Source organism: Mesoplodon mirus, assembly GCF_964341445.2.
Source record: "Mesoplodon mirus genome assembly, chromosome: 1".
Lineage (NCBI taxonomy): Eukaryota > Metazoa > Chordata > Mammalia > Artiodactyla > Ziphiidae > Mesoplodon > Mesoplodon mirus.
In genome coordinates, this window is record NC_138976.1 from 203,620,090 (window position 1) to 203,764,268 (window position 144,179).

At 37.2% G+C, this 144,179-nt stretch overlaps 2 protein-coding genes across 2 annotated transcripts; one reads left to right on the forward strand and one right to left on the reverse strand.

The window, feature by feature from the left end:
• Window positions 1-28,972: 28,972 nt before the first annotated feature.
• Window positions 28,973-93,067, reverse strand: LOC309807077 (E3 ubiquitin-protein ligase RLIM-like; the record flags this gene model as incomplete). Its single annotated transcript, XM_082626298.1, has 4 exons — window positions 28,973-29,022; window positions 34,086-35,558; window positions 36,890-37,133; window positions 93,056-93,067. 4 exons carry the CDS (start codon window positions 93,065-93,067, stop codon window positions 28,973-28,975), a joined length of 1,779 nt encoding a protein of 592 aa, XP_082482424.1.
• A 57-nt stretch (window positions 93,068-93,124) lies between these two features.
• On the forward strand, window positions 93,125-113,847 carry LOC309807085 (E3 ubiquitin-protein ligase RLIM-like; the record flags this gene model as incomplete). Its single annotated transcript, XM_082626308.1, has 2 exons — window positions 93,125-93,291; window positions 112,413-113,847. 2 exons carry the CDS (start codon window positions 93,125-93,127, stop codon window positions 113,845-113,847), a joined length of 1,602 nt encoding a protein of 533 aa, XP_082482434.1.
• Window positions 113,848-144,179: the final 30,332 nt, after the last annotated feature.

The following is a 144,179-nucleotide window of genomic DNA, read 5'->3' on the forward strand; positions in this document are numbered from 1 at the left end:
TTTAATCTCTTTACAATAGATAGCCTTTAGAGGTTAGAAGCAGTGCAATAATAGCATCTGATTTGTGCTTTTTGAAAGACTACTTTGACTGTTGAGTGTCCTACAAAAGCAAAATACTTGTGTCTCTATGAAGTGCAGATAGTAAGTTTTAAAAAGTCCAATGAGCTCACAAGCAGTTGATTTACTAAGTGTAATCATTTATCTTAACTAGACTTCATTAATATAAGCTTGGTGACCTTGGGGCCCTGGGACATATTAGATTAGGGAAACCCAACTATTTTCAAATAGTGTGACTTGAAAAATTCTCGATTTTGTTAGGGTTCAGGAAGATTATTTTAGTGCTGGGCCTGGATGGGAAGTTTAGAATAAGAAAAGAAAGTATAATGGCTGGCTTCCATCTATTCTCCCTTTCTGTGGGAGAAATATTGATGGGGTGACTACTTTGCTGTTGACCCAATGCTTAAATTTCAGAGCTGGTTCAATCCAGTAAATATTTGCTGAACAACTATTATATGTTAGGCACCTAGCTGAAACTGATAATATAAAGAGAATAATTAATAATAAAAGCAGGTATTACTAACAAGAGACAGGCACTGTGCTAATGCTAAACATGCACCATCTCAAGTTACATTAATTTACACACTAACCATATAGGGTAGATGCATTTATGATACCATTTTCCGGGTGAGAAATCTAATCCCTTTAAGGGGCTTAAGTTACTTCTCCAAGGTTACACAGCTAGTTAGGGGCATAGGCAGTATTTGGACTCAGGTCTGGTATCAGCACCAATTCTCTTAGCCATGATGCTCTATAAGGACCTTACTTGAGAAGTTCAGGATTATACATATATGGGTACAACCAACCCTAAGACCATCTGGCAAAACTGGCTGCTTGAGAAGTCCTGGATTTATGTAAGATGCTCTTGGAATGGAGAAGATCGTGAAGGAGGGTCCCCAAAACACACTCTCTATACTAAGGGGTAAAAAGAGAGAAAGAATTAGCCTACAGCAGTATGATATTGAGGACCAAGAAACAGTGTTTCTCTCTTTTGTGAATAGTTATTAAATTGTTTCTACTTCAAAATATCAGAAAGAAATCACAGTACTATGGACAGTTTGTGGAGCCACCCTATCTTCGCGTGAATCCTGGCAGGTGTAGAGTTCATAGTATGACCCTGGCACCTAAGTGTAGTTAAGTAAGCTTTCATTTTTCTTTAGGTTGAAAGCAAAGTAGCTTTCTGATAGGTATAGTTTAGGAAAGTCTTCAAAGAAAATATTTAAAGTCCACTATCTCAGAGAAAAGCAATTTTGCAAAAGATCTGTCAGCAAAAGCAAGGCCAAACACACCAATTATTTAGTGAGACTTGTATTGTTATATCATTGCTCATGTTGTTTCTTTACGCATTTACCTGGAAGAAGGCTTTTAATGTTCAACAATTCTCAAAGAGATAAAGACCCACACTGACGTGTCAGAAAGAGCTGTGCCCTGGAATTAGATCAGTTTAGGTTTGACAACTTACTAGAATTAGGTAACGTTCTTAATCTTTCTGAGCCTGTTTCCTATCTGCAAATAGGTATAACACTATCTATTAGAGAGGGATGTGGTTAAATTAAATGACACATGTAAATGAAATATATCCTTCCAGACTGAGAACATACCTAGTAAATGTTAAGTGATCTGCAAATATTCTGCTTTCTTGAAATGGATGAAACCTGTTATCATGTTCTTAACCAATGGTCTAAATATCAAGACAATATTTAGTTAAAAGTTATATTTGTTCTTTCACTGTCCATCTGCATTTTAACATATTCTAACATATTCTCCTTGATCAATTGTGTCAATATTAGTAACATTTGTCATTTAAGCTATTACTGTTCGTATGTTTAAAATATTTCAATGCGATATAAGTCATTACTCAAAGGGATGCCTAGCTGGCTTTGTCAAAGATTTATTTTAAGTAAAAATGAAAGACACATTTTTCATTTTCACCAAGTTTTATTGAACAGTGTATTGAATAACTGTATGAACTTTGTGGCCAACCCAATAGAGTAGCCAAGACATGGAAACAACCTCAGTGATTTTTGTGGATGAATGGATGAAGAAAATGGTGTGCATACAACCTCCAATTATTCAGCCATGATAAAGAAGGAAATCTGGCTATTTGTGACCACATGGGTGGATTTGGGGGGCATTATGCTAAATGAAATGTCAGACAGAGAAGGATAAATACTTTAGGATCTCATATGTGAAACCTAAACTACTGAACTCATGATAGAAAGAATGGAATGATGGTTGCCAGAGCTGGGGGTTGGAGGTGAGGAAAATGAGTGAAGATTATAAACACTTCTAGTTATAAGATAAGTGTGTAATGGTGATGTCATGTACAGCTTGGTCGCTACAGTTAACAATACTGTATTTTATGTTTGAAAGTTGCTAAGAGAGTAGATCTTGAAAGTTCTCATCACAAAAATAAAATTTGTAATTATGTGAATTAAGGTTAACTAAACTTATTGTGGTAGTCATTTCACACTATATATATATATATATATATATATATATATATATATATATATATATATATATATATATATATAAAAATCATCACATTGTACACCTTGGACAGATACAATATTATATATCAATTCAATCTCAATAAAACTGGAAAAATCTCATTTATATTTTAGCATAAATATATCAAATGGGTTTCTTGACAAGATGAATAATAACTATAGATAAAAGGAAATAAGATATTGTTGTTGCTGTTGTTTGCTTTTCCAGAGTGCAAAACACTAAAAAGAGGGGAGGTGAGTATGGGCTTGCAAATGCTGCTTCATGGACCCTAATGCTATGATACAGACATTTAGTCCAGATCTGAAAGAGAACTTGAGTCATTTCAACAAATCTGCAAAACAGCCATGTTCAAACATGAAGAGATATCAGTAAATTCTTTTTCACACTGCAAGAAATCTGCCTTCAGCTTTCAGCAAAACCTCAGTTTTTGGGTTATGAGGGTAACAGTTCTTAAGCAAGCAGTACAATGCTTCCACCAGTGCTTTCTCCCTATGATGAATAAGTTTTCAGTCTCCTCACCAGTGCTCATCCCTTCTCCCCTTAATGTCTTGGCCAAAATTCAACCATCAGCCCAGAAAACTCCTTCCCAGTTTCATTGACTGTACGTGACCACGTTATTTCAATCACCTTGGCACATTTATATTACCTACTTCCTAAGGTAGGTATTATATATATGAGATTTTAAATAAAAGAATGCCTGTAAAGTACTTAATGCTCAACTCCTAGCACAATATGAATATTCTGTAACTGCTGACTAGCATTATTATTATATCATTTACATTAAAACTAATCTGTACTTTCTTTCACACACCCATGTTCTTTGTCCCCAACTGGGGTAAAGGAAATAAATGAACATTTATTGGTTATCTACAGTGAAAGTATAGAATGCAGTGTAGGCTATAGAATTAGTGGTGTTCAACACTGAAACTGACCTGGATTTGAATTCCAGACCTCTCACTTACTTAGACTTTACGACGCCTCAGTTCCCTTACTGATAATTAGAGATCATAGACATTTCAGGGACCACGGTAAGGATTAAAAATATTATAATGTTTGGATCCAGAAAGGGCATTCATTACCTCATTTAATGTAAACTCTTAGATAATCTGATTGAGTTTTGAGAATCTGATAACGGCTCTGCATCCTTTTGCTATTTGCTAACTATTCATAGCATTTTGCATAGAATTCCAGGGCTTTGCTAATACGAAAATCAATCAAAGGCTTTAGTTGGCACAAAGAACTCAGAGAAATTGTTATGGGGCAAGAATTAGAATTCTTCTTGAAATACAGACTATCATCCTGGAGAAGAAAGAACAACATTTTAATGTGGTCACATTTGGGTCAAAACTATGCACTTCCATAATGGTGTTTCTACCAGGTCTTGATCTGATTGGGATCGAAATTTCTGACATTACTGTCCCCATCACAGACTTGAAAACCTGGCAGACAATCAAGTGCAACCTACAGTTAAAGGTCGCTCATCTAAAAAAAAAAATGTGTATGTTACTACCATTGTTACAAGAGCGTTATGAAGATTAAGAAAAAGCACAAATAAATTCTCCTAACACCTGACAGCCAAGTAATACATCTTTCAGCTCTTTCAATTCTTTTTCCTTCTTACCTGACTTATTTCCTTCCTTGCTCTGAGTTCTCACTGTGTTTCATGTCCCACAATGCTGAAGTCATTGTAATGCTTTTACTCAGAAATCTCATTTAACATTTAGCATAGTAAATAAGAAAGCCTAAGAAGTGATTGAGGTAAACTGCCATTATTACATCATTCTGATAACCTGATTTGTCCAGAAATGTAACTTTGAGATTCTCCTTTACTTCTAGTTGCTCACCATTCATGGGCACAAATTGAGTGTATATCAGATATATTAAATTCCTGCAAAATTCTCTGTGGTGTGATTTGGGGTTCTCTTTGTGTACTACAGCTTTCCTAAAACTAAACTATTATCATTTCTACTCCTCTTCTGTCTGAAAATCCTCAAAACATAATTTCTAATTAATAGTTATACTAATTGGCATTATAGTCATTCTTTTTTGCTTTTTCTCTGATTATAAGTATCTTCTGACGCTTAAGTCAATCAAATGGGTTCTCTACATATGAGGAAGTTCAAAGGGGAAAGTAGGAGGAGTAGGGTAAGAAGACATTCACACATAGAATTAGTGGAAACCTTAGCAGTAACAAAGCTAGTGAAATTAGAGCTCATTAATTAGCAGTCAGGAAAATTTCATCATGTGTTGTCATTAATTGGTCAACTAGGGTAATTAGGCTTACAAACAATAGAAAGCAAAGAATGGAAAATCTATTGCTTCTGCCAGCTTCTCCTGCTTGTTATAAGCGTAATTTTCTCCTAGTTTATGAAACAATAACAGTTTGGTATTAGAATTTAAATGCCATCAATATAAGATATGGAGATATGTGAAGCCTACTACACTTTCTTCGTAAACTAGTACTATAGCATCATAAATTCCACAGTAGAATGATTTAGTTGAAAGATAAAATTCATGCAGAGTACACTATTTGTTGAAACTTCAAATGAATCAAAAAGGATTGCTATATCTTGGCACACTCTTCTTTGTAGAATATGTTAGAGCCGGCCTTTTTTTGATTAAGAGCTACTGTTCTGTAGAGAACACATTTTTCATATTCATAATCATCAGGCAAATCAAGGATCTGACTTCCTTAGAATCAGTGTTTTTTCCTCACTTCTTAACAAAGAACAGAACAGCTGATAAGAAAACTAAAATGCATCTTTTTATTGATGTATAGATGATTTACGATATTATATTAGTTTCAGGTGTACAACAAAGTGATTCAATATTTTTATAGATTATACTACATTTAATTTTTATAAAATGATGGCTATATTTCCCTGTGCTGAACAATAAAATCCCTCTTTTGTTAAAAAAAATAGCAAATGATGGAATGTTAGAAAATTAATTTATTTCCCATGAATAATGATCAATAACTATGGGACACTGGCCCATGTAAATTAAGAGGCTTCTTTTTCCATGTGATTCTGAATACAAAATGTATCCATATTCAGGAATCGTTTTCAAAGTGAATTTTTTTTGGTACCTTAATAATCATAATGGGTAGTAAGATCAATTTGTTTTAACACGTATGTAGATCAGTGTTGAATATAAAATGATAAAACGTAGGGTCTTTTCACTTTTTAATTTTAACTCTGTATATGAGACAAAGAAAACGAACTGCTTTCTATCATACTGTAGTTTTTGCTCAACTACTACGACCAAAATCCTTGAAAGAGAGAATTACCTGTTTGTGTCCTTTCAGAACAACCCCCTTGCATACCAGGGCCATAAAAAAACAATAGCCTTGAGAGACCATTCAAGGAAATCATTGTTATTGATTCATCCCTCAAATAGGACCCAATTGAGCAACAAAATGATGCTGAAGTTTATCGTTTCTTCTCAGTGAATTAATAACTCTGGCAGATTTAAATGTCTTTTCCTAGATGACAGAGGTGGCTTCTATACACATACACGATGGACACATACACACAAATAACATCCTGATATCCATTTTACATCTGTAATTCCACTCTGAATTCTCCCTGCCATTAACCAACTCAAATGCTACATTATTCAACTCCTTTCCCTTGCTGGTTGGATTGGGTTCAGGAAACAGGAAGCAGTTTTAATGTCCTCTTTAGTAAACCTACACCCTATTTATGAACTAAGAAGAAGTAGTTTTGGTTTCTATTTTCTGATATCTTGAGCCTTTCATATGATTGCATCTCTCCAACTATATAGCTTGCAGAATTAGTATTATGACTAGAGATGCAGAAAAGTTTTGCTGCCTAAAAAGGTCTTCTCATCTACTAACTGATGGTTGGCATTCAACTCTCATCCCTTTATCTCGGAATCTCATCCCTTTAGCTTAAATCTTTTTTTCCCATTAAAATTCAAATACTGGTTGTGCTTTAAGATCGTAGTCATTTTTACCTCAGCCTGAATGATCCAAAAGCAAGTTTTGATGATGTGCAAGAGGGAAGAGAACTTGAGGGCATAAGTGTTCTGCCGAGGGTATTAGGGAATAGAGAAGACAGAGCAATAAATAGACTCACAGGGGAAACTCAGAAAGTGGAGCTTGATGAAACAAGCAAACATCACGGTTTTGCTAAGGTCTATTCTAATTAGTTGTTATTCGTGTGTAAAAGTTTGCCTAAAAAGCATAACCTATGAGTGATTTGTGCCCCTGCATATTACGGATGTATAATATAATTCAAACAGTGCAAGGAACACACAGATTACCACATGGCCTCAGCCATGCTCCATTTTGTAGTCTGCCCACTTTGAGCATCAGAAAATGGATGGTAGAAATCTGGTTCATCTTATTTTAAACTTCTCATTCCCCAAATTTGAAATAGGATTTATTTAAAAACTAGGCTCTTTATAAAGATCGCCAAAACACTATAAAGTATTCATTGAAAAGAACCTAACATTTACTACTGTAGTACATTATGTACAATTTATTGACTATATCTACTGAATATACATTTATGTATTACATAATCTAACATTTATATTAAGTATAACTATAATATGATTCTTGTGTCAACCTTGACAAAGCTGGTGAAATCCTTTGCTACAAAAATATGTCTCTGCCTTATCTTTTTGTTTCAGTATTAGTTTCCACATTTGCCAGCAAGATACTTTTCATCCTACTAAACTAATAGGCCACTTAGTTGAATACTGGATAAAATACAAATTGCAGAGAATTCTCCATTTCTGTTTATAATTTTTAAAATTTCAACTAAAAGTGCAAAGCTTTCATCAATTTCTGTAGCTTGCTCTCTTCCTAAACCTACTTGCTTCTTCCATCAATATTTAAGTTTCTGGTTTCAAATAACTGTGACTCTCCTTTAATGTGTTCTCTGTTAAAGGCTTTCTCTCCTTTTAGAATTGTTAGTAGGCGAAGTGGTATGTTTGTGGGAAGAAAACTTCATCTTCTCTACTACTCAGCTGTCAGGACTATAGAGCTACATCCTCAGTTGTATAATCAAAAACCTGGCCTGGCATCAACTAGTGAGATTAAAAACCAGTTTTTCAATTCCTTGCAATTAAAATATTTACATCAACTTCTCTTGGTTGTAACAATACCATAGAGAAACCAGTGTGGGTGTGGCTCATGATTCTGCTTCTCTGACTCATGATCTTAGATGTCTTGCTTCCAACTTCCTAATGAATGTGCCCTTTAGCAATTGCTGGGGGCCAGGTTTGTTTACTGCTACTCCTTTCCAACAGTTCAAGGCCATGAGGCATCTCTTGAATGTATTTCTTTGCTACAAAGTATTTCTCTCCCCTGCCCTCACCACACTCTCAGGTTCTGTTGCTTATTTAAGATTTGCATCTGTAAAGAGTCCTTTGGGTTTGTTTCCTTGGTGGACTGGCTGTCTTCCAAGATTTTGTTGTTAATCTTGTCTGACATTTTAAAGAGGACCTTTCGGTGTTGTTATAAAACTTCTCAAGGAAAGGAAAACAGAAGTGCTCATCTAACCCTCTTCTAAAGACTATGCAAAAAAGCCAGTTGTTTTAAAACATTATGGCTGGTGATATAAATGGCTGCAGCACATTATATCTACACCTGCATGTTTTTAACCTCCAGAAACTAAAAATCAGCTCTGCAACATGCAATCAGCCGTGAAGAAAGAAAGAAACAAACAAAAACCCAGTATTGAAAATTTTCTGCCTGATACTTGAATGTATTGGCGAACAAGCCTGCTACTTCTAGTGTTTATATAAAGACAGTAGTCAAATAACCAATGCCGTAAAACAAACAATTCTTCTGTGAGAAAAAAGAATGATGCTACTTAGAGTTGATGGACATGAACTTTAGGAATTTTAGAGCTGAAAATAATCTTGGAGACCTCCTTTTAGAGATGAGGAATATGAGGTCTATGGTGTTTAAGTGAATTGTCCAAGCCAGAGATGGGACTAGGGTCAAAGTTGAGGTCTTCTGCCAGGATGTTGAGCTTACGCTTTGAACTTGCTGGGTGTTTACATGTTGCATCAACAGAGCCCAAATGTACTGGATTTTCTTCCATTTACTAATAGAAGGAAGTTAGTGCCTTTACAGGTATTGTAGTATAAAATCAGCCCATTCAGCCAAAAATTAGTCAATCTAGGAGTCCCAAAGAGACAATGCTTTGCAGGCTTTTTCTTTTCTTTTCTTTTCTTTTTCCACTGGAAATGGGAATTAGATAGATAATGCATGTTTGTGTGTATGTATGTATACATAAATATACATATATATATACTTATATCTTGTTCAAATTTAAAAGAATACAATTTTTATAGTCTAATTACGTATGACATAAAAATAGAACATCGTTAATCAAATACATTTGCAGTATTTATTTTTGTAAGTAACTTCCTTTCTTTATATATCTATACAGTTTTAAAGATAATGGGACGACACAGAAATATTATTCATTTTCAAGCTAACACTGATAAATAATGTTTTGTAAGTGCCCTAAATTATGTAAAGACTAAAAGTTCCATTGTTCTATCTATTCTATGGAAAGTGGTTGATGTTTAGCTATGAAATAATGTATCAATCTCAGGAAACAATTCTTAGGTTAAAAAACTCATTTTCCCTATGATGTCTTTTAACAAAGATTTAATTCAAAGAATTTGCCTTTGTAAGATCTCCATCACTTTTCACCATTATTCCCATGCATGTTCCTGTTAAGAGTGCCTGATTCTGTTGCTAAGCAACCTTGCACTCTTGTTGGGTCATGATGGTGAACTAATAATTATTTAAAATGTGTCTGTTTGGATAGGGTCTTTTAAAGAATATCGTGATACTTTTGTGTAAGAGGCTGGGTAAGAGGGTTCTTCATTTCAACTTACAGTTCTACAGGAATATAAGTGATAGAATGATGTTTTCCAGAAGAGTTGGAAGAATGCCAAGAGTACACTAAAGAGCACTAGGTCTTACTTCCTCCTGGTATGCTGTTTTTCTAGAAAAGGGTAAAAGTCAGTCAGATGACAAGCCAAGAAATTTACCAAAGGATTTCAAAGAAATAAGAGGAACATCATTATTCCTTTTATTGACTAGATTAAATTATTATGTTTTTCCTTCTCATCCCAAATTCTTAAGAAAAATTGTCAAGCCATATGATGTTGAAAAATAAGTCCCATGCAAGCGAGACATGGGTATTTGAATTTTATCAGGCTTCCAGATAAAACTAAATTGTTGATTAAATCCTCTCCATCCTGCTTGCTCTTGTCCCAGACATCCCTCTCCAGTTCAGGAATATCCTCCTTTAAACAGCTTATTTAACCATATGGGACTGATGCCAGTAGCCTTAATATTTTCTGTATGGTATACTGGGATATATAAGGGGACTACCATCATATCTCTAGCATGTAGTGGGAGTTGGTAAATAGCATTCCCAGTGTGTATCTGGAAAAACAAAAAGGTTGTTCCTTTAAACAATCTTTTTTGGTGATAAAGCAAAGAATCAAAGGTATTTCATTACTAAAGAATCAGAGAATGTCCTAACTCTAAGAGAAGAGCACTTCTAATGTCATCTCAATATCCATCCAATCCAGAAGCAGAGCTGATGGTGCTACCAAGAGACAGAGTCTCCTTGTGGGGACACCACCTTCAAAAGTTTTGGAATGGGGGCTTCCCTGGTGGCACAGTGGTTGAGAGTTCGCCTGCCGATGCAGGGGACACAGGTTCGTGCCCCAGTCCGGGAAGATCCCACATGCCGCGGAGCGGCTGGGCCCGTGAACCATGGCAGCTGAGCCTGCGCGTCCGGAGCCTGTGCTCCACAATGGGAGAGGCCACAACAGTGAGAGGCCCGCATACCACAAAAAAAAAAATAAATAAATAAACGTTTTGGAAGGTACCCCCAAACATCACCAGTTTTCTTTACACCCTTGCTTGTCTCTAGTATTTAAAGATACATCTGATACTTATTGATTCTATTTATATTTTGAGGGTGATCCCTTCTTAGGGATATCATCTCATATGCAAAGTTAAAAGTATTGATCATTTTTCTCTCCTAAACTTAAACTATTATAATTTATGTTTAAGGCAGCCAAGTTTAATAGCTTTATGACTTGGGGCCATAAAGGCGAGTGTTTCAATCTTGGTTCACTGTTCTGTAGGTGGTATATGGCCACTCCAGGTATCAGTTTTCCTACTTATAAAATAGGGTTTGCAGTGCTTTCTTCACAGATACACGATTAAATTTGATATGCTAACATAGTGTCTACCATATAGTGTACATTAAATGTGAGCCCTCTTTCCTATCTCCACTGGGTATGGCCAACTTCTAGTTTTCTAGGATTTACTAGAAAATTTCATACCTTCTAGGAATATATGGCTTCTGATCATATTCCCTTACCATCTTCATTTTACTAAACTAAAGGCTCTTATTTTTTTTTGTAATTCCCACATTCTTATTTCCTATCTCAGCTACTTTTCTGTTAATTTTTTAGAATTCAGTTTATTCTAGCAGGCATTAATTGAGGTAAGGGGAATTACAGTAGGTCCTGTGGTTACAAATGTAAACAGGATCCCTGTTCTCAGGTACCTTACAGTCTAGTGTCAAGAGTAGTAAACAGACAAAAAATTGCAATTTGACCTGATAAATTCTGTGATATTGGTAAGCCTGTGACAACACAAGTGAAATACCTAAATCAGATTAGGGAGGATGGGAAATTAAAGGTAAAGGAGCTGGTCGTACTTGTAGGCTTTTCTCTAGAGTTGGCAAACATCTGTACCTGTGTTCAAGGTTTAGATTGCCGAAGACAGCCTTAATATTCCTTTCAGCTTAATAAAACTTTAGACAGGTTTCTTCCTGACTTATAGGCCCTTGACCTCCCCTTATTTAGAACATTTACTCTAAAAAACATGCAAATTCTTTTTTCACCCCTTTAACTCGTAAATCTTCTTCTAGTCATCTTGCCAGATTTACAACCCAGGAATGTCTTTCTCACGGACATGGGAGGCAGTTTTCGAAATGTAATCATCAAGAAAGATAGCACCGCATTCTCTGTGGGAAGGCAAGAGTCTAACTTCAATAAGTGCTGATTAGCAAACACAGATGGCCTAATCACATTAACCAGTCTCCTCCTAATGTCCTCCAGTACCAGTCCACTAGCTCACTCCAGAATTGATAAACTGTCCCACTTTTTGTTTCAGCAGAGTTTAGTCCAATCTCTCTCTCCAATTGCAAATTTTCAATAAACTTTCCCTTGCCTGTTTAAGTCTGTCCTTGGACAGGATGCATCCAGGTTTTGTACAAGGGGAAAAAACGGATTTTTGCCCAATAATCTACTCACTGATGCCTGGCACTTGGTCAACTTTTGTAATTGCTGATTAAAATAAGTCCATCATTTCAATGTCTAGAGGGAAATGTTTTCAATGGCTCTAAGCACTTTGAGCAGTGATAAATGAAATCTCTGAGTTCACCATCTTCTAACTGGAACTAGAATTAATTTTCCAAAAATATATTTCTTTACACTTATGCACAAAATGAGCCTCTGCCTCAAAGAGACTGTGAGTAGGCTCAAGTATCCACTTGTCCTAATAGCTTTATACTCATTCTTTTGGTATTTCAATTATCTCAAGTGTTCAGAATCATGAATAAAGTTGGGAGCAATTCATGATGATGTTAATCAATTATAAATTACTCAACAAGGGCTCCCCTTATTATACTCTCCATGAAGCTCTCTAGAGGATCAGCTCAGGTACTGGCCTCAGGCACAGTCTAGATTGAGAGAGGATTTCAAATAATTGATGGTTTTACCCAAAATTTTGAATTCTAAAAATGGATGGAAATTTGGAAATTCTAAATCAATCATAGCAAATTACAAATTATCATCAAGAAAGACTGCATAAGAAAAATTTCTAAAGGTTACTGTAGAAATTAAGCTTAAATTCAAATTTAATTCTAAGGTAAATAAAACTATGTATTCCATTTTCTTTCTTCATTATAAAATTTATAAAACCAGAATTTTCTTTCTAATGTGCGCATTTGGTGTACTTGCTTTTTTTTTTTCCAAAAAAAGTTTCCCTAACTTAAGGACATATACAACATAAGGTACCTTAGAATTAAGGAAATATGGGAGAATGATTTTGATTACCTCCTCATGCTACATGAAAATTCATTACTTCAAATTTTCTTGAACAGTTTTTTTAAAAGATGCCAGTTACCTAACTCATACAAACACCCACATACATATGTACACCTTTCTTGTTGGGGAACAGACTTATATTAGTGTCAATAAGTGGTCATTATAGTTAATGTGTTCATTTTATATAGTCATAATTTAAGATATAGTAGAAATTCGTTTGAACATGATATATACCTTGTAAAAATATATTAGAGACTTATAGAACCACCTCACAGTGACTATATTTGTCCATTATGAGGTTTAGAATATACTTTACTACTTAAATGAGTCGAGTATGATATTTTATCATTATACCTTTGCTTTTGTCATATATTGTGGATGTAGAGTCTTTGGTCAGAAACATACCCTCTATATTATAAAAACATCATTATAGAAAAATGTAGTATTCTTTTAATATATAATTTAACATGAAACTAGGACAGATTTTCAGCAAAAGAAGGGAGCTGCATATAGTTGGCTTTTACTGGCAGGCCTGTTTCTGCCCAGTAATTACCCAGTCTTTACATACATGTTACAGTTCAGTGCTTTGAAGGAAATCCAGCTTTCTTTGCTCTCTGATCTTTTCTTCTCACAAAATACTTAGCAAACACATAGCTATTAGCTCCATAGGAAGTAGTTGTATACATCAGGTATTTTTCACAAGCCCACTTAACCAAGGTACCAAGTAATTTGACTAGAATCCAAACCAAATCAGTTGAAGAGCTAAGTGTGCAAAAAATCCTGTAACACACTAGATTCCAATGAGCCGCAGTTTTATAAACACTGCATCACTTAGCAAACTCAGATGGGGTCTTTGGGTCTTTAGGTTGAGTTTCTTTAATTGGCAAATGCTTAAGAGCACATTTTATTGATTGATTGATTGACTGATGGATTAAAGAATCATCTTTTTTAATTTATTTATTTTTGGCTCTGTTGGGTCTTCGTTGATGCACGCGGACTTTCTCTAGTTGCGGGGAGTGGGGGCTACTCTTCGTTGCGGTGCGTGGGCTTCTCATTGCGGTGCCTTCTCTTGTTGCAGAGCACGGGCTCTAGGCACGTGGGCATCACTAGTTGTGGCACACGGGCTCAGTAGTTGTGGTGCATGGGCTTAGTTGCTCCACGGCATGTGGGATCCTCCCGGACCTGGGCTTGAACCTGTGTCCCCCGCATTGACAGGCGGATTCTTAACCACTGCGCCACCAGGGAAGTCCCTAAGAGCCCACTTTAAATGCAGTTACACAATGACATCATGATAAGAAATGCTATAGGAATATAGGCATAGAAAAAATATTAACATCACTCACATATGCCCTGAGCATTTTCTGCTGGAGAAGCTGAACTTCATAATGAGGGTACTAATATATTACATGCTTCTGATAGTAAGTTCTTATCACTTGAGAAATATCATTAAACGTTATATCTCTGCAGCTTAATCCTTCTTAACCTGAAATATACCTTTAGAAATAATATTTTAACAGTTTGAGAAAATTCAGCTATTACATAGCTATTTACCTAAATATTTATGTGAGATAATTATGAAAGCATTCTATTAATAATTTTTTGAAGATATTGTAATAACAATTTAGTCTTAGAATTTTAGAAAAAAATAAACCAATAAAGGTACTTCTTCTGTTTCAAACTGTACAAATGAAAATTCTGAAGCTAAGTAAATTGGGCAAAGTATGTTGCTGTTTCATAAGTTAATGAAAGTAAATTTATTTATTAAATTTTTATTTATTTATATTTTCATCGGTTAATAACACATAAGGTTCATGTGTATAATATTATATTTTGACATTTATATAAACTACAGTGTGCTCACCACCAAAAGATTAGTTGTCAACAGTCATCATATTGTTGACCCCGGCATTGGGTGTCCAGCACTGTAGCTTGCTGGTCGTTGAATGGAGCTGGGTCTTGGTGTTGAGATGGAGATCTCTGGGAGAGTTTCGCCATTTGATATTACATGGAGCTGGGAGGTCTCTTGTGGAACAGTGTCCTGAATTTGGCTCTCCTACCTTAGAGGCACAGCACTTACGCCTGGCTGGAGCACCAAGAGCCTTTCATCCACACGGCTCAGAATAAAAGGGAGAAAAAGTGAATGAAAAAAGAAAGAAAGAAAGAAAGAAAGAAAGAAAGAGAGAGGAAGGAAGGAAGGAAGAGGATAAAATAAAATAAAATAAAGTAATATAAAATGAAATAAAGTTATTACAATAAAAAATAATTATCAAGGAATCAATTTTCTTTTTAAAGTAAAGAACAAAAATGGACGGACAGAACCCTAGGACAAATGGTGAAAGCAAAGCTTAACAGACAAACTCTCACACAGAAGCATACATACACACTCAGAAAAAGAGGAAAAGGGGAAAAAATAATATATCTTGCTCCCAAAGTCAACCGCCTCAATTTTGGGATGATTTGTTGTCTATTCAGGTATTCCACAGTTGCAGGGTACATCAAGTTGATTGTGGAGATTTAATCCACTGCTCCTGAGGCTGCTGGGAGAGATTTCCCTTTGTCTTCTTTGTTCGCACAGTTCCCGGGGTTCAGCTTTGGATTTGGACCCGCCTCTGTGTGTAGGTCACCTGAGGGCATCTGTTCCTCGCTCAGACAGGACGGGGTTAAAGGAGCAGATGCTTCGGGGACTCTGGCTCACTCAGGCCGGTGGGAGGGAGGGCTACGGAGTGCAGGGCGAGCCTGCAGCGGCAGAGGCCGGCGTGACGTTGCACCAGCCTGCGGCGTGCCGTGTGTTCTCCCGGGGAAGTTGTTCCTGGATCACGGGACCCTGGCAGTGGCAGGCTGCACAGGCTCCCGGGAGGGGAGGTGTGGATAGTGAGCTGTGCTTTCAAACAGGCTTCTTGGTGGCTGCAGCAGCAGCCTTAGTGTCTCATGCCCGTCTCTGTGGTCCGTGCTCTTAGCCGCGGCTCGCGCCCGTATCTGGAGCTTCTTTAAGGAGCGCTCTTAATCCCCTCTCCTCAAGCACCAGGAAACAAAGAGGGAAGAAAAAGTCTCTTGCCTCTTCCGCAGGTCCAGACTTTTTCCCAGACTCCCTCCCGGCTAGCCGTGGTGCACTAACCCCTTCAGCTGTGTTCAGACCGCCAACCCCTGTCATCTCCCTGGGATCCGACTGAAGCCGGAGCCTCAGCTCCCAGCCCCAGCCTGCCCCAGCGGGTGAGCAGACAAGCCTCTCGGGCTGGTGAGTGCTGGTCGGCACCGGTCCTCTGTGCGGGAATCTCTCCGCTTTGCCCTCTGCACCCCTGTTGCTGCGCTCTCCTCCCTGGCTCCGAAGCTTTCCCCCTCCGCCAGCCGGAGTCTCTGCCCGCGAAGGGGCCTCCTAGTGTGCGGAAACCTTTCCTCCTTCGTGGCTCCCTCCCACTGGTGCAGGTCCCGTCCCTATTCTTTTGTCTCTGTTTTTTCTTTTGCCCTACCCAGGTACGTGGGGAGTTTGTTGCCTTTTGGGAGGTCTGAAGTCTTCTGCCAGCGATCAGTGGGTGTTCTATAGGAGCAGTTCTAGTAAACTCAGGTAGAATAAAATTTGTTTACATTCATTATTGTAATTAAACCAACACACATTTTAATTAAAATAACAAACTTAAACTAGGTTTTATTTACTGAAGATTATCCCAGATTAACACTTTTGGGTTAGTTTCTATATTTCTGAGAGTTTTAGAAGACCCAATTTTTTCAAGTACTTGACCTTCAACCCAACTAAATATAGCTCTTTTACAAATTAATTTTGGCAATACCATCCTAAGGTAGAAAAATACCACACATATACAATGTACATATATAGACACACGTACATATATAGACACACATAAACATACAGACAGATGCAAACAGGCCTTATAACTATAGTTTTAAAATTTTAGCTATGATTAAGGTACAGTAATATAAAACTCACGAGTTTATAAATGAACAGGTGGATCCAAATTTTGTTTTGGCAGTTGGAATAAGTGATGTTCACCTGCTCAGATGGCTAAAGCTTTTTATTAATGTTTGTGGAGAGGACATTTAAGATTTTTTTATTTGCCCAATTTCTAATTACCATCCCTCCCCGTTTTTCGGATGAGGAACATTTCCCTAAGATTTGCATTTTAGGGAATGGCTGTTGAGTCAATAGAGGAGATGGAGGTAGAAAATCTACATCACAGAGAAAGTATCCAAGTTTTCTCCAAGATGGAGTTTTTCAGGCATATTTGCCTGTTTTCAGAGGTCCAGGGTAATTACCATTTAAATTTTTCTTTTTCTTAAGTGCAAGACAGTTCTGTCTCCAATGTCCTGGTTTTTAACAATATCTACAAGCATTTTGAGATGAATAGGGGAGGTTTGGAGATTGGTAAAATAGGTGGAATTTGATTTGCTTCTAGAGCCACATTTCTGGTTTTTTAGAGGTTTGTAAGACAAAGACAGTTGTTTCCAGTTCCCCAAAGACCTGGTTAACAGCCTATCAAGGGACTGATGTGCCCATCCAACTAAACTTGCTTCTTTATATCAGGGAGATTTCCAACTAAGATGAAAATTAAAAGATTTCTAGAGCTTGAGGGTTTAATGCAGTATGCCTTCAAAAAGTCTGTCTAAAGCATTTAAGAAAGACCTTTCTGAGTACCAAATTCAACCTCAGACCAATTCACCTTAGGGAGAAACCTGTACTATTGCTTCTACTAGCCCCTAAACATTGGCCTCCAGGTGACCCATTTCCCGATCATTTGTAGGAGGGCCTGGGAGAACTTCTGGCCATCTGTTTCCTCTGCAGCGGGGAGGTGTTCCTCAGGGGACTGCCTGGCTTGTCTGATAGCTGTAGTATAATCAAGGGTGGGAAGAACATCCCTTAACAGCCAATCTAGGTTGCAGTGAGTGTGGTTGTGAATGGCCACTAAGCTTTCCATTCCTCTCTAAATTTGGTAAGAGGTTCTGAAAGTTGAGGTAAAAGGCTTTATAACTTAGAAGATCTGCTGCTGTTTGGGGGACATGAATTTTTTTTTTGTGGGTCCTGGAAACAACCATAGAGGCATTGCATAGGAAGGCCTAAAGCAGGCAGAGCCTGTTTACAGAGTCCTGGAAAGTGGCAAGGGTCATAAGGGATGGAAAAATGATCCCTACCATCTGTCTCTGGTACTTGTTCTGAATTCTATTCCTTGCTTTTAGTATTTTAATGCCTAATCTGTATACCCCAGGCCTAGAGGTTAGGCCAGAGTGCTCTCTGTAAATCTTGTAAAGAAAGGGAAGTCAGAACAGGCAACTTGATGTTTAATGGATTTTGGGGGAATTTGGAGGAATCTGGGGACCTAAGGGAGTTCACTGAGGTGATGCAGTTCGATTTTGAGACGTAGGGTTTAGACCAGAGGCCCAGAGAGCCAAAAGATCTGGAGGGTCAGGGACAGGGAGTTGGGGGTAAAGGAATGTATAAGAGGATGAAAAAGGGGAATTTATGTCAGGTGTAGATGTTATTTTTGTTCTGAGTCTAATTTCTGTTCTCTCGTCTTATTAAGGGAGTCCCTAACAATAGCCATTACACTTAAATATAGCCAATTCGAAGCTCCCATTGTCTGGCAATTGACAGGTAGGATCTTATCTTAATCTCAATATCAAATCAAACCAATAAGACTTTTTATGGCTTAACCATGGATGCAAGAAATGTCCCAAAGGAGACTGCAAACATGCAGCCCTAACAATATCTAGAATGAGACAATGAAGGTTGAGATGACAAAGGCCCCTTATGGTGCAGGGCCCCTTGTGACAGACTCCCCTGAGAGCTGGCATAGTCAGACAAAGAGATGCCAGTTGCAAGCCCAGATTGTTACCAGTGATTCTGATCAACTGGCTACCGCACTTGCAATCCCAGTCTTTTCAACTGGAAATGCACATAAGTATAGGTACCTTCCAGGTGGTGGAGACTAGACGTGATATTCTCACTGGTCATAAAGCTAAGCTCTTAAGCATAGAAAAACACAAAAGGAAAATTTCCTGCACCTCTTTTTTTTTTTTTTTCATGTACACATGAATGGCTTCAGATAAGCCTTGGGTCTCTTGGAGCCAAACTGATAGCTAAGAGGCATGTGCCACTGGATTGGGGATTGTGGTATTTTACCATGTACCTCATGACATGGAAATTTTCTTGAGGTTGGTGGTGACCTAGTCAATTTAACCCATTCATGACCAACTTATCCTAACCTGGGGGTCTTGGAGTTAGGTTGCAAGTGCTCTAACAGCTTTTAAGTGCTCGACTGTGCCCACCAATTCTGTGGCTTGCTTCTGAAATTCCATTAGTCATAGCCTTTACCTCATGTGCACATTAACTCACAGTGCCTGTCTGGTGAGAACTGGGAACTCACCAGTCTGTGAGGCAGGCTCAAATGACAAGCTTATAGGACTTTTGCCTCTGTTATACACTGTGGTTTTCATCCTTATGGCAAATGACACAAAAGACATAAACAAAGAAAAGAAACAGTAGGAAAAGAATCAATAGAAAACAAGAGTACTCATATCAAATTTTTACCAGAGTAGGTGTTCCTAAGGAACGAATTCACCCAAATATTTTCTCCTGCTAATCTAAATTTAGAAAAAGCAAAGGACTCTCACCACCTTCACTTCCATCAGACCCTGCAGGCAAAGATCTGGGAGACTGACATGAGATTTCTTCTTTTGGCTTTTGTCAGAGGTCCCAGGTTCTCTCAGCTGCAGCAGCCAGAGTGAGCAGTGTCCAGCCAGTGAAGGTCGCTTCATGGTTGCCAACTCGAGTGGAAACATTTTCCTACTACCCTTCTAGGTTCTTTGGCTGGTCTAATAATCAAATTGACCTAAGACATTAACAGGAGAAAAACAAATTTAATTTTATATGTATGGGAGTCCCATAAAAATAAGAGCCCCAAAAGGCAGCCAGGGAATTGAAGCTTATATAACATTCTGAGCTAAGGAAAGGGGTAGGGGTCTGGGGGTACAAAGGGAAAGAAGGCCATTCACAGGAAGGAAGAGATGTTTAGAAAACAAAGTTTGCCCTGTTACGCAAGTAAGTCTCTTAGGTAAAAAGTTCTCTCTGGTAATAGCTTTTTTCCTGGTACAGGCTCCCTTTCCAATGTAAATTTAAGCTGTTGAGGGGGAGCTAAAGGGCTTTTCCTGAATCTGATGTATTTTGATTATCTTTCGCTCAAAATAGTCCTTATGCCAAAGAGACATCTTTTGGGGTAGAAAAATATGTTCCCCTTTAATCCTCCTATAATAAAATACAGAGAAACAGGAATAAAAAGAGAATTTTTAAAATAAATTTATTTATTTTATTTTATTTATTTTTGGCCACATTGGGTCTTTGTTGCTGCATGCGGGCTTTCTCTAGTTGTGGTGAGTTGGGGATACTCTTCGTTGCAGTGCGCGGGTTCTCATTGCGGTGGCTTCTCTTGTGGCAGAGCACGGGCTCTAGGCATGCGGTCTTCAGTAGTTGTGGCTCGCAGGCTCTAGAGCGCAGGTTCAGTAGTTGTGGTGCACGGGCTTTGTTGCCCCGCAGCATGTGGCATCTTCCCGGACCAGGGCTCAAACCCATGTGCTCTGCATTGGCAGGTGGATTCTTAACCACTGTGCCACCAGAGAAGTCCGCAAACAGAATTTTAATAGCAGGTATACCTCCTATATACATGGGAGGTACCCAGGAAAACTGAGTATCTCCCCAAAATGGCCCAAGCCACCACCTGAGATACCATCTCCAGCTAAAGACAAAGAAGATGTTTAGTGTGGGGGGGCAGTTATGGGAGGTTACCCGGCAAAGCACAGTAAATAAAGATATGTTTGTTATGCAGATTTAAGTCATTTTCCTCTCTACTGATAAGAGTTTCTAGAGATTTAGAGTCATCTTTCCTGTTCTGATATAGAGGGGGAGACACCCTTACAAATGGAGATTTCCCCTTGTAAATGTCCTTTTCAAAAGGGTAACTTCTACTTGGTTTTCTGAGTTTCTCCTGAGTCTGCTCTTTTTTAAAAAATAACCAGTCTAAAATAATTCTTATGCCAAAGAGGCATACTTTGGGGTCCCAAATTTTCCTCCACTTTTGTATAATGGATGATAGAATTGAATTAATGTTAATTTTCATAAGTGTGGTAGTGGTGATATGGGTTTGTATCCTCATTACAGGCATAATGAAGTATTTAGAGGTGAAGTATAATATCCTCAGGCTAATATCAGATTGTTTGATAAAAGAGACATACGTGTGTGTGAGTGTGTGTGTGTGTGTGTGTGTGTGTCTGTCTGTGTTTGGAGAGTGAGAGAGAGAGAGAAAACTGGCATTGTGGTACATTAATAGTTGGTATATTTATTCATTATACTGGTCTTTCAACTTTTCTTTGAGTTTGATACTTTTCTCACAAAAATGCAAAAAATAAAATATGAATTAAAAATTTGGTTTAACTGTTTATAGACATTATCAACTGTATGTGTATTTATGCGATGTTATAGATTTTAATATTTCATCTTTTTTCCATAAATAATTGTATACCAAAAATCTATGGAACATCAATTTAAAGGAAATACTATAAGTACGAATACCAAAAGTGTTGCGTGTAGTGAGTATCAGCTCATGTTTTTTTGTTATGTATATAGATGATTGTCAATGAATCTATCTGTGGACTCAAGGGACATTCTGATATCAGCATTCAGTTCTCTCCTTGAGTCCATAGAATAAATGTACAAAAATCATAGTTGACTATGACAGAGAGTTTGACTTAGAATAGATTTTCAAGAAAGGCTCACAGTATTTTTAAAGAACAGTAGTAAAATTAATGCTAGAGTAGATTAATGTCTGTGAATTTGGATTTTTTTTCAAGTCTTCAGATATTTATCTCCAATTCATTTCACGGAATTATTGTATAATGTGTCACCCAAGTAGAACTAACTATAACATATGGATGTTCATACATTATTTCAATTCTGTTTTGTTCTTTTTATACTATGCAATCTCATTATGAGGACACTGCATAATGATAGGTTTTACTCAATCTCACGGTAAGCTTAATATTCTCTTTTCATATTGTGTGCAATATTGCGGTGTGGGGGGAATACATATTACTTTTAGAAATCATAACCAAATCGGGTATATAGAATGGATTGAAATGGGAATTAAATGATCTGGTTAAAAGTATTCTAGCAAGACCTAGTAACTGGAAAGAAAATATTTTTAATAAAAACGATTATTTTGTAGTTTCATTTTCATTGCTAAAGCATATATTTCACATTTTTATGTTCAAAAAGCTAAAATTTCCATTATTCTTTCTTTCACCTTCCACACTTGAGAAACCTATTTTTCTGTACCTGCGAGTGTCCTACTTTATAATAGTAACGCAAGTGCAATTCTGATAGCATTTATGCTATCATAAAAATTGGCCTTCTACTCTCACCTCTCTTAAAAATTATACTCTTAGATTAATAGATTACCTTCGCATGCTAGATATTTAATAGTCTCCCACCAAAGTTATATATAATTGTGCACCAGTAAGTACTTTAGTCATAAAAGCTTTGGTTCCACCAGTGTTATATGATGTCACTTTCTCTACAGAAACTTTTATTTGCAAAAATAGGTCTACAGGATTCACGTCAGAATCATATTTAGAAAATTCCTCAGTCTACAATTTTCTGTAGTCTAGCACTTTTCTGGAAAGACATTTAACAAAGCAATTTTTACCTAATATACTGATGCTGGTTAATTGTTTCTTTTGTTTTTAATGCTCTTTAAGATAGCTTTCTAATTATGATACATATTTTCACATTTACTAATGTTGAGGTACTCTGTAGCACATAACAGAGTTTATTATAGTGGTTCACTTCTTGGAAGACAATTGTGCTATTTTGTGAGGAGTTTATGTTTAGGATAATGGCTTTAGTTTGCAAAGCTCATTCATGTGAATTATTCATGTCAACACATGTTTAATGTGTACTTACTATGTTCCATATACAAGGTTATGTACTAGAGATAAAAGGAAAAGGAGGAAGAGAGAAGAACTGGCCCAAGGAGGAGGAGAAAGCATGATCTAAGACTCAGGACTTAGTAAAGGACATTGATCCATTACAGTTTTTTTTTAACTTTTACTGTTTACAACTATTCAAACTTAATAAAACAGCACAGAATCACTAGTATATCCAAAACTCAGAGTCAAGATGTGATTTTTCCCTATTTGATTGGTACCTTGTTTTAGAATAAAATATTAGTGATACACATGAGAGCTCTCAAAGTCCATGGCATTTTCCTTGCTGCTTAGTTACACACTGTCTAAAGTTTGACTCTACTCTAGCATCCATATTTTTGTAAATCAAGAATTTGTTTATAGTTAGAAATCCTATTCTACTCTTTTATATTTTGAACTTGCATAAATAATATATTTCCTTTTGTAACTTGCATTTTTCATTCAATGTTATGTTTTTCCCCTCAACAGATTTGGAGTTTATCTATTCTAATTCTAGATTTTTAGTAATTAAAGGTCTAACATTCCTACTTGAGTGATCACAGTCTTATATTTAATAACTTTAACCCTTACAGAAAACAAAATTGATGAGTTTCAAAGCATTGGTTCTGATTGTATTTTATATCATCTCCATGTAATCATCGTCTCTATTTTAATTGTACTTATTTATTATTATTATTATTTTTAGTTTCTAATTTCTTTTATTTTAATATCTATATTGGAGTATAATTGCTTTACAATGGTGTGTTAATTTCTGCTTTATAACAAAGTGAATCAGTTATACATATATATATGTTCCCATATCTCTTCCCTCTTGCATCTCCCTCCCTCCCACCCTCCCTATCCCACCCCTCTAGATGGTCACAAACCACATAGCTGATCTCCTTGTGCTATGCGGCTACTTCCCACTAGCAATCTATGTTACATTTGGTAGTGTATATATGTCCATGCCACTCTCTCACTTTGTCACAGCTTACCCTTCCCCCTCCCCATATCCTCAAGTCCATGCTCTAGTAGGTCTGTGTCTTTATTCCCGTCTTACCACTAGGTTCTTCATGACCTTTCTTTTTTTCTTAGATTCCATATATATGTGTTAGCATACGGTATTTGTTTTTCTCTTTCTGACTTACTTCACTCTGTATGACAGACTCTAGGTCCATCCACCTCACTACAAATAACTCAATTTCGTTTCTTTTTATGGCTGAGTAATATTCCATTGAATTGCACTTTATTTTTGACTTGGCCCCCAAATTAGTCACACAATTACACAGTGCTTAACAGTTAAACTTCTTGGATTTATCTACATGTATATCACTTTCTTTGCTCAGTTTGTTCTTTAATCCCACTTCTTCACGGTGAGTTTAATTCCCTTCAGTAAGAAACCTATTCCTTGGAACTTTTAGTATTGAAGATCTATAGGTAGAAATTTCTGTCTTTGTCTGAAAATGTCATCTCTTTCATTTTTTAATATGGTTAGTTAAATGTTCTATTCTAGGCTAAGAGTGATTTTTCCATTAGTACTTTAAGGATAGTGCTTTCAGTTATCTTCTGGCATCTATTGTTACTGATGAGAAGATTGCTACTAGTCTCATTGCTCTTTTTATTTGATATTCTTTCTTTCTTCCAAGTTGCTTTGTAGACTTTCCCTTTGCCATTATGTGATGTGGTTTGCCAGCTGTTTTTTAGCCTTGGTTCCCCAGAAAGCAGAGCCTCAGGCCAAGAGTTTATGTGCTATTATTTAATTAGAGAGTACAATGCAAGTGAACCGGATTGCAGGGCAAATGTAGTGAAGCAGGGAAGGATGACGATTCAATATGAAAATGCATGATCAAGCTGGGATTTCACCTCTGGATGTTCTGTAAACTGGATCTCAAAATTATGGGGAGGGAATGTGAAGAAAGGAGAAAGAATTCATCCATGGGTTTAGCCTGTGGGAGAACTGAAAGGGTTGCTTTAGGAATATTCTCACCTGCTGGAGTAAGGAGAGAGGTGGAGGATAGATTTGTTGGAATCATGAACACAGTGAGACACTGTCAGATTGTATATATAAGTAGTCTGCCAGTGTTGCACATTCTTTTAATGTGGAACAAAGGAAGGATCAGGCTGAGGTGAGGTATATGATACAGGATATAGTCATATATTTGTTTTCATTTCTTTTACTGGTGACTCCATGCACTTCTTTTATCTGAGGATTTATTTCTAACTTAATCTCTGAGAAGTACTATTTCTTCAAATACTTGTTAAATTCACTCTAATCTCACCTTCTAAAAATATTATTAGATGAATGTGGGTCTTCCGTTTTATCCTTTATTCCTTTATCATTCACATTTTCATTTAACCTCATCATTTTTTCTGGCTTATTTTCAACTTATAAAATTCAAATTCAGTTTTATCAAATATGTTATTTAAACTTTCTATGGGGTTTTGAACTCCAATGAACATACTTTTTCTGCCTTTTTCTGCATCAATTGAGATGATCATGTGGTTTTTCTGTCCTTCATTCTGTTAATGTGCTGTATCACATTGATTGATTTTTGTCTGTTGAACCATTTTACACATAAACCCCTCTTGGCCATGATGTATAATCCTTTTAATATGGTGTTCAGTTCATTTTTCTAGTTGGATTATAGCTTATCTTTGAAGGTTCCAGCTTATCCTTGATCTTCTAGCTTCCGATCGTCTCTCATTCCTGACTGCCAGCCCTACTGACTTCAGGACTGGCACCAAGAGGCAGGGGCTGTGGATTTACATAGACTGCTTAACAAAGCCCCACTATCATGTAAGGTTTAATCTCTATAATAAAGTCCTTCTAGTCGTTCTACTTGTCCAACCAAACCTTAATATAGAGTTTATCGGATGTCATTTGATATTCTGATCAAGGAAAAATGGAGAAAGCCAAGGTATAAAGTATAGGAACAGAAAGATAAATAACACAAAGGGAAATATATTAAATTTAGGATGATGCACTGAACATAAATATGCTGTAAAAATCTAAAATCTGGATGAAATTGATTATTTCCTAGTAAAATATATACCACCAGAATTGATTCCAGAAGAGTGTGAAAAATAAAAGAGAACCCTTAGAAGACCTTCATTGCTACTTTTGGTGAATTTGTTCACATTTCCATCTGGTTTGGCTTGGAGATCCCACCTCCATATTCTCGTGCTGGGCATGTGACCAAGACCTGGCCAGTTAGAATTCCCTGAACTTGAGGTTTTAACAGAAATCCCAAGCTGAGTCAGTCTTTTGTATAAAGGCTGTCTCTTTGCCTGGGTTCAGTAAATTGGTAATATACAAAAATAGCATTGCGTTTGGTCATTTTTCTTGCCACCCCTTGGAGAAATGTTTCCCCAAAATAATACAAAACAAAACAAAACAAAACAAACAAAACAAACTGCAGAGGGAAGAATATCCAAGTCAGAGAAACATTTTCTATTTATATCCTTTGGGCCCCCACACTTACCTGTGTCTGAAAGTATCAGCACTTTCAAACTTTGTTGTATTGTGAGTCAATAAATTCCTTTCCAGCCTTTAAACTAATTTGTAAGTGTTCTCTAGAATTACAACTTAAAATTAATACAATGACCATGGCAGCAATTGCATAAGATTTCAAGAAGCTAATTTTCTTGCAAAAATGAAGTTATGGGTATATACTCTTTCAAGTTCAAATACTCTGAAACCCTTTCCCTCTTGCTGAATTTTTAAATTGCTTTATATTGGATTTCAAAATACAAAAGAAAATGGGTTCTGCTTCAAGATGTTTGTGAATCTAAGCATACGTAGCCATTACCTTTGCCTCTCAAAAACCTATCATAATAACGGTGAAATCTGAAAGAAAGGGAAGCCCACTACTATAATATGCAAGGAGGGGGCTTCAGCTTCTGAGATATATATGTGCCCAGCAGAACTCCTGAGTAACTCAGGATGGCAAGAGGGAGACGTAGACTGAAAGTCTATGTGGGGCAGAGTTACTTCACCTACACCTTTTTCTCCAAATAAAAAGCCTGACAGAAAGGCATTTAACCACCCTCTTACCAATTCTTTCTTTTAAAAAGGAGCCTTTTAAAAAAGATATGTAAAGACTGTTTCCAGGTGATCTATAATGGCCAGTGTGTTTGTTACAGTTCCTGCCAAAGACTTATTCTTTCAACATTTGTATGTGTTTAGAATAGTGGCAGGTCTCCATCTGCTCATGGTAAAACTAAGCCTTTCAGGTTCTTTCCTAGTCCATGAATTATTCCTATTTCTCCCAGGACTCATTTTGCTATTTTTAATATTTATCTTATTCTCTCTTATGTCATGCCTATCTCAAATATCTCAACAAATATTTATGGAACATCGACTTTGGGCAAGGCAGTGTTTTTTGGGTGCTATGGCTATTGTAGTGAAAATTACAAAACCCTTGCTTTCCTAGGAGTTTACATTCTTCTTAATATCTAGAGATATTTTGTTTTCTCTTCATATTTACGAATGAAGACCATGAGCTCTGTGTTTATGATTATCTTTACACCTCTCATTTTTCTGTCTTGATTATCTCTGCTAGCTTCTTTATGTCTGTCTACTTTATAATTGCTCCTATTCCAAAGGATTCCATCCATCTCCCTCCACTACTACCATGGAACATACTTTCACAGGCAATACCTCATACTTCTTTGACTTCAGTCTGGCATCTTTATCCTAATTTTAGAAGCATACTTGTTATTCCATGATAGCTAGATGAACATTGCCACTAAAATATCACTCTGACATCTCAAATCTCAGAGATTCCAGCTGAATTGTCATCTATTCATCTACTATGACAAACAAGTTATATTGCATTTCTTATATCAGTGGAACTTCTCACCATCTACTCAGTCACCTAAACCAGAAACTTAAGGTCATCTTTAAATTATCCAAGCAGCCACCAAATTTTATTGTGCTTCTTTAATACTACTTGAATCTATATGCATCCATATCTCAACTGTCTCACCATTATATCAGGACTTTATACTTGTTTCTTCCAGTTAATGCCATAACTCCGTAAGTGGGACAATCTAAATTTTGACAATCTGTTCATATCCCTGCTAGTATGACCATTCTAAAAATTGAAAAATTTTATTCCTATTAGAAAAATCGTGTTGATTGTGCATTGCTTAGAAGATCTAGTTCAACTCTTCAGCCTGATACACAATACCACTTGTTACCTCTTTGGCCTCATCTCTTCATTTCTTGCTAATGTACTTACATCTCTTCCTCTTCTACCCCAGATCATGATGATTCATATTTACTGTTTACTGAGCCCTAAATTTTCAATGCATCTTTACTGTTGCATGCAGTGTTTATTTTGCTTAGAATAAAATTAATGACTTCATTTTATTGGCTAATTGCTACTAGTCCTGTAAGATACAACTCAGATATAACCCAACTTTAAGGAGGTTTGAATTATTAGTGTAGATTTCTCCTCCTAGATCATTCCATTTTATCCTGTATCTGAATCTGTGTCAGGGCATCCCTGACATAGAGTGTTACTGTATGTTTATTCATCTGCCTTCTTTAAAATGTAATACATTTCTTCATGATAAGTGCTGTAGTTCGTAACTATAAACCTAGCACCTAGCATCGCGCATGGCACATTCTTGGTCAGCGTTGAATGCCTGAAATAGTGATTTAGAAAAGGGTTGGCAGATATTATAACTTAATAGGCAAGAAACCCTATACAAATATGTTAAGTAAGTGAGAGAGATCTAGGTTGAAATACATCAAATCCAGGATGGTAAGTAACAGTATTAAAATAGGTTTTCTTTGGAGAATAAAGGGTGAAAAATAAGTCTGGGATGCTCACAGTGGCCAAAAATTCTGAAGCAGTGTGTTTGTGTGTGTGTGTGTGGGTGTGTATGCCAGTAACTGTTCTAGTTTTTAGAAATGTAGTAGTAATTTAAAAAAAAAGAAAGATCTTTTGGAGCTTCTATTTTGGGATAGGAATGGGGAAGAAAACAAGCACAAGATAAATAAAAAATGTTTTAGATAGTCACAAGTGCTACTAAAGAAAAAAAAATACACTTCCAGAATAGAAGATGACAAGGCCAGGGGTGGTAGATAACTGTGTTGTGACTAGTGATGTGAGAATGGAGAACCCAGAGCCCAGAGTTGGCTTATAATTAGTGTCTGTCCTCTACGAATGGTGGATGAGAGAAAAAGGATTTTCCCCAACATGCTTTTCCAAATCCTCACATTTTTGCAGTGATGTTAAAGATGCTGGCTTGATGATTAACAATGGAGAGTTTTGAATATCACACAAAGGAGAGCCTCTTATTTCATAGTGAAAAAGCCTGAGTTAAGATGGTAACGAATTTTCAAATCTTAAAAGAAGTCACAGAAAAGAAATGCAGTTCAGATTTCCATTCGAAATTCTCATACCAGGAAACTTCTCATTGAAGGGAGTATACATTCACCTCTCAAATAATGAAAAGACATGAAATGTTTGGTTAATTGTAGTAAAGAAGATACTGAAGATCTCAAAGTATTGCATATGGATAACAAGTAATATTACTTAACAGAAACATCACATTTCTTTGTGAACTTTCCAGTACATGCAGTGTTTTGATGTTCATGTTGTTCGATGCTCAGGCTTGTTTGCATTAACAAAAGAATCTTTATACTTAATTCTTCATGGAATATTGAGAGCACAACTTATTTTCATGGTTAGCCAAAAAAGATAGACTTTAGATTAGTATCAAAAACTTATCCACAGGCTATAACTACTTTCAAAAAGAATTTGTTATTCAGATAAGGGTTTTTTTGGAATTAGGCCAAAATAAACAAATGTTTTAAAAACTACCAAGAAAATACAGAGAAAATTCTTAAGATGGAAATATTTATGCTCACAACCACAGTGATGCTGTGTATTTAAACTGATATACTGTAATGTAAAAAATGTATCAGGTTGAGCTCAGAAGATTCAGGTACAAATCTTCTCCATTTCTGATTTGTCAGGGCAGTCAGAGAGGAATATGATTTGGAAGAGCAATATAATACTCAGCAATCGCTTTGAGAGCAAAATAAGTGGCTCTATAGTTTCAAAGTCAGAGTGTTAAATTGGGTTTATGATATAAGCAGCATACACTGGTAGAATGAGATAGGGTGATGTGAAGTAAAGTTAGAGCGATAAGATATTGGTGGTTGTTCAAACAGGAAGGATACTGTCTTCTAGCAGCTTCAGTACCAGGAATTAGGGATTTCATTTTTGGGAAAAATGGTAGAATATAATGTTATAGTGGGCCTAGAATCAAGATATTAAGCCATTTACTTGTCTAGGACTCATTATAATCATTTTCTAGGTACAGGATGGATCCTAGATGAGAAGTTGTATTAGTTGTCTGTTGCTGCATAAAAAATTAGTACAAATGTAATAGCTTAAAACAGCTTCCCTTTATTAGCTCACAGTTCTATAGGTTGGGATACTGGCATGGAGTAACTAGGTTCTGTGTTCAAGGTCTTAAAGGTCTGAAATCAGCATTTTTAAACCCTTGTCAGATAATTCTAACATCTAATTCATCTCTGTTGGCATCATCTGTCACATCTTATTCAAGCTGTCATGTATCTGGTTCTTGGTATAAGTAGTGATATTTTATTGTCTTTTGGACATTTTGGCTATTATGTTAGGATACTTTGGTCCCTATTTAAAGTGTTTTGTTTTCTTTAATTTTTAGCAGGCATTCACTCTTTATACGTTTGGCACACATTTCCTGTACTTTTATGGATGGTGGTTCCATGATAACCTAATTTTCTGACCCTTTGTGGTACTCTTATGGTCTGTTTCTCTTGTGCAGGTGGGGTTATCTCTGGTCCCTTCTCATGCTGCTTATGGGGTCTGAAGTAGCTTCCCCAGGATACGGCACTTGGTGCTTCTGGTGAGGGAAGGGAATCTCTGGAACACGTGATGAAGAGTCCTTCCTGGGCCAGGCACTTGTGACAGGGTCTCCCTGGACTGTAAGGAGTGGAGGGTGCTTACCAGGTTGAGAGCTTTCTGTGGAGGGATCTCCGTTGCCGGTACCAGCAAGTTGCCTGATGTTTCTGGGGAGGGGAGAGGAGTCTCAGGCCCATCTGAGGAGAGCATTGTCCAGGTGGGAGCTTTTTGTGGTAGGAGCACTTTTGCTGGGACCCTTAGCCACTGATGTGTCTGGGTGGTGAAGGGGGATCTCAGGCCCAGTGGGGAAGGAAAGCACTTTCCCTGGTCACTTAGTGTCATCAGGGCTTCCAATTGTTCGTCCTTGCAGGTTCTGCAAGGCTCGCCTGGTGTTTGGGGGATTCCCATTTGATGTGATGGAGGAAGAGCCTCTTTGAGCCACTTCCTGTTACTAAGTTGGGAGTTAGGAAATGCTGGGCCTGGATCACATTTTTTTGTTGGTAGAGGGTCATAAGGTGCCCTGCCATGAGGCTGTTCATCCATTCTGAGGGTCCCTAGGCAATTCACCTTCTCTAGACCTTTCAGAGATCTCCTTTGGTTGTCTCATATTATTTCCAGGATATATAGTTGTGCGTATAAAGGGGGAGCAGGGAGAGGGGAGTATAAACCATCTTATCTGGATTAGAAGTCCTCTCTGTGCCTTTTAAGTGCCCAACTGATTAGGTCAGGCTCACTCTGGATAATCTCCCAATCAACTGTACTATATATCATAATCTAATAATGGGAATGATATTCCATCACATTCACAGGTCTCATACTCAAGGGGAGGGGCTCCTACAAAGATCATTGGGCATCATCTTAGAATTCTGTCGACCACAGAAGGTGCATGTGAATGTACTGAAGCATTAATTAAGCAATTATCATCCTTTGGAAGGTTTTAATCTGTTAGGATAGTATGAAAGCCAAGTACTGTTATAATTATTCTACTCACTTTAAATGAAGTATATCTGATATCAAAAATACTTCCTAAAAATCAGACTATTCAAACAACTTTCAGAAGTTAATGTAAATTTCAGAGGTTTGAGCCAAGCCTTCATTTCTGGCCATGCAGATATCTTCTGTGTGAAAAATATGCTACCTCAAAGATGTTTTCAAAAACTTCACCACCACTCCCCATTTATACGTTGTAGTTATGTGCAAATACTGTGGCTGCCAGCAATTCACAGAGAAAAGAAAGTTCAGTGATGTTTCTGACTTTAACTTTTTAGAGAAGGTGTATACTTAACACTGCCTACATTTGTATAGGTTGCACATTGCACAAAATTTCTGATTATTGCTTTAGGTTATAATACAATGTACTCTCACCTATACCAGGATTGAAAACTTTAAGCAAAATTTTCTGGACTGGCCAATACAACCCCCCAAAAATAGTCTTCAGGCTGAATTAGGAGAAAAGTCCTTCACTATGTTTAGGTTGGGAGGAAGCATGACCTAAATTTTGATTTCAAATACTCGGGGTTTTGGGTGATGGTTTTACTGGGGACAATTAGAATTGAACTATGTGGACATGTTTCTTGAAGCCAAGTTTTACCTTTAAGGCTTTCATATTGCAGCTTGTGAGGCTCCAAGCAGCAATTGGCTACTTTGGGTCATTCACACAAGGATTCAGAGTCATATATAAACCATAAAACCCTTTATAAGAAATCAGAATCTGTTTTAAAAATTAATTATATGAACTAAACATATATAGAAAGAAATTGAAGCTTGAATATATTGAAGAAGCAAAAATTAAAGACATACCTATAACTGCCCTTTATCCTTAGTTGTTTACAATCACAGCAAATCAAAGTGTGACATGTTTAAGAGAAAGGTAATTAAGTTCTAAGGCTTTGTCATCTTATCACTTTTAAAAATACAAGATCTGAGTAAATGAAAGGAAAATAGAGAGGGTTGTTAAAGAGCTGAGTCATAGAGTGGAATAGAGAACAAGCGGAAGTGGAAGAGGCAAGAAAGCATACACAGGCTGGGTTTGAAGAGAGTTGGGAATGCTGGTTATAGTAGATGGTCTCTGATTTGCTTACCAGATCTACTCGCCATCCTTCTTAACCCTGCTTCGTGATTCCAGGAGGCTGATCTTTATCAGCTTCATGGACCAGTCTCTCTGTGTCTTCAGGTTGGGTTTGGTTAATATGAACTACTGATAAGTGATTAGAAGTCAGGAGGAAAGAAGGCAAGGGTATTTATTTCCATGATCTGCCCCCTTCCAAACTTTAGGTTGGCAGTGGATGCCATTTTCTAAGGTTACATCTCTTGTTGGGTGGGCTTCTCCTATAACTCGAAGACATTCTGGGTTGCAGGAACTGCTATCTCTCTATGCCCCTTCAAACCTAGTGGTTATAATTCTGGTTTCTCACAGCTGCTAGCCGCAGGGTACTTCATCATCTCTTGGTTTCCCTTCATTCTTTACACACTTTAGTCTCTTCATTAAATGCTATTCCATCACTCTTTTAAAGTGTGCCATCAGTTTTTAGCTAGAACTGACTGATACATTGGTAGTGGGGAATAGGAGAAACGTTAAGGTAGTGTTAGGGAGGTGGGATAAACTGCTGTGGAGAGAGATAGGAAGAGAAGGGTTTCAAAGCTTTTTATGGCATTCTAGGAATGTAACATGACTTCTTTATGTGAATGACTCTAAGGTAGTCTTAAATGGCTTCTTAATTATTGATATTTGGTTGGGTTTCTGTTTCTTTGCATGCACAACCAGGATTGAACAGGGCTAAGAGATGTCTGGGATTTACATGACGAGATAATACTACTAGGATCTATCTAGATTCATTATATCATATTAAGGCATTTCTCCCATGGAATCAGGAACATCCCAACCCAGTGCACATGCTAAGCTTTTATTGAAATTCAGTGAACTGCTATGGTGTGAAATTAATTTTTATTGTCAGTCCCCTGCGTCGGCAGGCCGACTCTCAAGCCCTGCGCCACCAGGGAAGCCCTATAACACTTTATATAGCTGAGAATTCAGATCTCAATCAGGATTTTCACTCTCATTGGAATCCACTACTTCCCCACGACAAATCGGACAGGTAGAGTTCTCAGACAGCCAGCGATCAATGCAGTGAATGTGATATTCATGGGAGCAAGGTAGTATGCGAAGCTTGCTGTTTTCTGTGTAGTCTGTAAGGCAAATGCTACAGGCTTTTAGTGCATCATTTTCACCAAAAGATCTTACAGCCAAATTGTCAATCTGTGCTTTGGTGAGTCCTGTAGTTTGGTATATATCATCTTCATTTAAGAGGAAAAACTGTTGCAGATTATGGGAGGACCCAGAGTCACTTTCATCAGAAATTATTAGGATAATTTGTCTACCCCCTTGGCTGGTCTCTGATGATAAGTCTGATGATAAGTTTGTTTCTTCACTGCCTTCAAACATCAGTGAGCTAATTCCTGAATTTTCATCACTTGAGCTGGAACCGGAAATAGGACTAGAACTGGAACTAGACATACAATTGGGGCATGAATGACAACTCAGTGTGGAACTTGAATGAGTATCATAGCTAGCATTTGAATCAGAACCAAATATACCACTACTACTACCATTAGATGACTCTAGCCATTCCATGTTTTGACTTGGAGGTGAGACACTATGCTCTAAATTACTGTCAAGGATAATTTGTCTACCCCCTTGGCTGGTCTCTGATGATAAGTCTGATGATAAGTTTGTCTCTTCACTGCCTTCAAACATCAGTGAGCTAATTCCTGAATTTTCATCACTTGAGCTGGAACCGGAAATAGGACTAGAACTGGAACTAGACATACAATTGGGGCATGAATGACAAATCAGTGTGGAACTTGAATGGGTATCATAGCTAGCATTTGAATCGGAACCAAATGTACCACTACTACTACCATTAGGTGACTCTAGCCATTCCATGTTTTGACTTGGAGGTGAGACACTATGCTCTAAATTACTGTCACTGTCCATAAGGTTACTTGAGTTACTAAATTCTGCCATTGTCTGCCTTAACGTGCTCTGAATTGGAACAGATGTTGTATCATTTAATCTAGTATTTAAAGTTCTGCAAACGGGATTTCTAATGGTATTGACATAAGCTCTCACACCTGCCTGCTCAGAATGTGAATACATATGCCTCAGTCCTCGTTCACTTTCAGAAGTGACAGTGTTGTTTGGTGTCTCAGATGTTAACTGAGTTCTACTAGCTCTGCTGTCTCTCTGAGAATATGCTCCAGAATAAACTTGTCCTACTTCAAGATTGAATGGTATGGTTGGATATATTTCCCACATTCCCCAAGATTCACCACTGCTGGTTGTATCTGGAGAATTTTCTCCATGAACGGCATTCCTTGTTCTAGAAGTTTCAATAAGACCGCTATTTTGCAACTCAAATCCAGTCATTTGCTGTGTCAATATTTCTTGGTGCTCAGTTCTAGAAAATCTCGCATTCTCACTTAGCAGAGGCTGCTCAAAATTCTGAGAGGGTATACTATGATTAAGTCTTTGTACAATTTCCCTAAGTGAACGTGGAGGCGACCAACTTTCAATTCTTGCTCTGGTTCTCCGATACTCTGGGCTCCTACTTCTTGCTCTTCGCTGACTTGTGGTAGGTGGGAATTCCATTAATGTTTCAGTTGTATCTTGTTCAGACATAGATGGTCTTGTAAATATTGATTCAGATTGTGGACTTTCCACTTGCCTTTGGCTGTCTTCCATATTTTCTCTTCTGGAAAGTCTTGCAGATGCTACATATTCATTCTCTGCATTTGGACTCCCATTATCAAGGTTAACATTTATTTCTAAACTGAATATGAACTGATCACTTTTAGGATTAATTAGGCTCTCTTCCCTCCAAGATTGGTTTTCTCTTTGTCCACTTGTCATATTTTCAGTTTGTCCAGAACAGTTAAGCCAGTCTATTAGAGAGTCACCACTAGACACGTCATCTGAAGAGTCTCCTCTGTCTGTTCACAAAAAAAATGGGGAGGGTGCATAAAAGAACTACCAAAATTAGAACCATCATAAAATAGCACTCTGAAACTTTGTTTCAAAAACAAACAAAAAATGAGAACTTAAATACTCAGATGTTTTAAACTGATTTCACATTTATAGAGTTAATATTTTATAAACTGCACTGTGTAGATTTATACGTAAAGGTAGAAAAGTTTGGATTCCATCCAAAAAGAGTGAGCTAATCCTAGATAAACTTAGATAATTTTTTAAAAAGGGAATCCGGAGGAAGTCTATGTTTCAGTATTTCATCATATACACAGCCCTGTGTACCACTGTCGGAGGAATGTCAAGAGACTTTTTTTTCAGTCCACTGTCAAAACACTAATGCAATTAAACAAGGTAAACACCAGTTAAGGTGCAATGCTAGTAGTTTAGTTCAATTTACATTATTGTCTAATTTTCATTAGTCTCCAACATGACTACTTGTAGGCTCTTCACTTATGTGCTTTTGATAATAGATAAGCTGTTTTAAAATATAAGGTTATTGCCCAAACATAAACAAGTTTTATAGGTTTAAAAGTGTTTGCATTTTGAATACTTCTTAATGTTACCAAGATATTTAATTGACATTAAATTGAAGGTCAGATCAAATGAATAGACTGAACCTAGCATGGTACATATAAGACCATATTCAAGAGCCAAAGTATTATAGTATCCTCTTCATTAGACAGCAAAATCCTCTACTTCACACTGGGAGGGAGGACACCAGACCTGAGTTTCGAGCAGGGTTTCTCAGCCTTAGCACTATTGACATTTTGGTGCTGGACAATTCTTTGTTTTGGGGAGCTATCCTGTGCATTGTGGGATCTTTGGCAGCATCCCTGGCCTCTGCCCACTAGATGCTAGTAACACCCATGCCTCCCCTGTGACAACCAAAAATATCTCTAGCCATTGCCAAATGTCCCCAGGTGTTGAAGAGAGCACAATTGTCCCCAGTGGAGAATATTTCTGTTTGCTTTTTTTACATGTCTATGTAGAAAAAATAATTCAGGAAGTAGGAGGGACTTTCAGTTGAGGTAGAAAACCAAGAAAAATACAAATAGGCTACTTTGCACTGTTTCCCAATTAAAACAACCCAGATGTGATTCAGAAAAACAAACAAACAGACCTTGACATGCTCACCAAAAATCAAGTAAATGCCAGTTCTTTTTATGAGAAGTTACTTACCAAATTAATGTAAGTCACTTCTGTATAATTTACTATTTACTATTATGAAATTACTATTTCCTATTATGAAGTTCCTTATTCATCCCATCCTATTCCCTCCAAAAGCAGAATATACCTGTATTTTCATCTGAGTCTTGTGGTGCGTTTTCTTTAATTAGCTGAAGTCTTCTCAGCAACTCTTCTTCCGTACTTTCACCTGGAATGCCTAGAAGATTGTTGTCTCTCATAAGTTCGTAATCTTCTTCACTCAGATTATTTACGAACCTGGAGAAATCTTCTTCCCGAACCAATCGGTCCGTTTGACTTATGTGTTGGGCCGAAACTCCATCTCCTTCATCGTTGGAATCCGAGTTTTCCACCTTAATAAACAAGTGGAAAATTATCTGAAATTCACGACGTGGTGTTGAAATTCACCAGTGGTCGTTTCGTTTTCTTCGCTTTCTACTTCCTGCCAGAGTGTCCGGTTCCGACTCAGTCGGATGACCCTCCGCACAGATTCCTCCCTTCTCCCTTCCCGACTCAGTTCTGTGGCCCCTGGTGTCGCAACAGTTGGGAGCCGCCTCTAGCCCAGAACTTGCTAGACGTTGCCTAGGCACCCATTATCTTCCCCGCTGTTACCGAGTAGGGACTGGATTCAGGTTAGGTTTCATTTCATTCAAAACCAGCCAATGTTACTGAGGGTTTATAGTGTACCAAGCACCGTGCTTCACCTCGTTTCACCCACATGAGCCTATTCTCAGGTTTTCAGGAGGCGTTTTCAGGCTCTGATATACTCTATTTATTCGTTACATTCCATATGACTGCCTTCTTCAAAATGCCATGCCAAAGTCAGCCTAGTTCAATGCAGCAATTCTCATTTTCAGGTGCCCAGGGACCTCCGCCTTTTCTCATGAATTTCTCAAATCCTAGACTCTCACTAAGAAAGCCCACAATTTTTGATAATTTACCAGGGCCCTGGCTGAGTCTCTTTAGTGTGTCCTCTCTCTTTTAACTGTTAATGGCTTCATCTTGCATTATATGGTCCTTCAGTCTTGTTTCAAACAAACAAGAAACACCAAAACTTTGGCAGGCTTTTCTGCTCAGCCAGGGAATTCCTTCTCCACAAAAGCATCAGGTTCATTTTTGTCCTCCTTTCTCATAAATATTATAAATAGTACTTAAGCAAAACTAGCCAGAACATCACAGGAACTTTTAGGACATATACATAATAGTTACTTTGTCTGCCACAGTGAGTACTGACTTTGCTGATTTTGTCGCATGTATCACCTGAAAGGCTTGGTGAAAATAAAATAACGCTCATTTGCAATGCTATCTGGAGGAGACCTCTAATTCACTCTCAGTACACAGCTTAGAAGTTGAAGGAGCTGTGTAAATTCACAGTTGTTGTTTTGTTCACGGTCCACAGCAGGCTTTCTTGTTTGTTCTCAAGGAGATGGAAGGATGGTAACTTTACTGGTGTGACAGTGAAGAATCTAAGTCTATGTCCTGCTTTTGACATTTGTTCCATGCCTCGTTTAACTTAAGCTAGAAAAATCAATCTTTCCCCTCTGAATCAAATCTCAGCAAGTCTTTGGATGAGAACAGAATCCCCTAGACTACCCTGCCTCCTTTATGGACTTCTGAGTGTATTTGTTATCTTTTACTGAAGTTATTCTTTTCACAGGGGAACTCTGTTGTAAACTTGTTTGCTGTGCCTCAATCAAAACTAGCAGTATTATGAAAATTCAGCGTGATTTGTACTCTTGATGCAGGAAACCCTCACAATCGTTAGTGTTCTTGAGAGTGATTGATTCAGTTTAATTCAATTCAATCAATTCAAGTGTCAAGTATGTTTAGCGTTTGTTAAATGTCAGTCATATTATCGGATATTAAGATACAAAGATGAGTATATTTAAGAATCTGTTGTCATTAGAGTATAACAAACAATTGAGCTACACAGAGGTAAAATTACAGTTTTGAGGAGAAAGTGATTTGAGTGAGAGAGAAAATCGGTTTCACTGCATTTGGGTTTTAAAGGATGAATAGGAGTTTTCTAAGTGAATGAAAGGGGGAAATATTTTCAAAAGTGAGAACAGCAACTGCTAACACTCGTAAAACAACAAGGATACTAGATTTTAATTACTAAAAAAAGACATTAGTTAAATTGGCAGAGCAAAGCCAAAAAATGGAGACCTTTATGACATGTTTAGAAGTTGGACTTTATCATTAGTGCAATGGAAAGATGTTGAAGTCTTTAGACAGTTGATGGTCAAATTTGCAATTTAGAAATAATATTGATAGTAGTGTTGAGGATGAATATGAAGGGCAACAGTTCAGATGGGAGGGTCAGAAATAGATAGAGGGCAGCCTAGGCTAGTGATGACAAGGATCTGAATCAGGGCAAAGGAATATGATTAAAATGAAGGACTTTAACAGATCTCTAGGCAGCAGAACTGACTAAACCTAGTAATATGTGGGAAAGAGGGAAAAGTGAGGAGGGGGAATATATGAGGGAAAGGCAGGGATCAGGATTACTTCTGTATTTCTGTCTTTGCTTAGTGGACAGTGGTACCAATAAGAAGTTACACCTGATTCTGAAGTTGTATGGTTTAGCTTAAGAGGGAGCATGATTGCTTATGATTAGAATAGTATGCAAGTTACCTGAAGATTCAGAAAGTCTTACAGTCTTTCCAAATTTAGGTACAGAAGCACATGAACTAATAGCCCCGGATGTTTGGTGTTCCCTGTAGTTGGCTCTCAGTGTCAATGACTCTAGCTTCCTGAACTATTTGTTCCTGGTTATGTCCCAATTCTGGTGCAAGTAACAGGGTATAGGGATCATCATCCCAGAGACCTACTTATTGACCTTGATTATTTAAATAGAAGCCACCAATATAGCTGTGCTTTACACTTAGTTCTCTCATGTCGTGACTTTCCTTCTGAATATTGCAGTGTAGGTTCAGTAGTTTTTCCTCTGGATGGCAATATTGCTGCTTTGGCCTTTGTTCTATCCCTTGTCTTGATATCAGAAGTCTTCTGAAGATGTTTTTTCTTCACTTCTCATTTCAGAGATGGGAGGTGCATCAGGAAGTCCGGAGGTTGACTAGAGCATCACTCGAAGTTGAGTTGGAGGGGAAGAGGTTGAAGATGGAAAGTGCTTACTTTCAAACAGAGTCAAGCACTTAAAAATTTGGCCAATCCATTGTTTATGATGTGGTGAAAAAATGGGGTGTGTGTGAGCAGATTTGGCTGTTCTTTTATCCTGGTTGTAATAATGGAGTTTTGTAATCAAGAGTTTTCTTTTACTGACTCTGTCCAAAGAAGCTTCTGAACAGATTCTATGACTCAAAGGGAGACTGAAAATAAACAAGAGATAGCATTCTCCCTGAATATGGGTAAAAGGAGTTCCGTGGCTTTAGAACTATAAGAAATGATCAAGACATATATTCGAGATACCTATTGCATTATAAGAAACCATTCCAAAATGCAGTGGTAGATACAATAGAAACCATGCTGTTATAGTCAGGACTTTGTGAGCTAAGAATAAAGATAAAGAATACTGGGGATGGCTCATCTCTGCTCCATCATGACTGGGCCTCAGCTGTGGTGGCTTGAATGATTGGAGATAGATTAGACAACTTGACTGGTGTCATATGTCTGGGGCCTTGGTTCTGGCTAAGTTTTCTTTGAGTCACATCTTTTGGTGCTGAAATGTCCAACCAAGATGGCATCTTCATTCACAAATCTGGGGCTTGAGTTGGGCTGCACAGGCTGAAAAATCTGGGGCTGGTTTCCTCTCTGTCTCTGTCTTTCTCCATGAAATTTCTCGGTGTAGTTTTGGAGTCTTAGCAACCTGGATATCTCAAAGTAGTTGAACTCTTACATAGTGAGTGGCTTCACCCAAAGTAAACATCTCAAGAGACTTGGCTGGAATCTGTAAGTCTTCCTATGACTTAACCTCATAAGTGCAAGAACACCTTTGCTCTTGCATTCTGTTGATTGAATAAGCCAGTGTATCAGCCCATATTCAAGAAGTGGGACACCACATTCTACCTTTCAATAGAGAGGTAACAAAGAAAACACAATTTTAGACATCATTACACAAACGTAGTAAAATCTCAGTTAAATGAGATGCTTGAATCATGCTTGATCATTTTCGTGTGCCATTTCAATTCTGCTTTGGAGTTAGTCTAGAATATCTTCGTTTTAACTTAATAAAGAGTAATTTTAAATCAAGAAGGAAACATAATTAAAGCTTGATAAGATATTTCATATTTTTATGTTTTTTTCTTTCCCACCAGAAGGATGGGTTAAAAGCTTGAAAGCATTGATGCAGAAAAATGAATCTAAATATGCATGTCTCATGGAATCTACTGGAATTGGTTCTTTGACACAAATACTTGTTTTGAATCTAAACACGAAATTCTTGTTAATTGAAATCACACCCTTTCCACTTACATAGGCTTGACACTAGGAAATAGTTTCATCTCTTCCTTATGCTTACCTCTAATTATGGAAATAAAAATGTATTTATTTAGCAACGTCTCATCCCTCTTATGATTTCCTTTCTTCCCGGTTCTGCTCAGATTTAGACTTTTGATAGCTTTTCTATTAGTGCCGTGTCAGTGGATAGTTTGCTTCTATGCTCTCTAGTTTTGAGCCATTGTACACACTTTCTCTGATGCATGCTCCAGGTCTGTTATTCACAAGCAAGTTAGTTCATATTTCTGCACATTTGTTTATTTGTAAAGTCTTACATTCTAGATTATTGTAATAAATAAATAAACTTACATATACATAAATAATATTCTGTTTGTTACCTATATAGGTATATTTAAAGATGAATTTTACGGTTCCAAGGATGAAACAGATATCAGGTTTGTTTCTCAAAACAAATGAACACAGAGAACACAAAATGAATAAGCAACACAAAAGCTCACAATATATGAGCAAAACCAAATTAAGCAGGTCTGCCATATACAGATTCACAGGTTGTGCACTCTAAAATTCCCAGGGGGCACCATTCATGTAAAGAAGAAAGTGAATGACACTCCTATAAATATGCAGTGTACCACCTGTACAACTGAACATGCAGACACCGAAAATGAGCTTTAGTGCTATCTTCTGCCTTCCTTCGACCCAGTAGGGAGAAGAGAAGAGGATAATGAACTCAGGGAGAGTAAATAGTTACTTTATTACTTGTTCTTCTCCAGGCCTAGAATTTTATATCCTCCTATTGAAGGGGGGTTGGTGATTTTGTTCAGTAGCCTGCAGACACAGGGAGGTGCACCGCCTCTTCCACCAAGTATTTACACCAGTAGGTGTAACTACAATGGCAGCGTGTGGTGTGGGTAAAAATGGTCACCTCACATCTCTGTCATGTCGACTCTCCCTTTTATGGTGCTAGTTGGGTGTTGTAGTCGCTCTTATGGAGAGTTATTGAATGGTCAGTCTGGGTTGCCTATTCAAAGAAACTCACCACATTTTCAAATTACATTACAAAAAGGCCCCTACATTTCAGGCATACCATTTTGCTTAAATTCAAACTACTGTACTATAATCAAGTTGCCTCTCTTGCTTAAGTCTCAATATCCACAAACCTCAACAAATTCAATGGACAGTAGGTTGACCAAAGGGTGAAAGTTCTTTAAAAAGTAGCATTTGTATTGGGAGCAGAGTTCGGGTTTCCTTATGGTCGGATTTCCTGGGGCCTCTTTAATATTCAGGCTAAATGCAAGCTCTTATCCACACTATTAGAATGCATCCTCTATCTTCAAACACATTTGACAACTTATTGCATATAGAATAAAGTAAAATGTGTAGTAAGTCCTTACAAAAATCACTCTAGATTTGCCAACATTACTACATTTTCATCTTTCAAACTTCAGTTTAAATGTCACTTCCATGGAAAGGTCTTCCTGACCAGTTTATCTAAAATAAAATTGTGCATGTCATGCTCTGTCACAGATGCTTATCTCTTCCTCCAATAAACTGTATACTATAAGAATAGTGATCTTTATAGCTCATCCTGTGTTTTCCATCTATTCAGTTCCTTAAAGTAGATACTAAATGAATATGCGTTGGAGAGTGAAATAAGTAAAGTAAGGAAGAAAGGCCAGAGGGAGGAAGGGAGGAAGGAAGGGCCTCTGGCAATGATTCTCTCTCCATCTTTTTTCATTCTGGCTGCTGTAACAAAATGCCACAGACTGGGTAGCTTTTAAAAAACAGAACTTTATTTTGTAATGTTATGGAGGCCTGAAGTCCAAGATCAAGATAGCAGCATGGTCTCATTCTGGTGAAAGCCCTCTTCCTGATTCATAGCCAGAACCTTCTTGCTGTGTCCTCACATGGTGTAAGGGGGCTAGTGAGCTCTCTGGAGCCTCTTTTAAAAGACATTGATCCCATTCATGAAGGAATTTGTGGAATCTAAAAAATACAACCAACAAGTGAATATAACGAGAAAGAAACAGACTTACAGATGTGGTGAACAAACTGGTGGTTACCTGTGGGGAGAGGGAAGGGGAGAGGGTAGGGGATTAAGAGGTACAAACTATTATGTATAAAATAAGCTACAAGGATATACTGTACAGCACAGGGACTATAGCTAATATTTTATGATAACTATAAATGGAGTATAACCTTTAAAAATCGCAAATGACTATATTGTACAGCTGTAGCTTATATTGTATACCAACTATATGTCAATGAAAATAATAATAATAGTCACAAAAAATCTGAAATAAAAGGCATTAATCCCATTCATGAGGGTGCCACCCTCATGACCTAATCACCTTCCAAGGTGATTCCTAGTCACTAGGGTGATTCCTTCCCTAGTTCATATCGAACCTCTCTGCAATATCTGTACCCTTCTAGTCCTGTATTAAATACACTGCCCTTCAAGATGGCCTGTAAAACTCCTGTTTGCATAAATATTTGCCATTTTTCATCTTCCTGCTTCCTCTTAGACTCTTAAATAGAACAATGTGTGCACTTGCCTTCTACTAGATTGTAAACTGTAGTGATGCAAGAAGTAGGCATCATTATGTGCCCCTCTAATGCCTAACACCAAATGTTATGCACAGTTAGAAACTCAATAAATACCGGATTAGTTGAACTATGGTCCTACTATATAGTGAAAAATTCAAAGGCTATTGAATTGGATTCTGATCTCCCCCACTCATGAGCTGTGTGACATTGGGTAAGTTATTTAATCTCTCAGTTTTAGTTTCATTATTTGTAAAAGTCAATGATAACTAAATGGGTTGTAGTAAACTTTAGTGACATTCTATGTAAAATAAAGTAAATGTGATACTATATGTAAAGGTGTCTCCTGCTTAAGGTCAGGAATCCATTTGTAAAAATCAAGCCATTTTTGTTAAAATGTAACGAGGAAAAAATTTCCTATTATTTTAATGGAAACCTTTAATATGTTTTATATGTTTGCCCAACAACCCCAACAAATTTCCTGATACACAATGAAACAAAAGAAACAAAAAATTGTTATGATATAGATATTTAAAATCATCATATCCTAATCACCTAATAATTAATATGGTTTTAACAAACATTGCTTTGCAGTAACATGGCCTCTCTTAACCCCAGTAACATCAGAGTTGCACATCCTCTTCTGTGACACTTTGCAGGCTTTTCAACATGTCTACACAGGAATCTGAAGTTTTACCCAATGTATTTGGAATGTAACTCAAATTTTCTCCAACCACTGTGTTCTTATAAAAGTTACCTTGAGTTTGCAGATGCAGATATGTTTTATTGCTGTATAATCACTGGCTGAAGAATATTTGATTGAGAACTAATTAAATTCTCTGTAGTGTAAGTATTAAAGCAAAGAGCTCTTCTAACAGGGAAGTAATAGGAGATATTTTGTGTGTTATATCTTCATATAGGATTGCTAAACAGTGTTGTTCTTAATAAATGTTATTTTCTAACTTCCTTCCATTATGAATCAAATTAATTCTAAACCCAAGATTTAATTTAGTCTTCATTTCTCAAATTCAGTTAAAACATTCATTTTTGGGGTTTTAAGAATTTAATTCAGTTATGCAAAAATATATCTAGGGGTTTATTTTATTTTTTAGTTTTAATTTAATTTAATTTCTTTCTTGAAGTATAGTTCATTTACAATATTGTATAAGTTTCTGGTATACAGCAAAGTGATTCAGTTATATATATATATATATATATATATATATATATATATATATATATATATATATATATATATATATATATATATATATATATATACACATGTATATTCTTTTTCAGATTCTTTTCCCTTATAGGTTATTACAAAATATTGAATATAGTTCCCTATGCTATACAGGAAGTCCTTGTTGGTTTTCGATTTTATTTTATTTTATTTTATTTTATTTTTATTTTTTATTTTTTAGCAGTATGTGGGCCTCTCACTGTTGTGGCCTCTCCTGTTGTGGATGTGCAGGCTCAGTGGCCACGGCTCACGGGCCCAACCACTCTGCAGCATGTGGGATCCTCCTGGACTGGGGCACGAACCCGTGTCCCCTGCATTGGCAGGCGGACTCCCAACCAGTGCGCCACCAGGGAAGCCCTCGATTTTATATGTAGTTGTGTTTATATGTTAATCCCAAACTCCTAATTTATCCCTCACCCCCTTTCCCTTTGCTAACCATAAGTTTGTTTTCTATGTCTGTGGGTCTATTTCTGTTTCATATATAAGTTCATTTGTATAATTTTTTTTAGATTCCACATATAAGTGATATCATATTATATTTGTCTTTCTTTCTTTTTTTTTTTTTGTGGTACGCGGGCCTCTCACTGCTCTGTCCTCTCCTGCCGTGGAGCACAGGCTCTGGACGCTCAGGCTCAGCGGCCATGGCTCACGGGCCCAGCCGCTCCACGGCATGTGGGATCCTCCCGGACCAGGGCACAAACCCGTGTCCCCTGCATCGGCAGACGGACTCTCAACCACTGCGCCACCAGGGAAGCCCCTATATTTGTCTTTCTGTGTCTGGCTTACTTCACTTAGTATGATAGGTCCATACATCTTGCTGCAAATGACATTATTTCATTCTTTCTTATGGCTGAGTAATATTCCATTGTGTGTGTATGTGTGTGTGTGTGTGTGTGTGTGTGTGTGTGTGTGTATATATATATATATATATATATATATATATGACACGTTTTCTTTATCCATTCATCTGTTGGTGGGCATTTAGGTTGCTTCCATGTCTTGGCTATTGTAAATAGTTCTACAGTGAACATTGGGGTGCATGTATCTTTTCAAATTATGATTTTCTCCTAGGGCTTTATTGATAATGACATACACTCTAGCCCACCTACCTCACTTGTATTTCCATATATCCTGAGTGAGTCAGTCTCTTTCTTTTGGCTTTTTAAGAAATCTGGATGCTTTCTAGATAATAGTTATCTCCATATGCACATCTGAACCATTTGCATGGCTTCTTTGTAAGTTTATTATTAGGGAAGCTTAGAATAATTTCATAACAACATAGAAAGTGATTGTATACAAACTTTATTTTAACTGTGGACTACCCCCACTCCTACCCCAAATACTCATAGACTGAAAGGTCATCAGAGATGAGCTTGTCTTTGGGAATTGGAGCGTGGAAATCAGAGAAAGGAAGGAAATCACGGAACTACTTCAGTTGGAGATGAAGGAGTGGGTAAATGCCCTTTTCTTGGAAAAAAGATGAATTTCCTACTAGAGGAGAAATCTCTTAAAATATTCAGCTGCACCAGTGATTAACTCTGTTGCAAATTTATTTGCATTCGGCAGGTACTGCAGGGAACAACTAGTGTGTATGCCTTGGCATAGTAAAAAAAAAATTATGTAGACAGAAAGTATATTTCATTTATCTAGTTATTGAATAGCCTGAAATATAGAGCAGTCGAATACTATTTGTAATTTGCGTGAGTGTGTGTGTGTGTGAGAGTGAGCAAAGCTATGTTTGACACTAACATCCATTTTTTCTGACTTAAGAACAATAGTTTAATAGATAATTGTTGTTTAAAGAACTGATTGATGCCAGACAGGAAGTTCCCCTCATATTGATTATGTGTAAAAATGCCTAGGAGGGCTTGGGACTGACAGAAACCATCAGTAAACTTCAAAACTCAAACGAGAATTTAGTTGACGGCAGGGTGTTCAGTACAGAAAATAGTTTCAGCACTGACACTGTCTTCTAAGGATCAGTATCTATCCATCTGTATAATAGATATCTGTGCGAAAGACAGTGTGGTATGGTGGAATGAAAACTGAACTTGTAATTGGAATATGGGGATTAGGTTCCAGCTGAGTTCTTTCTCCTGGTGCTATCTTGGAGAGTTACACCTCTAAGAATAACATTCTTTGTTTTTAAACTATGTCTAAGGATCTTTTGGGCTCTATATTTCTATGAAACTCTGATCCTATTTTATCATTGTAGGGGTACTGTGTGTTGGAAGATAGCTAGATAGATCAATGGATGCATATATGGGTGGGTGGAAAGATAAGTGAGTACATACACACACATATACATATACATACATATGTATGCACAATATATACATATAAAAATATATACTTATATATATAGGACTATATATGTGTGTGTGTAACACCTACAGGTTATTTCCATGCATATGTGTCTACATAGAGTGACATCACAAATCCTGGCCATGGTTTTCCTTTTCATTGGCAAATATGACAATAAATCATCTATCATCTATTATTAAAGAGGTAAGACCTCTTAACAGCAAATGGGTCTTGAAAGAGATTTTAACATTGTGAAAGATACGTTAAAATAATCCACAAATATTCATATGCATGTATTGTGAAAATGCTTCTTAGTGGATACAAATGTAAAAGGTGAATAATAAAAGTATCATGAATTCTTTATTCTTCATCGATAAAGAATTCCAATATTGAAAATTTATTGGGCAGTACTAAATAAGTGAGTATCAGGAGTCTGATCTTGCCAAAATCATAACTTTAACTTTTGATGTATAGTATAAATACTATTAGCAGAAACATATTTTTCTAGCAATGACCTTAATAAAAATAAAGCTCCTGTAAATAACACACAGTGAAATCTACATTTTACTCCGTTAATCAACATGTTTAGGTTCATGGGACACTAAAGACCACAGTCATCAATATTACAGAGCATTTTATTAAGTATACATTATTACACCGTAAGTGGGTAGACATTTAGATCTGTATTCTACACAGACTGAGTGCATTTCTGCGGCATAGTTGTCTTTAGTTGAGTGGAATAGGCCCATCGGTGAGAGGTCACAAGTAATCAGCTATCTATATATACTTGGAAGTTTAGAAATAGTTGAGTTTATTTATTTATTTTACTTTAAATGTGTACAGTTTATTATATATCAATTACACCTCACTAAAGCTAAATAATTGAGTTTTCTTGGGATTAGAGACAATGTTTTGAGATGGAGAGAGAATTATCTTAGAGAGTAAATGAAGAGTTGGGATAAATGATCATTTTCTCTGGAAGGAAAAGGGTTTATAATAGGAACCCCTAAGAAGGCATATTGAACTGGCCTTATTTAACATTTTTTTCAAGGGATCAAGATAAGAAGTACCGTGGGAGAATTTCCAAATTTGTGCACAGAACTAAGTTCTTCCAGGTAATAAAAAGATCATCAAAGTAGGATGAACAGGAGTTGAAATGAGCAGAGGAGCTCTAATGAGAGCAGGGAGAAACAGTTCAGGTAAAATCATTGAAACTCTTCTATGAGATGGAAGCCTCTGAGAACTGATTATCACTGCAGAAGAAAGCCTAAGGACTCTGTTGCCTGAAGGTTCAGTCTAAGATTATGACCAGGAAACCAACACTGACCAAATTTGTTGGACATTATCACAAAGGATATTGGAAACAAAGTGAAAGGTATTGTCTTACCCTTGGACAAAATAGAAATTTGTTTGAACCTAGAAGTTCTTAGGAAGTTTTGATAAGTACACCTTAAAATACAGAGGGAAGCAAAAACCATCGATGGAGAGGAGGAACTTCCATTTGAGAATAGGCGGTTGGAAGAACTCCTCAGTCTGGAAGACACGATGTGGGAGTGGGAGGGAATCTGAGTAGCTCATGTAACGTGTGTATAGATTATTCACTAAATCTTGAGTTAGCTCTTAAGATTGGGAAGAAGCAGCATTAGGGAAAAATAAAGCAAGCTGTCCTCCACATCCTAAGACATGGTACCAACTGAGACTATAAATCTGCAGGTCCAGATTCATTCACAGATGGTAGGCTGATGGGAAGCTGTTAGCCAGAGTTAGGGGGGTAGGGAGCAAATCCCCAACTTCAGATGCTGTAGAGGGTAACGATCTGCCTCTCTCATGCAGGGGGGAGATGGAATTCTCAGCTCAATGCCTCAGGACTCCGGTCCATTATCACGGCTGTTCTAATCTGTTTCTGAAGTGGTCTTTTCTACAGCATTTAAAAAAGTGACTGCATTATCCTGAACATTTTTATCAAGTAACAAATCAGCTGATATAAATGCATAAAGTTGGCTGAAAGCAGGCCAGGATTTCAAAGCCCCTTCGGCATGTCTAGGTTGGGCACACGTCACGGAGCCTAAGAGTTTATTTAGATGGGGAGTCTTAAAAGCTGCAAATAAAAGTGACCATAAAATCATCAAACTTTAAAGTTGGAAAAAGCCTCATGCTTTTTCAAATGTAGAAAAGCATTAACTGAGTCATTAAATGAGCTTTTAAAAAAGCCTCCTGGCAAGAGAGTGACAGATATAGAAATTTAAACCCATGCCTCTGGGGCCAATGCTCTTTCTATCACAAAATGTTTCTCCCTAACATTTGAGGAATCAGAACATACACACACAAACACACACACACACACACACATAACGTTAAGACCCAGGGGTCACTCTTCAACTTGCTTTCAACCATATGGAAACTTTATGGATTGAGTCTTTCAGATATTATTTCAGAGCAGATAAGCCAAACGCTATTTCTCTCACCTGGCTCCCAGCACTGTTCAGTCTTCTCCAACTGGGTATAATTATTCACTAGGGATCTCACCTATTGTTCAACACTCAAACTTGTGATGGCCATGCTGTGGACTCCATTGTCTTGAGAGGAAAGCTTACACACCAAAACATTTGGGTGGGTGAAAGGAACACAGGAGAGGAGACTAGAGGAAAGGTATCAGTGAATATGTAGTGAGTTGTTGCTTTTCTACCTTGATTATACCTGAATTTTTATTTATTTTTATTAACATGAGCTTGCACTACATGCTTGATGTATGACACACGCAGACTCCCTTAACTTAGAACATAATTGTGGCACATGTATCTCCAGCTACAAATATAGATACCAAAGAGCCTAAGGAGCTCTGAGAGTCATATACCTTCATTTATTTTTTTGAGTTTTTCTTTTTTTGTGAGAATTGAAGAGAAATAAAAGCTAAAAAAATATCCCTTATTCACCTGGCAATTTCTTTTCATCTTCCTTTTCTCAGGTAACATCTCCTCTAGGAATCCTCCCATACCCAGGAAAAGATAGTTTCTCCTGCTCTTTACAATCAAAACCCCCTGGGCAACCCTTTCTCATATCTTTTATAGCAGAGTGTTGAATTGTGGATTTACTTGTCTGAATCTTCTTTAACCTGTGAGAAAATTGAGTGCAGGGGCTGAATCTTCCAACAGTGTATCTTCCAGTGTCGAGCACAAAAGTGTCAACTAACATGTAGCTTTAAAAGAAAGTATCTTGTATATATTGTAAGTGTTCAGTATATTTGTACATCAAATACATGAAATAATCAAGGCTAAGAAATATGATAGGAAAAAATTAATGTTAAGGAGGATTTATAAATGAGTAGAAAGGGGATTTTAGGGAAGAAATCATGATTTAAGATTATTAGTTTTTTTAACCTGGTATAGGTTGAGGATTGCTATAGAAGAAAAGGCAGTTCAGTACTTTGAAAATGTGTGAAGTCTATATTCATTAGTTCATCAGATAAAATAAGGTGGTATGCCCATAGCTGCTCATCTTTCAAATTTTTTCATAAATGTCAACTTGTTGAAAATATTTTTGAAACTAATTTTTCTTTACCTTTTAAATCCTCTTGGAATTAAACGTGGTGATTTACCACTAAGACCTTCAAGATGTATTTATTTATTTAGGCCACCGTAATAAATGTCAGAGAGAGTCTTTGTACAGAGATGCATTTTAAAAAACACAGTTAATCACCCAAAAGTAATTTATAAAGCAATTCAAATTTTAACCATTACTCATAAAAAAAAGGGGAAAGGAATTAAATTCATAAAAAGTTGAACATTCTTAAATCTTCATCCCCCTACTCAATTTTCTTGTACTTCAGTGCTGCAGAATCTCTAATACAGAAATCCCCAATTATATCCAGCACTTTTTGGCTTTTCCCTTTTCTTTACAAAGCCGCCATTATTTTCTTTTTCTTTTTTTTAAACATCTTTACTGGAGTATAATTGCTTTACAATGGTGTGTTAGTTTCTGCTGTATAACAAAGTGAATCAGCTATATGTATGCATATATCCCCATATTCCCTCCCTCTTGCATCTCCCTCCCACCCTCCTTATTCCACCCCTCTAGTTGGTCACAAAGCACCCAGCTGATCTCCCTGTGCTATGCGGCTGCTTCCCACTAGCTCTCTATTTTTTTATATTTGGTAGTGTATATATGTCCATGCTACTCTCTCACATCGTCCCAGCCTAACCTTCCCCCTTCCTTGTGTCCTCAAGTCCATTCTCTATGTCTTTGTGTTTATATCTGTCCTGCTCCTAGGTTCTTCAGAACCTTTTGGGTTTTTTTTAGATTCCATGTATATGTGTTAGCATACAGTATTTGTTTTTCTCTTTCTGACTTACTTCACTCTGTATGACAGACTCTAGGTCCATCCAACTCACTACAAATAACTCAATTTCGTTTCCTTTTATGGCTGAGTAGTATTTCATTGTATATATGTGCCACACCTTCTTTATCCATTCATCTGTTGATGGACATTTAGGTTGCTTGCATGTCCTGGCTATTGTAAATACAGCTACAATGAACATTGTGGTCCATGACTCTTTTTGAATTATGGCTTTCTCAGTGTATATGCCCAGTAGTGAGATTGCTGGGTCGTATGGTAGTTCTCTTTTTCAGTTTTTTAAGGAACCTCCATACTGTTCTCCATAGTGGCTATACCAATTTACAGTCCCACCAACAGTGTAGGAGGGTTCCCTTTTCTCCACACCCTCTCCAGCATTTATTGTTTCTAGATTTCTTGATGATGGCCATTCTGACCGGTGTGAGGTGATACCTCACTGTGGTTTTGATTTGCATTTCTCTAATGATTAGTGATGCTGAGCATCCTTTCATGTGTTTGTTGGCAATCTGTATGTCTTCTTTGGAGAAATGTCTATTTAGGGCTTCTGCCCATTTTTGGATTGGGTTGTTTGTTTTTCTGATATTGAGCTGCATGAGCTGTTTATAAATTTTGGAGATGAATCCTTTGTCAGTTGCTTCATTTGCAAATATTTTCTCCCATTCTGAGGGTTGTCTTTTCGTCTTGTTTATGGTCTCCATTGCTGTGCAAAAGCCCCATAGCAGTACTGTGAGTGTCACTGAAGCAAACTTGAGTCCACTTATCCACATGCAGTAAACCCAATCTACTGACACTGGGTTGTGGTGAAAGAAAGTGCCGTTTTTATTGTAAGGTGCCATACAAAGAGTCCGGGACAACTAGTACTCAAAAAGCCTCATTTTCCTGATGGGTTTCAGCAAAGTGTTTTTAAAGGCAAGGTGAGGGAGGGGAGTCCCAAGGTATGTGATCAGCTTGTGCACAGCTCTCTGTTTGGTTGATGGTGAGGTTACAGGACAGTGTCCCAGGGGTTAAGGTCATCAATTCTTTGGCTCCAGTAGGCCTGGGGGCTATGTGCGTATGGTCATTAAGTAGTTAACCTTCCATTTGGTGGGGGTTTTAGCATCTGTAAAGCAGGAAATGTGCATCAAATACTGTGATCTATGTACTTCAGAGAGGAGCTAAAGTAGAGGATATGGGGGAGGGGTCTGTCCTAGGAAGGCCCCATAGGGTCCTCCTCTGTTACATGAGCCCTGATGTTCTTTCCAAAATCCTCTTAAAGTTGAGGACAGACAGATTCGGTTTCCATTTTTTGCTACCAAAAGCATCCTAACTTATACACTTGGCATAAAAATACTCTACTAATTTGGTACCTGCTCAGAGGTCTTGCTCAGGGCTGTACACAACTCCAGCATGTGTCATTCTCATTGACATTGTTATGAATGGTACCCCCTGGAGTTGTGCAGTCCCCAACTTTCATAGTTGTAAAAGGCTGTGCTGCTTTGTATCTGCTCATCTTTCCAGCTCCCCTTCAGTTGTCTTACATATGTGAGCTACAGTTGAGTCAGTTCCAACTACTTTTGCTCTCCAGAGGAACCATGGTATTACTTGGGCTTTTTGTGATCACTTTGTTCCCAATGCCAAATACAGATTCTTCACAGTTTGTTCATATGACAAAGTCGTGATTATTCTTTGATGGTCTTCTCAGATATCACCTTTACTCTAAAACTTTTCTTGTCACATTATTTTCCTGCCATAAACCTTAGGCACTCATAGTAAATGACTTTATCAAATGTAAACATAGCACTCTGTGTACATTTCTATCAATGCATCTCATGATGGTTTTATGTTAGTCTTCTGTACTGACCTATGTGCTTTTTGAGCAAACAGATTTTTTCTAATTGTGGCCTAGTAGAGGAAACCCTAGCACACAGCAGATGCTTAAAGGACTCTCTCTTTGTGGACTGTTTAATGTGTTCATTAACACTCATAATTCACTGAATGAACCAAATCATTTAATATTTACAGTTTTCCACAGCAAGATCTTTTTCGACCCACCGCCTAGAGTAATGAAAATAAAAACAAAAATAAATAAATGGGACCTAATGAAACTTAAAAGCTTTTGCACAGCAAAGGAAACCATAAACAAAATGAAAAGACACCCTCAGAATGGGAGAAAATATTTGCAAACAAAGCAACTGACAAGGGATTAATCTCCAAAAGATACAAATAGCTCATTCAGCTCAATATCAAAAAGACAAACAACCCAATCAAAAAATGGGTGGGAGACCTAAATAGACATTTCTCCAAAGAAGACATACAGGTGGCCAACAAACACATGAAAAGATGCTCAACATCACTAAGCATTAGAGAAATGCAAATCAAAATGACAGTGAGGTATCACCTCATACCAGTCAGAATGGCCATCATCAAAAAATCTACAGACAATAAATGCTGGAGAGGGTGTGGAGAAAAGGGTACCCTCCAACACTGTTGGTGGAACTGTAAATTGGTACAGCCACTATGGAGGACAGTATGGAGGTTTCTTAAAAAACTAAAGATAGAGCTACCATATGACCTAGCAATCCCACTCCTGGACATATATCCAGAGAAAACCATAATTCGAAAGGATGAATGCACCCCAGTGTTCACTGCAGCACTATTTATAATAGCCAGCACGTGGAAGGAACCTAAATGTCCATCAACAGACGAATGGATAAAGAAGACGTGGTACATAAATACAATGGAATATTACTCAGCCATAAAAAGGAATGAAATAGTGCCATTTGCAGAGATATGGTTGGAGGTAGAGATTGTCATACAGAGTGAAGTAAGTCAGACAGAGAAAAACAAATATTGTATAGTACCATTTGTGTGTGGAATCTAGAAAAATGGTAGAGATGAACTTATTTGCAAAGCAGAAATAGAGTCACAGATGTAGAGAACAACCTTATGGTTACCAAGGGGGGAAGGGGTGGGTGGGATGAATTGGGAGATTGGGACTGACATATATAACTACTATGTATAAAATAGGTAACTAATGAGAACCTACTGTATATCACAGGGAACTCTACTCAGTGCTATGTGGTGACCTAAATGGGAAGGAAATCTAAAAAAGAGCAGATATATGTATATGCATGACTGATTAACTTTGCTGTACAGCAAGAAACTAACACAACATTGTAAAAGAACTATACTCCAATAAAAATCAATTAAAAATTTTAGAGTTTTCAATCCCCCATTATCACATATATCCAGATGCAGCAATATTTACTTCTTCTATCAGTTGCCAATGTCAACTTAAAAAAAAAAACCAAACAATACCAGCATAGTAAGGAGAAACTTTACTGAAAAGGTTAAGTGCGAGGAGGGGTCTATTGCAATTGGGGGAGGAGAACTATTGCATTAGGGAGAATGCTGTGACCCTAAGATCTACAAGCCTCTCAGTGGTTAATCAAAAGGGGTTTTTCTTCTCTTGAGAGGAAGTAACAAGGGTATTAAGGGTAGGCTGTGGGAAAATGGGATAAAAGAGTAGCTTGAGTGGATGGTAGATCAGAGAATATTTTACCTTGAGGTCAGCCTGTTCTTAGGAGAGATTATATGTTGACTCAGTCTGACAGTGAGTCCGAGTTCTGGAGCCTGGAGGAAGGAGTGAAACTTTAAAGTTTAATTAATTAGCAGTTTGTTCCAATTGATTAGTAGCAATAAACACTTCAGCTGATAATTTATGAGACCAAAAAAATGGCAATTTGGAATATCTTTGTCTGGCATTGCCATCGGTAAACACGAGGAGGCATCTGTGGAAGGGTGGTTTTTAGGAATAATCTGTTTTCCACAACACAAAGGGCAGAGAGATAGTTTAACTTTTGCTCTTTTCCAGGATTCGAGGGGTCAGGTGATATTCAACATTGTCACTAATAATAGTTTTCAGTGTTGAAGGACACAATTAGATTGTATAAAACTTTATTTTCTTTTCCAGTGGTCATCACACAGCCAAGCAAATGTATCCACTTGTTAAATTTAATTACCTTTTATCTTAGAGAGTTCCCCCAAATTAAATAGGTCGGAAATTTTTATAAAGAATCAAATATTGCTTTCGTGTCTGAAAAGTGTCGACTGAGTATCAGAGACTTATCAGATTCCTTTCAAGCTAAACTCACCTTCATTCACTTGATAAGACTGTAGAGGGCACAATTGGACTGAAACAAAGCTTGAGTGAAAGAGTGTGAGAACTTTATTACACCTAGCTAATACCCAAATGTGTGCTGTCAGTGATTCATATCTGCCTTTTAGAGCAAAGGTTTTTTAAAAAATCTTCTTAAAAGAGGGTTTTCTTATTTGTCACTTTACTTTCTTTTTACTTAATCCTAACAACATTTCATGTGGGAAAATGTGTTTGAAGAGATGGAATTATAAATGAGTCCAGCATTATTGTTATAGTCCCTGTATTAAAGTGTTACTGTAAGCTAAGGCAAGGAAGTCAAAGATAGTAGATTAAGAGAAAACTGCTGGGGAAATGAGCAAGCATTATTAAAAACAAGTGACAGGTTTGTATTACTCTATTGGAAGCAGCATATAGTAGTGGAAAGACTAAGGAATTAGTTGGGCTATCCGTAAGCTATTTGAAGCACAGCTTTTCCAAAGCTAAGTAAAGTTTTCTCTAATCCTCAGCTAGTTTGTGGTTTCAAAATCCTGTAGTGTTCTTGATGCAGTTACCACCAAAATGAAGCATGCCCTTCTTCCTAATGGTCTACTCCTCCCCTTCCTTGTATTATATGTGCAAAACAAATGACATATACACTTTATGTTCTCTTTTCACCCTGCTTTCATTCCACGTTGCACCAAGATTTTATTTTCCACATCAGTAATGCTTTATAATTTTCAAATTCAAAGGTTCTTCTTCTGTCTCATTTACCTTAAAATCTCAATTGCTTTTGATTTTTTTGCTCCTCACAGATGACTCATCTTTTTGCTGTAATTGTGTTGACTATGTACTACCTGTTACACTTTTCACATATTTAGCAAATCAGTTTGTTACTTTGAGTGCTTCTTTTTGATTTTTCCCATTCCATTATTTTGGGAATTCACCATACTTCTGTATTTTGTGTGCTGGTTCTCCTCTATCAGACTATTGATTCAATTTTATGTTTCCAGCTAAAACTTGTCATTGGATTGGCTATTACCTCAGTGGGAAATGGCTATGGTATCCATGTAATGTACTCTCACTAAAGCCCCAACTTTGTATTGCTAATTGTCTTCTAAATATTCATAAATGGATTTCTTGCTATTCCTTGAAAGATAGCTATTCAAAATCATTTTTCTCTCCAAACCTAGTCCCACTTTCTGATTTTCTCATTCTTCTATCTCTGCCGTAGCCTTTAGATAGAAAAAAAATTGAATGTTTTTTCAACTAACACTCTGTAGGCTCCTTGCTATCCTCCTAGGCCAGGTCTTTGGGCCAAGGTAACTAGTCTCTGGATCCATTAGAAAGTCCAAGGGGGCAGAATTTTCTTTATGCTTTATTCATTAATGTAGCCTAATCACAAAAGATGATAACTAGCTCAATTAATATTCATTAATAAATGAATGAGCCCAAATACCCAAAGTTGTTAGGTTCTCCTATTATTTATTTTACTTTAATTACCAGATCAATATTTTAATACCACTTTTGTATTGCTACTTTTCTGATCAGAAACTTCATTTAGTCTATTTTGTCTCTTTTTTTCTGACTTTTAAGATTGTCCATTTTTCTATTCTAAGGAGGTCCTAAGAAAGTGAATTAATGTTGTGGGTAAGAGTGAACATACTGGAGTTAAACAGCCTGAGTTTGATTATTGTTCTTTCATTTACTAACTGGGACAGATATTTAATTTTTCTGTGCCTTGATTTCTACATCTGTAAAATTGAGATAATGATCATTGGATTGATGTTAGGATGAAATAACTTAGTGCCTCTTAAGCACTCAAACAGTGCCTGGTATTTAATGAATGCTCAATATGCATTATTACTATTACTATTAACATCTACATTTGAAAAGCGTCTGTACAGTCAGTGACATCCAAATGTTTAATACAACATATCCCATCTTTCAAACAAAATTTTACATGCAATCCCAATAACTTTATGAAATACACAATAAGTGTGGCTTTGATTATTTGTATCCTCCACACTTTCATAAACTCATAAGTGTCCTTGACAAAATCCCCAAACTCCAAGAACTACAATTTAAAAACCACTGGTCTCAGTAACATTTTTTTTTTAATATTTATTTATTTGGCTGCACTGGGTCTTAGTTGTGGCATGCAGACTTCTTAGTTATGGCATGCGGAATCTTAGTTGCAGCATGTGGACTCTTAGTTGCAGCATGCATGTGGGATCTAGTTCCCTGACCAGGTATTGAACCCGGGCCCCCTGCATTGGGAGCACAGAGTCTTACCAACTGGACCACCAGGGAAGTTCCTGGTCTCAGTAACTTTTGATATAAGTATTTATTGATTGACTAAGTCATTTTGAAAACCATTAGATTGTAGAAAGAGCAGGCATGTTAATAATGCATCTATTATATTCCTGTCTCAAATGAGGGTATTGTAAGACAAGGAAGTTACATTTGAAAATATTATCTAGCACAGACAATTTATATCTATTTTAGTAAATTAATTTAGATCAAAAGAATGAACTTTTTTATAATAAATGAGGGGTAAGTTTGAATTAGAAATCATATTTAAGGAATCAAAGTATTGTGTTTTTATGGTTGTCATATATAGAATAGATTATTTGCCCTTTGAGAATTTGGAGATGACTTAAAACATTATTTGTTTCTGAACTAAGCCTATAAGATGTAAAAACCATTTTCTAAATGATAATATTCATATTAACAATACTTATCCTTTTACTTTCAACTCTGTAAGCTTAGTAAAACTTCAGACTTTATTGATATCCCCATATCTAAAAGATATTTATCTCTACTGCTTAACTGGAAATTTTTGAGAAAAAATTAATTGATGTTATTAAAAGAAAGGTGTCATCTAAAATTACACTGTCGACTAATATCGAGGCCCGGAGGAAGATGGCGGAAGAGTAAGACGCGGAGATCACCTTCCTCCCCACAGATACATCAGAAATTCATCTACACGTGGAACAACTCCTACAGAACACCTACTGAACGCTGACAGAAGACCTCAGACCCCCCAAAAGGCAAGAAACTCCCCACATACCTGGGTAGGGCAAAAGAAAAAAAAGAATAAACAGAGACAATAGGATAGGGACGGGACCTGCACCAGTGGGAGGGAGCCGTGAAGGAGGGAAGGTTTCTACACACTACAAGCCCCTTCGCGGGCGGAGACTGCAGGTGGTGGAGGGGGAAAGCTTCGGAGTAGCGGAGGAGAGCACAGCAACAGGGGTGCGGAGGGCAAAGCGGAGAGATTCTGGCACAGAGGACCGGTGCCCTCAGGAACACACCAGCCCGAGAGGCTTGTCTGCTTGGCTGCCGGGGCGGGCGGGGCTGGGAGCTGAGGCTCAGGTATCGGCTTTCAGTCGGAGCGCAGGGAGAGGACTGGGGCTGGCGGCAGGAAGAGAGCCTGAAGGGGTTAGTGCACCACGGCTAGCCTGGAGGGAGTCCGGGGAAAGGGTCTGGAGCTGCCTAAGAGGCAAGAGACTTTTTTCCCTTTTGTTTCCTGGTACGCGAGGAGAGGGCATTAAGAGGGCTGCTTGGGGAAGCGCCGGAGACAGGCGCGAGCCGCGGGTAAGGCGCGGACCTCAGAGACGGGCGTGGGCCGCCGCCGCCGCCGCCACCGCCGCCGCCGCCGCCACCGCCGCGGGGCCTGTGTGCGAGCGCGGGTCACTGTCCGCCCCACCTTCCGGGGGTCCTGTGCACCCCGCCACTGCCGGGGTCCCGAGATCCGGGGACGGCTTTCCCGGGAAAGCGCACGGAGCGTCACGGGCTGCTGCAATGTCAAGCCGGCCTCTGCCACCGCAGGCCCGCCCCACACTGCGCGCCCCTTCCTCCCCTCTGCCTGAGTGAGCCAGAGCCCCCGAATCAGTGGCTCCTTTAAATCCGTCCTGTCTGAGCGAAGAACGGACACCCTCCAGCGACCTACGTGCAGAGGCGGGGCCAGGTCCAAGGCTGAGACCCGGGAGCTGTGAGAGCAGAGAAGAGACAGGGAAATCTCTCTGTGCAGCCTCGGAGGCAGCGGATTAAAGCTCCACGGTCCATTTGATGAGCCCTGCATCTGTGGAGTGCATGAATGGACAGTGAATCATCCCAAATTGAGGAAGTGGACTTTGAGGACAAGATTTAAGACTTTCCCCCCTTTTCCTCTTTTTACAACGAATTATTCCAAATTAAGGAGGTGGACTTAGAGAGCAAGATTTCAGACTTCTCGCCCTTTTCCTCTTTTTACAATGAATTATCCCAAATTGAGGAGGTGGACTTGGAGAGCAAGATTTTTGATTTTTCCCCCTGCTCTCTTTTTGTGAATGTGTATGTGTAATCTTCTGTGTAAGATTCTCTCTGTATAGCTTTGCTTCCACCATATGTCCCAGGGTTCTATCGGTCCATTTTTTTTTCAATAATTACTTTCTAATTTTAATAACGCTACTATATTTCATACTTTATTCTATTTTACTTTACCTGATCTTTCTTTTTTTCCTACCTTCCCTTCCTCCCTCCCTCCCACCGCTCCTCCTTTCCTTCTTTCTTTTTCTTTCCTCCCTCCCTCCCTCCCACCCTTCTTCTTTCCACTTTCTTTTTATTTCCTTCCTCCCTCCCTCCCTCCTGTCTTTCTTTCTTTCTTTCCTTCCTACCTCCCTCCCTCCCTTCTTCCATCCACTCTTCCTTTTGCTTTCATTCCTCCCTCCCTCCCTCCGTTCTTTCCTTCTTTCTTTCCATCTTTCCTCCCTCCCTCCCTCCTTTCTTTCTTTCTTCCGTCCTTCCTTCCTTTCTTCCCTTCTTCCTTTCTTCCCCTCTCTCTTTCTTTCTTCTACTAATTCTTTCTTTCTACTTTTTCTCCCTGTTATTCTGAGCCGGGTGGATGAAAGTCTCTTGGTGCTGCAGCCAGGAGTAAGTGCTGTGCCTCTGAAGTGGGAGAGCCAACTTCAGGACACGGGTCCACAAGAGACCTCCCAGCTCCACATAATATCAAGCAGGGAAAATCTCCCAGAGATCTCCATCCCAACACCAGCACCCAGATTCAGTCAACGACCAGCAAGCTACAGTGCTGGTCACCCTATGCCAAGCAACTAGCAAGGCAGGAACACAACCCCACCCATTAGCAGAGAGGCTACCTAAAAACATAATAAGGCCATAGGCAACCCAAAACACACCACCAGACGCGGACCTGTCCAACAGAAAGACAAGATCGAGCCTCAACCACCAGAACACAGGCATTAGTCCCCCCCACCAGGAAGCCTACACAACCTACTGAAACAACCTTAGCCACTGGGGACAGACACCAAAAACAACGGGAACTACGAATCTGCAGCCTGCAAAAAGGAGACCCCAAACACAGTAACATAAGCAAAATGAGAAGACAGAAAAACACACAGCAGGTGAAGGAGCAAGATAAAAACCTACCAGACCTAACAAATGAAGAGGTAATAGGCAGTCTACCTGAAAAAGAATTCAGAATAATGATAGTAAAGCTGATCCAAGATTCTATATCCAAGATCCAAAATCTTGGAAATAGAATAGACAAAATGCAAGAAACAGTTAACAAGGACCTAGAAGAACTAAAGATGAATCAAGCATCGATTAAAAACACAATAAATGAAATGAAAAATACTCTAGATGGGATCAATAGCAGAATAACTGAGGCAGAAGAACGGATAAGTGAGGTGGAAGATAAAATAGTGGAAATAACTGATGCAGAGCAAAATAAAGAAAAAAGAATGAAAAGAACAGAAGACACTCTCAGAGACCTCTGGGACAACATTAAATGCACCAACATTCGAATTATAGGGGTTCCAGAAGAAGAAGAGAAAAATAAAGGGACTGAGAAAATATTTGAAGAGATTATAGTTGAAAACTTCCCTAATATGGGAAAGGAAATAGTTAATCAAGTCCAGGAGGCACAGAGAGTCCCATACAGAATAAATCCAAGGAGAAATACGCCAAGACACATATTAATCAAACTGTCAAAAATTAAACACAAAGAAATCATATTAAAAGCAGCAAGGGAAAAACAACAAATAACACACAAGGGAATCCCCATAAGGTTAACAGCTGATCTCTCAGCAGAAACTCTACAAGCCAGAAGGGAGTGGCAGGACATAATTAAAGTGATGAAGGAGAGAAACCTGCAACCAAGATTACTCTACCCAGCAAGGATCTCATTCAGATTTGATGGAGAAATTAAACCGTTTACAGACAAGCAAAAGCTGAGAGAGTTCAGCACCACCAAACCAGCTTTACAACAAATGCTAAAGGAACTTCTCTAGGCAAGAAACACAACAGAAGGAATATACCTACAATAACGAACCAAAGCAATTAAGGAAATGGGAATAGGAACATACATATCAATAATTACCTTAAATGTAAATGGACTAAATGCTCCCACCAAAAGACACAGAGTGGCTGAATGGATACATAAACAAGACCCATATATGTGCTGTCTACAAGAGACCCACTTCAGACCTAGAGACACATACAGATTGAAAGTAAGGGGATGGAAAAAGATATTCCATGCAAATGGAAATCAAAAGAAAGCTGGAGTAGCAATTCTTATATCAGACAAAATAGGCTTTAAAATAAAGACTCTTAGAAGAGACAAAGAAGGACACTACATAACGATAAAGGGATCGATCCAAGAAGAAGATATAACAATTGTAAATATTTATGCACCCAACATAGGAGCACCTCAATACAGAAGGCAAATACTAATAGCCATAAAAGGGGAAATCGACAGTAACACAATCATAGTAGGGGACTTTAACACCCCACTTTCACCAATGGACAGATCATCCAAAATGAAAATAAATAAGGAAACACAAGCTTTAAATGATACATTAAACAAGATGGACTTAGTTGATATTTATAGGACATTCCATCCAAAAACAACAGAATACACATTTTTCTCAAGTGCTCATGGAACATTCTCCAGGATAGATCATATCTTGGGTCACAAATCAAGCCTTGGTAAATTTAAGAAAATTGAAATTGTATCAAGTATCTTTTCCGACCACAATGCTATGAGACTAGACATCAATTACAGGAAAAGATCTGTAAAAAATACAAACACATGGAGGCTAAACAATACACTACTCAATAACGAAGTGATCACTGAAGAAATCAAAGAGGAAATTAAAAAATACCTAGAAACAAATGACAATGGACACACGACGACCCAAAACCTATGAGACGCAGCAAAAGCAGTTCTAAGGGGGAAGTTTATAGCAATACAATCCCACCTTAAGAAACAGGAAACATCTTGAGTAAACAACCTGACCCTGCACCTAAAGCAATTAGAGAAAGAAGAACAAAAAAACCCCAAATTTAGCAGAAGGAAAGAAATCATAAAGATCAGATCAGAAATAAATGAAAAAGAAATGAAGCAAACGATAGCAAAGATCAACCAAACTAAAAGCTGGTTCTTTGAGAAGATAAACAAAATTGACAAACCATTATCCAGACTCATCAAGAAAAGAAGGGAGAAGACACAAATCAATAGAATTAGAAATGAAAAAGGAGAAGTAACAACTGACACTGCAGAAATACAAAAGATCATGAGATATTACTATAAGCAACTCTATGCCAATAAAATGGACAACCTGGAAGAAATGGACAAATTCTTAGAAATGCACAACCTGCCAAGACTGACTCAGGAAGAAATAGAAAATATGAATAGAACAATCACAAGCACTGAAATTGAAACTGTGATTAAAAATCTTCCAACAAACAAAAGCCCAGGACCAGATGGCTTCACAGGCGAATTCTATCAAACATTTAGAGAAAAGCTAACACCCATCCTTCTAAAACTCTTCCAAACAATATCAGAGGAAGGAACACTCCCAAACTCATTCTACGAGACCACCATCACCTTGATACCAAAACCAGGCAAGGATGTCACAAAGAAAGAAAAGTACAGGCCAATATCACTGATGAACATAGATGCAAAAATCCTCAACAATATACTAGCAAACAGAATCCAACAGCACATTAAAAGGATCATACACCATGATCAAGTGGGGTTTATTCCAGGAATGCAAGGATTCTTCAATATACGCAAATCAATCAATGTGATACACCATATTAACAAGTTGAAGGAGAAAAACCATATGATCATCTCAATAGATGCAGAGAAAGCTTTCGACAAAATTCAACACCCATTTATGATAAAAACCCTGCAGAAAGTAGGCATAGAGGGAACTTTCCTCAACATAATAAAGGCCATATATGACAAACCCACAGCCAACATTGTCCTCAATGGTGAAAAACTGAAACCATTTCCACTAAGATCAGGAACAAGACAAGGCTGCCCACTCTCACCACTCTTATTCAACCTAGTTTTGGAAGTTCTAGCCACAGCAATCAGAGAAGAAAAGGAAATAAAAGGAATCCAAATTGGAAAAGAAGAAGTAAAGCTGTCACTGTTTGCAGATGACATGATACTATACATAGAGAATCCTAAAGATGCTACCGAAAAACTACTAGAGCTAATCAATGAATTTGGTAAAGTAGCAGGATACAAAATTAATGTACAGAAATCTCTGGCATTCCTGTACACTAATGATGAAACATCTGAAAATGAAATCAAGAAAACACTCCCATTTACCATTGCAACAAAAAGAATAAAATATCTAGGAATAAACCTACCTAAGGAGACAAAAGACCTGTATGCAGAAAATTATAAGACACTGATGAAAGAAATTAAAGATGATACAAATAGATGGAGAGATATACCATGCTCCTGGATTGGAAGAATCAATATTGTGAAAATGACTCTACTACCCAAAGCAATCTACAGATTCAATGCAATCCCTATCAAACTACCACTGGCATTTTTCAGAGAATTAGAACAAAAAATTTCAAAATTTGTTTGGAAAAACAAAAGACCCCAAATAGCCAAAGCAATCTTGAGAACGAAAAATGGAGCTGGAGGAATCAGGCTCCCTGACTTCAGACTAGACTACAAAGCTACAGTAATTAAGACAGTGTGGTACTGGCATAAAAACAGAAAGATAGATCAGTGGATCAGGATAGAAAGCCCAGAGATAAACCCACGGACATATGGTCACCTTATCTTTGATAAAGGAGGCAGGAATGTACAGTGGAGAAAGGACAGCCCCTTCAATAAGTGTTGCTGGGAAAACTGGACAGGGACATGTAAAAGTTTGAGATTAGATCATTCCCTAACACCATACACAAAAATAAGCTCAAAATGGATTAAAGACTTAAATGTAAGGCCAGAAACTATCAAACTCTTAGAGGAAAACATAGGTAGAACACTCTATGACATAAATCACAGCAAGATCCTTTTGGACCCACCTCCTAGAGAAATGGAAATAAAAACAAAGATAAACAAATGAGACCTAATGAAACTTCAAAGCTTTTGCACAGCAAAGGAAACCATAAAGAAGACCAAAAGACAGCCCTCAGAATGGGAGAAAATATTTGCAAATGAAGCAACTGACAAAGGATTAATCTCCGAAATTTATAAGCAGCTCATGCAGCTCAATAGCAAAAAAACAAACAATCCAATCCAAAAATGGGCAGAAGACTTAAATAGGCATTTTTCCAAAGAAGATATACAGACTGCCAACAAACACATGAAAGAATGCTCAACATCATTAATCATTAGAGAAATGCAAATCAAAACTACAATGAGATATCATCTCACACCAGTCAGAATGGCCATCATCAAGAAATCTAGAAACAATAAATGCTGGAGAGGGTGTGGAGAAAAGGGAACAGTCTTGCAATGCTGGTGGGAATGTGAATTGGTACAGCCGCTATGGAGAACATTATGGAGGTTCCTTAAAAAACTAAAAATAGAACTACCATATGACCCAGCAAACCCACTACTAGGCATATACCCTGAGAAAACCATAATTCAAAAAGAGACATGTACCAAAATGTTCATTGCAGCTCTATTCACAATAGCCCAGAGCTGGAAACAACCTAAGTGTCCATCATCGGATGAATGGATAAAGAAGATGTGGCACATATATACACTGGATACTCAGCCATAAAAAGAAACGAAACTGAGCTATTTGTAATGAGGTGGATAGACCTAGAGTCTGTCATACAGAGTGAAGTAAGTCAGAAAGAGAAAGACAAATACCGTGTGCTAACACATATATATGGAATTAAAAAAAAATGTCATGAAGAACCTAGGGGTAAAACGGGAATAAAAACACAGACCAACTTGAGAATGGACTTGAGGATATGGGGAGGGGGTAGGGTAACCTGTGACAAAGCGAAAGAGAGGCATGGACATATATACACTACCAAACGTAAGGTAGATAGATAGTGGGAAGCAGCCGCAGAGCATGGGGAGATCAGCTCGGTGCTTTGTGACCGCCTGGAGGGGTGGGATGGGGAGGGTGGGAGGGAGGGAAATGCATGAGGGAAGGGATGTGGGAACAGATGTATATATATGACTGATGCACTTTGTTATAAAGCAGAAACTAATAAAATAAAATAAATAAAATAAAATTACACTGTCTTATTCTTAGAAATAATTTCCGGAGTAATCCAATGAACATGTGACTAAGAGTCATGTACCCTTAAAGGGGTTGAGAACACGTTGTTCATGAGATATTTTAGTCCCTTCATTTTACAAATGAGAAAACTATGAGCCTGCTTAGCTAAGCCATTTACCAAAGATAGATGATTGCATATTAAATATTAAGAAGTATTAAAATCTCTGTTCTCAATCCAGTACTCTTTCCACCATTTGGAAAATTAATCATACAGTCTCAAACATCAAAATATTTTTTTCCTGTATCCAAAAGAGAACAGAATGTCATGTTTTAGAATCCAGATGTCATATCAACTTAAAAAGCAACATAAAAAACAATTTTAAAATAAAACTTTGGATTAAGCAGATGATGACTGCTTGATTGGTAGTGGCTTATAGTGGAATATAAAGTAAATCAATAAGCAGAAATACTGCAGTCATCTGTTTTTCTGAATGTCAATAAACAGCTGTTCTAAGAAGAATTGAGAAATAGCAAAAGGCTGGTCTTTCTGCAATATGTGGTTGTCTTTATTGAACTCATTTTCTTCTTTCTTTGCCCTTTTAGGTGCCTCTTATCTCTGTTCTCTCCTTCTCCTACCAAAACTTCTTCTAGGAAACTTATACCAAACTTGTACTGAAATGTAAATGGCTTACAAGCTTTAAGGTGCTGCCTCTCCCAGGGAAGTGTGAGGAGTTAGATTTAAGAGGTTCAAAGAAAGGTAAAGTTATAGAATATATATCTAAATATGAAATTTTAAGCATCAATGAGGAAGAGAGTAGCAGTTTTAAATTGTAGGAGGACACACTTCCCAGTGATTTTAAAACCATTGTTAATCTCCACAAAGAAACAAAAACCAAACAAACAAATATGCAACAAATATAACAGCCAAACACAAAAACAAAAATAAAAAAACCCAAATTAACGGGACTTGACTATATTGAAACTGAGATTAATATGTGAAGTATTGATTTCTCTAATAAGTTGAGTCCCTCAGTCCATGAACATGGTATATCCCTTTATTTAGGTATTCTTTAATTTTTCTCAGTAGTGTTTCATAATTTTGCATATAGAAATCTCCATATCTCTCATTAGATTTATTTTTATGTGTTTCACTTTTTAGATATTACCATCAAGAGCATCGTTTTCTGAATATCCTCTTTGTTGTTGGTCTGTACAAATACAATTGATTTTTAAAAATACTGACCTTGGATTCAGCAAACTTGTTAAATTATCTTATTCAAATGGCTTACCTGTAGAATTTGTTTCAAATACCATAATGATTAAAAGATCAATTCTCTAAAACAATGTAATAAATCTAAGATTTCTTCCAAACAATAATGTTTTTAAAAAGTCATACAGCAAAACTTGACAGGAAAAGAAGAATAAATATGTAAATCCACAATCATCGTGGGAGATTTTTTTTTTTTTTTTTTTTTTTTGCGGTATGCGTGCCTCTCACTGTTGTGGCCTCTCCCATTGTGGAGCATAGGTTCTGGACGCGCAGGCTCAGCGGCCATGGCTCACGGGCCCAGCCGCTCCGTGGCATCTGGGATCTACCCGGACCAGGGCACGAACCCGCGTCCCCTGCATCGGCAGGCGGACTCTCAACCACTGCGCCACCAGGGAAGCCCTTTGTGGGAGATTTTAACACAACTCTCTCAGTAGTAGGTAGAACAACCAGCCAAAAGTCCATGGAAGATTTTTAATACAAATACCAAACTCAATCAATTTGAAATATATAAAACGCTCTATGCAACAATGATGGAAATCACACTTTTAACAAGTATATATAGACTATATTACAAAATTAATTATGGTTGTACATAAAGCAAGTCTCAACATATTTCAAAGACTGAAATACAATAAAATATGCTTTCTGACCATTGAGATGTTGAATTAGAAATCAGTAACCAAAATTATTTAAAAATAGATCCAAATGTTCAGGAATTAAACATTTTACTTAAATAATCCACAAAGGGGCTTCACTGGTGGCGCAGTGGTTGAGAATCTGCCTGCTAATGCAGGGGACACGGGTTCGAGCCCTGGTCTGGGAGGATCCCACATGCCGCGGAGCAACTGGGCCCGTGAGCCACGGCTACTGAGCCTGCGCATCTGGAGCCTGTGCTCCAGCAACAAAAGAGGCCTCGATAGTGAGAGGCCCGCGCACCGCGATGAAGAGTGACCCCCCGCTTGCCACAACTAGAGAAAGCCCTTTCACAGAAGTGAAGAACCAACATAGCCAAAAATAAATAAATAAACAAATGTGGGTTTAAAAAAAAATCCACAAAGTAGAAATCACAATTAGCATAAGAAAAGCAAAATTTTAGGTATACTCCCATGGTTTATTATATATGTGTGTACTCTAACACCATCACAGTTTCCCCCACAAGCATATGCACTAACAGAGTTTGTATCCTATTTATCTAGTTTCCTTTAGGGTCTGATAAGGCCAATTGAAGATGCTTACTAAATGCTAATTGGGTGTATTGGCAGAACTCTTGGTTTTAAGCAACATGATATAACTTAGATAACTTTAAGAAAAGAAATTTATTACAATGATATAGAGTAGCTCACAGAATGGTTTAGAGAGTCAGAGAACCGTGGGTCTAAACTATCAGCCAGGAGAAATGTCTAAACTTATTTCATGGTCTGATGGGGTGAAGATGAGATTGCCACTACTGCTGGATTACTTGATTACTCTGCAGATTATAATGCTGAGCTCACAAACACAGAACGTCAGACGCTGCTGGAAAGAGGATATTGCTTCCACTAGGGTTCTTTTGTGTGACCAGAATAGATTCTACAATTGCTGTTTTCCATTCACTCACTGGCAGCTTTTAATTGCAAATCTGGGGCATATGCATCCAACTGATAGAATTCCGTTTTTGTGCTAATGCCCTAGTTTCAGAGGAGGCTGAGAAAACAAGTACTTGAGATGTTTAGCTTCTATGGTGAAAGGTGGATTCGCCTCATAAAGAGGGATATTCCTAAAACATAGGGAATGGACAAGGTTCATGCAATTTATCTATGACTTTCATGCAGACATGGGTCTTGCCAAGACACTTTGGATAGTCTATTTACTGATCTGTAGGTTCTCTGAGCATGATGTCATTAAAATAGAGGATAAGTGTGATGCCAGAAGGTCAAGGTCTCTATGAGCTAAGCTGTGATATAGAATGAAAAAGTTGAGACAATACAGTGAAATTAATACTGCTGCCTTGTGATTTGCAAGCAAATTGTTCTGATGTTCTCAGCTTTTCAGAGTAAAGGAATAAAAGCATGTGCCTAATCAATAGCTATCGATTACTTAGAAAGCAAAGCAGGTTCCTTAGAACCTTGTTGATTTGTTCTAGTGAAGAGACCACATATAGAACAACGGTCTCAATTTGCTGTCTCTAGCTGATCAAATTTATAACAGTCTTCTGTTTTACTCCTGAATACTCTGACTTCTACACTAGACAAATTGAAATTTTAAAAGGGAATATGATAGAAATCACCAACCCTGAATTTGTAAAATCTTTAGTAGTGAAACTAATCACTGTGATTCTCTTAGGGATTTAATCATGCTTTTGACATATTATTATAATAAATAGAGGAAGCTCTTGGGGCTTTTAGTGGGCTCTTCCTAAAAAAATATTATTCCCTGAGACATGCAGCCAAGATGGTGATTCTGCTTGTGGCTGAGTGTACTACTTTAATGATATACTAAGAAACTAATGAAATATTTATGGACATTTGGGGCATCCTACTAGTCCTACTGGGAGGCAGACTTAAGTCAAACTGCCATTTATTATTTCACCTTCATGTCTCCACCCTGACTAGTGGAGAATTGTGGTATTGCAAGTACCAAGAATCAATACAGTGAAGGCTAAAGAGGTTGGGATGGGAAAAATTGACTTCCATTTTCTAGGTAACTCTTCTTGGCTAAGTCATTACATGTCTCCAATCATGGCAAAAAAAAATGTTACTATATATTGTAAAATTGACTTCTCCTTAGAAAGATGGCAAGTGAGGGTTGGAGAGTCCTTTCTTTATTGGAATCTACCATTATATCCTCATCCCACTACAAAGAAGTCCAGTTCTTTTTCAGTCAATGCCCCATTCCAAGATGTCAATTAAACTCTCATAATAAAGAGTCATCAGAATTAAATGTTTAGAGTTATTCTATCTCAACCTGTGGATGCAAGAAGTAAGACTTTTATCACATTCACAGAAAGTTAATGATATTTGGCATTACCTTGAGCTGGGAATTTAAGACTGGAATATTACATCCTTATTACATTGGTGTATCCTGTTGTCTTTATTTTTAATTTATTTTATTAGTTTATGAAAAGAAATTTTATTGTGGTAAGAAAACAATATGCGATCTACTCTCAAATTTTTAAGTGTATAATACAGCCTCTGGCAACTATCATTCTATTCTTTGTTTCTACGAGTTTGACTATTTTAGATATCTCATGTAAGTGGAATCATGCAGTACTTGTTCTTCTGTGACTGGCATATTTCACTTAGCATAACGTCTTCAGGTATATCTATGTTACTGCACATGGCAGATTTTCCTTCTTTTTTAAGGCTGGACAATATTCTATTGTATGTATATATTACATTTTAAAAATGTATTCATCCATCAATGGAAATTTAGGTTTTGTCCATATCTTGGCTATCATGAATAATAATGCTGCAGTGAGCATGGTAGTGCAGAAATATCTTCTAGATCTTGGTTTCAAATCTTTAGACTATATACACAGAAGTGGCATTGCTGGGTCATGTGATAATTCTATTTTTAAGGTTTTGAAGACTCTCCATACTCTTTTCCATAGCAACTGTACCATTTTACATTCTTACCAACAGTACACTGTAGTTCCAATTTCTCCACATCCTTACCAATACTTTATTTTTCTATTTTTATAATATCCATCCTAACAGGTTCGGGATGATATCTCATTGAGTGGTTTTTGTTTGTTTGTTTTTTGGGGGATTTTTTGGTCTGCACTGTGTGGCATGTGGGATCTTAGTTCCCTGACCAGAGATTGAACCTGCATCCTCAGCAGTGAAAGCACAGAGTCTTAACCACTGGACCACCAGGGAATTCCCTCATTGTGGTTTTGATTTACATTTTCCTGATGATTAGGTATGTCGAGCACCTTTTCATATATCTGTTGACCATTTATATTTCTTCTTTGGAAAAGTGTCTGTTCAAGCCCATTGACTATTTTTAAATTGGGTTATTTGGGGGTTTTTTTGCTATTAAGTCATAGGAGTTTCTTATAAATTTTGAATATGAACCCCTTATCTGATACAGGGTTTGCAAATATTTTCTTCTATTCCATAGGCTGCCTTTTCATTTTGTTGATTGTTTCCTTTGCTGTTCAGAAGGTTTTTAGTTTGATGAAGTTCTACTTGCCCATTTTTGCTTTGTTGCCTGTGCTTTTGGTGTCATATAGATAGGACATCATTGCCAAAATTAGTGTCAAGGATCTTTTCCCCTATGTTTTCTTCTAGGAGTTTTACAGTTTCAGATCTTATGTTTAAGTCTTTAATCCATTTAGAGTTGATTTTTGTGTATGATACAAGAGTCCAGTTTCATTCTTTTGCATGTGGATATCCAATTTCACCAACACCATTTGTCAGTTCTGAGAAAGAGCAAAGTTGGAGGCATAAGAATTTCTGATTTCAAAAAATATATTACAAACCTACAGTACTCAAAACAGCATGGTACTGGCAAAAAGACAGACTAATGGAACAGAATAAAGAGACTAGAAATAAATATATGCATATACAGCCAACTGATCATTGACAAGGGAGCTAAGAATACAATTGGGAAACGATGCTCTCCCAGTGCCCTTAAAAGTAACCATGACACCCTACAGATTTGGAATACCCAGGGCCTTCATACTTTTCGAAAAGATAAATTTATTTATTTATTTTTGGCTCCATTGGGTCTTCATTGTTGTGCACGGGCTTTCTCTAGTTGTGGTGAGTGAGGGCTACTCTTCATTGCAGTGTGTGGGCTTCTCATTGTCGTGGCTTCTCTTGTTGCGGAGCACAGGCTCTAGGCTCATAGGCTTCAGTAGTTGTGGCACACGGGCTCAGTAGTTGTGGCTCGTGGGCTTAGTTGCTTCCCGGACCAGGGCTCGAACCCATGTCCCTTGCACTGTCAGGTGGATTCCTAACCACTGCACCACCAGGGAAGTCCCAGGACCTTCATACTTTTACATGTGAGTTACTACTTGATTTTCCCTAGTCAGGTCACTAGTAGGCTTTAAGTTGCAGGACACTCTAAGGATAATTTTTTCTCAATTTGTTTCTTATTGCCAACTAGAGATTTACTGTCTCCAGTGCCAACCAAGCTAGATAACTGATGGCAATTTCCCCTATATCCTCAATGAGCTGTTGTCTCTGATCTCTCCTGGTATCAATTTTTATGTTAGAGCAATCGGTGACTTACTCTGGGTTAATTACATAGAAAATAAACTATTAAAAAGATATTGGACAGTTTATGGAATCTCTAAATAAAAGATTCAACAACCAGGATTGGTGTTTGGAAGTTTAAACTTATGTCTAGGAATCATGCTGTAGAATTGGTCCAGGGAGCAACCTAGTGCAAGAGTCACTGGGCAGAGTCACTTCAGCTAGAACTACAAATATCAATGATAGGGGATGCTAAATACAGTAATATGAATCACTGATACATTTGTTCTGGATACTGAAAACAGTGTGTGCTTCCCACTTTCAGAATATATTCTAAGCAGTCTTTTCTTCTTGTCAGTAGCTTCTAGTCCAGTCTCCAGAATGGACATAACTGATTGTCAGAGCTAAGGTCATATGCTAGCCTATGGCTTTAAAGGATACTCAGAGATTAAGTAGGTGGCATTTTCAGTCTGTATAACGAGAGACAGATTCTTCCTCATAAGATGGGGATTTCCATAATTTATATATGGGTTCACACACTGGACAAGAACGAGGAGTAGAACTCTCCATTAGAGTTTATTCATGAATAAATACCACAGAAGTCATAATTTTCTTTACAATAATATTTTGGAAACAAGAATAAGGAAGTTTTATATAAATACACACACACACACACACACACACATCCATATATGTATATATGGGTGTGTGTGTCTTTATAAATTCTGACTTTATATAAAGTACGCCTTGGTTTTTTACTGTTACTGTTCTGAATGCAGAATGGGGATCCTTTTAGTTACAAAGAGGAAAATGAAAACTTTTTTCTGAACTAAACTACATGAAATGTGAACATGAAGATTAACATCATCTCTGAGGCAGGAATCTCAAAATTATACTCCTTCTCAATCAATGCTATTGTCAGTTCTTAGTTTTATTAATTATTAAAGGAAAATATATATCCAAGACATTCCTGCAAATAAATATTTTAGAATATGTCTGGCTTTTCCTGTACAGTGAAAACATTTTTATAATATGAAATGTAAGAACAGATATTTTTCCAACATAAGTTCTCGTTGCATGTTCTCACATATTATAACCATATATAATTACTGTTAAGTGAAAAGCCTGAATTAGATGAGTAAATTGTTACAGCCAGTGGTAAGAAAATTATTATATTGTTTTTTTTAGCACAGTATTTAAATTTGATATTTAAGAAACTTTTGAGGGACTTTTCATCTAGCTAATAAGTGAGTTAACTTAAAACAGAGGAACGTTGTGAAGAGTGGCACCATGGTGTTTTTAGAATCAGAGGGATATGAATTCAAATTATTCAATGATAATTTTTGAGGTCCTACCACAGCCAGGTACATGGCTTTTACATTTTCTCTAGGAATTTCATTTTCATCATCTGAACAATAGATATAAAACATTTAACTAATAAAGTTTTTGAGAGCAGAACAAATCTTAAAGGCAAGACACAAAAAGGTGAAAACCTTTCCAAGTAACTTGACTATGTTCCAGAGCAAAACTCAATAATATTTATAGAAATACAAAAATATTCATCACTACTACAAGGCAAAATTAATAAGTATGGCATCCAACCAAAGATCACCAGGCATACAAAGGGACAGGAAAAGATGAACTATAGTAAGAATAATCACTTGAAAGTGACCCCAAACTGGCACAGATGTTAGAATGAGAAGATAAGGAAGTCAAAATAGCTTTTATAATTGTACCACACATGTTAAAAAAAGTTATGTCGAAATATAGAAGATATATAAAAGAACCAAATTTAACTTCTAGAGATGAAAGCTACAGTTATTGAGATTAAAACAAAGCAACAAACAAATCATTTGATAGGTTTTGTGTGTTTGAAACTTTGTTGTTTGAAAATTTGTTTCATTTGTTCTACCAGTCAGACCTGGTAGAAGAAACAGTGTTTCTGGGTAAGAGATGATGAAAATACCAGTCCTCCGGTTAGTTCACTGTCACTGTCAGAGAGCTTAAAAGAGAACTCAGTGTGGTCGAACAGTAGCCCAGAGAATAAGTTGGAGGGGGTTATTGCTGGAAGTGACAAAAGTATGACATGGCTTCCATTTTGGTGGGGTTCTTCCGTTGTAAAAGAGGCAAGAATGAGGATGAACCATAAACTCTTCCCATGCTGAAGCCACAGAGTGAACCCATTCCATGTTAGTAGAGGCCACTGATATCAGAGGCAGAAGACCAGGATCATAACTGCTAATGGGCAGCTAATTGTGCTTGTAGTCAGAGGAGGGTCTCCCTCTTTTCCCCTTTTTCTTTTTAATTCTAAACTCAGGGTTATAATTAAACAAAACAGGAATTTAGAGAAGAGCATGTGGGAAGCTTTTTGGCTATTTGGAGTTGTTGCTTTGAACAAATATCCCCCCAATAAAAATAATAACATAATAATAGTGGTACATGAAATGTCCATATAGTTACTTACACGAATTCTTTAAAATTGGATGTAATTTTTGCTCTAGACTGCAAAAGCATTAAATTTCCCTTGTAGCAGTTACTGAAAAAAAATTAAACATTTAATTTTTTTTACTTCATCAAGATTGAATTTCTCAATCAAACCACATATGATTAACCTGGTTTTCCAATGTATCTTTTATAACAGACACATAATCTGATAATAAACATGGCATTGTTTTCTAAATTATTTTTAATGACATACATGATAGAACATGAGAGGATCTTGGCCCATTTAGCAACCCCCATACTTTTATTTTAATGGAACATATAGTTTAGGTAGAAAATATAGTCTAGTGGATTTAAAAAGAATTATCTTTGGAAATGAAAAATAATGGAACTGAAAGATTATGTATAAATTAGAGACTATAAGGATTTGATTTATTAGAAATACAGAGTCCTTAAATTGTGCTTCTGCTTAATAAACTGGCTTTAGACATTGGACAAAGGTCTGTAATTTCTTCTACTACAGTCTGGTATTTCAAGAGCTACCAAGAAAACACTGCTGAATGGCTTTAGGTCTCAGAAGTTAAGACACAAGAGAAGTCAGATATCACCACTATGGTGGTAAATTCCCTCTATGCAAAACAATTTAAAAAAACTCCACTTCTCTCATTAGAATACCACAGTGCAGAACTTCCGTTGTGGCAGAGTGGTTAAGAATCCGCATGCCAAGGCAGGGGACATGGGTTCGAGCCCTGGTCCAGGAAGATCCCACATGCCCAGAGCAACTAAGCCCGTGTGCCATAACTACTGAGACTGCATGGCACAACTACTGAAGCCCACGTGCCTAGAGCCCGTGCTCCTCCGCAGGCGAAGACACCGCAGTGAGAAACCCACACACCACAATGAAGAGTAACCCCCACTCGCCGCAACTAGAGAAAGCCCACGTGCAGCAATGAAGACCCAACGCAGCCAAAAATAAATAAAAATTAATTAATTAAAGAAGAAAAATGAATAGCACAGTGCAATGTCATCATCTCCTCAAGAAAAAGTGCCATATAATTCTGTTCTCTGTCTTCAGTGTTACGCAGTAAGACAAGATTTGTTTTCTCCAAGTCCCCCCTCCCTTTTTTTGGTCATTTCCCCCTCCTAGAAGAGAGCCTTAGCTTAGATGAGAAAAGAAAGTTTCTATTACCGTAACACCAAATAAAGGCTATCAACATTTGAAAGAGAAATTTTTATTGTAGATGTTTAACTGAAAGATTAAAACATGTTTCCGTAGGACCTTCAAGGTACCTGACCTCTCCCACAGCCTATCTTGCTGAGAAGATGAAAGGGGCCTATTGACTGCTAATCAAGTCTTTCAGAGTAAGAAGAAAGCTAAAAAAAACCAAGGTCATGGTGAAGAGGAGAAAAGTTAGGGAGAACCTACAGAGATGCAGCTTTAAGCTGAAACCTGTATAGACTTTAAATGGAGAAGAGGAAAACACTATCCATGCTCTCCACTGTTCTCTATGTGTTTTGTATTGTAAAGTAGGCTTTTCTTCTAGTAACAGACCCACTTTCATGCTCTTCCAGATATTCAAGTCGACATAAATGAGGATTTATATACTTGTGGTCTTGTCTGAGATTACTGTACTGTGACATAACATATGGCTGTGCCTCCATCTAAGACTACCATAGAAATTAGCCAAGAAATACTCCACCGTTTATCTAAACTACCAGATTGTTGCTGAGGAAGGGGAGTGCTCACAGCTTTTGTAAACTGATGTAATGAATACTCTTTCAGCAGGGGAGTAACTTGAGAAAAGTAGTAATCTTGGCCTGGAAGCACTGGCCGAGTGTCAAGTTTGAGAATGCATGGTTTAACATGAATACCTAGGTTAATACTTTCTAGTGAGTTTATTAGTTTCCCATAGGAAAATGTCACAAGCTGTTATCAGGCTATGAAGAGAGGGAAGAAGTCTGGGGAAGGTCATTTGTGTATCTGCATCATCCAAAATGGATGATAGAAGGGAAATTAGATTGTTTATGAAGACGGAGGAAAAGTCCCTGAATGATATGGCAATATTGATGGGGGCAATGCAGTTGATACAGTATTTGGCTCCAGCTACATTTGAAACAGGGCTTGAAACTAGTGAGAAGACAGCCAGTAAGTACGTGAGAAGAAGAATGCATTATTTAGGAATTCATGATTCTCTGCCATTCTCAAATAATTCATTGAATAATTAATTGAGAGGATGCGTAAGGGAAATTGATTAAATAAGCTTTAGAGGAACTGATATAAATTATTTAGTGGACAGTGTATATTATGATTGATTTAAGAGATTTTCAAGGGTAATTTTGACTTTAGTCCCTTAAACAATATTTTCCACTGATTTTAGCACCTAATCAAATATCGGAGTAATATTTGACTCCAATTTGTGGACAGATTTGAATATACAAAATCTTAAGTAACCTAAGAATGGAAGGCAAGTTTAAAGAGAAGTTATAAGGTATGAATACAAATTTTTCCTCTCAATAAGCAATGCAAAAAGAGAACTACAGCTGTAGAACCCTAGAGTTTGTAGAGCTTTTCAGTGTGATTGAGCATCAGAGATCAATGTTTTATGGTACCATAGTAGGAAATCCTATATTATGATATCATAGTACCGAAGTTAGTAATCTTATTCAATTGTGATGGTATTTTAAAAGACTAAGAAAATTAGGATGTGTGTGTGTTTGTACTAAAGGAAGTTGAAGAAGAAACTATTAATCATTAATTTACTATATCCCAAATTCAGAATTCAGAAGTTGGCATGGTATAGATTCAGGAATTTTTTTTGTCTGTGTTAGATTTAAGGAAGGAGTGAATATTATTTGATACCCATAAGAAGACTAAACCTAAAGAGAATATAAATACTTTTTTCTAGGGAGATTTTTTTTCCTTTGAAAAAATGCTTCAGGGCAACACTAGAGTCTAAACTCTGGGGACAGTGGCTATTGGTGAGAGTATTTGGAAGTGTAGGTATAGTTAAATAATAAACTTGATTCTTGGAGTTAAGGACTCTGAAAAAGCAAGAAAAGTTACTTCTCTAAGGACAAGATCACCTTAAGGAAGTTAATTTGAAAATGTCATTTAAAAGGTGTGAGTTTTGACACACTTCAGTGAATATGTGCACCATGTTGTTTATTGACAAGGGGAAAAAGAATTACTTATCTCATTAACAAGACCACTTCTTACCAATCTGAAAGAACTAAAGATATTTGGAGAGTTCAGATGGTATTATAATTGATTCATCCAAGATTACTCCTAGAGTGAAATAAGTGGATTGGCATTCAGCATCTATTTGATCTATAGTCATTTCCCTTTATTCGAGGTTTCATTTTCTGCTGTTTCAGTTACCCACGGTCAATCGAAGTCCAAAAGTATTAAATAGAAACTCCCAGAAATAAACAATTCATAAATTTCTGAGTAGTGTGATGAAATCTTGTATCATCCATCCACCCACCGGGGTATGGACCATCCCTTTGTCTGGCCTATCTCACCCCTTAGTCACTTAGTAGCCCTCTTCCTTATAGAACTGACTGTCTCAGTATCACAGTGCTTGTGTCCAAGTCACCCTTATCTTACTTAATAATGGCCCCAAAGCAAAAGAGGAGTGATGCTGGCAATTTGGATATGCCAAAGAGAAGCTGTAAAGTACTTTCTTTAGGTGAAAAGGTGAAAGTTCTTGGTTTAATAAGGAAAGAAAAAATCATTTGCTGAGGTTTCTAAGATCTATGGTAAGAATGAATCTTCTGTATGCGAAATTGTGAAGAAGGAAAAATAAATTCATGCTAGTTTTGCGGTCACAGCTCAATTTGCAAAAGTTATGGCCACAGTGCATGATAAGTGCTTAGTTAAGATGGAAAAGGCATTAAGTTTGTACAATAAGATATTTTGAGAGAGGAAGGGACCACATTCACATAACTTTTATTATAGCATATTGCTATAATTTTTACATTTTATTATTAGTTATTGTTAACCTCTTACTGTGCCTATCTTATAAATTTTATCATAGGTATGTAAGTATAGGAAAAAACACAGTATATATAGGATTCGGTGCTATCTGCTGTTTCATGCAACCACTGGGGTCTTGGAATGTATACCCTGAGGATAAGGGGGCTACTGCATTTTCTAGTATACCTTCCTAAGGCAGAGGATAGAAGTTAAGAAAAAAAAAATCCCAAACCCTCTTTCAGCTTGGGATCTTTATATAAAAGAAATTCCACAAACTCAGTGCATTTATGTGAGACTTGGAATTTGAAAATAAGGAAAGGCAGTTATCCTGGTGCTTTAGCTTTTGTGGCCAGCAAGCATCGCTGTGGAGACATAAGTATTCATCTGTAGCATCAGTCCTGTGTACTTAACTCCCTAGGTAGTAAGCACAATAGCTGTTTTTCTTTGTGAGTTTAGATGGAAAATGTATAGACTCTATGTACATTTAATGAAAATTATGAAGCAGTAACAATTGTTACAATCACACGGGTCAAGAAATGGAACATTGGCAACAACCAAGTATCCCCTCCATGCCTTGCATCATCACAAAACCCTCCCATAGCACAAACAATAACCACTTACCTAACTTTTATGTTAGCCCATTCATTGTTTTTCTTTGTAGATTTATTACTTATGTGCACATTCGTGTAATACTGTTGATAGATATTTGTGTTGTTTTCTATTTATGGCTGTCATGAACAATGCTGAACAAGATACATGTTTATATATGTATCCTAGTTCACAGGAGAACACATTTCTCTAGGGAGTGAACTACTGAGTTATAGGGAAGTTTCAGGAATGAGATGCTGAGTCACAGAGAATATATGTCCTTAAACCACAACATAATGACAAGTGGTCAAATCAACTTACACTTCCAACAGTGGTGGTGACATATTTAAATTCCTTGACAGTAGTTGTTATCATTTATTTTAATATTTCCTATCTAATCTGTGTGTAGTGGTACCTCATTATGGTGTGAATTTTAGTTTTCATGATTACTAGTGAAAATATAAATATTTTACAATTTTAAATATAGTTATTGGCTTTTGGGATTTGCTGTTTTTTGAAGGGTCTATTGAATTTTTGGCCTACTTTTCTATTGGGTTATTTGCCTTTTTATTCTTGCTTTTAAGAGTTTATTTCATTTTTTAATTGAAGTATAGATGATTTACAATATTATATTACATTCAGATGTAGAACATAGTGATTCAATATTTTTATAGATTATACTCTATTTAAAGTTATTATAAAATATTGGCCATATTTCCTGAACTGTAAATATATCTTTGTAGCTGATTTATTTTACACATTTTATACCTCTTTATCCCCTACCCCTATCTTGCTCCTTCCTCCTTCTCTTTCCCCACTGGTAACCACTAGTCTGTTCTCTATAACTGAGTCTATTTCAGTTTTGTTATATTCATTCATTTTATTTTTTAGATTCCACATATAAATGATAACATACAGTATTTGTCTTTCTCTGTCTGACTTAATTCACTAATCATAGTACCCTCCATGTCCATCCATGTTGTTGCAAATGGCAGGATTTCTTTCTTTTTCATGGCTGAGTAATATTTCTGTGTGTGTGTGTGTGTGTGTGTGTGTGTGTGTGTGTGTGTATCATACCACATGTTATTTATTCATTTGGCTGTTAGCAGGCACTTAGGTTTCTTCCATATCTTGGCTATTGTAAATAATGTACATAATGCTGCTGTGAACATTGGGTGCATTCATCTTTTTGGATTAGTATTTTCGTTTTCTTTGGATATATACCCAGGAGTGGAATTGCTGGATCTTATGGTAGTTCTAATTTTAGTTTTTGAGAAACCTTCATACTGTTTTCCATAGTGGCTGCACCAATTCATATTCCTACCAGCAGTGTACTAGGGTTCCCTTTTCTCCACATCCTTGCCAACATTTTTATTTGTAGTCTTTTTGATGATAGCCATTCTGACACGTATGAAGTGATATCTCATGGTGGTTTTGATTTGTATTTCTTTGTTGATTAGTGATGTGCATCTTTTCATGTTCCTATTGGCCACCTGTATGTATTCTTTGGAAACATGTCTATTCAGGTCTTCTGCCCATTTTTAATTGTTTTTTAAAATTGAGTTTTATGAGATGTTCATATATTTTAGATATTAACCCCTTATAGGTCATATCATTTGCAAATATTTTCTGCCATTTAGTAGGTTGTCTTTTCATTTTGTCAGTGGTTTCCTTTTCAGTGCAAAAGCGTTTAAGTTTATTTAGGTCCCATTTGTTTATTTTTGCTTTGTTTCCTTTGTCTTAGGAGACAGATCCAAAATAATATTGCTATTATTTTTGTCAGAGTGTTTTGCCTATGTTTTCTTCAAGGTGTTTTATGGTTTCTGATCTTGTATTTAGGTCTTTAATCCATTTTGAATTTATTTTTGTATATGATGTGAGAAAGTGTTCTAATTTAATTGTTTCACAAGTAGCTGTCCAGTTTTACCAGCACCACTTATTGAAGAGACCTTTTTCCTATTGAACATTCTTGCCTCCTTTGTCTTAGATTAATTGACCATAAGTGTATATAGGTTTATTTCTGGTCTCTCTATTCTGTTCCATATGTCTGTTTTGGTGTCAGTACCATACTGTTTTGTTTACTGTAGGTCTGTACTATAGTCTAAAGTCAGGGTGTGAGATAGCTCCAGCTTTATTCTTTCTAAGTTCTTTTCATATTTTGAATAGTAGTCTCTCTATTGGTTTTATATGTTGCAATGATCTTTTCAAACTCTGTGGCATGACCTCTCTTTTAACTATCTTTGTGTTTTCTTTCGTTGGAAAATATTTCTTAATTTAATGTGGGTAAATACATCAATCTTTTCCTTTAAAGCTTATACTTTTTTCCATCTTTCTACTTTGTGGCTTAAAGATAGCCTCCTATATTGTCTTTTAAAATATATTTGGTACCATTTCACATATAGGTCATTAATCCATCTGGAAATAATTTTGTTTACAATATGATACAATTTCAATTATTTTTTCTTTTTGGATACCTTATTGCTCAGCATTTTTTAATTGAAAAGTTTGTTATGTCTTTGTTGAGGTGCTGTGATACCTCTGTTATACAGAGGTGCCATACGTATGTGTGTGTGTGTGTGTACATATATATACATATGACTTTGTTTTAATAACATATGTTTTGGTTTGTTTTTCTGTGTCTCTATTAAGTCTTCTTTTGGTTCATTTGTTTGTCTCTGTATCAAAACTGCACCCTCTTTGTTACTATAGCTTTATAAGAACACTAAATATTCAGTAGAACAACTTTTCCCACATTTATATTATTCTTCAAGTGTGTGGTGGACTTTTGTAATCTGTATAAATTTTTAAAGAAGTTTTTCAGGTCCAAAACAAAATCTTTGGCATTTTCACTTAGATTTTGCTTACTCTATAACTTAATCTTTAGAGACTTAACATCTTTTCACTATTAAGATATCCAACTTATAAACACAAAATATATCTCTATTCATTTCTGATTTCTTCAAGGTCTTTGAAAAACTATTATAATGTTGTCTGTAAAGGCTTTGTATATCTTATTGGATTTATTGCTACTTCAGCTTTTTGGTGCTATCTAAAAGGATTTCTTTCTTTTTACTATCACTTTCTGTTTGATGCTATTATATAAAAACACAATTTATTTTTATTGATTTTTATCTAGAAATCTTAAGAAGCTCTCTTACAAATCCTAGCAATTTCCTGTACATTATTTTGTATTTTCTCTGTACACAACCATATCATATATAAATAGAACAAGTTGTGTGTTTTCTTTTCTAATCCTTAGACATTTTAGTTCTTTTTCTTGACTTTCTCCACTGGCTAAACTCTCAAGTACAATACTGAATAGAGTGGTGACAGGGGGCATCCTTGTCTTCTTCCTGATCTTTAAATCTTTCATCATCTCACCTGTATCTATAATGTTACTCTATGGTAGATTGCTAATTTTCATTTAAGAAAGTTTGCTTCTACTTTGATAAGATTAGCTGCAGGTTTTTGTAAAATCATACATGACTGCTGAAATTATAAGAAACTTTTGATTTAATTTTTTGTATGTTTAATTTTATTAATTTTGTTGTGTAAAATAACTTTGGTTGTCTGTCATGAAATTAGCTTTTTATATTGGACTCAGTTTGCTTATATTATATTTATCATCTGTTTTCCTGGGTAAGGTCACCTCTAATTATGCTTTCTTATACTACCCTTTCCTGTCTTGAAATGAAGAAAATATTCAAAAGTAGTTGAATAGTGTTCCCTCTTTCTATTCTCAAAGAGTTTGTGTACTACTGGAATTCTTCCTTTCTTTAGAACACACTAGTGAAAAATCTTGGATTTCAGCTTTCTTCATGGTGAGAGTAGTGAGTGCTGATTCAATGTCTGTAATGTATAAATGTATGTATAAATTTCTATTTCTGTTTGAATCTATTTTGATGTTATATTTTTCTAGGGGACTGTGACTTTTATAAAATTTAAAATTTATTTGAAAACACTTTGTTCATTTTTTCCTTTGTAAAGTCTGTAACATGTATGTGATATAGGACCCTTTTACCTTTCTGATATTGGTTTCTTGTGCTTTCTATCTTTTTTTATTCTTTTTTGGTCTTGAGAAGCCTCTCAAGTAGATAGCCATTTTTATTAGTATTTTCAAAGAGCCAAGTGTTAGCTTTTGAATTTGTGTTGTTTATTTTCTATGTCATTAATTTCTGCTCTTGCATTTGTTATTTACTTCTTCCACTTTCTTTGGGTATGTCTCTTGAAGAGAGCACATAGTTCCATGTAATTTTATACAATCTGACACTTATTTTCTTTTCATTTGGAGCAGCCAATCCATTTGCATTAAATGTAGTTACTAATTTGGTTTAAATCTTCCTTTTTTTCCTACTTGTCTAAATCCTTTCATATTTTTCTTTTTCTTCTGGAATCATGAAATATTTATAACAGTCTACTTTTACTCTATTAAGTTTGAAACTGTAAGCTCTATTTTATTATTTAATGACAATTTCTGTCAGAATTTACTAAATATTTAGAGCTGAAAAAAAAACCCTTGCTGGAAACCTGTAAATCAATACTTGTAATCTGTGTCACAAACACACACACACACACACACACACATATTTGAAAGGAAACTTATTAGAAATTAATTAGCTAAGTTTGCAACATAAGAATTAGATAGATTGTGCCATAGAAGAAGAGATAATTAATAAAACAAGTAGGACAAACAGAAAACAAACTTTAGAGGGTATCAATAATCTACAACTTGTAGGAGGACTCACACTTCACACTATTTAAAAAAATAGTGGTAGGACAGTAAAATGGCGTCACTCTATTGAAAACCATCTAAGCAGTTCCTCCAACAATTAAATATGAAATTACCATATGACCCAGCAATTCTACTCCTAGATGTATACCCAAGAGAAATGAAAACCTATGTTCACACCAATTGAAGAAGAATGTTTATAGCAACATTTTTCATAGTAGCAAACAAGTGGAAACAGCCAAAACGTCCATCAGCTGATAAATGGATGAACAGAATTGGTATGTCCATACAATGAAATATTACTTGGTTATAAAAAGGGATGAAATACTGATGCATGCTATCACCTAGATGAACCTTCAAAATATTATGCTAAGTAAAAAAGTCAGTCACAAAAGACCTTATATTGTATGATTCTCTTTCTATGAAATGTCCAGAATAGTGAAATCTACAGAGACGAAGATAGATTAGTGGTTGCTTAGAGCTTGTGGCAAGTAGGGTGGGAATATAGGGAGGTGATGCCTAAAGAATATTAGATTTGTTTTTTGAAGTGATAAAAATGTTCAAAATTGACTGTAATGATGGTTGCACTTATATGAGAATATACTCAAAATCACTGAAATATATAAATAGGTGAATTCTATGGTATGTGAATTATATGTCAGTAAAAAATGGGATCTAAATAGACAATAGAGAGGATCAGTAAACTTCAATTTTGTTTCTTTGAAAATATAAAGAATGGTATTTTTTTATGTTCATAGAAGAGGAAGGCACAAACAAAACTATGAAAGAAAAGGGGTTTTATTTACATATATTTGGAGTTTTACTAATTATAGGAATAAAGTAAAGAGTATTATGCCATTAATACGAAAATTTATAAAAAATTGAATTAAAAAATAAAATTAGCACAATTGTCTTAAGAGGAAATAGAGAAACATAGTATACTAACAACATTTACATGAATAGGATAGTCTGGTCAAATGTCTACAAATCAGCAAACAAAAACACCAGGACCAGACATTTTAAAAGTGACTTTGCAAATCCTTCTGGGCTCAAATTAACCTTTATCTTATATAAAATTTTTCAGAGAGTGAAACAAGAGGGTATACTCACTTTTTCAATGTACAATAGCCAAACCAAAACAAATAAATAAATAAAATATACAACACATCCATTTATAGAAATCAATAAAACTATTCCAAATAAAATATTAACACAAAATTAATTTATATGTACCGAAGCAAAAGCCAGTGGAAAATATATGTGAAAACAAAAAAAGAGGTGGAAAATGTCTGCATACAAAATATAAGAAAATCTGTAATCTCTGAACTTGCTGGATGACTGACGTACAAAAACCAATAAGAATTTAAAATATTAGCAACAACCAGTAAGAAAATGTACTACTATTAGTAAATACTATTCCATTAATACTTTTACTATTAAGTAAAAATATCATTCACAATAAAACAATAAATATCAGGTATTTGAGAATAAATATAATGTGAGTCAAATATTCATAGAGAAAATGAAGCTTTCTTAAAGGATGTAAAAAATTAAATGGAACACTTTGTAATATTCTTTGAAAACATGAATCAATATCTTATAATTGACCATGGCAATAACTTGTGTATGCATTGCTATTACAATGAAAATTGCAATAGATATTTTCATAAGCCATGACAAGCTAAATCTAAAGTTTATATGGGAGAGAAGTGTATTAGGCAGAGTTCTCCAGAGAAACAGAAGCAGAGCCAATAGGACATGTGTATGTGCAAAAAATCTGCAGGGCAGGGCAACAGGCTGGAGACCCAGGGAAGAGCTGATATTGCAGTGTGAGTCCAAAGGCAGTCTGCTGGCAGAATTCCCTCTTTTTGAGGGGCCGTCAGTCTTTTTTCTATTAAGACTTTCAACTGATTGGGTTAAATGTTAATCTCATCTAAAAAAATTCTTCACACAAATATCATGAATAATGTTTGACTAAATGTCTGGTTACCGTGTCTTAGCCAAGGTGACCATTAGGTATAAGTAGGGAGTTGAAAGTAGCCAAAAATTTTTGAAGAAGATGTGTAAACATTAAGAAACATGAAGAAAGGGCAACCTATGCTACCTGATATAAACACTTAAAGTCATATTAATTAAAACAGTGTGGTACTGGCACATCAAAGGTATAGACAAACAAAATTGAACAGAATATAGGGCCCAGGAACATAGATAGATTAAAAAAAAGACTAATGTGGTAACATTACAGATTTGTGGAGAAAGGATGAACCTGTTAATAAATGGTGTTGAGATTATTGGAAATTCATATGGACAAAGGGTTAGACCCCTATCTTAAAGAAATGAGAAAATAAATTCCAGTTCAAATCAAAAATTAAATATGAAAGAAAAAACATTAATACTTTAAAAGCAAAATATGGATATAGCTTTATGAAATCAGGTTAGGGAAAGGTGTCTTAAAGACAACATTTAAACAATCACAAAGTATGAAGAAAAGCTGAACAGATTATATGACATTAATATTGAAACATTTCCACAGCAGTATAGACAAATGGAGAAATAAAAACACAAAAGATTAAATCTGGGTGGCCACGAAAATTGTAATAGAAAGGTCAGCCTCTCTATCATTAAGGAAGTTCTTATTTATCTACATTAAAAGCTAGGTGCATTGGAATTTTAATGTAGTGCTGTTTATAATAAGGTGGATGTTACCTAAATTCCCTTCTTAAAGGTAATTGATAAATAAATTATGGTTTGTTTTCAAAAGTATTATATTATACAATAGGTAAATTGAATGAAATGTTTTTGTGTGTATTAACATGGGTGGATCATAATAACATAATGTGGATTTAAAAAATAAATTGCAGTTACAAAAAGAGTATGTAGGTTTACAAATATATGAACTGAAGTGATGGGTGTGTGTGTGTTTGTGTATGTATGTGAGAGAGCGAGAGACAGTGTGTGCATGAGTTTTTGTGTGTGTTAAATAAGAATATATATGTAGTCAGATATGGCAACATGAACATAGAAGATTTACATACCTTTTGGTTAGAGATCTCTCTAATGATTGGGGATGATCTGAAGCGAAATGCAGGAATCAGATCTTTGGAAACACGGTCAGGCTCCACGTGAAGTTTTGAAAAATTTACCACTTTAAATAAACATTTTCTTCTCTGAGTCTGTTAAGATTTATTGCAAGTTCGATCTAATGAGCTGTATAGTAGAATGAACTTTTCAAAGTATGCTTGGTGAGGGATAGATTTCAGATCATTGATTGTTCCCTTAAAGACTAAGGCTATTTGGTGAGAAGGCTCCAAAACAAGGATTTTGTCGATATATAAATCTGTTTTCTTGAAGAGCTAATTATTTGTACTTATGGCAGTATAATTTACTGAAGCTTTAATTTGTGTTTATTTTCCCCAATAACTCTATTACCACCACTTCAAGATGGTAGTTAACATTTGCTGTTAATTACTTCAGGGGAGATTTGTGTTAGGGTGAAAAGCTGGTGTTTCCTGGAATTGACAGATTTTCCTTTGTTCTTTGAAAAGCACAAATACTTTGAAAGAATAATGTTAGGTGAGAGAGAGAGAGAGAGAGGAAACAGAGGAGAGCCATTGAGACTCCAAAGGAAGAGGGATAGATGTCCCTGAGGCTGGAGAGAGGGACATATCTTCATGTAGCAGAAAACTTAAACATTCACTATGGCAATGTGAAAATAGGGCATGTCTCCAGAGATAGAGAAAGATTTCAGAAACAGTGGTTATGCACTTCATGCAAGTAATATGGGTTCAGGCACCAACTTTCCTGTGATTCCAGTTTATCAGTGAAGCAGTAGAGTCAGCAGATTTAAAGCCACCATGAAAGTTCAACAAGATGTATCTTTTGTTTAAGGCCCAAATACAGAGCCTCTACCACACTTTCTAGGGTTATTTTAAGCCTCTAGAATGTTCATGTGACCTAATGAAAGAAATGGATTCTTGAATGATGACAAACTGGTAGAGTTTCTTCTTTGCCTGATGGGATGAGGGCTTACATTATTATTAAATTTGAAATAAAAGAAGTAAATAAATGAACCTCTTCTTGACCAATCACTTGAAATTCACTTTAATGAGAATACCAATATGGTGTTGTAGAATAACAAAATCTCATGCAAGAAGGGAGCCTAGAGATCACTCCATCCAGCCTACCATTTTGTAAATAAGGAACCTGAAATTGATCAAATGTGGACAACTTGCCCGAACTTAATATTCTGGTAATTAATCAAGCTGCGATTCAAACTCAGGTCTTTTGATTCCAGGTCTAGTTTATTTTTCCCATTATATTAGGCTTTGTTTAAATAGATATAATTTTAAAAGTACATGATACCTTTACTCACTGTGGGACAGTATTCCAACATGAAGGTTTTATTTCTATTTGCCTTTCCTTGAACCTAGGACAGTTGAGGACGACACACACACACACACACACACCACTCAGTAAATCTTCATTGTTGGACTATCAATCCATTGGTATTTTAGCATTTCCTTCAGAGATATGATGCATCCTAAGAAGGTATATTTTCAAATAGCGTATTTCAGATGAATTATCTAAATGTGTGGGGGTTAGTTCCTGAAAATCTATTTCTCAGTGAATTGCTAGTTAATGTTTTTCTATTTTTACCAACTTAATCTCCTATCCTTTACCTGGACTCTTATAAAGGGCCTTCTAAAGTTTCTTCTTGAATCCTTGTTTACTTGTCTATAGGAAACTCCCCATAGATAATCTTTTTGTGTGTGTGTGTGTGTGTGTGTGTGTGTGTCTGTGTGTGGTACGCAGGCCTCTCACTGCTGTGGCCTCTCCTGTTGCGGAGCACAGGCTCCGGATGCGCAGGCTCAGTGACCATGGCTCGTGGGCCGAGCCGCTCCGCAGCATGTGAGATCTTCGCGGACCGGGGGACGAACCCGTGTCCCCTGCATCGGCAGGCGGACTCTCAACCACTGCACCACCAGGGAAGCAGCCCCCAATAGATAATCTTAAAAAAATAAATTAGATCATTTTTCTCCCATGTTTAAGCCTCCAAACCCAACTCTGCATTGCACTATCCTACTGTAATTGAATAAAATCAATATTTCTCACCATTGACTAAAAAGCTTACATGATATGGCATCTCCCAAATACTCCTTTGTTTGGTCTGCTATGACAAAAATACCATAGACTGTCTTTTTCTGTCTTATATCACTTATATATGGAATCTAAAAAAGCCAAAGTCAGGGGCTTCCCTGGTGGCGCAGTGGTTGAGAGTCCGCCTGCCGATGCAGGGGACACGGGTTCGTGCCCCGATCCCGGAAGATCCCACATGCCGTGGAGCAGCTGGGCCCGCGAGCCACGGCCGTGGAGCCTGTGTCCGGAGCCTGTGCTCGGCAACGGGAGAGGCCACAGCAGTGAGAGGCCCGCGTACAGCAAAAAAAAAAAAAAAAAAAGCCAAAGTTATAAAAGCAAAGTGTAGAATGGTGGTCCAGGGGCTGGGAGTGGGGAAATTGGAAAAATGTTGGTCAAATGATATAAACTTGCAACTGGTATTGATAGATAAATAAGCCCTGGAGATTTAATGCACAACATGGTGATTACAGTCAGCAATACTGTACTATAAACTTCAAAGTTGCTAAGAGACTAGATCATAATTATTCTCACCACAAAAAATGAAATGATAATTTTGTGACATGATAGAGGTGTTAGCTAATGCTACTGGTGGTAATCAGACTGCAATATACAAATGTATCAAACCAACAAGTGTACACCTTGCACTTACATAATGTTATATTTCAACTATATCTCAATAAAAAATACTATAGGCTGGGTGGCTTAAACACAAATATTTGTTTCTTATAATTCTGAAGTAGTATTTCCCCCAAATACTACTTCACTATTGAGTTGTAAGATCATCTTACCTGTCCTGGATGCCAGTCTATGTTATGTATATATCTATATCTATATCTATATCTCATGAATATTTTCTCTAATCTGTGGCTTGTCCTTTCATTTTCTAATGGTGTCTTTAAAAGTGCAGAAATTTAAAATTTTAATGTAGTTATAATTTTTTTTATAATTATCAAAATGCTATTTTTAAAATTCTGAGGTAACATGGTTTTAATTATAAATTGAAAAGCAGATAGTATAGGTATGTGATTTTGTATCTCATGCAGAATTTGGCAGTCTGGTAGCTTGTGAATATTTTCTGTTTGTACTGTTATTGCATGTATGAATTTATTTACGATAAATATACTTACGTGATACATAGAGAATATTTAAATTGTCAGGATTTGCTATTTCCCCATAACTTTCTCCTCTCAATACTCTGAAGACTTGAAATGTTTACTTTCTTAATTGGTACAAGGCCTTTGTTGAGGTGGGGGGTGGACGGGAGAGAGATACAAAGAATGTAAAGAATACAAATAATAGCCCAGGCTATTCTCTATGAGGAAGAATGAAAGAGGGCAGAGGGGTAAGAAGGATAGGGAACAATAAAGGAAGGGTGAGGACAGGAGAGAAGAGGTAAAAGGAAAGAGCAGTCACTATCAGGAATGGGATTTAGGAAAGGGAGTGTGTAAAAAATCATTCGGAATCCTAGCTGTGTGCTGCCTCCATCTTTAAAACAAATCAACATGATCTTCAGTGCTTTCTGCAGGTTGGTTTCTGTTTGTGTGCATTATCATACCTAGGCTGTGATATATTTGACATCCTAAATTTTCATGGAGTTTATTTCCCACTCTGACATCTATGTATCTTACTGACACAACTTGAGTACTTCCTACTTTTTCTCATGTCCAATCACCATAAACTCATCAATACAAGGGACTATCATAATGCTTTTGTGATATCCAGATGACTAATCTCCCTATGGACTATAATATTATAGACATCGGGTGACTTGGCATAGCACTCAAGTAAGTCAGAGTTTGAGTGTACTTCTGTCTCTGTCAGGTAGAAGTGAACTGCTCCATTACCTTTGCTGTTTGATGTGGAGACAACTATTCGCCAGATCAATAGCTGTATATCAGGAGTTAAAGATGTTTTGATTTGTTCCAGGATAAAAAGGCCCATAAAATCCAGCAGCTCTGATTAGAATTAGTACCTCATTATCTTATGATAATGAACAATCATTGTCCATGACTTATTTGCCTTTTTTACAGGCCAAACAGATTATTTAAATGGGGCAGGTGATGGAGATTACCATCTGCATGGTTATTTTAGACTCTGCAAATTCCCCAGATATGTGCTATTGCTATTTTTTGGTATTGTTTTCATGTAAGGACAGTTCCAGGAGCTTCCACTGGGCCCTTCCTATGTATTTTTTTCCAGTTGTGGCAAAATATGCATGACATAAAAGTTACCATCTTAACCATGTTTAGGTGTACCATTTAGTGGCATCAAGTACATTCACGTTGTTGTGCAACCATCATTACCATTCATCTCCCGGACTTTGTTCATCTTCCCAAACTGAAACTCTGTACCCATTAAACAACACCTCTCCATTCGTCACTGCACCCAGACCCTGGCAATCACCATTCTATTATCTGTCTATATAAATTTGACTACTCTAGTACCTCATATGACTGGAATCACAGTATTTGTGTTTTCGGTTCTGGCTTATTTCATTTAGCATAATGTCTTCAAAGTTCATCCGTATCGTAGTGTGTGTCAGAATTTTTTACCTTTTAAGGGTCATTAATATTCCATTGTATGTATATACTACATTTTGTTTATCCATTCCTCTGTTGATGGACATTTAGGTTGTTTCCATCTTTTGGCTATTGTGAATAGTGCTGCTAAGAACATGAAATTACAAACATCTGTTCAAGTCCCTGCTTTTAATTCCTTTGGATATATACTCTGAAGTAGAATAGCTAGATCGTATGGTAATTCTGTTTAATTTTTTGAGGAACTGCAACGGAGAAGGGTTCAGATTTCTACACATCCATGCCAATACTTGTTATTTATTATTGTTTTTAATAATAGCTATCCTAATGGGTGTCAGGCAGTAACCATTCTCAATAGCACTTACCTTGTTTCAGAGTTCTGTCATTTTCCAAGTATGTGTACTCCAAAAATACATTCAGATATGGGGAAATATAGTGTAGGTCACTGCACAGGATTTCTAGTGAGGTGAACTTGTGTCAAAATTCCAATTATCACATGGCTTCCATAAGCCCTATTATGACCTGAAGACCACAGTGATGTTTTGGAACCTCAGGTGTGTAAATTTATCTTAATAACCTCTGAAAAATTCTGAGTTTTCCACTTTTCTTTCTAAACATTCCCCCTGGAAAATTGTAAACCCCTTTGAGGTAGACCTGGAGAAAAAAAAATCACACTCTATACTTTTGACAGTTTTGCAGCAAAGTTTCTGAAGCTGTTGTAGCCACCTGATCTCTGGTTTAGGTCTGGGCGAGGCTGTAATTTTCATTCCTGGAAAATCAATGCAGGTTTCTGCTCATTGTGCTTGAATTTTATTTTCATTTATACAGTCAAGCCTGCTCATCAATGTAATTCCCAGTGTAAATGTGATTAATCTGTTACTGCTGGAAGTCATTTTGGGTGAAAATAGTGCCACTCTGCCCTGCTGACCTTTATGATAATTGCACTCACCTTGTTTCTCATATTAAATGCTACCACTTAACCTCTGCTACTCTGTAACCCCATATTCCTGTTAAAAGCATGGGGGCCATTTCATTGGTTCTATCCCGCATTGTCATCATTAGCCCCCAGAAGACAGATTCCACAGAGGTTTTCAAGGATGCTTGTATTTCTCTCATCAAAGAATGTCTTAATGTCTTGAAGACGAATGTTATTGATGACCTCTGTGGGGGCATAACTGTGGGATAGTTGAGTGGGTTTCACATAATTAATCCACTCCAACATTCTCATTTTAAGTACATGGATTCCTTTGTCTACATTCTGTCAGATAAATTATGGCATCTTGCCCTCTTTGAATGTTGCTGACTATTGAATCTATGTATCAGTCAGCCAAACAAGCCAACGATTAGAGCCAATTCCATCAGCTAGAGCTAATACTTTGAATCTCAGGTATGTTCTTTATAATAAATTCAACCCCTTCCAACTTTATATTCCATCTTTCTCAGTCTAGCACTTGTAAAACATATGCCAGGGCTTCCCTGGTGGCACAGTGGTTGAGAGTCCACCTGCCGATGCAGGGGACACGGGTTCGTGCCCTGGTCCAGGAGGATCCCACATGCCACGGAGTGGCTGGGCCCGTGAGCCATGGCCACTGAGCCTGCGCGTCCGGAGCCTGTGCTCCGCAACGGGAGAGGCCACAACAGTGAGAGCCCCGCATACTGCAAAACAACAAACAAAAAAACCCAACAAACCATATGCCACACACACATTCTACAGGTTTCTGCTGATACACATTAGCAGGATATAGCATTTCTTTTGATGTATATGCTAACTCCTACCAGGGTGGACATTATACTTGCCTCCTGGGGCCTGGTGGAATCTGACTGTAGTTATTAGGATGCAGTAAGTGCTGATGTGGGTAGGTCTTGAGAAAAGTAGAAATTTCCTTGAAAACTAACCTATTTAGATGAGGTCTTTAGACATATGTTAAGTAAGGGAAGGTTAGTTTCCTCAAATGGGGAGGAAGAAGGGTGGCTTCCTTTGGCGAGGAAACCACAGGAAGATTTGGGTTAAAAATTTTCATATTAATCTGAGTCTGCCTACCTGCACTTATCCTGAATACTCAATATATCCTTATCTTAATACCCAGCTCTTCCTGATCAATGTCCTGATATTAATCTGTGAGACTTAGCACAGATGTACCTTGAACTTACATTTTAAATCTGCAACTCACACTTTTAGATTTGAAACTTGATCCTCAGCCATGTCTGCTGTGTGGCTATAAGACGTGAGAAAATTTTAAGGCCCTCAGTGTGGCTCTCTGTGTCTTCCCATGCCTCGATCTGAGAGTTTAAACACCTAACATCTTTTAACATTAAGTGTAAACATTTTCATTTTGTAAGCTCTCTGGTGCTATAAGAAGCAGCTAATGGTCCCCGTGGTGCTTGTAGTTATTACTGCTGAAATAGACAAAATCAGCTGCCGCTTGACATGTAAAAGTATTGTCTTCAACTGGCAATATGTTCAAAGCAAATATTGCTGGTAATTTATTTATTGCTTCCACTACTCGGAAGAAGCACTTGTTTTTGCATTGGCAATGGAGTCACTATTACATTCAAGCTCAAAACCTTATTCCAGAGTCCCATCTTGAGCATCTTTTTCCTGGGATTACTCATGCAGGACAGGAAATCTGCTTCAGGAAGTTTAGAAAGTAGATTTTAATAAAAGGAGCTTGTTTCAAAAGTTATAAAATCTGGAGTCAAATGAAATAGGAAGGCAACCTAGAGTTTGGAAAGACTGAATCCCCTAAGCAGAACTGGAATGAATGTAGAGACTGCTGGTGGGTGCTGGGGACATGGAGGGAGAAGCCCTTGAGCAGGAATTGGACGCATGAGGGAGACGAAGCCTCAGTTGTATGTACAACTCAAAGAAAGAGGGCATTCTGGGTTCTCCCCTATCCCCTTCTTCCAAACTCTCACCAGTCCTTCCTTTACTCAAAATTAATTGGAAGCTAGTTGCCAGTGAATCCTGGGAAACCGAGTTTTCAGGAGTCAGTCCTCTAAAATAAAAATCAGAGGTGGAAAAAGAGAAATAGTCTTTAAAAATTATTCACACAAATATGCCATCCCTTTACGATAACTTCTCACATTCCAGTTCACTTGTTCAAATACCCCACCACTATGATAGTACTTTGACGCAAGTCTGTTTACTCCCTTGCTTTCTCCTGATACTGCCTTTGTATCTCTCCTTACTCTCTTACATTCCAATGTCCATTATCTAATAGTGTGTTTGTCCCTAGCCCTGTTCCAGTGTCTTTTAATTATGCTGGATCAACCCAAACCATTGCTTTCTCTTTTCTTGATCTCCAGCTTTCAAAGTCTTCCCAAGTAAAGTGTATAATAGTTTAGATTGTTTCCTTTATAAATTCATGATCACTAACCTAAAAGGTCCTTTAATATTGCCCTTTAATTCTGCTACATTAATCTGGACCCATCATTTCCCACTCTTTACAGTTTGTTCTCTCTTTCTGCACTATTCTTTGTTTTTTTAAAAAAATCTTTATTGGAGTATAATTGCTTTACAATGTTGTGTTAGTTTCTGCTGTATAACAAAGTGATTCAGCTATTGCACTATTCTTAAATGGCATGTCCCCACCATTTGCTATAATATCAGGAGATAATCTCTTTTAATTCACAGAAAAGAAAAAAGCATTAGGAGAACTTTCCTGTTAATTAACATAATAGATTTACTACATCTGCTGCCATCTTTATCTCCGTTGGTAATTTAAGAGAACAGAAGCTCTATTCCTACTAAACCCAATTCCCTTACTCCTGATTTGGATTGCATCACCTTGTACTCTCTAAGGATCCTTATTTTGTTCAATACCTTCTCTAATCTGGATCTTTTCCACTATCTTTTTTAAACATTCTAAAATCTTCCAAATTGGGAAAAATAATAAAGAAGAGTAAAGCAAAAAAGAAAAGCAAAACCAAACTCACCTTTATCCACCTGACTTCTATTACTAATTACCACACTATCTCTTCTTCAAAGGCACAGTTTTTAAAATAATTCTTGAAAATGTTTTTTTATATCTTGGCAATTGTGAATAATGCTTCAATGAACATGAGAGTGCAATGTTTTTGAGATCTGATCTCAGTTCTCTTATACATATATATATATATATATATATATATATATATATATACACACAAACACATATATCTACATATATATATGTATACATATATCCATTCAGAAGTGGGATTGCTAAATCATATGATAGTTCTATTTTTAATTTTTCGAGAAGCCTCCATACTGTTTTCCATAGTGACTATATACCATTTTGTATTCCCACCAACAGTGTCCAAGAGATCCAATTTCTCCATATTCTCCCCAGTACTTGTTACCTCTGTATTTTTGAAAGTAAGCATCCTAACAGGTGTGAGGTAATATCTCTTTGTGGTTTTGATTTGCATTGCCCTGATGATTAGCGATGCTGAGTACCTTTTCATATACATTTTGGCCATTCATATGTGTTCTTTGGAAAATATATATTCAAGTTATTTGCCCATTTCTTAATCGAGTTATTTGGTTTATTTGCTACTTAGTTGTGGGAATTCCTTATAAATTTTGGATATTTACCCCTTACCAGATATATGATTTTCAAATATTTTCTCCCATTCCATTGGTTACCTTTCCATTCTGTTGGTTGTTTCCTTTGTTGTGCAGGAGATTTTTATTTTGATGTAGTTCTACTTGTCTATTTTTGCTTCTGTGGTCTGTGCTTTTGGTGTCATAGCCAATAAATCATTGCCAAGATCAATGTCAAGAAGTTTTTCCCAAAATGTCCATCGACAGATGAATGGTTCAAAACATGTAGTATATATTTACAATGGAATATTTTCAACTTTAAAAGAAGAAGGTGGTTCTACCATTGTGGCAACAAGGATGAACCTGGAGGACAATACGCTAAGTAAATAAGCCAGTCACAGAAGGGCACATACTGCATAATTCCATTTATATGAGGTATCTAAAATAATCAGACTTCATGGAAGCAGAGAATAGAATGTTGGTTGCCAGGGGCTGGGGAAAGGGAGAAATGGGGAGCTGTTGTTCAACAGGTATGAATTTTCAGTTATACAAGATGAGTAAATTCAAGAAACCTGCTGTACAAATAGTGTCTGTAGTTAACAATAGTGTTAAGCACTTAAAATTAGTTAAGAGGGTCAATTTCATGTTAAGTGTTCTTACCACACACAGAAAAAATGGGACACAAGGAAGCTTTTGGAGGGGACAGATATGTCTATTACCTTGATTGTGTTAATTGTCTCATGGGTTTATGCACATGTCCAAACTCATCAAATAGTATATATTAAACATGTGCCATTTGTTGTACATCAGTTGTACCTCCATAAAGCTGTTTAAAAATGTTTATCTATATTTGATATCTTCACTTTATTACTTCCTTCTCATGCTTCAACCCACTCCCAATAGAATCCATCTTTTATTACTCCAATAAAAAGGTACTTCATAAGTTATTTCCAAATCCATGGATGCGATGTGAAAATTTTATCTCCTACTTACTTGACCTGTAAGTAGGATTTGCTTCTGTCTTTGAGACTTGATTTTCCTTGACCCAAAAACTCTTCTGGTTTTCCTTTAATCTCTGCGGCAGTTCATTCTCTATCTTCTTTGCAGGTACGTATCCTTCTCCTCAGACATTAAATGTTGAAATTCTGCAAAATTCAGTTCTAGGCCATTATGTCCTCTCACTCTAGAACTCATAATATGATTTCACAGAAACACACAGCTTCAGTTACCAACTCCATAAAGTTTGGACATTTGTGTACCTGAGACCTCTAATCTGAATTCTGTAAATCCAGTTGCTTATTTAACATCTAAATCTGTTCATTTAAAATATACATAAAGCTAAATACTCATGGTCTCCCTAAACTGCCGAATCTCTCCTCCTTCATTTTCACTTGTCTTAGTGTGTAGTGACACCATTCACCCAGTTGTATAAACCAGGCACCTAATAATAATCCTTGAGTTCAACCTCTCGCATCAGCCACTATATCCTATCCATTATCAATCTTATCCATTTTACCTCCTAGATACTTCCTTAATCTATCTAATGCCCTCTATCTACTCATCATTGTAAGTGGTAAATTAATGCATGAATATAAATTTCCCTGATTGCTTTGCTTGCTACCTATAGTTTTTATGGCAGAAAAATTTATATAAAAAAAAATCCGGAGTTCCCTGGTGGCGCAGTGCTTGAGAATCTGCCTGCCAATGCAGGGGACACGGGTTCGAGCCCTTGTCTGGGAAGATCCCACATGCCGCAGAGCAACTAGGTCCGTGAGCCACAATTACTGAGCCTGCGCATCTGGAGCCTGTGCTCCGCAACAACAGTGGCCGCAACAGTGAGAGGCCTGTGCACCGTGATGAAGAGTGGGCCCCACCTGCCGCAACTAGAGAAAGCCCTCGCATGGAAACGAAGACCCAACACAGCCATAAATAAATAAATTAATAAATTAAAAAATATATATATTAAAAAATCCGTTCATCTTCCCTATATCTTCCCTTCTGTTCCTCCATCCTCCTGTCCCCATTTCAAGCAAGTATCCAGGACTCCCTAGAAACCTCTTCCTCAGGAAATATGCCATTTCTAAGCATCAAGGTGTGATGGAGGAGATTACAAGGCAGTTGGAGGATTAAAAGCCATTGAGTACAACAAGCACTGCCTGACACTACCTTTTTACTGGATAGAGCCTTGGAGCTGCACCAACTCATTAGAGGGATGTAGTTGAGAGAGATATAGGGAAGGCATGTAATAGGCATGAGGTATCTATCTCATCAAATATTTCAACATCCCAAACATTATACAGGAACATTTATAAATGGGACATAAAGGTACAGGTGTCCCGGTCTCAGAAGACCAGAAGGACCTCCACAACACTTTCATGTTACAGGGTTTTTATACCACTTTGGCTGTATAAGGTACCTCTAATAATGGCTGAGTCTAAATTCTCTACCTGCTCAGTTATTTAAAGAATTAAATTCATTTAAATCAAGTAAAGAAACAGTAGGTTTATAGCAGCTCATAACTGCTTACTTTTTAAAATTTATTTTTTTATCTATTATTTTTGGCTCTGTGTTGGGTCTTCGTTGCTGCACGCGAGCTTTCTCTAGTTGCGGAGAGTGGGGGCTACTCTTTGTTGCAGTGCGTGGGCTTCTCATCACGGTGGCTTCTCGTTGCGGAGCATGGGCTCTAGGTGCGCGGGCTTCAGTGGTTGTGGCGCATGGGCTCTAGAGCACAGGCTCAATAGTTGTGGCACACGGACTCTAGAGCGCAGGCTCAGTAGTTGCAGCACATGGGCTTAGTTGCTCCGCGGCATGTGGGATCTTCGGGAACCAGGGCTGGAACCCGTGTCCCCTGCATCGGCAGGTGGATTCTTAACCACTGTGCCACCAGGGAAGCCCCATAAATGCTTACTTTATGTAGAAATGCTGTCACCAATATATGGCAAGAACTTTGCTTGTATAATTTACACTAACTGGTATAATACACCTTCTACAAGAAAACTGAACAAGAATGAACTAGGGAGCAAAACATTTTTATCCTTTGAGCCATTCTGTTTTTAAGGGTTCTTGTAAGCTCTGATGTTTTATATCTGAGAGAAAGAAAAAAAAATTTTTTAATTGGAAATTTAGAGATTTTTTTTTAACTTAAAATGAAAGATATTGGTAGTAATCGAGTGTATTGTATTGTCATGTGTTTTATCATTCAATTTATAGAACTAATTGCCCATGTGTTCTTAAAATAGGGGAGGAAAAAATAACGGTTTTAGTCCCAGTATAGATATTGCATGATAAAAGGAGAATGATGACCATCTCCATTTCCAAAGGGAGAACAGGAATTCAAAACATGCTATGCCATAAAACGTTTAATTCAGCATTTTAAAATATTTTGAGCATTTTGAACTCAATGTTTTGTAACTTCTAAAAAAGTATAATGTATATACATAATTTCCACACATTTAAAATGAGTTGTTAAATTGTTGAGACCTGACTTCTTTCTCAAAATTAAGGTATGCTAGTCGGACCTGAGAATAGCCTCCAGAGGGCGACCAAGTTTCATCCCTGCAAACAACTGCATCAAAATTTAACATTGCTTCCAACAAAAGCAAGGACTTTCTAAAGTTAAAATTTGAAAAGCCAGTGATCATAGTTAATCCTTGAAAAAATACCATGACCCAAAGTCTGAATAGCTCTGCAAATATTGGTTGTTTAAGAAGGAGACCACCTCTAATTTGATGGTTTAGTAGAGCAAGGGTCTTTGGATCTAGACAAATCTCACAAAGCTACTAGATCAGCAAAACTTGTCATCAGTTCACGCATGCTCTAATTTTCCTGCTCCCTGAAGTCTACCTATTCTAAGCACCTTGTATTAGCAGGGTTTGGCTCTTGCATTTCAACAGACGTAAGGCCTTAAATTCAAGGGTCAGCTCTACAATTGGTTGATATATTACTTTGTAAACAGAGTTTCATCTACGGAATGGGATAAATATCTTATGTCTCATTGTTTTGTGAGTATTAAATTAGATAAATATATGAAAACACTTGACACAATGACTGGTAGGTAAACTTACTTTCTGCCCATTTCTTTTGCCCTCCCTTTTTTTCTCCTTTAGTTGAGAAAGATAGGGTCTTATTATGTCATTCACTTCAATGTTTTAGTGCTATATCACTCTTCCATTACTTTTCCCCAAAGTATATTTTTAAAAATCTCACAGAAATAAAGTAGTGATTAAGTTTAAATAATTGATATTTCTCAATCCCTAGACAGAAGTATATCTAATAAAAGTAGGTTTGTTAATCCTTGAATGATAATGACTAGAAAATAAAGAAGTATTTCTAATTGGGCAATCCAACCAACTGGCTCTCACCGTGTACCAATGGATTATTTTTTCTACTTATTTCATCTTTATTAAAGCTACAACACAGAGAACATTAGTTGAGTTAACTTTGTAACTGCCCTTTCTCATTATTCCTGACCTGTATCTAACTAGCAGACAGTTACTTTTGATTCTTCTGAGAGAGTTTCTAAAGCATTGCTTTTCTTTATAAAATAACCTTCCTGAAGGTAATGCTAATTTTAACTACTGATCAAGATGGCCTTAATGTGTCCCTCAGTTTGGCTCAACTTCAGACAGGTTTTTTCTTTACCATAGGCCCTTAACCTCCCTTTTCTGAAAACATTTACTTTAAGAAACTTGAAATTGTAAATTCTTTCTCTGCCCCTTTGAGATGTAAATTTTCTCCTAGTCACTTGATACTTTTCCAACCCAGAAATGTCTTTCTCAAGGACCTGGGAGTCAGCTCTTTGAAATATAACCTTCAAGAAAGGTATTGCCCCTACTTCCCAGTCTCTGTGGGGAGTATAGGAGCCTAACTTTGATAAGAGCCAAAGCAAACAGAGATGGTCTAATTATATTGACCAACCTCTTCTCCAGCATCCTCTACTATTTTTCCTACAGCTCATCCTGGCATCTAAAAACTTCCATGCCTTTTGTTTCAGCAGAACGGAGTTCAGTCTCTCTCCCCTATTACAGAATCATCTTGAGTAAAGTACTCCTTGCCTGTTTAACCATCTGGTGCAATTTTTCTTTGACATCACTCCATCACATAATCCAAACTGCCTACCACTTTCAGATTAATCTTATAAAACTTTGTATATGTGCTGCTGAAGTGAGCACAATCTTTATAGAACTTTGAATCACTCCCTATTTCCGGTGGCATGAAGCCCCCCATTCAAACTTCTCCACAGTCTTATACCTTCCAAACTCATTAGTGTTCTCTTCCAATTCCTGAATTCTCTCCTCCAATAATATTAGTACATTTTCTTCCTAAACGTGGCTAACATTTCCCCATTTTGAGATTTCATGTCTCTTCTAATTTTTTTTTAATATTTGGAAATTTTATTATACTCTATTTGCCCATGACAAATAAAATAGAAATTGTTTCAAGTCTTTGTAAATAAATTTAATACAGGGTATTAAGAACACCAGTGATGAAACTTCTGAGAAGTAAAGAAGGGCCACCTAGATAATGGAGTGATTAGTAGGAACAGGAATTTACTTTTACCTCTATGCTGGAAAGGCAGAGTTAAACAGAGGGTTGTAAAGGAGTCCAGGGCCAGGTTAAATGATCATCAATGTCAGACCATACCAGTTCTGTCTCATTGGAGTTGGAGCCATGGAAGTTACAAAGTTGCTGCTGGAGAATCTTCACAAAGTAGAGGAAGAAAGGGAGAAATCTCGTAGCTTATCCCTAAACTCCCATATACCATCAGTTGCTTCTTTTTGGCTGCACCTGATCAGAAGTAAGCTGCCTGTATGAGTCTGCTATCATGTGATACAAAACAGATTCAAGAAGGAACAATGACTAAATTCAAGAAAAAGCAGCCCAAAACTAGTATTTTTGCTTGAATGTTGTGCAACAGTCTGTTTTCTGTATTTTTCTAACTTTATTGAGATGTAATTGACATATAGCATTGTGTAAGTTTAAGGTGTACAACCTGTTGGTATGTTACATGTTGTGAAATGATTACCACAGCGGAGCTAGTTAACACAACTCTGTTACCTCGCATAAATAACATTATTTTTTCGGTGAGAACATTTAAGATCTACTCTCTTAGCAACTTTAAAGTATATAATACAGTTCTGTTAACCTCAGTCACCATGCTGTAGATTAGATTCCCAGAAATTCATGTGCTAACTGGATATTTTACCCTTTGGTCAACATCTCCCCATTTCCCCCAACCCCAACCCCTGGCAACAACCATTCTATTCTCTGTTTCTCTGGGTTTGGCTGTTTTAGAGTCTACAATTTAGTTACATCATGCAGTATTTATTTTTCTCTCTCTGACTTATTTCACTCATCATAATGCCCCAAGGATCCATAAATGTTGTTGCAAGTGGCAGGATTTTCTTCTTTTTCATGGCTGAATAATATTCCATCTATGTACGTACCAAATCTTCTATATCCATTTACCCATGTATGGACACTTTGGTTGTTTCCATTTCTCGGCAATTGTGAATAATGCTGCAATGAACGTGTGAGTGCAGATATCTCTTTGAAATAGTGATTTCATTTTCTTTGGATATATATACACCCAAAACAGGATTGCTAATGTATGGTAGTTTTCTTTTTAATTTTTTGAGGAGACTCCATATTGTTTACCATAGCGGCTGTACCAATTTACATTCCCACCAACAGTGCACAAGGGTTTCCTTTTCTGCATCCTTGTCAACGTTTGTTACCTCTTAGTCTCTTTGAGGTGATAGCTCGTTGTAGTTTTGATTTGCATTTCCCTGGTGATTAGTGGTGTAGAGCATCTTTTCATGAACCTGTTGGTGATTTGGATGTCTTCATTGGAAAAATTTTTATTCAGTTCTTCTGCCCAAGTTTTAATTGAATTGTTTGAGAATCTCTATCTATCTATCTATCTATCTATCTATCTATCTATAGCCATTGTATGAGTTCCTCATATATTTTGGATATTAGCACCTTATCACATACATGATGTGCAAATATTTTCTCCCATTCTGTAGCTCGCCCTTTCATTTTGTTGATTGTTTATTGTTCTGTGTAGAAGCTTTTTAGGTTGATGTAGTTATATAACAAGTTGTATATAACAAGTTATATAACAAGTTGTATTTCTCTTGGTGATTTTAAGATTCCCTTGTTATCTTTAACGTTGACATTTTAATTTTCATATTTCTTGGTATGGATCTCTTTAGGTTGACCTGCTTTGGAGCTCTCTGGGCTTCCTGTATCTGGATGTCTGTTTCTTTCCCCAGGTTAGGAAAAGTTTTCAGATATTATTTCTACAAATGTTTTCTGCCCCCTTTTCTCTTCTCCTTCTGGAGTTCCTATAAGGTGAATGTTATTCCATTTGATGTGCCATAAATCCCTTAAGCTATATTCATTATTTTCATTCTTTTTTCTTCCTTATTCTCTGATTGGGTGAGTTCCTCTGACCTGTCTTTGAGTTCACCTATTCTTTCTTGTGCTTCATCTACTGTATTTCTAAGTTCAATTATTGCATTCTCCAGTTCTGTGACTTCTATTTGGAACTTTCTTATATCTTCTGTTTCTTCGTTGAAGTTCTCACTGTTTTCATCCATTTTCCTTCTGAGTTCAGTGAGCATTTTTATGACCATAACTTTGAACTCTTTATCAAGTAAATTACTTATGTTCATTTCATTAAGATTTTTCCCTGAGGTTTTATTTTGTTCTTTTTTTGGAGTATAGTCCTCTCTTTCTTCATTTTGCTTGACTCTCTGTGTTGGTTTCTATGCATTAAGTGAAATAGCCACATCTCCCAGTCTTGAAGAGCTGTGTGACAGATGAACCTTGTCATTTAACCCTGTCTACTCTTGGTTGCCTCTCAAATCTTTGTGATTGTCTAAGCAGTTTATTTTTAATAGACCTGGCACACCATCCCAGGAGTTGAGGGTGTGCCAAGACAAATGAGCAACCCAAAGTGGAGGATCTCAGGCAGTACCTAGATTCAGGTTGATAGGAAGCCAGAAAATTTGGTAACAGCTTTTAAAGAATGCAAATATATTTAGCCTTGTGAGATTGCAAGTGTAAGCCCTGCTGCGCCCCAGAAGCAAGCAATCTGAAGGTGTTCCCCGGGGAGCAGTCACAAGAAAACAGTGCTTCACATAAGTGTACAAGCTCCATTCTGGGAGATACCAGTGAACTGTAGTAAGGCAGAGTGAGGGTGGAGAGATGGCACCCCCAGCCTACCTTCCCCGAGAGCACATCCGTAGCCTCTAGATGTGTGCTGAACCTGAAGTCTGCTCTTAAGTCTTGTCCCTACTAGCAAATAGGCTTTTTTCATGTAAAGACTGGGGCTGTGTCTCAGTCTGATGTGTAGTGGTACATCCTGGGGGTGGTATCCTGCCAAGAACTGTCTCTCCAATTGTTACAGTCCCATGGGACCCAGAAAAGAAATCCCTCCTGGCCTCCAGAGCCAGGTGATCAAGGAGCATCCCCTGAGTGGAGGCCACAAAAATGGGATCTCCTGTCTTGGAGATTCTGGGTCTCTGGAGCACATCAAAAGGAAAGTGTGAAGATGATGCTTACTGGCTGAGTGAGGCGGTGGGAAGAGTGCAAAGATGACACCATTTGAATAAAGGGAAAGAGGGAAAAGAAAAAAAGAAAAAGAAGAAGAAAAAATATATATATAGCAAGACAGAGGAAGAGCAGGGAAGAAGGAGCCAGCTGGCTGGAGCACAAAGTTGTCACCTGCAGGAAAGGAAAAAGGGGAAAAAAGATGGCACCTTTCAGTTTTATCAAGGCAGAGAGAGAGCAGGAAGATGGCACCTGCCAGCCTCTTTCCCTGGGGAGTATTCCAGCAGGCCCCTGTTCCTCAGATTAATGCTGTAAAATTGGGAAGTGAGTCTCTTTCACAAAAAGTCAGAGTGCTTTTCAAACAAACAGAATATTATTTATGTATATGTAAGTTTATTTATTTATTACAATAATCTAGGAGGTAAGACTTTACAAATAAACAAATGTGCAGAAGTATGAACTAACTTGCTTGTGAATAACAGACCTGGAGCATGCCTCAGAGAAAGTGTGTAAAATGGCTCAAAACTAGAGAAAGCATAGAAGCAAACTAACCACTGACACGGCACTAATAGAAAAGCTATCACAAGTCTAAATCTGGGCTTCCCTGGTGGCGCAGTGGTTGAGAGTCCGCCTGCCGATGCAGGGGACATGGGTTCGTACCCCGGTCTGGGAAGATCCCACATGCCGTGAAGTGGCTGGGCCTGTGAGCCATGGCCGCTGAGCCTGCACGTCTGGAGCCTGTGCTCTGCAGTGGGAGAGGCCACAACAGTGAGAGGTCCATGTACCGCAAAAAAAAAAAAAAAAAGTCTAAATCTGAGCAGAACCAGGAAGAAAGGAAATCATAAGAGGGATGAGACCTTGCTAAATAAATACATTTTTATTTCCATAATTAGAGGTAAGAATAAGGAAGAGATGAAACTAATTCCTAGTGTCAAGCCTATGTAAGTGGAAAGGGTGTGATTTCAATTAACAAGAATTTCGTGTTTAGATTCAAAACAAGTATTTGTGTCAAAGAACCAATTCCAGTAGATTCCATGAGACATGCATATTTATATTCATTTTTCTGCATCAATGCTTTTAAGCTTTTAACCCATCTTTCTGGTAGGAAAGAAAAATACATAAATATGAAATATCTTATCAAGCTTTAATTATGTTTACTTCTTGATTTAAAATTACTCTTTATTAAGTTAAAACGAAGATATTCTAGACTAACTCCAAAGCAGAATTGAAATGGCACACGAAAATGATCAAACATGATTCAAGCATCTCATTTAACTGAGATTTTACTACGTTTGTGTAATGATGTTTAAAATTGTGTTTTCATTAAACATAGCGGAGTAGAGCAAAACAGGGAGAGTCATCCTATAGACCTTGTTTGAATCTAAACATATTATCTATTACTGTAACTTTGAGAAAATCACTTAATTTGCATCAGCCTCAATGCCTTTATCTCTGAGAATAGTAATACCTATCTTGCATGGGGCTTGAGATCAAATAAGTTAAAACACAACCAGAGTGTCTAGCAATTACAGTTGCTCAGTAAATAGCGCTTAATATTACTAATGGTCTCTGATGTGGGAAAACTATTACATAATAAAAAGATCCTTAATCGGGTATCTTTAAAATCAGGCTGAATGCAAAGAACTTCAGATTTTATGTCCTCCCTTTTTAAATTTTTACCCAGAGAATAATGCAATTCAGAAAACAGAGGGAGAGATTAATTTCCACTTCAACTGAAAAGTCATCATTATAAGATTTTTTTCATCATGTGCTATAGTACATTAAATATAACCATAAAATCTTTGTTACCTCTCTATTGAAAGGTAGAATGTGGTGTCCCACTTCTTGAAGATGAGCTGATACAGTGGCTTATTCAATCAACAGAATGCAAGAGAAAAGGTGTTCTTGCACTTGTGAGGTTAAGTCATAGGAAGACTTACAGATTCCAGCCAAGTCTCTTGAGATGTTTACTTTGGGTGAAGCCACTCACTATGTAAGAGTTCAACTACTTTGAGATATCCAGGTTGCTAAGCCTCCAAAACTACACTGAGAAATTTCATGGAGAAAGACAGAAACAGAGAGGAAACCAGCCCCAGATTTTTCAGCCTGTGCAGCCCAACTCAAGCCCCAGATTTGTGAATGAAGATGCCATCTTGGTTGGACATTTCAGCACCAAAAGATGTGACTCAAAGAAAACTTAGCCAGAACCAAGGCCCCAGACATATGACACCAGTCAAGTTGTCTAATCTATCTCCAATCATTCAAGCCACCACAGCTGAGGCCCAGTCATGATGGAGCAGAGATGAGCCATCCCCAGTATTCTTTATCTTTATTCTTAGCTCACAAAGTCCTGACTATAACAGCATGGTTTCTATTGTATCTACCACTGCGTTTTGGACTGGTTTCTTATACTGCAATAGGTATCTGGAATATATGTCTTGATCATTTCTTAGAGTTCTAAAGCCACGGAACTCCTTTTACCCATATTCAGGGAGAATGCTATCTCTTGCTTATTTTCAGTCTCCCTTTGAGTCATAGAATCTGTTCAGAAGCTTCCTTGGACAGAGTCAGTAAAAGAAAACTCTTGATTACAAAACTCCATTATTACAACCAGGATAAAAGAACAGCCAAATCTGCTCACACACACCCCATTTTTTCAGCACATCATAAACAATGGATTGGCCAAATTTTTAAGTGCTTGACTCTGTTTGAAAGTAAGCAGCTTTCCATCTTCAACCTCTTCCCCTCCAACTCAACTTAGAGTGATGCTCTAGTCAACCTCCGGACTTCCTGATGCACCTCCCATCTCTGAAATGAGAAGTGAAGAAAAAACATCTTCAGAAGACTTCTGATATCAAGACAAGGGATAGAACAAAGGCCAAAGCAGCAATATTGCCATCCAGAGGAAAAACTACTGAACCTACAATGCAATACTCAGAAGGAAAGTCAAGCCATGAGAGAACTAAGTGTAAAGCACAGCTATATTGGTGGCTTCTATTTAAATAATCAAGGTCAATAAGTAGGTCTCTGGGATGATGATCCCTATACCCTGTTACTTGCACCAGAATTGGGACATAACCAGGAACAAATAGTTCAGGAAGCTAGAGTCATTGACACTGAGAGCCAACTACAGGGAACACCAAACATCCGGGGCTATTAATAGTTCATGTGCTTCTGTACCTAAATTTGGAAAGACTGTAAGACTTTCTGAATCTTCAGGTAACTTGCATACTATTCTAATCATAAGCAATCATGCTCCCTCTTAAGCTAAACCATACAACTTCAGAATCAGGTGTTACTTCTTATTGGTACCACTGTCCACTAAGCAAAGACAGAAATACAGAAGTAATCCTGACCCCTGCCTTTCCCTCATATATTCCCTCTCCCCACTTTTCCCTCTTTCCCACATATTACTAGGTTTAATCAGTTCTGCTGCCTACAGATCTGTTAAAGTCCTTCCTTTTAATCATATTCCTTTGCCCTGATTCAGATCCTTGTCATCACTAGCCTAGGCTGCCCGCTATCTATTTCTGACCCTCCCATCTGAACTGTTGCCCTTCATATTCATCCTCAACACTACTATCAATATTATTTCTAAATTGCAAATTTGACCATCAACTGTCTAAAGACTTCAACATCTTTCCATTGCACTAATGATAAAGTCCAACTTCTAAACATGTCATAAAGGTCTCCAGTTTTTGGCCTTGCTCTGCCAATTTAACTAATGTCTTTTTTTAGTAATTAAAATCTACTATCCTTGTTGTTTTATGAGTGTTAGCAGTTGCTGTTCTCACTTTTGAAAATATTTCCCCCTTTCATTCACTTAGAAAACTCCTGTTCATCCTTTAAACCCCAAATGCAGTGAAACCGATTTTCTCTCTCACTCAAATCACTTTCTCCTCAAAACTGTAATTTTACCTCTGTGTAGCTCAATTGTTTGTTATACTCTAATGACAACAGATTCTTAAATATACTCATCTTTGTATCTTAATATCCGATAATATGACTGACATTTAACAAATGCTAAACATACTTGACACTTGAATTGATTGAATTGAATTAAACTGAATCAATCACTCTCAAGAACACTAACGATTGTTAGGGTTTCCTGCATCAAGAGTACAAATCACGCTGAATTTTCATAATACTGCTAGTTTTGATTGAGGCACAGCAAACAAGTTTACAACAGAGTTCCCCTGTGAAAAGAATAACTTCAGTAAAAGATAACAAATACACTCAGAAGTCCATAAAGGAGGCAGGGTAGTCTAGGGGATTCTGTTCTCATGCAAAGTCTTGCTGAGATTTGATTCAGAGGGGAAAGATTGATTTTTCTAGCTTAAGTTAAACAAAGCATGGAACAAATGTCAAAAGCAGGACATAGTCTTAGATTCTTCACTGTCACACCAGTAAAGTTACCATCCTTCCATCTCCTTGAGAACAAACAAGAAAGCCTGCTGTGGACCGTGAACAAAACAACAACTGTGAATTTACACAGCTCCTTCAACTTCTAAGCTGTGTACTGAGAGTGAATTAGAGGTCTCCTCCAGATAGCATTGCAAATGAGCATTATTTTATTTTCACCAAGCCTTTCAGGTGATACATGCGACAAAATCAGCAAAGTCAGTACTCACTGTGGCAGACAAAGTAACTATTATGTATCTGTCCTAAAAGTTCCTGTGATGTTCTGGCTAGTTTTGCTTAAGTACTATTTATAATATTTATGAGAAAGGAGGACAAAAATGAACCTGATGCTTTTGTGGAGAAGGAATTCCCTGGCTGAGCAGAAAAGCCTGCCAAAGTTTTGGTGTTTCTTGTTTGTTTGAAACAAGACTGAAGGACCATATAATGCAAGATGAAGCCATTAACAGTTAAAAGGGAGAGGACACACTAAAGAGACTCAGCCAGGGCCCTGGTAAATTATCAAAAATTGTGGGCTTTCTTAGTGAGAGTCTAGGATTTGAGAAATTCATGAGAAAAGGCGGAGGTCCCTGGGCACCTGAAAATGAGAATTGCTGCATTGAACTAGGCTGACTTTGGCATGGCATTTTGAAGGAGGCAGTCATATGGAATGTAACGAATAAATAGAGCATATCAGAGCCTGAAAACCTGAGAATAGGCTCCTGTGGGTGAAACGAGGTGAAGCACAGTGCTTGGTACACTATAAACCCTCAGTAACATTGGCTGGTTTTGAATGAAATGAAACCTAACCTGAATCCAGTCCCTACTCGGTAACAGCGGGGAAGATAATGGGTGCCTAGGCAACGTCTAGCAAGTTCTGGGCTAGAGGCGGCTCCCAACTGTTGCGTCACCAGGGGCCACAGAACTGAGTCGGGAAGGGAGAAGGGAGGAATCTGTGCGGAGGGTCATCCGACTGAGTCGGAACCGGACACTCTGGCAGGAAGTAGAAAGCGAAGAAAACGAAACGACCATTGGTGAATTTCAACACCACGTCGTGAATTTCAGATAATTTTCCACTTGTTTATTAAGGTGGAAAACTCGGATTCCAACGATGAAGGAGATGGAGTTTCGGCCCAACACATAAGTCAAACGGACCGATTGGTTCGGGAAGAAGATTTCTCCAGGTTCGTAAATAATCTGAGTGAAGAAGATTACGAACTTATGAGAGACAACAATCTTCTAGGCATTCCAGGTGAAAGTACAGAAGAAGAGTTGCTGAGACTTCAGCTAATTAAAGAAAACGCACCACAAGACTCAGATGAAAATACAGGTATATTCTGCTTTTGGAGGGAATCGGATGGGATGAATAAGGAACTTCATAATAGGAAATAGTAACTTCATAATAGTAAATAGTAAATTATACAGAAGTGACTTACATTAATTTGGTAAGTAACTTCTCATAAAAAGAACTGGCATTTACTTGATTTTTGGTGAGCATGTCAAGGTCTGTTTGTTTGTTTTCCTGATTCACATCTGGGTTGTTTTAATTGGGAAACAGTGCAAAGTAGCCTATTTGTATTTTTCTTGGTTTTCTACCTCAACTGAAAGTCCCTCCTACTTCCTGAATTATTTTTTCTACATAGACATGTAAAAAAAGCAAACAGAAATATTCTCCACTGGGGACAATTGTGCTCTCTTCAACACCTGGGGACATTTGACAATGGCTAGAGATATTTTTGGTTGTCACAGGGGAGGCATGGGTGTTACTAGCATCTAGTGGGCAGAGGCCAGGGATGCTGCCAAAGATCCCACAATGCACAGGATAGCTCCCCAAAACAAAGAATTGTCCAGCACCAAAATGTCAGTAGTGCTAAGGCAGAGAAACCCTGCTCGAAACTCAGGTCTGGTGTCCTCCCTCCCAGTGTGAAGTAGAGGATTTTGCTGTCTAATGAAGAGGATACTATAATACTTTGGCTCTTGAATATGGTCTTATATGTACCATGCTAGGTTCAGTCTATTCATTTGATCTGACCTTCAATTTAATGTCAATTAAAAATCTTGGTAACATTAAGAAGTATTTAAAATGCAAACACTTTTAAACCTATAAAACTTGTTTATGTTTGGGCAATAACCTTATATTTTAAAACAGCTTATCTATTATCAAAAACACATAAGTGAAGAGCCTACTAGTAGTCATGTTGGAGACTAATGAAAATTAGACAATAATGTAAATTGAACTAAACTACTAGCATTGTACCTTAACTGGTGTTTACCTTGTTTAATTGCATTAGTGTTTTGACAGTGGACAGAAAAAAAAGTCTCTTGACATTCCTCTGACAGTGGTACACAGGGCTGTGTATATGATGAAATACTGAAACATAGACTTCCTCCGGATTCCCTTTTTAAAAAATTCTCTAAGTTTATCTAGGATTAGCTCACTCTTTTTGGATGGAATCGAAACTTTTCTACCTTTACTTATAAATCCACACAGTGCAGTTTATAAAATATTAACTCTATAAATGTGAAATCAGTTGAAAACACCTGAGTATTTAAGTTCTCATTTTTTGTTTGTTTTTGAAACAAAGTTTCAGAGTGCTATTTTATGATGGTTCTAATTTTGGTAGTTCTTTTATGCACTCTCCCCATTTCTTTTGTTAACAGACAGAGGAGACTCTTCAGATGACGTGTCTAGTGGTGACTCTCTAATAGACTGGCTTAACTGTTCTGGACAAACTGAAAATATGACAAGTGGACAAAGAGAAAACCAATCTTGCAGAGAAGAGAGCCAAATTAATCCTAAAAGTGATCAGTTCATATTCAGTTTAGAAATAAATGCTAACCTTGATAATGGGAGTCCAAATCCAGAGAATGAATATGTAGCATCTGCAAGACTTCCCAGAAGAGAAAATATGGAAGACAGCCAAAGGCAAGTGGAAAGTCCACAATCTGAATCAATATTTACAAGACCATCTATGTCTGAACAAGATACAACTGAAACATTAATGGAATTCCCACCTACCACAAGTCAGAGAAGAGCAAGAAGTAGGAGCCCAGAGTATCGGAGAACCAGAGCAAGAATTGAAAGTTGGTCGCCTCCACGTTCACTTAGGGAAATTGTACAAAGACTTAATCATAGTATACCCTCTCAGAATTTTGAGCAGCCTCTGCTAAGTGAGAATGCGAGATTTTCTAGAACTGAGCACCAAGAAATATTGACACAGCAAATGACTGGATTTGAGTTGCAAAATAGCGGTCTTATTGAAACTTCTAGAACAAGGAATGCCGTTCATGGAGAAAATTCTCCAGATACAACCAACAGTGGTGAATCTTGGGGAATGAGGGAAATATATCCAACCATACCCTTCAATCTTGAAGTAGGACAAGTTTATTCTGGAGCATATTCTCAGAGAGACAGCAGAGCTAGTAGAACTCAGTTAACATCTGAGACACCAAACAACACTGTCACTTCTGAAAGTGAACGAGGACTGAGGCATATGTATTCACATTCTGAGCAGGCAGGTGTGAGAGCTTATGTCAATACCATTAGAAATCCCGTTTGCAGAATGTTAAATACTAGCTTAAATGATACAACATCTGTTCCAATTCAGAGCACGTTAAGGCAGACAATGACAGAATTCAGTAACTCAAATAACCTTATGGACAGTGACAGTAATTTAGAGCATAGTGTCTCACCTCCAAGTCAAAACATGGAATGGCTAGAGTCACCTAATGGTAGTAGTAGTGGTACATGTGGTTCTGATTCAAATGCTAGCTATGATACCCATTCAAGTTCCACACTGAGTTGGCATTCAAGCCCCAATTGTACGTCTAGTTCCAGTTCTAGTCCTATTTCTGGTTCCAGCTCAAGTGATGAAAATTCAGGAATTAGATCATGGATGTTTGAAGGCATTGAAGAAACAAACTTATCATCAGAGACCAGCCAAGGGGTTAGACAAATTAGCCTAATAATATCTGATGAAAGTGACTCTGGGTCCTCCCATAATCTGCAAACTACAGGACTCACCAAAGCACAGATTGACAGCTTGGCTGTAAGATCTTTTGGTGAAAATGATGCACTAAAAGCCTGTAGCATTTGCCTTACAGAGTACACAGAAAACAGCAAGCTTCGCATACTACCTTGCTCCCATGAATATCACATTCACTGCATTGATCGCTGGCTGTCTGAGAACTCTACGTGTCCGATTTGTCGTAGGCAAGTAGTGGATTCCAATGAGAGTGAAAATCCTGATCGATGAATTCTCAGCTATATAAAGTGTTATAGGGCTTCCCTGGTGGCGCAAGGCTTGAGAGTCGGCCTGCCGACGCAGGGGACTGACAATAAATATTAATTTCACACCATAGCAGTTCACTGAATTTCAATAAAAACTTAGCATGTGCACTGGGTTGGGATGTTCCTGATTCCATGGGAGAAATGTCTTAATATGATATAATGAATCTAGATAGATCCTAGTAGTATTATCTCGTCATGTAAATCCCAGACATCTCTTAGCCCTGTTCAATCCTGGTTGTGCATGCAAAGAAACAGAAACCCAACCAATTATCAATAATTAAGAAGCCATTTAAGACTACATTAGAGTCATTCACATAAAGAAGTCATGTTACATTCCTAGAATGCCATAAAAAGCTTTGAAACCCTTCTCTTCCTATCTCTCTCCACAGCAGTTTATCCCACCTCCCTAACACTACCTTAACGTTTCTCCTATTCCCCACTACCAATGTATCAGTCAGTTCTAGCTAAAAACTGATGGCACACTTTAAAAGAGTGATGGAATAGCATTTAATGAAGAGACTAAAGTGTGTAAAGAATGAAGGGAAACCAAGAGATGATGAAGTAGCCTGAGGCTAGCAGCTGTGAGAAGCCAGTATTATAACCACTAGGTTTGAAGGGGCATAGAGAGATAGCAGTTCCTGCAACCCAGAATGTCTTCGAGTTATAGGAGAAGCCCACCCAACAAGAGATATAACCTTAGGAAATGGCATCCACTGCCAACCTAAAGTTTGGAAGGGGGCAGATCATGGAAATAAATACCCTTGCCTTCTTTCCTCCTGACTTCTAATCACTTATCAGTAGTTCATATTAACCAAACCCAACCTGAAGACACAGAGAGACTGGTCCATGAAGCTGATAAAGATCAGCCTCCTGGAATCAAGAAGCAGGGTTAAGAAGGATGGCGAGTAGATCCGGTAAGCAAATCAGAGACCATCTACCACAACCAGCATTCCCAACTCTCTTCAAACCCAGCCTGTGTATGCTTTCTTGCCTCTTCCCCTTCCGCTTGTTCTCTCTTCCACTCTATGACTCAGCTCTTTAACAACCCTCTCTATTTTCCTTTCATTTACTTAGATCTTGTATTTTTAAAAGTGATAAGATGACAAAGCCTTAGAACTTAATTACCTTTCTCTTAAATATGTCACACTTTGATTTGCTGTGATTGTAAACAACTAAGGATAAAGGGCAGTTATAGGTATGTCTTTAATTTTTGCTTCTTCAATATATTCAAGCTTCAATTTCTTTCTATATATGTTTAGTTCATATAATTAATTTTTAAAACAGATTCTAATTTCTTATAAAGGGTTTTATGGTTTATATATGACTCAATCATATGATTAAGAGTGAATTCATGTGAATGACCCAAAGTAGCCAATTGCTGCTTGGAGCCTCACAAGCTGCAATATGAAAGCCTTAATGGTAAAACTTGGCTTCAGGAAACATGTCTACATAGTTCAATTCTAACTGTCCCCAGTAAAACCATCACCCAAAACCCCGAGTATTTGAAATCAAAATTTAGGTCATGCTTCCTTCCAACCTAAACATAGTGAAGGATTTTTCTCCTAATTCAGCCTGAAGGCTATTTTTGGGGGGTTGTATTGGCCAGTCCAGAAAATTTTCCTTAAATTTTTCAATCCTGGTATAGGTGAGAGTACATTGTATTATAACCTAAAGCAATAATCAGAAATTTTGTGCAATGTGCAGCCTATACAAATGTAGGCAGTGTTAAGTATACACCTTCTCTAAAAAGTTAAAGTCAGAAACATCACTGACGTTTCTTTTCTATGTGAATTGCTGGCAGCCACAGTATTTGCACATAACTACAAAATATAAATGGGGAGTGGTGGTGAAGTTTTTGAAAACATCTTTGAGGTAGCATATTTTTCACACAGAAGATATCTGCATGGCCAGAAATGAAGGCTTGGATCAAACCTCTGAAATTTACATTAACTTCTGAAAGTTGTTAGAATAGTCTGATTTTTAGGAAGTATTTTTGATATCAGATATACTTCATTTAAAGTGAGTAGAATAATTATAACAGTACTTGGCTTTCATGCTATCCTAACAGATTAAAACCTTCCAAAGGATGATAATTGCTTAATTAATGTTTCAGTACATTCACATGCACCTTCTGTGGTCGACAGAATTCTAAGATGATGCCCAATGATCTTTGTAGGAGCCCCTCCCCTTGAGTATGAGACCTGTGAATGTGATGGAATATCATTCCCATTATTAGATTATGTTATATAGCACAGTTGATTGGGAGCTTATCCAGAGTGAGCCTGACCTAATCAGGTGAGCACTTAAAAGGCACACAGAGGACTTCTAATCCAGATAAGATGGTTTATACTTCCCTCTCCCTGCTCCCCCTTTATACGCACAACTATATATCCTGCAAATAATATGAGACAACCAAAGGAGATCTCTGAAAGGTCTAGAGAAGGTGAATTGCCTAGGGACCCTCAGAATGGATGAACAGCCTCATGGCAGGGCACCTTATGACCCTCTACCAACAAAAAAATGTGATCCAGGCCCAGCATTTCCTAACCCCCAACTTAGTAACAGGAAGTGGCTCAAAGAGGCTCTTCTTCCATCACATCAAATGGGAATCCCCCAAACACCAGGCGAGCCTTGCAGAACCTGCAACGACGAACAATTGGAAGCCCTGATGACACTAAGTGACCAGGGAAAGTGCTTTCCTTCCCCACTGGGCCTTAGATCCCCCTTCACCACCCAGACACATCAGTGGCTAAGGGTCCCAGCAAAAGTGCTCCTACCACAAAAAACTCCCACCTGGACAATGCTCTCCTCAGATGGGCCTGAGGCTCCTCTCCCCTCCCCAGAAACATCAGGCAACTTGCTGGTACCAGCAACGGAGATCCCTCCACAGAAAGCTCTCAACCTGGTAAGCACCCTCCACTCCTTACAGTCCAGGGAGACCCTGTCACAAGTGCCTGGCCCAGGAAGGACTCTTCATCACGTGTTCCAGAGATTCCCTTCCCTCACCAGAAGCACCAAGTGCCATATCCTGGGGAAGATACTTCAGACCCCATAAGCAGCATGAGAAGGGACCAGAGGTAACCCCACCTGCACAAGAGAAACAGACCATAAGAGTACCAAAAAGGGTCAGAAAATTAGGTTATCATGGAACCACCGTCCATAAAAGTACAGGAAATGTGTGCCAAACTTATAAAGAGTGAATGCCTGCTAAAAATTAAAAAAAACAAAACACTTTAAATAGGGACCAAAGTATCCTAACATAATAGCCAAAATGTCCAAAAGACAATAAAATATCACTACTTATACCAAGAACCAGATACATGACAGCTTGAATAACATGTGACAGATGATGCCAACAGAGATGAATTAGATGTTAGAATTATCTGACAAGGGTTTAAAAATGCTGATTTCAGACCTTTAAGACCTTGAACACCGAACCTAGTCACTCCATGCCAGTATCCCCACCTATAGAACTGTGAGCTAATAAAGGGATGCTGTTTTAAGCCATTACATTTGTACTAATTTCTTATGCAGCAACAGACAACTAATACAACTTCTCATCTAGGATCCATCCTGTACCTAGAAAATGATTATAATGAGTCCTAGACAAGTAAATGGCTTAATGTCTTCTTCTAGACCCACTATAACATTATATTCTACCATTTTTCCCAAAAATGGAATCCCTAATTCCTGCTACTGAAGCTGCTAGAAGACAGTATCCTTCCTGTTTGAACAACCACCAATAGCTTATCGCTCTAACTTTACTTCACATCACCCTATCTCATTCTACCAGTGTATGCTGCTTATATCATAAACCCAATTTAACACTCTGACTTTGAAACTATAGAGCCACTTATTTTGCTCTCAAAGCGATTGCTGAGTATTATATTGCTCTTCCAAATCATATTCCTCTCTGTCTGCCCTGACAAATCAGAAATGGAGAAGATGTGTACCTGAATCTTCTGAGCTCAACCTGATACGATTTTTACATTACAGTATATCAGTTTAAATACACAGCATCACTGTGGTTGTGAGCATAAATATTTCCATCTTAAGAATTTTCTCTGTATTTTCTTGGTAGTTTTTAAAACATTTGTTTATTTTGGCCTAATTCCAAAAAAAAAAAAAAAAACCCTTGTCTGAATAACAAATTCTTTTTGAAAGTAGTTATAGCCTGTGGATAAGTTTTTGATAGCAATATAAAGTCTATCTTTTTTGGCTAACCATGAAAATAAGTTGTGCTCTCAATATTCCATGAAGAATTAAGTATAAAGATTCTTTTGTAAATGCAAACAAGCCTGAGCATCGAACAACATGAACATCAAAACACTGCATGTACTGGAAATTTCACAAAGAAATGTGACGTTTCTGTTAAGTAATATTACTTGTTATCCATATGCAATACTTTGAGATCTTCAGTATCTTCTTTACTACAATTAACCAAACATTTCATGTCTTTTCATTATTTGAGAGGTGAATGTATACTCCCTTCAATGAGAAGTTCCTGGTATGAGAATTTCGAATGGAAACTGAACTGCATTTCTTTTCTGTCACTTCATTTAAGATTTGAAAATTCTTTACCATCCTAACTCAGACTTTCTCCCTATGAAATAAGAGGCTCTCCTTTGTGTGATATTCAAAACTCTCCATTTTTAATCATCAAGCCAGCATCTTTAACATCACTGCAAAAATGTGGAGATTTGGAAAAGCATGTTGGGGAAAATCCTTTTTCTCTCATCCACCATTCGTAGAGGACAGACACTAATTATAAGCCAACTCTGGGCTCTGGGTTCTCCATTCTCACATCACTAGTCACAACACAGTTATCTACCACCCCTGGCCTTGTCATCTTCTATTCTGGAAGTGTATTTTTTTTTTTAGTAGCACTTGTGACTATCTATAACATTTTTTATTTATCTTGTGCTTGTTTTCTTCCCCATTCCTATCCCAAAATAGAAGTTCCAAAAGATCTTTCTTTTTTTTTAAATTACTACTACATTTCTAAAAACTAGAACAGTTATTGGCATACACACACACACACACACTCACACACACACACTGCTTCAGAATTTTTGGCCACTGTGAGCATCCCAGACTTATTTTTCACCCTTTATTCTCCAAAGAAAACTTATTTTAATACTGTTACCTACCATCCAGGACTTGATGTATTTCAACCTATATCACTCTCACTTACTTAACATATTTGTATAGGGTTTCTTGCCTATTAAGTTATAATATCTGCCAACCCTTTTCTAAATCACTATTTCAGGCATTCAACGCTGACCAAGAATGTGCCATGCCCAATGTTGGGTGCTAGGGTTATAGTTACGAAGTACAGCACTTATCATGATGAAATGTATTACATTTTAAAGAAGGCAGATGAATAAACATACATTAACACTCTATGTCAGGGATGCCCTGACACAGATTCAGATACAGGATAAAATGGAATGATCTAGGAGGAGAAATCTACACTAATAATTCAAACCTCCTTAAAGTTGGGTTATATCTGAGTTGTATCTTACAGGACTAGTAGCAATTAGCCAATGAAATGAAGTCATTAATTTTATTCTAAGCAAAATAAACACTGCATGCAACAGTAAAGATGCATTGAAAATTTAGGGCTCAGTAAACAGTAAGTATGAATCATCATGCTCTGGGGTAGAAGAGGAAGAGATGTAAGTACATTAGCAAAAAATGAAGAGATGAGGCCAAAGAGGTAACAAGTGGTATTGTGTATCAGGCTGAAGAGTTGAACTAGATCTTCTAAGCAATGCACAGTCAACATGATTTTTCTAATAGGAATAAAGTTTTTCAATTTTTAGAATGGTCATACTAGCAGGGATATGAACAGATTGTCAAAATTTAGATTGTCCCACTTACGGATTTACGGCATTAACTGGAAGAAACAAGTATAAAGTCCTGATATAATGGTGAGACAGTTGAGATATGGATGCATATAGATTCAAGTAGTATTAAAGAAGCACAATAAAATTTGGTGGCTGCTTGGATAATTTAAAGATGACCTTAAGTTTCTGGTTTAGGTGACTGAGTAGATGGAGAGAAGTTCCACTGATATAAGAAATGCAATATAACTTGTTTGTCATAGTAGAGGAATAGATGACAATTCAGCTGGAATCTCTGAGATTTGAGATGTCAGAGTGATATTTTAGTGGCAATGTTCATCTAGCTATCACGGAATATCAAGTATGCTTCTAAAATTAGGATAAAGATGCCAGACTGAAGTCAAAGAAGTATGAGGTATTGCCTGTGAAAGTATGTTCCATGGTAGTAGTGGAGGGAGATGGATGGAATCCTTTGGAACAGGAGCAATTATAAAGTAAAGAGACATAAAGAAGCTAGCAAAGATAATCAAGACAGAAAAATGAGAGGTGTAAAGATAATCATAAACACAAAACTCATGGTCTTCATTCGTAAATATGAAGAGAAAACAAAATATCTGTAGATGTTAAGAAGAATGCAAACTCCTAGGAAAGCAAGGGTTTTGTAATTTTCACTACAATAGTCATAGCACCCAAAAAATACTGCCTTGCCCAAAGTCGATGTTCCATAAATATTTGTTGAGATATTTGAGATAGGCATGATATAAGAGAGAATAAGATAAATATTAAAAATAGCAAAATAAATCCTGGGAGAAATAGGAATAATTCATGGACTAGGAAAGAACCTGAAAGGCTTAGTTTTACCATGAACAGATGGAGGCCTGCCACTATTCTAAACACATACAAATGTTGAAAGAATAAGTCTTTGGCAGGAACTGTAACAAACACACTGGCCATTATAGATCACCTGGAAACAGTCTTTACATATCTTTTTTAAAAAGCTCCTTTTTAAAAGAAAGAATTGGTAAGAGGGTGGTTAAATGCCTTTCTGTCAGGCTTTTTGTTTGGAGAAAAAGGTGTAGGTGAAGTAACTCTGCCCCACATAGACTTTCAGTCTACGTCTCCCTATTGCCATCCTGAGTTACTCAGGATTTCTGCTGGGCACATATATATCTCAGAAGCTGAAGCCCCCTCCTTGCATATTATAGTAGTGGGCTTCCCTTTCTTTCAGATTTCACCGTTATTATGATAGGTTTTTGAGAGGCAAAGGTAATGGCTACGTATGCTTACAGTCACAAACATCTTGAAGCAGAGCCCATTTTCTTTTGTATTTTGAAATCTAATATAAAGGAATTTAAAAATTCAGCAAGAGGGAAAGGGTTTCAGAGTATTTGGACTTGAAAGAGTATATACCCATAACTTCATTTTTGCAAGAAAATTAGCTTCTTGAAATCTTATGCAATTGCTGCCATGGTCATTTTATTAATTTTAAGTTGTAATTTTAGAGAACACTTACAAATTAGTTTAAAGGCTAGAAAGGAATTTATTGACTCACAATACAACAAAGTTTGAAAGTGCTGATACTTTCAGACACAGGTAAGTGTGGGGGCCCAAAGGATATAAATAGAAAATGTTTCTCTGACTTGGATATTCTTCCCTCTGCAGTTTGTTTTGTTTGTTTTGTTCTGTTTTGTTTTGTATTATTTTGGGGAAAGCTTTCTCCAAGGGGTGGCAAGAAAAATGACCAAACACAACTCTATTTTTGTATATTACCAATTTACTGAACCCAGGCAAAGAGACAGCCTTTATACAAAAGACAGACTCAGCTTGGGATTTCTGTTAAAACCTCAAGTTCAGGGAATTCTAACTGGCCAGGTCTTGGTCACATGCCCAGCACGAGAATATGGAGGTGGGATCTCCAAGCCAAACCAGATGGAAATGTGGACAAATTCACCAAAAGTAGCAATGAAGGTCTTCTAAGGGTTCTCTTGTTTTTCACACTCTTCTGGAATCAATTCTGGTGGTATATATTTTACTAGGAAATAATCAATTTCATCCAGTTTTTAGATTTTTACAGCATATTTATGTTCCGTGCATCATCCTAAATTTAATATATTTCCCTTTGTGTTATTTTTCTTTCTGTTCCTATACTTTATACCTTGGCTTTCTCCATTTTTCCTTGATCAGAATATCAAATGACATTTGATAAACTCTATATTAAGGTTTGGTTGGACAAGTAGAACCACTAAAAGGACTTTATTATAGAGATTAAACCTTACATAATAGTGGGGCTTTGTTAAGCAGTCTATGTAAATCCACTGTCCCTGCCTCTTGGTGCCAGTCCTGAAGTCAGTAGGGCTGGATGTCAGGAATGAGAGATGATCTGAAGTTAGAAGATCAAGGATAAGCTGGAACCTTCATAGATAAGCTATAATCCAACTAGAAAAATGAACTGAACACCATATTAAAAGGATTATACATCATGGCCAAGTGGGATTTATGTGTAAAATGGTTCAACAGACAAAAATCAATCAATGTGATACACCACATTAACAGAATGAAGGACAGAAAAACCACATGATCATCTCAATTGATGCAGAAAAAGGCAGAAAAAGTATGTTCATTGGAGTTCAAAACTCCATAGAAAGTTTAAATAACATATTTGATAAAACTAAATTTGAATTTTATAAGTTGAAAATAAGCCAGAGAAAATGATGAGATTAAATGAAAATGTGAATGATAAAGGAATAAAAGATAAAATGGAAGACCCACATTCATCTAATAATATTTTTAGAAGGTGAGATTAGAGTGAATTTAACAAGTATTTGAAGAAATAGTACTTCTCAGAGATTAAGTTAGAAATAAATCCTCAGATAAAAGAAGTGCATGAAGTCACCAGTAAAAGAAATAAAAACAAATATATGACTATATCCTGTATCGTATACCTCACCTCAGCCTGATCCTTCCTTTGTTCCACATTAAAAGAATGTGCAACACTGGCAGACTACTTATATATACAATCTGACAGTGTCTCACTGTGGTCATGATTCCAACAAATCTATCCTCCACCTCTCTCCTTACTCCAGCAGGTGAGAATATTCCTAAAGCAACCCTTTCAGTTCCCCCACAGGCTAAACCCATGGATGAATTCTTTCTCATTTCTTCACATTCCCTCCCCATAATTTTGAGATCCAGTTTACAGAACTTCCAGAGGTCAAATCCCAGCTTGATCATGCATTTTCATATTGAATCGCCAGCCTTCCCTGCTTCACTGCTTTTGCCCTGCAATCCGGTTCACTTGCATTGTACTCTCTAATTAAATAATAGCACATAAACTCTTGGCCTGAGGCTCTGCTTTCTGGGGAACCAAGGCTAAAAAACAGCTGGTAAACCACATCACATAATGGCAAAGAGGAAAGTCTACAAAGCAACTTGGAAGAAAGAAAGAATATCAAATAAAAAGAGCAATGAGACTAGTATCAATCTTCTCATCAGTAACAATAGATGCCAGAAGATAACTGAAAGCACTATCCTTAAAGTACTAATGGAAAAATCACTCTTAACCTAGAACAGAACATTTAACTAACCATATTAAAAAATGAAAGAGATGACATTTTCAGACAAAGACAGAAATTTCTACCGATAGATCTTCAATACTAAAACTTCCAAGGAATAGGTTTCTTACTGAAGGGAATTAAACTCACCGTGAAGAAGTGGGATTAAAGAACAAACTGAGCAAAGAAAGTGATATACATGTAGATAAATCCAAGAAGTTTAACTGTTAAACACTGTGTAATTGTGTGACTAATTTGGGGGCCAAGTCAAAAATAAAGTGCAATTCAATGGAATATTACTCAGCCATAAAAAGAAACGAAATTGAGTTATTTGTAGTGAGGTGGATGGACCTAGAGTCTGTCATACAGAGTGAAGTAAGTCAGAAAGAGAAAAACAAATACCGTATGCTAACACATATATATGGAATCTAAGAAAAAAAGAAAGGTCATGAAGAACCTAGTGGTAAGATGGGAATAAAGACACAGACCTACTAGAGCATGGACTTGAGGATACTGGGAGGGGGAAGGGTAAGCTGTGACAAAGTGAGAGAGTGGCATGGACATATATACACTACCAAACGTAACATAGATAGCTAGTGGGAAGTAGCCGCATAGCACAGGGAGATCAGCTAGGTGGTTTGTGACCACCTAGAGGGGTGGGATAGGGAGGGTGGGAGGGAGGGAGATGCAAGAGGGAAGAGATATGGGAACATATGTATATGTATAACTGATTCACTTTGTTATAAAGCAGAAATTAACACACCATTGTAAAGCAATTATACTCCAATATAGATATTAAAAAAAAGAAATTAGAAACTAAAATAATAATAATAATAAATAAGTACAATTAAAATAGAGATGATAATTACATGGAGATGATATAAAATACAATCAGAACCAATGCTTTGAAACTCATCAATTTTGTTTTCTGTAAGGGTTAGAGCTATTAAATATAAGACTGTGATCACTCAAGTAGGAATGTTCGACCATTAATTACTAAAAATCTAGAATTAGAATAGATAAACTCCAAATCTGTTGAGGGGAAAAACATAACATTGAATGAAAAATGCAAGTTAGTAATGGAAATATATTATTTATGCAAGTTCAAAATATAAAAGAGTAGAATAGGATTTCTAACTATAAACAAATTCTTGATTTACAAAAATATGGATGCTAGAGTATAGTCAAACTTTAGACAGTGTGTAACTAAGCAGCAAGGAAAATGCCATGGACTTTGAGAGCTCTCATGTGTATCACTAATATTTTATTCTAAAACAAGGTACCAATCAAATAGGGAAAAATCACATCTTGACTCTGAGTTTTGGATATACTTGTGATTCTGTGCTGTTTTATTAAGTTTAAATAGTTGTAAACAGTAAAAGTTAAAAAAAATCTGTAATGGATCAATGTCCTTTACTAAGTCCTGAGTCTTAGATCATGCTTTCTCCTCCTCCTTGGGCCAGTCCTTCTCCCTTCCTCCTTTTCCTTTTATCTCTAGTACATAACCTTGTATATGGAACATAGTAAGTACACATTAAACATGTGTTGACATGAATAATTCACATGAATGAGCTTTGCAAACTAAAGCCATTATCCTAAACATAAACTCCTCACAAAATAGCACAATTGTCTTCCAAGAAGTGAACCACTATAATAAACTCTGTTATGTGCTACAGAGTACCTCAACATTAGTAAATGTGAAAATATGTACCATAATTAGAAAGCTATCTTAAAGAACATTAAAAACAAAAGAAACAATTAACCAGCATCAGTATATTAGGTAAAAATTGCTTTGTTAGATGTCTTTCCAGAAAAGTGCTAGACTACAGAAAATTGTTGACAGGAATTTTCTAAATATGATTCTGACGTGAATCCTGTAGACCTATTTTTGCAAATAAAAGTTTCTGTAGAGAAAGTGACATCATATAACACTGGTGGAACCAAAGATTTTATGACTAAAGTGCACAATTACTGGTGCACAATTATATATAACTTTGGTGGGAGACTATTAAATATCTAGCATGCGAAGGTAATCTATTAATCTAAGAGTATAATTTTTAAGAGAGGTGAGAGTAGAAGGCCAATTTTTATGATAGCATAAATGCTATCAGAATTGCACTTGCGTTACTATTATAAAGTAGGACACTCGCAGGTACAGAAAAATAGGTTTCTCAAGTGTGGAAGGTGAAAGAAAGAATAATGGAAATTTTAGCTTTTTGAACATAAAAATGTGAAATATATGCTTTAGCAATGAAAATGAAACTACAAAATAATCGTTTTTATTAAAAATATTTTCTTTCCAGTTACTAGATCTTGCTAGAATACTTTTAACCAGATCATTTAATTCCCATTTCAATCCATTCTATATACCCGATTTGGTTATGATTTCTAAAAGTAATATGTATTCCCCCCCAAACCGCAATATTGCACACAATATGAAAAGAGAATATTAAGCTTACCGTGAGATTGAGTAAAACCTATCATTATGCAGTGTCCTCATAATGAGATTGCATAGTATAAAAAGAACAAAACAGAATTGAAATAATGTATGAACATCCATATGTTATAGTTAGTTCTACTTGGGTGACACATTATACAATAATTCTGTGAAATGAATTGGAGAGAAATATCTCAAGACTTGAAAAAAAAATCCAAATTCACAGACATTAATCTACTCTAGCATTAATTTTACTACTGTTCTTTAAAAATACTGTGAACCTTTCTTGAAAATCTATTCTAAGTCAAACTCTCTTTCATAGTCCACTATGATTTTTGTACATTTATTCTATGGACTCAAGGAGAGAACTGAATGCTGATATCAGAATGTCCCTTGAGTCCATAGATAGATTCATTGACAATCATCTATATACATAACAAAAAACCATGAGCTGATACTCACTACACGCAACACTTTTGGTATTCATACTTAGAGTGTTTCCTTCAAATTGATGTTCCATAGATTTTTGGTATACAATTATTTATGGAAAAAAAGATGAAATATTAAAATCTATAAAATCGCATAAATACACATACAGTTGATAATGTCTATAAGCAGTTAAACCAAATTTTTAATTCATATTTTATTTTTTGCATTTTTGTGAGAAAAGTATCAAACTCAAAGAAATGTTGAAAGACCAGTATAATGAATAAATATACCAACTATTAATGTACCACAATTCCAGTTTTCTCTCTCTCTCTCACTCTCCAAACACAGACACACACTCACACACACACACACACACACATACACTCACACACACCTATTTCTCTTTTTTCAAACAATCTGATATTAGCCTGAGGATATTATACTTCACCTCTAAATACTTCATTATGCCTGTAATGAGGATACAAACCCATATCACCACTACCACACTTATGAAAATTAACATTAATTCAATTCTATCATCCATTATACAAAAGTGGAGGAAAATTTGGGACCCCAAAGTATGCCTCTTTGGCATAAGAATTATTTTAGACTGGTTATTTTTTAAAAAAGAGCAGACTCAGGAGAAACTCAGAAAACCAAGTAGAAGTTACCCTTTTGTAAAGGACATTTACAAGGGGAAATCTCCATTTGTAAGGGTGTCTCCCCCTCTATATCAGAACAGGAAGGATGACTCTAAATCTCTAGAAACTCTTATCAGTAGAGAGGAAAATGACTTAAATCTGCATAACAAACATCTTTATTTACTGTGCTTTGCCCGGTAACCTCCCATAACTGCCCCCCCACACTAAACATCTTCTTTGTCTTTAGCTGGAGATGGTATCTCAGGTGGTGGCTTGGGCCATTTTGGGGAGATACTCAGTTTTCCTGGGTACCTCCCATGTATATAGGAGGTATACCTGTTATTAAAATTCTGTTTGGGGACTTCTCTGGTGGCACAGTGGTTAAGAATCCACCTGCCAATGCAGGGCACATGGGTTCGAGCCCTGGTCCAGGAAGATGCCACATGCTGCGGGGCAACAAAGCCCGTGCACCACAACTACTGAACCTGCACTCTAGAGCCTGCGAGCCACAACTACTGAAGACCGCATGCCTAGAGCCCGTGCTCTGCCACAAGAGAAGCCACCGCAATGAGAACCTGCGCACTGCAACGAAGAGTATCCCCAACTCACCACAACTAGAGAAAGCCCGCATGCAGCAACAAAGACCCAATGTGGCCAAAAATAAATAAAATAAAATAAATAAATTTATTTTTAAAATTATCTTTTTATTCCTGTTACTCTGTATTTTATTATAGGAGGATTAAAGGGGAAAACATTTTTCTACCCCAAAAGATGTCTCTTTGGCATAAGGATTATTTTGAGCGAAAGATAATCAAAATACATCAGATTCAGGAAAAGCCCTTTACCTGCCCCTCAACAGCTTAAATTTACATTGGAAAGGGAGCCTGTACCAGGAAAAAAGCTATTACCAGAGAGAACTTTTTACCTAAGAGACTTACTTGCGTAACAGGGCAAACTTTGTTTTCGAAACATCTCTTCCTTCCTGTGAATGGCCTTCTTTCCCTTTGTACCCCCAGACCCCTACCCCTTTCCTTAGCTCAGAATGTTATATAAGCTTCAATTCCCTGGCTGCCTTTTGGGGCTCTTATTTTTATGGGACTCCCATACATATAAAATTAAATTTGTTTTTCTCCTGTTAATGTCTTAGGTCAATTTGATTATTAGACCAGCCAAAGAACCTAGAAGGGTAGTAGGAAAATGTTTCCACTCGAGTTGGCAACCATGAAGCGACCTTCACTGGCTGGACACTGCTCACTCTGGCTGCTGCAGCTGAGAGAACCTGGGACCTCTGACAAAAGCCAAAAGAAGAAATCTCATGTCAGTCTCCCAGGTCTCTGCCTGCAGGGTCTGATGGAAGTGAAGGTGGTGAGAGTCCTTTGCTTTTTCTAAATTTAGATTAGCAGGAGAAAATATTTGGGTGAATTCGTTCCTTAGGAACACCTACTCTGGTAAAAATTTGATATGAGTACTCTTGTTTTCTATTGATTCTTTTCCTACTGTTTCTTTTCTTTGTTTATGTCTTTTGTGTCATTTGCCATAAGGATGAAAACCACAGTGTATAACAGAGGCAAAAGTCCTATAAGCTTGTCATTTGAGCCTGCCTCACAGACTGGTGGGTTCACAGTCCTCACCAGACAGGTACTGTGAGTTAATGTGCACATGAGGTAAAGGCTATGACTAATGGAATTTCAGAAGCAAGCCACAGAATTGGTGGGCACAGTCGAGCACTTAAAAGCTGTTAGAGCACTTGCAACCTAACTCCAAGACCCCCAGGTTAGGATAAGTTGGTCATGAATGGGTTAAATTGACTAGGTCACCACCAACCTCAAGAAAATTTCCATGTCATGAGGTACATGGTAAAATACCACAATCCCCAATCCAGTGGCACATGCCTCTTAGCTATCAGTTTGGCTCCAAGAGACCCAAGGCTTAGCTGAAGCCATTCATGTGTACATGAAAAACAAAAAAAGAGGTGCAGGAAATTTTCCTTTTGTGTTGTTCTATGCTTAAGAGCTTAGCTTTATGACCAGTGAGAATATCACGTCTAGTCTCCACCACCTGGAAGGTACCTATACTTATGTGCATTTCCAGTTGAAAAGACTGGGATTCCAAGTGCGGTAGCCAGTTGATCAGAATCACTGGTAACAATCTGGGCTTGCAACTGGCATCTCTTTGTCTGACTATGCCAGCTCTCAGGGGAGTCTGTCACAAGGGGCCCTACGCCATAAGGGGCCTTTGTCATCTCAACCTTCATTGTCTCATTCTAGATATTGTTAGGGCTGCATGTTTGCAGTCTCCTTTGGGACATTTCTTGCATCCATGGTTAAGCCATAAAAAGTCTTATTGGTTTGATTTGATATTGAGATTAATATAAGATCCTACCTGTCAATTGCCAGACAATGGGAGCTTCGAATTGGCTATATTTAAGTGTAATGGCTATTGTTAGGGACTCCCTTAATAAGACGAGAGAACAGAAATTAGACTCAGAACAAAAATAACATCTACACCTGACATAAATTCCCCTTTTTCATCCTCTTATACATTCCTTTACCCCCAACTCCCTGTCCTTGACCCTCCAGAACTTTCGGCTCTCTGGACCTCTGGTCTAAACCCTACCTCTCAAAATCCAACTCCATCACCTCAGTGAACTCCCTTAGGTCCCCAGATTCCTCCAACTTCCCCCCAAATCCATTAAACATCAAGTTGCCTGTTTTGACTTCCCTTTCTTTACAAGATTTACAGAGAGCACTCTGGCCTAACCTCTAGGCCTGGGGTATACAGATTAGGCATTAAAATACTAAAAACAAGGAACTGAATTCAGAACAAGTACCAGAGACAGATGGTAGGGATCATTTTTCCATCCCTTATGACCCTTGCCACTTTCCAGGTCTCTGTAAACAGGCTCTGCCAGCTTTAGGCCTTCCTATGCAATGCCTCTGTGGTTGTTTCCAGGACCCACACCACAAAAAATTCATGGCCCCCAGACAGCAGCAGATCTTCTAAGTTATAAAGCCTTTTACCTCAATTTTCAGAACCTCTTACCAAATTTAGAGAGGAATGGAAAGCTTAGTGGCCATTCACAACCACACTCACAGCAACCTAGATTGGCTGTTAAGGGATGTTCTTCCCACCCTTGATTATACTACAGCTATCAGAAAAGCCAGGCAGTCCCCTGAGGAACACCTCCCCGCTGTAGAGGAAACAGATGGCCAGAAGTTCTCCCAGGCCCTCCTACAAATGATCGAGAAATGGGTCACCAGGAGGCCAATGTTTAGGGGCTAGTAGAAACAATAGTACAGGTTTCTCCCTAAGGTGAATTGGTCTGAGGTTGAATTTGGTACTCAGAAAGGTCTTTCTTAAATGCTTTAGACAGACTTTTTGAAGGCATACTGCATTAAACCCTCAAGCTCTAGAAATCTTTTATTTTTCATCTTAGTTGGAAATCTCCCTGATATAAAGAAGCAAGTTTAGTTGGATGGGCACATCAGTCCCTTGGTAGGCTGTTAACCAGGTCTTTGGGGAATTGGAAGCAACAATCTTTGTCTTACAAACCTCTAAAAAACCAGAAATGTGGCTCTAGAAGCAAATCAAATTCCACCTATTTTACCAATCTCCAAACCTCCCCTATTCATCTCAAAATGCTTGTAGATATTGTTAAAAACCAGGACATTGGAGACAGAACTGTCTTGCACTTAAGAAAAAGAAAAATTTAAATAGTAATTACCCTGGACCTCTGAAAACAGGCAAATATGCCTGAAAAACTCCATCTTGGAGAAAACTTGGATACCTTCTCTGTGATGTAGATTTTCTACCTCCATCTCCTCTATTGACTCAACAGCCATTCCCTAAAATGCAAATCTTAGGGAGATGTTCCTCATCCGAAAAATGGGGAGGGATGGTAATTGGAAATTGGGCAAATAAAAAAATCTTAAATGTCCTCTCCACAAATATTAATAAAAAGCTTTAGCCATCTGAGCAGGTGAACGTCACTTATTCCAACTGCCAAAACAAAATTTGGATCCACCTGTTCATTTATAAACTCGTGAGTTTTATATTATTGTACCTTAATCATAGCTAAAATTTTAAAACTATAGTTATAAGGCCTGTTTGCATCTGTCTGTATGTTTATGTGTGTCTATATATGTACGTGTGTCTATATATGTACATTGTATATGTGTGGTATTTTTCTACCTTAGGATGGTATTGCCAAAATTAATTTGTAAAAGAGCTCTATTTAGTTGGGTTGAAGGTCAAGTACTTGAAAAAATTGGGTCTTCTAAAACTCTCAGAAATATAGAAACTAACCCAAAAGTGTTAATCTGGGATAATCTTCAGTAAATAAAACCTAGTTTAAGTTTGTTATTTTAATTAAAATGTGTGTTGGTTTAATTACAATAATGAATGTAAACAAATTTTATTCTACCTGAGTTTACTAGAACTGCTCCTATAGAACACCCACTGATCGCTGGCAGAAGACTTCAGACCTCCCAAAAGGCAAGAAACTCCCCACGTACCTGGGTAGGGCAAAAGAAAAAACAGAGACAAAAGAATAGGGACGGGACCTGCACCAGTGGGAGGGAGCCACGAAGGAGGAAAGGTTTCCGCACACTAGGAAGCCCCTTCGCGGGCAGAGACTCCGGCTGGTGGAGGGGGAAAGCTTCGGAGCCACGGAGGAGAGCGCAGCAACAGGGGTGCGGAGGGCAAAGCGGAGAGATTCCCGCACAGAGGACCGGTGCCGACCAGCACTCACCAGCCCGAGAGGCTTGTCTGCTCACCCGCCGGGGCAGGCTGAGGCTGGGAGCTTAGGCTTGGGCTTCAGTCTGATCCCAGGGAGATGACAGGGGTTGGCAGTGTGAACACAGCCTGAAGGGGTTAGTGCACCACGACTAGCCGGGAGGGAGTCTGGGAAAAAGTCTGGACCTGCGGTAGAGGCAAGAGACTTTTTCTTCCTTCTTTCTTTCCTGGTGCGTGAGGAGAGGGGATTAAGAGCGCTCCTTAAAGGAGCTCCAGAGACGGGCGCGAGCCGCGGCTAAGAGCGCGGACCACAGAGACGGGCATGAGACACTAAGGCTACTGCTGCAGCCACCAAGAAGCCTGTTTGAAAGCACAGCTCACTATCCACACCTCCCCTCCCAGGAGCCTGTGCAGCCTGCCACTGCCAGGGTCCCGTGATCCAGGAACAACTTCCCCGGGAGAACACACGGCACGCCTCAGGTTGGTGCAACGTCACGCCGGCCTCTGCCGCTGCAGGCTCGCCCTGCACTCCGTAGCCCTCCCTCCCACCGGGCTGAGTGAGCCAGAGTCCCCGAAGCATCTGCTCCTTTAACCCCGTCCTGTCTGAGCGAGGAACAGATGCCCTCAGGTGACCTACACGCAGCGGCGGGGCCAAATCCAAAGCTGAACCCCGGGAACTGTGCGAACAAAGAAGACAAAGGGAAATCTCTCCCAGCAGCCTCAGGAGCAGTGGATTAAATCTCCACAATCAACTTGATGTACCCTGCAACTGTGGAATACCTGAATAGACAACAAATCATCCCAAAATTGAGGCGGTTGACTTTGGGAGCAAGATATATTATTTTTTCCCCTTTTCCTCTTTTTCTGAGTGTGTATGTATGCTTCTGTGTGAGATTTTGTCTGTTAAGCTTCGCTTTCACCATTTGTCCTAGGGTTCTGTCCGTCCATTTTTGTTCTTTACTTTAAAAAGAAAATTGATTCCTTGATAATTATTTTTATTGTAATAACTTTATTTCATTTTATATTACTTTATTTTATTTTATTTTATCCTCTTCCTTCCTTCCTTCCTCTCTCATTCTTTCTTTCTTTCTTTCTTTTTTCATTCACTTTTTCTCCCTTTTATTCTGAGCCGTGTGGATGAAAGGCTCTTGGTGCTTCAGCCAGGCGTAAGTGCTGTGCCTCTAAGGTAGGAGAGCCAAATTCAGGACACTGTTCCACAAGAGACCTCCCAGCTCCATGTAATATCAAATGGCGAAACTCTCCCAGAGATCTCCATCTCAACACCAAGACCCAGCTCCATTCAACGACCAGCAAGCTACAGTGCTGGACACCCAATGCCGGGGTCAACAATATGATGACAGTTGACAACTAACCTTTTGGTGGTGAGCACACTGTAGTTTATATAAATGTCAAAATATAATATTATACACATGAACCTTATGTGTTATAAACCCATGAAAATATAAATAAATAAAAATTTAATAAATAAATTTACTTTCATTAACTTATGAAACAGCAACATACTTTGCCCAATTTACTTAGCTTCAGAATATTCATTTGTGCAGTTTGAACCAGAAGAAGTACCTTTATTGGTTTATTTTTTTTCTAAAATTCTGACTAAATTGTTATTACAATGTCTTCAAAAATTATTAATAGAATGCTTTCATAATTATCTCACATAAATATTTAGGCAAATAGCTATGTAATAGCTGAATTTTCTCAAACTGTTAAAATATTATTTCTAAACGTATATTTCAGGTTAAGAAGGATTAAGCTGCAGAGATATAACGTTTAATGATATTACTCAAGTGATAAGAACTTACTATCAGAAGCATGTAATATATTAGTACCCTCATTATGAAGTTCAGATTCTCCAGCAGAAAATGCTCAGGGCATATGTGAGTGATGATAATTTTTTTTTCTATGCCTATATTCCTATAGCATTTCTTATCATGATGTCATTGTGTAACTGCATTTAAAGTGGGCTCTTAGGGACTTCCCTGGTGGCGCAGTGGTTAAGAATCCGCCTGTCAATGCGGGGGACACAGGTTCGAGCCCTGGTCTGGGAGGATCCCACATGCCGTGGAGCAACTAAGCCCATGCACCACAACTACTGAGCCCGTGTGCCACAACTAGTGATGCCCACGTGCCTAGAGCCCATGCTCTGCAACAAGAGAAGGCACCGCAATGAGAAGCCCACGCACCGCAACGAAGAGTAGCCCCCACTCCCCACAACTAGAGAAAGTCCGCGTGCAGCAACGAAGACCCAACACAGCCAAAAATAAATAAATTAAAAAAAGATGATTCTTTAATAAATCAATCAATCAATCAATAAAGTGTGCTCTTAAGCATTTGCCAATTAAAGAAACTCAACCTAAAGACCCAAAGACCCCATCTGAGTTTGCTAAGTGATGCAGTGTTAATAAAACTGTGGCTCATTGGAATCTAGTGTATTACAGGATTTTTTGCACACTTAGCTCTTCAACTGATTTGGTTTGGATTCTAGTCAAATTACTTGGTACCTTGGTTAAGTGGGCTTGTGAAAAATACCTGATGTATACAACCACTTCCTATGGAGCTAATAGCTATGTGTTTGCTAAGTATTTTGTGAGAAGAAAAGATCAGAGAGCAAAGAAAGCTGGATTTCCTTCAAAGCACTGAACGGTAACATGTATGTAAAGACTGGGTAATTACTGGGCAGAAACAGGCCTGCCAGTAAAAGCCAACTATATGCAGCTCCCTTCTTTTGCTGAAAATCTGTCCTAGATTCATGTTAAATTATATATTAAAAGAATACTACATTTTTCTATAATGATGTTTTTATAATATAGAGGGTATGTTTCTGACCAAAGACTCTACATCCACAATATATGACAAAAGCAAAGGTATAATGATAAAAAATCATACTCAACTCATTTAAGTAGTAAAGTATATTCTAAACCTCATAATGGACAAATATAGTCACTGTGAGGTGGTTCTATAAGTCTCTAATATATTTTAAAAAGGTATATATCATGTTCAAATGAATTTCTACTATATCTTAAATTATGACTATATAAAATGAACACATTAACTTTAATGACCACTTATTGACACTAATATAAGTCTGTTCCCCAACAAGAAAGAGGTACAAATGTATATGGGTGTTTGTATGAGTTAGGTAACTGACATCTTTTAAAAAAACTGTTCAAGAAAGTTTGAAGTAATGAATTTTCATGTAGCATGAGGAGGTAATCAAAATCATTCTCCCATATTTCCTTAATTCTAAGGTACCCTATGTTGTATATGTCCTTAAGTTAGGGAAACTTTTTTTGGAAATAAAAAGCAAGTACACCAAATGCGTACATTAGAAGGAAAATTCTGGTTTTATAAATTTTATAATGAAGAAAGAAAATAGAATACATAGTTTTATTTACCTTAGAATTAAATTTGAATTTAAGCTTAATTTCTACAGTAACCTTTAGAAATTTTTATTATGCAGTCTTTCTTGATGATAATTTGTAATTTGCTATGATTGATTTAGAATTTCCAAATTTCCATCCATTTTTAGAATTCAAAATTTTGGCTAAAACCATCAATTATTTGAAATCCTCTCTCAATCTAGACTGTGCCTGAGGCCAGTACCTGAGCTGATCCTCTAGAGAGCTTCATGGAGAGTATAATAAGGGGAGCCCTTGTTGAGTAATTTATAATTGATTAACATCATCATGAATTGCTCCCAACTTTATTCATGATTCTGAACACTTGAGATAATTGAAATACCAAAAGAATGAGTATAAAGCTATTAGGACAAGTGGACACTTGAGCCTACTCACAGTCTCTTTGAGGCAGAGGCTCATTTTGTGCATAAGTGTAAAGAAATATATTTTTGGAAAAATAATTCTAGTTCCAGTTAGAAGATGGTGAACTCAGAGATTTCATTTATCACTGCTCAAAGTGTTTAGAGCCACTGAAAATATTTCCCCCTAGATATTGACATGATGGATTTATTTAAATCAGCAATTACAAAAGTTGACCAAGTGCCAGGCATCAGTGAGTAGATTATTGGGCAAAAATCCGTTTTTTCCCCTTGTACAAAACCTGGATGCATCCTGTCCAAGGACAGACTTAAACAGGCAAGGGAAAGTTTATTGAAAACTTGCAATTGGAGAGAGAGATTGGACTAAACTCTGCTGAAACAAAAAGTGGGACAGTTTATCAATTCTGGAGTGAGCTAGTGGACTGGTACTGGAGGACATTAGGAGGAGACTGGTTAATGTGATTAGGCCATCTGTGTTTGCTAATCAGCACTTATTGAAGTTAGACCCTTGCCTTCCCACAGAGAATGCGGTGCTATCTTTCTTGATGATTACATTTCAAAAACTGGCTCCCATGTCCGTGAGAAAGACATTCCTGGGTTGTAAATTTGGCAAGATGACTAGAAGAAGATTTACAAGTCAAAGGGGTGAAAAAAGAATTTGCATGTTTTTTAGAGTAAATGTTCTAAATAAGGGGAGGTCAAGGGCCTATAAGTCAGGAAGAAACCTGTCTAAAGTTTTATTAAGCTGAAAGGAATATTAAGGCTGTCTTGGTCAATCTAAACCTTGAACACAGGTACAGATGTTTGCCAACTCTAGAGAAAAGCCTACAAGTATGACCAGCTCCTTTACCTTTAATTTCCCATCCTCCCTAATCTGATTTAGGTATTTCACTTGTGTTGTCACAGGCTTACCAATATCACAGAATTTATCAGGTCAAATTGCAATTTTTTGTCTGTTTACTACTCTTGACATTGGACTGTAAGGTACCTGAGAACAGGGATCCTGTTTACATTTGTAACCATAGGACCTACTGTAATTCCCCTTACCTCAATTAACGCCTGCTAGAATAAACTGAATTCTAAAAAATTAACAGAAAAGTAGCTGAGATAGGAAATAAGAATGTGGGAATTACAAAAAAATTAAGAGCCTTTAGTTTAGTAAAATGAAGATGGTAAGGGAATATGATCAGAAGCCATATATTCCTAGAAGGTATGAAATTTTCTAGTAAATCCTAGAAAACTAGAAGTTGGCCATACCCAGTGGAGATAGGAAAGAGGGCTCACATTTAATGTACACTATATGGTAGTCACTATGTTAGCATATCAAATTTAATCGTTTATCTGTGAAGAAAGCACTGCAAACCCTATTTCATAAGTAAGAAATCTGATACCTGGAGTGGCCATATACCACCTACAGAACAGTGAACCAAGATTTAAACACTCACCTCTATGGCCCCAAGTCATAAAGCTATTAAACTTGGCTGCCTTAAACATAAATTATAATAGTTTAAGTTTAGGAGAGAAAAATGATCAATACTTTTAACTTTGCATATGAGATGATATCCCTAAGAAGGGATCACCCTCAAAATATAAATAGAATCAATAAGTATCAGATGTATCTTTAAATACTAGAGACAAGCAAGCGTGTAAAGAAAACTGGTGATGTTTGGGGGTACCTTCCAAAACTTTTGAAGGTGGTGTCCCCACAAGGAGACTCTGTCTCTTGGTAGCACCATCAGCTCTGCTTCTGGATTGGATGGATATTGAGATGACATTAGAAGTGCTCTTCTCATAGAGTTAGGGCATTCTCTGATTCTTTAGTAATGAAATACCTTTGATTCTTTGCTTTATCACCAAAAAAGATTGTTTAAAGGAACAACCTTTTTGTTTTTCCAGATACACACTGGGAATGCTATTTACCAACTCTCACTACATGCTAGAGATATGATGGTAGTCCCCTTATATATCCCAGTATACCGTACAGAAAATATTAAGGCTACTGGCATCAGTCCCATATGGTTAAATAAGCTGTTTAAAGGAGGATATTCCTGAACTGGAGAGGGATGTCTGGGACAAGAGCAAGCAGGATGGAGAGGATTTAATCAACAATTTAGTTTTATCTGGAAGCCTGATAAAATTCAAATACCCATGTCTCGCTTACATGGGGCTTATTTTTCAACATAATATGGCTTGACAATTTTTCTTAAGAATTTGGGATGAGAAGGAAAAACATAATAATTTAATCTAGTCAATAAAAGGAATATTGATGTTCCTCTTATTTCTTTGAAATCCTTTGGTAAATTTCTTGACTTGTCATCTGACTGACTTTTACCCTTTTCTAGAAAAAAAGCATACCGGGAGGAAGTGAGACTTAGTGCTCTTTAGTGTACTCTTGGCATTCTTCCAACTCTTCTGGAAAACATCATTCTATCACTTATATTCCTGTAGAACTGTAAGTTGAAATGAAGAACCCTCTTACCCAGCCTCTTACACAAAAGTATCACGATATTCTTTAAAAGACCCTATCCAAACAGACACATTTTTAATAATCATTAGTTCACCATCATGACCCAACCAGACTGCAAGGTTGCTTAGCAACAGAATCAGGCACTCTTAACAGGAACATGCATGGGAACAATGGTGAAAAGTGATGGAGATCTTACAAAGGTAAATTCTTTGAATTAAATCTTTGTGAAAAGACATCACAGGGAAAATAAGTTTTTAACCTAAGAATTGTTTCCTGAGATTGATATATTATTTCATAGCTAAACATCAACCACTTTCCATAGAATAGATAGAACAATGGAACTTTTAGTCTTTACATAATTTAGGGCACTTACAAAACATTATTTATCAGTGTTAGCTTGAAAATGAATAATATTTCTGTGTCGTCCCATTATCTTTAAAACTGTATAGATATATAAAGAAAGGAAGTTCTTACAAAAATAAATATTGCAAATGTATTTGATTAACGATGTTCTATTTTTATGTCATACGTAATTAGACTATAAAAATTGTATTCTTTTAAATTTGAACAAGATATAAGTATATATATATGTATATATATGTATACATACATACACACAAACATGCATTATCTATGTAATTCCCATTTCCAGTGGAAAAAAAAGAAAAGAAAAGAAAAAGCCTGCAAAGCATTGTCTCTTTTGGACTCCTAGATTGACTAATTTTTGGCTGAATGGGCTGATTTTATACTACAATACCTGTAAAGGCACTAACTTCCTTCTATTAATAAATGGAAGAAAATCCAGTACATTTGGGCTCTGTTGATGCAATATGTAAACACCCAGCAAGTTCAAAGAGTAAGCTCAACATCCTGGCAGAAGACCTCAACTTTGACCCTAGTCCCATCTCTGGCTTGGACAATTCACTTAACCACCATAGACCTCATATTCCTCATCTCTAAAAGGAGGTCTCCAAGATTATTTTCAGCTCTAAAATTCCTAAAGTTCATGTCCATCAACTCTAAGTAGCATCATTCTTTTATCTCACAGAAGAATTGTTTGTTTTACTGCATTGGTTATTTGACTACTGTCTTTATGTAAATACTAGAAGTAGCAGGCTTGTTCTCCAATACATTCACGTATCAGGCAGAAAATTTTCAATACTGGGTTTTTGTTTGTTTCTTTCTTTCTTCACGGCTGATTGCATGTTGCAGAGCTGATTTTTAGTTTCTGGGGTTAAAAATATGCAGGTGTAAATATCATGTGCTGCAGCCATTTATATCACCAGCCGTAACGTTTTAAAACAACTGGCTTTTTTGCATCGTCTTTAGAAGAGGGTTAGATGAGCACTTCTGTTTTCCTTTCCTTGAGAAGTTTTATAACAACACGAAAAGGTCATCTTTAAAATGTCAGACAAGATTAACAACAAAATCTTGGAAGACAGCCAGTCCCCCAAGGAAAAAAACCCAAAGGACTCTTTACAGATGCAAATCTTAAATAAGCAACAGAACTTGAGAGTGGGGTGAGGGCAGGGGAGAGAAATACTTTGTAGCAAAGAAATACATTGAAGAGATGCCTCATGGCCTTGAACTGTTGGAAAGGAGTAGCAGTAAACAAACCTGGCCCCCAGCAATTGCTAAAGGGCACATTCATTAGGAAGTTGGAAGCAAGGCATCTAAGATCATGAGTCAGAGAAGCAGAATCATGAGCCACACCCACACTGGGTTCTCTATGCTATGGTTAAAACCAAGAGAAGTTGATGTAAATATTTTAATTGCAAGGAATTGAAAAACTGGTTTTTAATCTCACTAGTTGATGCCAGGCCAGGTTTTTGATTATACAACAGAGGATGTAGCTCTATAGTCCTGACAGCTGAGTAGTAGAGAAGATGCAGTTTTCTTCCCACAAAAATACCACTTCTCCTACTAACAATTCTAAAGGGAGAGAAAGCCTTTAACAGAGAACACATTAAAGGAGAGTCACAGTTATTTAAAACCAGAAACTTAAATATTGATGGAAGAAGCAAGTAGGTTTAGGAAGAGAGCAAGCTACAGAAATTGATAAAACTTTGCACTTTTAGTTGAAATTTTTAAAATTATCAACAGAAATGGAGAATTCTCTGCAATTTGTATTTTATCCAGTATTCAACTAAGTGGCCTATTAGTTTAGTAGGATGAAAAGTATCTTGCTGGCAAATGTGGAAACTAATACTGAAACAGAAATATAAGGCAGAGATATTTTTGTAGCAAAGGATTTCACCAGCTTTGTCAAGGTTGACACTACTTAATATAAATGTTAGATTATGTAATACATAAATGTATATTCAGTAGAAATAGTCAATAAATTGTACATAATGTACTACAGTAGTAAATGTTAGGTTCTTTTCAATGAATACTTTATAGTGTTTTTGCGATCTTTATAAAGAGCCTAGTTTTTAAATAAATACTATTTCAAATTTGGGGAATGAGAAGTTTAAAATAAGATGAACCAGATTTCTACCATCCATTTTCTGATGCTCAAAGTGGGCAGACTACAAAATGGAGCATGGCTGAGGCCATGTGGTAATCTGTGTGTTCCTTGCACTGTTTGAATTATATTATACATCCGTAATATGCAGGGGCACAAATCACTCATAGGTTACACTTTTTAGGCAAACTTTTACACACAAATAACAACTAATTAGAATAGACCTTAGCAAAACCGTGATGTTTGCTTGTTTCATCAAGCTCTACTTTCTGAGTTTCCCCTGTGAGTCTATTGCTCTCTCTTCTCTATTCCCTAATACCCTCTGCAGAACACTTATGCCCTCAAGTTCTCTTCCCTCTTGCACATCATCAAAACTTGCTTTTGGATCATTCAGGCTGAGGTAAAAATGACTACGATCTTAAAGCACAACCAGTATTTGAATTTTAATGGGAAAAAAAAGATTTAAGCTAAAGGGATGAGATTCCGAGATAAAGGGATGAGAGTTGAGTGCCAACCATCAGTTAGTAGATGAGAAGACATTTTTAGGCATCAAAACTTTTCTGCATCTCTAGTCATAATACTAATTCTGCAAGCTATATAGTTGGAGAGATGCAATCATATGAAAGGCTCAAGATATCAGAAAATAGAAACCAAAACTACTTCTTCTTATTTCATAAATAGGGTGTAGGTTTACTAAAGAGGACATTAAAATTGCTCCCTGTTTCCTGAATCCAATCCAACCAGCAATGGAAAGGAGTTGAATAATGTGGCATTTGAGTTGGTTAATGGCAGGGAGAATTCAGAGTGGAATTACAGATGTAAAATGGATATCAGGATGTTATTTGTGTGTATGTGTCCATCGTGTATGTGTATAGAAGCCACCTCTGTCATCTAGGAAAAGACGTTTAAATCTTCCAGAGTTATTAATTCACTGAGAAGAAATGATAAACTTCAGCATCATTTTGTTGCTCAATTGGGTCCTATTTGAGGGATGAATCAATAACAATGATTTCCTTGAATGGTCTCTCAAGGCTATTGTTTTTTTATGGCCCTGGTATGCAAGGGGTTTGTTCTGAAAGGACACAAACAGGTAATTCTCTCTTTCAAGAATTTTGGTCGCAGGAGTTGAGCAAAAACTACAGTATGATAGAAAGCAGTTAGTTTTCTCTGTCTCATATACAGATTTAAAATTAAAAAGTGAAAAGACCCTACATTTTATCATTTTATATTTAACACTTATCTACATAAGCGTTAAAACAAATTGATCTTACTACCCATTATGATTATTAAGGTACCAAAAAAAATTCACTTTGAAAACGATTCCTGAATATGGATATATTTTGTATTCAGAATCACATGGAAAAAGAAGCCTCTTAACTTACATGGGCCAGTGTCCCATAGTTATTGATCATTATTCATGGGAAATAAATTAATTTTCTAACATTCCATCATTTGCTATTTTTTTAATAAAAGAGGGATTTTATTGTTCAGCACAGGGAAATAGAGCCATCATTTTATAATAATTAAATGTAGTATAATGTATAAAAATATTGACTCACTATGTTGTACACCTGAAATTAATATAATATCATAAATCATCTATACAACAATAAAAAAGAGGTGTTTTAGTTTTCTTATCAGCTGTTCTGTTCTTTGGTAAGAAGTGAGGAAAAAAACACTGATTGTAAGGAAGTCAGATCCTTGATTTGCCTGATGATTATGAACATGAAAAAAGTGTTCTCTACAGAACAGTAGCTCTTAATCAAAAAAAGGCTGGCTCTAACATTCTACAAAGAAGAGTGTGCCAAGATATAGCAATCCTTTTTGATTTTTTGAAGTTTAAACAAATAGTGTACTCTGCATGAATTTTATCTTTCAACTGAATCATTCTACTGTAGCATCATTTATGATGCTATAGCACTAGTTTACAAAGAAAGTGTAGTAGGCTTCACATATCTCCATATCTTATATTGATGGCATTTAAATCCTAATACCAAACTGCTATTGTTTCATAAACTAGGAGAAAATTGTGCTGATAACAAGCAGGAGAACCTGGCAGAAACAATAGATTTTCCACTCTTTGCTTTCCATTGTTTGTAAGCCTAATTACCCTAGTTGACCAATTAATGACAACACATGATGAAATTTTCCTGACTGCTAATTAATGAGCTCTAATTTCACTAGTTTTGTTACTGGTAAGGCTTCCACTAATTCTATGTGTGAATGTCTTCTTACCCTACTCATCCTATTTTCCCCTTTGAACTTCCTCATATGTAGAGAACCCATTTGATTGACTTAAGAGTCAGAAGATACTTATAATCAGAGAAAAAGCAAAAAAAGAATGATTATAATGCCAATTAGTATAACTATAAGTTAGAAATTATATTTTGAGGATTTTCAGACCGAAGAGGGGTAGAAATGATAATAGTTTAGTTTTAGGAAAGTTGTAGTACACAAATAGAACCCCAAATCACACCACAGAGAATTTTGCAGGAATTTAATATATCTGATATACACTCAATTTGTGCCCATGAATGGTGAGGAACTAGAAGTAAAGGAGAATCACATAGTTACATTTCTGGACAAATCATGTTATCAGAATGATGCAATAATGGCAGTTTACCTCAGTCACTTCTTAGGCTTTCTTATTTACTATGCTAAATGTTAAATGAGATTTCTGAGTAAAAGCATTACAATGACTTCAGCATTGTGGGACATGAAACACAGTGAGAACTCAGAGCAGGGAAGGAAATAAGTAAGGTAAGAAGGAAAAAGAAATGAAAGAGCTGAAAGATGCACTACTTGGCTGTCAGGTGTTAGGAGAGTTTATTTGTGCTTTTTCTTAATCTTCATAACGCTCTTGTCAGAATGGTAGTAACATACCCATTTTTTTTTTTTTAGATGAGCGACCTTTAACTGTAGGTTGCACTTGATTGTCTGCCAGGTTTTCAAGTCTGTGATGGGGACAGTAATGTCAGAAATTTCAATCCCAGTCAGATCAAGACCTGGTAGAAACACCATTATGAAAGTGCATAGTTTTGACCCAAATTTGACCACATTAAAATGTTGTTCTTTCTTCTCCAGGATGATAGTCTGTATTTCAAGAAGAATTCTAATTCTTGCCCCATAACAATTTCTCTGAGTTCTTTGTACCAACTAAAGCCTTTTATTGATTTTCATATTAAGAAAGCCCTGGAATTCTATGCAAAATGCTATGAATAGTTATCTACCTATCTAATTATTTTTAGCAAAAGGATGCAGAGCCGTTATCAGATACTCAAAACTCAATCAGATTATCTAAGAGTTTACATTAAATGAGGTAATGAATGCCCTTTCTGGATCCAAACATTATAATATATTTAATCCTTACTGTGGTCCCTGAAATGTCTACTATCTCTAATTATTAGTAAGGGAACTGAGGCGTAGTAAAGTGTAAGTAAGTGAGAAGTCTGGAATTCAAATCCAGGTCAGTTTCAGTCTTGAACACTGTAAGGCCAACGGGCCTGAGGCAGGGGAAAGCATCAGATTCAAAGGTTGTATCAGACCGAAACTCTCCGGAACCCCCAGTTCCAGAAACTGACCTGGAGACATTCCGTACCACCCAGTTCCAGGAACTGACCAGGGGGCTTTCCACCCGGCCCAGCCTTCCTGCCTTTCGAGGGGCGGGACTAGCGGTCCCAAGACTGATGTAACTGGCACCAGATATTGCCACGATACCCGAAGAGACCACCAAATAAGGAATACCCTGAGCCCTCCCAGATTCACCACACTGCTTTCCCTTCTTCCCCTATGAAATCTTGCCCAACCCTCGCCCGGGTGCGACTTCTCTGGCCCCTTTCTCTCGGACTGGTGAACCTCGCCCGGGAGCACCCCCTAATAAAGCTCACTTGAAGCTTTCCTCTGTTTCACGATGCCCTTTGTTAAGATCT